Source organism: Ambystoma mexicanum, unplaced genomic scaffold (genome assembly GCF_040938575.1).
Source record: "Ambystoma mexicanum isolate Mex_15411 unplaced genomic scaffold, UKY_AmexF1_1 Mex_scaf89, whole genome shotgun sequence".
In the NCBI taxonomy this organism is placed as follows: domain Eukaryota; kingdom Metazoa; phylum Chordata; class Amphibia; order Caudata; family Ambystomatidae; genus Ambystoma; species Ambystoma mexicanum.
This window is the reverse complement of record NW_027182509.1, coordinates 621049-759312: the sequence shown is the minus strand read 5'-3', so window position 1 is coordinate 759312 and position 138264 is coordinate 621049. Positions and strand designations below refer to the sequence as shown.

Genomic DNA, 138264 nt, shown 5'->3' with positions numbered 1-138264 from the left:
AACCCCTGGAATGCACGCTAAGCCCCCTTTCGGCTTCACTTTCCGAATCCTGCCCTAGCTTGCGATTCGTTTTTCGTTTCACTTCTTGTCCTCATCTCCCACCTTGCCTCATGGTCTCCCCTCCTCTGCGCATCTGACAGTTTGCCTGCCCTTCCACTGCCTGTCTGCAGACTTTCCAAGGAGAAAAGTCAAAGTACCAAAGTGGGCCGTGCAACTGGTCAAAGGCTCCAGTCTCTTTGGAGGCGTGGATTCAAACCCCACCGCTGCCACTTTTCTTTGCCTTGCATTTTAAAGAAGAACGTAACGTTGACCTTTCCTTCATTAGTGCTATCTCTGTCGCAATGAACAAGCGGATGGTATGCCACACCCTGCAGGGAAAAGGTTTAACTTCTGACGTCTTGCTTTTCTGGACATCCAGTCTCAAGTTTCCCATCCGGAACGGCGCTCCCTGCTGCTTTGTAAAGGCTTGCTGCAAGAGCCTTCGAAGCCCAGGAGCCCTTGCGTAGAGCTGTGACGCGTCCTGGGAAGAACTCACGTTGCAGCGGAATGAGCCCCACTCCCAGGGCGTGCTGGCAGCAAATTTCCCACAGCCCACAGGGAGCAAACGATCCCAGATGTGACGTATCACCAGGAGAGGCTGAGATGAGAGTAAGGGTTCACGCATGTGCCCAGACCAAGGTTAATGATGGGATTAGAGCTAGGGTTAGATGTAGAGAAAGAGTGAGAGTTATAGTTAGGGATGAGGCTAACAGGTGATCATTACTCGTCATGTAACATGAGACAAGGGTCAGAAGAGGAATTGATTCAGGGTTACGATTTGGACTTCGCAGACAACAGGAGCACTGCATGATGCTGAGGGGGACTGAATAATGTGGACCGGCCACCTAATTTAAGCAGTTGTGCACACATATTGTACGATGACTAGCGTCGCCGGTGCTTTTTTCTTAAAGAGTCAGTTCTTGGCACCCATTCCCTACTTGACTCAACCTAATCTTCACGAATATTTGTCAAGAACTAAAAAAATCCAGAAAAGGTTTAACCTCCCTGTCTGGGAATTGAACCCGTGACAGGCGGGGATACTGACCACTATACTAACGAGGAACTGCTGTGAGGGCACCTGACATGAACAGCTGCTGATGCCTGCACAGCATCCAGCGACCAACTAGATGGCCTAGGGGGTCTCATTTTCCCCCTTCAAACGGCTTGCCCGATTGATGGCTAATTTCTTTTTTATCGGCACCTGGCTTAAAACTCAGTTTAAGGTGGTAGCTCCGGGCTATGTTTGACTCCATCTAGAGTTGAATCTGTCATCCTGCATTTCCTCAGCAAATCAAGCTACCCATCTCAAGTCTCATGAGCTGAGGACGGCACAAAGTCCCTGTGGGTTTAGGACAGTCAAAGAAACCCCTGGAATGCACGCTAAGCCCCCTTTCGGCTTCACTTTCCGAATCCTGCCCTAGCTTGCGATTCGTTTTTCGTTTCACTTCTTGTCCTCATCTCCCACCTTGCCTCATGGTCTCCCCTCCTCTGTGCATCTGACAGTTTGCCTGCCCTTCCACTGCCTGTCTGCAGACTTTCCAAGGAGAAAAGTCAAAGTACCAAAGTGGGCCGTGCAACTGGTCAAGTTCCTCTTTCGAGGACCAGCAGGAAGGTAGCGTGGCCACCGCTGCCACTTTTCTTTGCCTTGCATTTTAAAGAAGAACGTAACGTTGACCTTTCCTTCATTAGTGCCATCTCTGTCGCAATGAACAAGCGGATGGTATGCCACACCCTGCAGGGAAAAGGTTTAGCTTCTAACGTCTTGCTTTTCTGGACATCCAGTCTCAAGTTTCCCATCCGGAACGGCGCTGCCTGCTGCTTTGTAAAGGCTTGCTGCAAGAGCCTTCGAAGCCCAGGAGCTCTTGCGTAGAGCTGTGACGCGTCCTGGGAAGAACTCACGTTGCAGCGGAATGAGCCACACTCCCAGGGCGTGCTGGCAGCAAATTTCCCACAGCCCACAGGGAGCAAACGATCCCAGATGTGACCTATCATCAGGAGAGGCTGAGATGAGAGTAAGGGTTCACGCATGTGCCCAGACCAAGGTTAATGATGGGATTAGAGCTAGGGTTAGATGTAGAGAAAGAGTGAGAGTTATAGTTAGGGATAAGGCTAACAGGTGATCATTACTCGTCATGTAACATGAGACAAGGGTCAGAAGAGGAATTGATTCAGGGTTACGATTTGGACTTCGCAGACAACAGGAGCACTGAATGATGCTGAGGGGGACTGAATAATGTGGACCGGCCACCTAATTTAAGCAGTTGTGCACACATATTGTACGATGACTAGCGTCGCCGGTGCTTTTTTCTTAAAGAGTCAGTTCTTGGCACCCATTCCCTACTTGACTCAACCTAATCTTCACGAATATTTGTCAAGAACTAAAAAAATCCAGAAAAGGTTTAACCTCCCTGTCGGGGAATTGAACGCGTGACAGGCGGGGATACTGACCACTATACTAACGAGGAACTGCCGTGAGGGCACCTGACATGAACAGCTGCTGATGCCTGCACAGCATCCAGCGACCAACTAGATTGCCTAGGGGGTCTCATTTTCCCCCTTCAAACGGCTTGCCCGATTGATGGCTAATTTCTTTTTTATCGGCACCAGGCTTAAAACTCAGTTTAAGGTGGTAGCTCCGGGCTATGTTTGACTCCATCTAGAGTTGAATCTGTCATCCTGCATTTCCTCAGCAAATCAAGCTACCCATCTCAAGTCTCATGAGCTGAGGACGGCACAAAGTCCCTGTGGGTTTAGGACAGTCGAACAAACCCCTGGAATGCACGCTAAGCCCCCTTTCGGCTTCACTTTCCGAATCCTGCCCTAGCTTGAGATTCGTTTTTCGTTTCACTTCTTGTCCTCATCTCCCACCTTGCCTCATGGTCTCCCCTCCTCTGCGCATCTGACAGTTTTCCTGCCCTTCCACTGCCTGTCTGCAGACTTTCCAAGGAGAAAAGTCAAAGTACCAAAGTGGGCCGTGCAACTGGTCAAGTTCCTCTTTCGAGGACCAGCAGGAAGGTAGCGTGGCCAAGCGGTCTAAGGCGCTGGATTAAGGCTCCAGTCTCTTTGGAGGCGTGGGTTCAAATCCCACCGCTGCCACTTTTCTTTGCCTTGCATTTTAAAGAAGAACGTAACGTTGACCTTTCCTTCATTAGTGCCAGCTCTGTCGCAATGAACAAGCGGATGGTATGCCACACCCTGCAGGGAAAAGTTTTAGCTTCTGACGTCTTGCTTTTCTGGACATCTAGTCTCAAGTTTCCCATCCGGAACGGCGCTCCCTGCTGCTTTTTAAAGGCTTGCTGCAAGAGCCTTCGAAGCCCAGGAGCTCTTGCGTAGAGCTGTGACGCGTCCTGGGAAGAACTCACGTTGCAGCGGAATGAGCCCCACTCCCAGGGCGTGCTGGCAGCAAATTTCCCACAGCCCACAGGGAGCAAACGATCCCAGATGTGAAGTATCACCAGGAGAGGCTGAGATGAGAGTAAGGGTTCACGCATGTGCCCGGACCAAGGTTCATGATGGGATTAGAGCTAGGGTTAGATGTAGAGAAAGAGTGAGAGTTATAGTTAGGGATGAGGCTAACAGGTGATCATTACTCGTCATGTAACATGAGACAAGGGTCAGAAGAGGAATTGATTCAGGGTTACAATTTGGACTTCGCAGACAAAAGGAGCACTGGATGGTGCTGAGGGGGACTGAATAATGTGGACCGGCCACCTAACTTAAGCAGTTGTGCACACATATTGTACGATGACTAGCGTCGACGGTGCTTTTTTCTTAAAGAGTCAGTTCTTGGCACCCATTCCCTACTTGACTCAACCTAATCTTCACGAATATTTGTCAAGAACTAAAAAAAATCCAGAAAAGGTTTAACCTCCCTGTCGGGGAATTGAACGCGTGACAGGCGGGGATACTGACCACTATACTAACGAGGAACTGCCGTGAGGGCACCTGACATGAACAGCTGCTGATGCCTGCACAGCATCCAGCGACCAACTAGATGGCCTAGGGGGTCTCATTTTCCCCCTTCAAACGGCTTGCCCGATCGATGGCTAATTTCTTTTTTATCGGCACCAGGCTTAAAACTCAGTTTAAGATGGTAGCTCCGGGCTATGTTTGACTCCATCCAGAGTTGAATCTGTCATCCTGCATTTCCTCAGCAAATCAAGCTACCCATCTCAAGTCTCATGAGCTGAGGATGGCACAAAGTCCCTGTGGGTTTAGGACAGTCGAAGAAACCCCTGGAATGCACGCTAAGCCCCCTTTCGGCTTCACTTTCCGAATCCTGCCCTAGCTTGCGATTCGTTTTTCATTTCACTTCTTGTCCTCATCTCCCACCTTGCCTCATGGTCTCCCCTCCTCTGCGCATCTGACAGTTTGCCTGCCCTTCCACTGCCTGTCTGCAGACTTTCCAAGGAGAAAAGGCAAAGCACCAAAGTGGGCCATGCAACTGGTCAAGTTCCTCTTTCGAGGACCAGCAGGAAGGTAGCGTGGCCAAGCGGTCTAAGGTGCTGGATTAAGGCTCCAGTCTCTTTGGAGGCGTGGGTTCAAATCCCACCGCTGCCACTTTTCTTTGCCTTGCATTTTAAAGAAGAACGTAACGTTGACCTTTCCTTCATTAGTGTCATCTCTGTCGCAATGAACAAGCGGATGGTATGCCACACCCTGCAGGGAAAAGGTATAGCTTCTGACGTCTTGCTTTTCTGGACATCCAGTCTCAAGTTTCCCATCCGGAACGGTGCTCCCTGCTGCTTTGTAAAGGCTTGCTGCAAGAGCCTTCGAAGCCCAGGAGCTCTTGCATAGAGCTGTGACGCGTCCTGGGAAGAACTCACGTTGCAGCGGAATGAGCCCCACTCCCAGGGCGTGCTGGCAGCAAATTTCCCACAGCCCCAGATGTGACGTATCACCAGGAGAGGCTGAGATGAGAGTAAGGGTTCACGCATGTGCCCGGACCAAGGTTAATGATGGGATTAGAGCTAGGGTTAGATGTAGAGAAAGAGTGAGAGTTATAGTTAGGCATGAGGCTAACAGGTGATCATTACTCGTCATGTAACATGAGACAAAGGTCAGAAGAGGAATTGATTCAGGGTTACGATTTGGACTTCGCAGACAACAGGAGCACTGAATGGTGCTGAGGGGGACTGAATAATGTGGACCGGCCGCCTAACTTAAGCAGTTGTGCACACATATTGTACGATGACTAGTGTCGCTGGTGCTTTTTTCTTAAAGAGTCAGTTCTTGGCACCCATTCCCTACTTGACTCAACCTAATCTTCACGAATATTTGTCAAGAACTAAAAAAATCCAGAAAAGGTTTAACCTCCCGGTCTCTGGGGTGACAGGCGGGGATACTGACCACTATACTAACGAGGAACTGCCGTGAGGGCACCTGACATGAACGGCTGCTGATGCCTGCACAGCATCCAGCAACCAACTAGATGGCCTAGGATTTCTCATTTTCCCCCTTCAAACGGCTTGCCAGATCGATGGCTCATTTCTCCCCTGGAATGCACGCTAAGCCCCCTTTCGGCTTCACTTTCCGAATCCTGCCCAAGCTTGCGATTCGTTTTTCGTTTCACTTCTTGTCCTCATCTCCCACCTTGCCTCATGGTCTCCCCTCCTCTGCGCATCTGACAGTTTGCCTGCCCTTCCACTGCCTGTCTGCAGACTTTCCAAGGAGAAAAGGCAAAGCACCAAAGTGGGCCGTGCAACTGGTCAAGTTCCTCTTTCGAGGACCAGCTGGAAGGTAGCGGGGCCAAGCGGTCTAAGGCGCTGGATTAAGGCTCCAGTCTCTTCGGAGGCGTGGGTTCAAATCCCACCGCTGCCACTTTTCTTTGCCTTGCATTTTAAAGAAGAACGTAACGTTGACCTCTTCCTTCATTAGTGCCATCTCTGTCGCAATGAACAAGCGGATGGTATGCCACACCATGCAGGGAAAAGGTTTAGCTTCTGACGTCTTGCTTTTCTGGACATCCACTCTCAAGTTTCCCATCCGGAACGGCGCTCCCTGCTGCTTTGTAAAGGCTTGCTGCAAGAGCCTTCGAAGCCCAGGAGCTCTTGCGTAGAGCTGTGACGTGTCCTGGGAAGAACTCACGTTGCAGCGGAATGAGCCCCACTCCCAGGGCGTGCTGGTAGCAAAGTTCCCACAGCCCACAGGGAGCAAAACGATCCCAGATGTGACGTATCACCAGGAGAGGCTGAGATGAGAGTAAGGGTTCACGCATGTGCCCGGACCAAGGTTAATGATGGGATTAGAGCTAGGGTTAGATGTAGAGAAAGAGTGAGAGTTATAGTTAGGGATGAGGCTAACAGGTGATCATTACTCGTCATGTAACATGAGACAAGGGTCAGAAGAGGAATTGATTCAGGGTTACGATTTGGACTTCGCAGACAACAGGAGCACTGAATGGTGCTGGGGGGGAATGAAGAATGTGGACCGGCCGCCTAACATAAGCAGTTGTGCACACATATTGTACGATGACTAGCGTCGCCGGTGCTTTTTCTTAAAGAGTCAGTTCTTGGCACCCACTCCCTACTTGACTCAACCTAATCTTCACGAATATTTGTCAAGAACTAAAAAAATCCAGAAAAGGTTTAACCTCCCCGTCGGGGAATTGAACGCATGACAGGCGGAGATACTGATCACTATACTAACGAGGAACTGCCGTGAGGGCACCTGACATGAACAGCTGCTGATGCCTGCACAGCATCCAGCGACCAACTAGATGGCCTAGGGGGTCTCATTTTCCCCCTTCAAACGGCTTGCCCGATCGATGGCTAATTTCTTTTTTATCGGCACCAGGCTTAAAACTCAGTTTGAGGTGGTAGCTCCGGGCTATGTTTGACTCCATCCAGAGTTGAATCTGTCATCCTGCATTTCCTCAGCAAATCAAGCTACCCATCTCAAGTCTCATGAGCTGAGGACGGCACAAAGTCCCTGTGGGTTTAGGACAGTCGAAGAAACCCCTGCAATGCACGCTAAGCCCCCTTTCGGCTTCACTTTCCGAATCCTGCCCTAGCTTGCGATTCGTTTTTCGTTTCACTTCTTGTCCTCATCTCCCACCTTGCCTCATGGTCTCCCCTCCTCTGCGCATCTGACAGTTTGCCTGCCCTTCCACTGCCTATCTGCAGACTTTCCAAGGAGAAAAGTCAAAGTACCAAAGTGGGCGGTGCAACTGGTCAAGTTCCTCTTTCGAGGATCAGCAGGAAGGTAGTGTGGCCGAGCGGTCTAAGGCGCTGGATTAAGGCTCCAGTCTCTTTGGAGGCGTGGATTCAAACCCCACCGCTGCCACTTTTCTTTGCCTTGCATTTTAAAGAAGAACGTAACGTTGACCTTTCCTTCATTAGTGCTATCTCTGTCGCAATGAACAAGCGGATGGTATGCCACACCCTGCAGGGAAAAGGTTTAGCTTCTGACGTCTTGCTTTTCTGGACATCCAGTCTCAAGTTTCCCATCCGGAGCGGCGCTCCCTGCTGCTTTGTAAAGGCTTGCTGCAAGAGCCTTCGAAGCCCTGGAGCTCTTGCGTAGAGCTGTGACGTGTCCTGGGAAGAACTCACGTTGCAGCGGAATGAGCCCCACTCACAGGGCGTGCTGGCAGCAAATTTCCCACAGCCCACAGGGAGCAAACGATCCCAGATGTGACGTATCACCAGGAGAGGCTGAGATGAGAGTAAGGGTTCACGCATGTGCCCAGACCACGGTTAATGATGGGATTAGAGCTAGGGTTAGATGTAGAGAAAGAGTGAGAGTTATAGTTAGGGATGAGGCTAACAGGTGATCATTACTCATCATGTAACATGAGAGAAGGGTCAGAAGAGGAATTGATTCAGGGTTACGATTTGCACTTCGCAGACAACAGGAGCACTGAATGGTGCTGAGGGGTACTGAATAATGTGGACCGGCCACCTAACTTAAGCAGTTGTGCACACATATTGTACGATTACTAGCGTCGCCGGTGCTTTTTTCTTAAAGAGTCAGTTCTTGGCACCCATTCCCTACTTTACTCAACCTAATCTTCACGAATATTTGTCAAGAACTAAAAAAATCCAGAAAAGGTTTAACCTCCCAGTCGGGGAATTGAACCCCGGTCTGGATACTGACCACTATACTAATGAGGTACTGCCGTGAGGGCTCCTGACATGAACGGCTGCTAATGCTTGCACAGCATCCAGCGACCAACTAGATGGCCTAGGGGGTCTCATTTTCCCCCTTCAAACGGCTTGCCCGATCGATGGATAATTTCTTTCTTTTTATCGGCACCAGGCTTAAAACTCAGTTTAAGGTGGTAGCTCCGGGCTATGTTTGACTCCATCCAGAGTTGAATCTGTCATCCTGCATTTCCTCAGCAAATCAAGCTATCCATCTCAATTCTCATGAGCTGAGGACGGCACAAAGTCCCTGTGGGTTTAGGACAGTCAAAGAAACCTCTGGAAAGCACGCTAAGCCCCCTTTTGGCTTCACTTTCCGAATCCTGCCCTAGCTTGCAATTCGTTTTCATTTCACTTCTTGTCCTCATCTCCCACCTTGCCTCATGGTCTCCCCTCCTCTGCGCATCTGACAGTTTATCTGCCCTTCCACTGCCGGTCTGCAGACTTTCCAAGGAGAAAAGGCAAAGCACCAAAGTGGGCCGTGCAACTGGTCAAGTTCCTCTTTCGAGGACCAGCAGGAAGGTAGCGTGGCCGAGCGGTCTAAGGCGCTGGATTAAGGCTCCAGTCTCTTCGGAGGCGTGGGTTAAAATCCCACCGCTGCCACTTTTCTTTGCCTTGCATTTTAAAGAAGAACGTAACGTTGACCTCTTCCTTCATTTGTGCCATATCTGTCACACTGAAAAAGCGGATGGTATGCCACACCCTGCAGGGAAAAGGTTTAGCTTCTGACGTCTTGCTTTTCTGGACATCCAGTCTCAAGTTTCCCATCCGGAACGGCGCTCCCTGCTGCTTTGTAAAGGCTTGCTGCAAGAGCCTTCGAAGCCCAGGCGCTCTTGCGTAGAGCTGTGACGCGTCCTGGGAAGAACTCACGTTGCAGCGGAATGAGCCCCACTCCCAGGGCGTACTGGTAGCAAAGTTCCCACAGCCCACAGGGAGCAAACGATCCCAGATGTGACGTATCACCAGGAGAGGCTGAGATGAGAGTAAGGGTTCACGCATGTGCCTGGACCAAGGTTAATGATGGGATTAGAGCTAGGGTTAGATGTAGAGAAAGAGTGAGAGTTATAGTTAGGGATGAGGCTAACAGGTAATCATTACTCGTCATGTAACATGAGACAAGGGTCAGAAGAGGAATTGATTCAGGGTTACGATTTGGACTTCGCAGACAACAGGAGCACTGAATGGTGCTGAGGGGGACTGAATAATGTGGACCGGCCGCCTAACATAAGCAGTTGTGCACACATATTGTACGATGACTAGCGTCGCCGGTGCTTTTTCTTAAAGAGTCAGTTCTTGGCACCCACTCCCTACTTGATTCAACCTAATCTTCACGAATATTTGTCAAGAACTAAAAAAATCCAGAAAAGGTTTAACCTCCCCGTCGGGGAATTGAACGCGTGACAGGCGGAAATACTGATCACTATACTAACGAGGAACTGCCGTGAGGGCACCTGGCATGAACAGCTGCTGATGCCTGCACAGCATCCAGCGACCAACTAGATGGCCTAGGGGGTCTCATTTTCCCCCTTCAAACGGCTTGCCCGATCGATGGCTAATTTCTTTTTTATCGGCACCAGGCTTAAAACTCAGTTTGAGGTGGTAGCTCCGGGCTATGTTTGACTCCATCTAGAGTTGAATCTGTCATCCTGCATTTCCTCAGCAAATCAAGCTACCCATCTCAAGTCTCATGAGCTGAGGACGGCACAAAGTCCTTGTGGGTTTAGGACAGTCGAAGAAACCCCTGCAATGCACGCTAAGCCCCCTTTCGGCTTCACTTTCCGAATCCTGCCCTAGCTTGCGATTCGTTTTTCGTTTCACTTCTTGTCCTCATCTCCCACCTTGCCTCATGGTCTCCCCTCCTCTGCGCATCTGACAGTTTGCCTGCCCTTCCACTGCCTGTCTGCAGACTTTCCAAGGAGAAAAGTCAAAGTACCAAAGTGGGCGGTGCAACTGGTCAAGTTCCTCTTTTGAGGATCAGCAGGAAGGTAGTGTGGCCGAGCGGTCTAAGGCGCTGGATTAAGGCTCCAGTCTCTTTGGAGGCGTGGATTCAAACCCCACCGCTGCCACTTTTCTTTGCCTTGCATTTTAAAGAAGAACGTAACGTTGACCTTTCCTTCATTAGTGCTATCTCTGTCGCAATGAACAAGCGGATGGTATGCCACATCCTGCAGGGAAAAGGTTTAGCTTCTGACGTCTTGCTTTTCTGGACATCCAGTCTCAAGTTTCCCATCCGGAGCGGCGCTCCCTGCTGCTTTGTAAAGGCTTGCTGCAAGAGCCTTCGAAGCCCAGGAGCTCTTGCGTAGAGCTGTGACGTGTCCTGGGAAGAACTCACGTTGCAGCGGAATGAGCCCCACTCCCAGGGCGTACTGGTAGCAAAGTTCCCACAGCCCACAGGGAGCAAACGATCCCAGATGTGACGTATCACCAGGAGAGGCTGAGATGAGAGTAAGGGTTCACGCATGTGCCTGGACCAAGGTTAATGATGGGATTAGAGCTAGGGTTAGATGTAGAGAAAGAGTGAGAGTTATAGTTAGGGATGAGGCTAACAGGTAATCATTACTCGTCATGTAACATGAGACAAGGGTCAGAAGAGGAATTGATTCAGGGTTACGATTTGGACTTCGCAGACAACAGGAGCACTGAATGGTGCTGAGGGGGACTGAATAATGTGGACCGGCCGCCTAACATAAGCAGTTGTGCACACATATTGTACGATGACTAGCGTCGCCGGTGCTTTTTCTTAAAGAGTCAGTTCTTGGCACCCACTCCCTACTTGATTCAACCTAATCTTCACGAATATTTGTCAAGAACTAAAAAAATCCAGAAAAGGTTTAACCTCCCCGTCGGGGAATTGAACGCGTGACAGGCGGAGATACTGATCACTATACTAACGAGGAACTGCCGTGAGGGCACCTGGCATGAACAGCTGCTGATGCCTGCACAGCATCCAGCGACCAACTAGATGGCCTAGGGGGTCTCATTTTCCCCCTTCATACGGCTTGCCCGATCGATGGCTAATTTCTTTTTTATCGGCACCAGGCTTAAAACTCAGTTTGAGGTGGTAGCTCCGGGCTATGTTTGACTCCATCTAGAGTTGAATCTGTCATCCTGCATTTCCTCAGCAAATCAAGCTACCCATCTCAAGTCTCATGAGCTGAGGACGGCACAAAGTCCTTGTGGGTTTAGGACAGTCGAAGAAACCCCTGCAATGCACGCTAAGCCCCCTTTCGGCTTCACTTTCCGAATCCTGCCCTAGCTTGCGATTCGTTTTTCGTTTCACTTCTTGTCCTCATCTCCCACCTTGCCTCATGGTCTCCCCTCCTCTGCGCATCTGACAGTTTGCCTGCCCTTCCACTGCCTGTCTGCAGACTTTCCAAGGAGAAAAGTCAAAGTACCAAAGTGGGCGGTGCAACTGGTCAAGTTCCTCTTTCGAGGATCAGCAGGAAGGTAGTGTGGCCGAGCGGTCTAAGGCGCTGGATTAAGGCTCCAGTCTCTTTGGAGGCGTGGATTCAAACCCCACCGCTGCCACTTTTCTTTGCCTTGCATTTTAAAGAAGAACGTAACGTTGACCTTTCCTTCATTAGTGCTATCTCTGTCGCAATGAACAAGCGGATGGTATGCCACACCCTGCAGGGAAAAGGTTTAGCTTCTGACGTCTTGCTTTTCTGGACATCCAGTCTCAAGTTTCCCATCCGGAGCGGCGCTCCCTGCTGCTTTGTAAAGGCTTGCTGCAAGAGCCTTCGAAGCCCAGGAGCTCTTGCGTAGAGCTGTGACGTGTCCTGGGAAGAACTCACGTTGCAGCGGAATGAGCCCCACTCACAGGGCGTGCTGGCAGCAAATTTCCCACAGCCCACAGGGAGCAAACGATCCCAGATGTGACGTATCACCAGGAGAGGCTGAGATGAGAGTAAGGGTTCACGCATGTGCCCAGACCACGGTTAATGATGGGATTAGAGCTAGGGTTAGATGTAGAGAAAGAGTGAGAGTTATAGTTAGGGATGAGGCTAACAGGTGATCATTACTCGTCATGTAACATGAGAGAAGGGTGAGAAGAGGAGTTGATTCAGGGTTACGATTTGCACTTCCCAGACAACAGGAGCACTGAATGGTGCTGAGGGGGACTGAATAATGTGGACCGGCCACCTAACTTAAGCAGTTGTGCACACATATTGTACGATGACTAGCGTCGCCGGTGCTTTTTTCTTAAAGAGACAGTTCTTGGCACCCATTCCTTACTTTACTCAACCTAATCTTCACGAATATTTGTCAAGAACTAAAAAAATCCAGAAAAGGTTTAACCTCCCTGTCGGGGAATTGACCGCGTGACAGGCGGGGATACTGACCACTATACTAACGAGGAACTGCCGTGAGGGCACCTGACATGAACAGCTGCTGATGCCTGCACAGCATCCAGCGACCAACTAGATGGCCTAGGGGGTCTCATTTCCCCCCTTCAAACGGCTTGCCCGATCGATGGCTAATTTCTTTTTTATCGGCACCAGGCTTAAAACTCAGTTTAAGGTGGTTGCTCCGGGCTATGTTTGACTCCATCCAGAGTTGGATCTGTCATCCTGCATTTCCTCAGCAAATCAAGCTACCCATCTCAAGTCTCATGAGCTGAGGACGGCACAAAGTCCCTGTGGGTTTAGGACAGTCGAAGAAACCCCTGGAATGCACGCTAAGCCCCCTTTCGGCTTCACTTTCCGAATCCTGCCCTAGCTTGCGATTCGTTTTTCGTTTCACTTCTTGTCCTCATCTCCCACCTTGCCTCATGGTCTCCCCTCCTCTGCGCATCTGACAGTTTGCCTGCCCTTCCACTGCCTGTCTGCAGACTTTCCAAGGAGAAAAGTCAAAGTACCAAAGTGGGCCGTGCAACTGGTCAAGTTCCTCTTTCGAGGACCAGCAGGAAGGTAGCGTGGCCGAGCGGTCTAAGGCGCTGGATTAAGGCTCCAGTCTCTTTGGAGGCCTGGGTTCAAATCCCACCGCTGCCACTTTTCTTTGCCTTGCATTTTAAAGAAGAACGTAACATTGACATTTCCTTCATTAGTGCCATCTCTGTGGCAATGAACAAGCGGATGGTATGCCACACCCTGCAGGGAAAAGGTTTAGCTTCTGACGTCTTGCTTTTCTGGACATCCAGTCTCAAGTTTCCAATCCGGAATGGCGCTCCCTGCTGCTTTTTAAAGGCTTGCTGCAAGAGCCTTCGAAGCCCAGGAGCTCTTGCGTAGAGCTGTGACGCGTCCTGGGAGGAACTCACGTTGCAGCGGAATGAGCCCCACTCCCAGGGCGTGCTGGCAGCAAATTTCCCACAGCCCACAGGGAGCAAACGATCCCAGATGTGACGTATCACCAGGAGAGGCTGAGATGAGAGTAAGGGTTCACGCATGTGCCCGGACCAAGGTTAATGATGGGATTAGAGCTAGGGTTAGATGTAGAGAAAGAGTGAGAGTTATAGTTAGGGATGAGGCTAACAGGTGATCATTACTCGTCTTGTAACATGAGACAAGGGTCAGAAGAGGAATTGATTCAGGGTTACGATTTGGACTTCGCAGACAACAGGAGCACTGAATGGTGCTGAGGGGGACTGAATAATGTGGACCGGCCGCCTAACTTAAGCAGTTGTGCACACATATTGTACGATGACTAGTGTCGCCAGTGCTTTTTTCTTAAAGAGTCAGTTCTTGGCACCCATTCCCTACTTGACTCAACCTAATCTTCACGAATATTTGTCAAGAACTAAAAAAATCCAGAAAAGGTTTAACCTCCCGGTCTCCGGGTTGACAGGCGGGGATACTGACCACTATACTAACGAGGAACTGCCGTGAGGGCACCTGACATGAACGGCTGCTGATGCCTGCACAGCATCCAGCGACCAACTAGATGGCCTAGGGGGTCTCATTTTCCCCCTTCAAACGGCTTGCCCGATCGATGGCTCATTTCTTTCTTTTTATCGGCACCAGGCTTAAAACTCAGTTTAAGGTGGTAGCTCCAGGCTATGTTTGACTCCATCCAGAGTTGAATCTGTCATCCTGCATTTCCTCAGCAAATCAAGCTACCCATCTCAAGTCTCATGAGCTGAGGACGGCACAAAGTCCCTGTGGGTTTAGGACAGTCAAAGAAACCCCTGGAATGCACGCTAAGCCCCCTTTCGGCTTCACTTTCCGAATCCTGCCCAAGCTTGCGATTCGTTTTTCGTTTCACTTCTTGTCCTCATCTCCCACCTTGTCTCATGGTCTCCCCTCCTCTGCGCATCTGACAGTTTGCCTGCCCTTCCACTGCCTGTCTGCAGACTTTCCAAGGAGAAAAGGCAAAGCACCAAAGTGGACCGTGCAACTGGTCAAGTTCCTCTTTCGAGGACCAGCAGGAAGGTAGCGTGGCCAAGCGGTCTAAGGCGCTGGATTAAGGCTCCAGTCTCTTCGGAGGCGTGGGTTCAAATTGCCTTGCCTTTGCCTTGCATTTTAAAGAAGAACGTAACGTTGACCTTTCCTTCATTAGTGCGATCTCTGTCGCAATGAACAAGCGGATGGTATGCCACACCCTGCAGGGAAAAGGTTTAGCTTCTGACGTCTTGCTTTTCTGGACATCCAGTCTCAAGTTTCCCATCCGGAACGGCGCTCCCTGCTGCTTTTTAAAGGCTTGCTGCAAGAGCCTTCGAAGCCCAGGAGCTCTTGCGTAGAGCTGTGACGCGTCCTGAGAAGAACTCACGTTGCAGCGGAATGAGCCCCACTCACAGGGCGTGCTGGCAGCACATTTCCCACAGCCCACAGGGAGCAAACGATCCCAGATGTGACGTATCACCAGGAGAGGCTGAGATGAGAGTAAGGGTTCACGCATGTGCCCAGACCACGGTTAATGATGGGATTAGAGCTAGGGTTAGATGTAGAGAAAGAGTGAGAGTTATAGTTAGGGATGAGGCTAACAGGTGATCATTACTCATCATGTAACATGAGAGAAGGGTCAGAAGAGGAATTGATTCAGGGTTACGATTTGCACTTCGCAGACAACAGGAGCACTGAATGGTGCTGAGGGGTACTGAATAATGTGGACCGGCCACCTAACTTACGCAGTTGTGCACACATATTGTACGATGACTAGCGTCGCCGGTGCTTTTTTCTTAAAGAGTCAGTTCTTGGCACCCATTCCCTACTTTACTCAACCTAATCTTCACGAATATTTGTCAAGAACTAAAAAAATCCAGAAAAGGTTTAACCTCCCAGTCGGGGAATTGAACCCCGGTCTGGATACTGACCACTATACTAATGAGGTACTGCCGTGAGGGCTCCTGACATGAACGGCTGCTAATGCTTGCACAGCATCCAGCGACCAACTAGATGGCCTAGGGGGTCTCATTTTCCCCCTTCAAACGGCTTGCCCGATCGATGGATAATTTCTTTCTTTTTATCGGCACCAGGCTTAAAACTCAGTTTAAGGTGGTAGCTCCGGGCTATGTTTGACTCCATCCAGAGTTGAATCTGTCATCCTGCATTTCCTCAGCAAATCAAGCTATCCATCTCAATTCTCATGAGCTGAGGACGGCACAAAGTCCCTGTGGGTTTAGGACAGTCAAAGAAACCTCTGGAAAGCACGCTAAGCCCCCTTTTGGCTTCACTTTCCGAATCCTGCCCTAGCTTGCAATTCGTTTTCATTTCACTTCTTGTCCTCATCTCCCACCTTGCCTCATGGTCTCCCCTCCTCTGCGCATCTGACAGTTTATCTGCCCTTCCACTGCCGGTCTGCAGACTTTCCAAGGAGAAAAGGCAAAGCACCAAAGTGGGCCGTGCAACTGGTCAAGTTCCTCTTTCGAGGACCAGCAGGAAGGTAGCGTGGCCGAGCGGTCTAAGGCGCTGGATTAAGGCTCCAGTCTCTTCGGAGGCGTGGGTTAAAATCCCACCGCTGCCACTTTTCTTTGCCTTGCATTTTAAAGAAGAACGTAACGTTGACCTCTTCCTTCATTTGTGCCATATCTGTCACACTGAAAAAGCGGATGGTATGCCACACCCTGCAGGGAAAAGGTTTAGCTTCTGACGTCTTGCTTTTCTGGACATCCAGTCTCAAGTTTCCCATCCGGAACGGCGCTCCCTGCTGCTTTGTAAAGGCTTGCTGCAAGAGCCTTCGAAGCCCAGGCGCTCTTGCGTAGAGCTGTGACGCGTCCTGGGAAGAACTCACGTTGCAGCGGAATGAGCCCCACTTCCAGGGCGTACTGGTAGCAAAGTTCCCACAGCCCACAGGGAGCAAACGATCCCAGATGTGACGTATCACCAGGAGAGGCTGAGATGAGAGTAAGGGTTCACGCATGTGCCTGGACCAAGGTTAATGATGGGATTAGAGCTAGGGTTAGATGTAGAGAAAGAGTGAGAGTTATAGTTAGGGATGAGGCTAACAGGTAATCATTACTCGTCATGTAACATGAGACAAGGGTCAGAAGAGGAATTGATTCAGGGTTACGATTTGGACTTCGCAGACAACAGGAGCACTGAATGGTGCTGAGGGGGACTGAATAATGTGGACCGGCCGCCTAACATAAGCAGTTGTGCACACATATTGTACGATGACTAGCGTCGCCGGTGCTTTTTCTTAAAGAGTCAGTTCTTGGCACCCACTCCCTACTTGATTCAACCTAATCTTCACGAATATTTGTCAAGAACTAAAAAAATCCAGAAAAGGTTTAACCTCCCCGTCGGGGAATTGAACGCGTGACAGGCGGAGATACTGATCACTATACTAACGAGGAACTGCCGTGAGGGCACCTGACATGAACAGCTGCTGATGCCTGCACAGCATCCAGCGACCAACTAGATGGCCTAGGGGGTCTCATTTTCCCCCTTCAAACGGCTTGCCCGATCGATGGCTAATTTCTTTTTTATCGGCACCAGGCTTAAAACTCAGTTTGAGGTGGTAGCTCCGGGCTATGTTTGACTCCATCTAGAGTTGAATCTGTCATCCTGCATTTCCTCAGCAAATCAAGCTACCCATCTCAAGTCTCATGAGCTGAGGACGGCACAAAGTCCTTGTGGGTTTAGGACAGTCGAAGAAACCCCTGCAATGCACGCTAAGCCCCCTTTCGGCTTCACTTTCCGAATCCTGCCCTAGCTTGCGATTCGTTTTTCGTTTCACTTCTTGTCCTCATCTCCCACCTTGCCTCATGGTCTCCCCTCCTCTGCGCATCTGACAGTTTGCCTGCCCTTCCACTGCCTGTCTGCAGACTTTCCAAGGAGAAAAGTCAAAGTACCAAAGTGGGCGGTGCAACTGGTCAAGTTCCTCTTTCGAGGATCAGCAGGAAGGTAGTGTGGCCGAGCGGTCTAAGGCGCTGGATTAAGGCTCCAGTCTCTTTGGAGGCGTGGATTCAAACCCCACCGCTGCCACTTTTCTTTGCCTTGCATTTTAAAGAAGAACGTAACGTTGACCTTTCCTTCATTAGTGCTATCTCTGTCGCAATGAACAAGCGGATGGTATGCCACACCCTGCAGGGAAAAGGTTTAGCTTCTGACGTCTTGCTTTTCTGGACATCCAGTCTCAAGTTTCCCATCCGGAGCGGCGCTCCCTGCTGCTTTGTAAAGGCTTGCTGCAAGAGCCTTCGAAGCCCAGGAGCTCTTGCGTAGAGCTGTGACGTGTCCTGGGAAGAACTCACGTTGCAGCGGAATGAGCCCCACTCACAGGGCGTGCTGGCAGCAAATTTCCCACAGCCCACAGGGAGCAAACGATCCCAGATGTGACGTATCACCAGGAGAGGCTGAGATGAGAGTAAGGGTTCACGCATGTGCCCAGACCACGGTTAATGATGGGATTAGAGCTAGGGTTAGATGTAGAGAAAGAGTGAGAGTTATAGTTAGGGATGAGGCTAACAGGTGATCATTACTCGTCATGTAACATGAGAGAAGGGTGAGAAGAGGAGTTGATTCAGGGTTACGATTTGCACTTCCCAGACAACAGGAGCACTGAATGGTGCTGAGGGGGACTGAATAATGTGGACCGGCCACCTAACTTAAGCAGTTGTGCACACATATTGTACGATGACTAGCGTCGCCGGTGCTTTTTTCTTAAAGAGACAGTTCTTGGCACCCATTCCTTACTTTACTCAACCTAATCTTCACGAATATTTGTCAAGAACTAAAAAAATCCAGAAAAGGTTTAACCTCCCTGTCGGGGAATTGACCGCGTGACAGGCGGGGATACTGACCACTATACTAACGAGGAACTGCCGTGAGGGCACCTGACATGAACAGCTGCTGATGCCTGCACAGCATCCAGCGACCAACTAGATGGCCTAGGGGGTCTCATTTCCCCCCTTCAAACGGCTTGCCCGATCGATGGCTAATTTCTTTTTTATCGGCACCAGGCTTAAAACTCAGTTTAAGGTGGTTGCTCCGGGCTATGTTTGACTCCATCCAGAGTTGGATCTGTCATCCTGCATTTCCTCAGCAAATCAAGCTACCCATCTCAAGTCTCATGAGCTGAGGACGGCACAAAGTCCCTGTGGGTTTAGGACAGTCGAAGAAACCCCTGGAATGCACGCTAAGCCCCCTTTCGGCTTCACTTTCCGAATCCTGCCCTAGCTTGCGATTCGTTTTTCGTTTCACTTCTTGTCCTCATCTCCCACCTTGCCTCATGGTCTCCCCTCCTCTGCGCATCTGACAGTTTGCCTGCCCTTCCACTGCCTGTCTGCAGACTTTCCAAGGAGAAAAGTCAAAGTACCAAAGTGGGCCGTGCAACTGGTCAAGTTCCTCTTTCGAGGACCAGCAGGAAGGTAGCGTGGCCGAGCGGTCTAAGGCGCTGGATTAAGGCTCCAGTCTCTTTGGAGGCCTGGGTTCAAATCCCACCGCTGCCACTTTTCTTTGCCTTGCATTTTAAAGAAGAACGTAACATTGACATTTCCTTCATTAGTGCCATCTCTGTGGCAATGAACAAGCGGATGGTATGCCACACCATGCAGGGAAAAGGTTTAGCTTCTGACGTCTTGCTTTTCTGGACATCCAGTCTCAAGTTTCCAATCCGGAATGGCGCTCCCGGCTGCTTTTTAAAGGCTTGCTGCAAGAGCCTTCGAAGCCCAGGAGCTCTTGCGTAGAGCTGTGACGCGTCCTGGGAAGAACTCACGTTGCAGCGGAATGAGCCCCACTCCCAGGGCGTGCTGGCAGCAAATTTCCCACAGCCCACAGGGAGCAAACGATCCCAGATGTGACGTATCACCAGGAGAGGCTGAGATGAGAGTAAGGCTTCACGCATGTGCCCGGACCAAGGTTAATGATGGGATTAGAGCTAGGGTTAGATGTAGAGAAAGAGTGAGAGTTATAGTTAGGGATGAGGCTAACAGGTGATCATTACTCGTCTTGTAACATGAGACAAGGGTCAGAAGAGGAATTGATTCAGGGTTACGATTTGGACTTCGCAGACAACAGGAGCACTGAATGGTGCTGAGGGGGACTGAATAATGTGGACCGGCCGCCTAACTTAAGCAGTTGTGCACACATATTGTACGATGACTAGTGTCGCCAGTGCTTTTTTCTTAAAGAGTCAGTTCTTGGCACCCATTCCCTACTTGACTCAACCTAATCTTCACGAATATTTGTCAAGAACTAAAAAAATCCAGAAAAGGTTTAACCTCCCGGTCTCCGGGTTGACAGGCGGGGATACTGACCACTATACTAACGAGGAACTGCCGTGAGGGCACCTGACATGAACGGCTGCTGATGCCTGCACAGCATCCAGCGACCAACTAGATGGCCTAGGGGGTCTCATTTTCCCCCTTCAAACGGCTTGCCCGATCGATGGCTCATTTCTTTCTTTTTATCGGCACCAGGCTTAAAACTCAGTTTAAGGTGGTAGCTCCAGGCTATGTTTGACTCCATCCAGAGTTGAATCTGTCATCCTGCATTTCCTCAGCAAATCAAGCTACCCATCTCAAGTCTCATGAGCTGAGGACGGCACAAAGTCCCTGTGGGTTTAGGACAGTCAAAGAAACCCCTGGAATGCACGCTAAGCCCCCTTTCGGCTTCACTTTCCGAATCCTGCCCAAGCTTGCGATTCGTTTTTCGTTTCACTTCTTGTCCTCATCTCCCACCTTGTCTCATGGTCTCCCCTCCTCTGCGCATCTGACAGTTTGCCTGCCCTTCCACTGCCTGTCTGCAGACTTTCCAAGGAGAAAAGGCAAAGCACCAAAGTGGACCGTGCAACTGGTCAAGTTCCTCTTTCGAGGACCAGCAGGAAGGTAGCGTTGCCAAGCGGTCTAAGGCGCTGGATTAAGGCTCCAGTCTCTTCGGAGGCGTGGGTTCAAATTGCCTTGCCTTTGCCTTGCATTTTAAAGAAGAACGTAACGTTGACCTTTCCTTCATTAGTGCGATCTCTGTCGCAATGAACAAGCGGATGGTATGCCACACCCTGCAGGGAAAAGGTTTAGCTTCTGACGTCTTGCTTTTCTGGACATCCAGTCTCAAGTTTCCCATCCGGAACGGCGCTCCCTGCTGCTTTTTAAAGGCTTGCTGCAAGAGCCTTCGAAGCCCAGGAGCTCTTGCGTAGAGCTGTGACGCGTCCTGAGAAGAACTCACGTTGCAGCGGAATGAGCCCCACTCCCAGGGCGTGCTGGCAGCAAATTTCCCACAGCCCACAGGGAGCAAACGATCCCAGATGTGACGTGTCACCAGGAGAGGCTGAGATGAGAGTAAGGGTTCACGCATGTGCCCGGACCAAGGTTAATGATGGGATTAGAGCTAGGGTTAGATGTAGAGAAAGAGTGAGAGTTATAGTTAGGGATGAGGCTAACAGGTGATCATTACTCGTCATGTAACATGAGACAAGGGTCAGAAGAGGAATTGATTCAGGGTTACGATTTGGACTTCGCAGACAACAGGAGCACTGAATGGTGCTGAGGGGGACTGAATAATGTGGACCGGCCGCCTAACTTAAGCAGTTGTGCACACATATTGTACGATGACTAGTGTCGCCGGTGCTTTTTTCTTAAAGAGTCAGTTCTTGGCACCCATTCCCTACTTGACTCAACCTAATCTTCACGAATATTTGTCAAGAACTAAAAAAATCCAGAAAAGGTTTAACCTCCCGGTCTCCGGGGTGACAGGCGGGGATACTGACCACTATACTAACGAGGAACTGCCGTGAGGGCACCTGACATGAACGGCTGCTGAGGCCTGCACAGCATCCAGCGACCAACTAGATGGCCTAGGGGGTCTCATTTTCCCCCTTCAAACGGCTTGCCCGATCGATGGCTCATTTCTTTCTTTTTATCGGCACCAGGCTTAAAACTCAGTTTAAGGTGGTAGCTCCGGGCTATGTTTGACTCCATCCAGAGTTGAATCTGTCATCCTGCATTTCCTCAGCAAATCAAGCTACCCATCTCAAGTCTCATGAGCTGAGGACGGCACAAAGTCCCTGTGGGTTTAGGACAGTCAAAGAAACCCCTGGAATGCACGCTAAGCCCCCTTTCGGCTTCACTTTCCGAATCCTGCCCAAGCTTGCGATTCGTTTTTCGTTTCACTTCTTGTCCTCATCTCCCACCTTGCCTCATGGTCTCCCCTCCTCTGCGCATCTGACAGTTTGCCTGCCCTTCCACTGCCTGTCTGCAGACTTTCCAAGGAGAAAAGGCAAAGCACCAAAGTGGGCCGTGCAACTGGTCAAGTTCCTCTTTCGAGAACCAGCAGGAAGGTAGCGTGGCCAAGCGGTCTAAGGCGCTGGATTAAGGCTCCAGTGTCTTTGGAGGCGTGGGTTCAAATCCCACCGCTGCCACTTTTCTTTGCCTTGCATTTTAAAGAAGAACGTAACGTTGACCTCTTCCTTCATTAGTGCCATTTCTGTCGCAATGAACAAGCGAATGGTATGCCACACCATGCATGGAAAAGGTTTAGCTTCTGACGTCTTGCTTTTCTGGACATCCAGTCTCAAGTTTCCCATTCGGAACGGCGCTCCCTGCTGCTTTGTAAAGGCTTGCTGCAAGAGCCTTCGAAGCCCAGGAGCTCTTGCGTAGAGCTGTGACGTGTCCTGGGAAGAACTCACGTTGCAGCGGAATGAGCCCCACTCCCAGGGCGTGCTGGTAGCAAAGTTCCCACAGCCCACAGGGAGCAAACGATCCCAGATGTGACGTATCACCAGGAGAGGCTGAGATGAGAGTAAGGGTTCACGCATGTGCCCGGACCAAGGTTAATGATGGGATTAGAGCTAGGGTTAGATGTAGAGAAAGAGTGAGAGTTATAGTTAGGGATGAGTCTAACAGGTGATCATTACTCGTCATGTAACATGAGACAAGGGTCAGAAGAGGAATTGATTCAGGGTTACGATTTGGACTTCGCAGACAACAGGAGCACTGAATGGTGCTGAGGGGGACTGAATAATGTGGACCGGCCGCCTAACATAAGCAGTTGTGCACACATATTGTACGATGATTAGCGTCGCCGGTGCTTTTTTCTTAAAGAGTCAGTTCTTGGCACCCATTCCCTACTTGACTCAACCTAATCTTCACGAATATTTGTCAAGAACTAAAAAAATCCAGAAAAGGTTTAACCTCCCAGTCGGGGAATTGAACCCCGGTCTGGATACTGACCACTATACTAAGAGGAACTGCCGTGATAGCTCCTGACATGAATGGCTGCTGATGCTTGCACAGCATCCAGGACCAACTAGATGGCCTAGGGGGTCTCATTTTCCCCCTTCAAACGGCTTGCCCGATCGATGGATAATTTCTTTCTTTTTATCGGCACCAGGCTTAAAACTCAGTTTAAGGTGGTAGCGCCGGGCTATGTTTGACTCCATCCAGAGTTGAATCTGTCATCCTGCATTTCCTCAGCAAATCAAGCTATCCATCTCAAGTCTCATGAGCTGAGGACGGCACAAAGTCCCTGTGGGTTTAGGACAGTCAAAGGAAACCTCTGGAATGCACGCTAAGCCCCCTTTCGGCTTCACTTCCCGAATCCTGCCCTAGCTTGCGATTCGTTTTTCGTTTCACTTCTTGTCCTCATCTCCCACCTTGCCTCATGGTCTCCCCTCCTCTGCGCATCTGACAGTTTGCCTGCCCTTCCACTGCCTGTCTGCAGACTTTCCAAGGAGAAAAGTCAAAGTACCAAAGTGGGCCGTGCAACTGGTCAAGTTTCTCTTTCGAGGACCAGCAGGAAGGTAGCGTGGCCGAACGGTCTAAGGCGCTGGATTAAGGCTCCAGTCTCTTCGGAGGTGTGGGTTAAAATCCCACCGCTGCCACTTTTCTTTGCCTTGCATTTTAAAGAAGAACGTAACGTTGACCTCTTCCTTCATTAGTGCCATATCTGTCACAATGAAAAAGCGGATGGTATGCCACACCCTGCAGGGAAAAGGTTTAGCTTCTGACGTCTTGCTTTTCTGGACATCCAGTCTCAAGTTTCCCATCCGGAACGGCGCTCCCTGCTGCTTTGTAAAGGCTTGCTGCAAGAGCCTTCTAAGCCCAGGCGCTCTTGCGTAGAGCTGTGACGCGTCCTGGGAAGAACTCACGTTGCAATGGAATGAGCCCCACTCCCAGGGCGTGCTGGTAGCAAAGTTCCCACAGCCCACAGGGAGCAAACGATCCCAGATGTGACGTATCACCAGGAGAGGCTGAGATGAGAGTAAGGGTTCACGCATGTGCCCGGACCAAGGTTAATGATGGGATTAGAGCTAGGGTTAGATGTAGAGAAAGAGTGAGAGTTATAGTTAGGGATGAGGCTAACAGGTGATCATTACTCGTCATGTAACATGAGACAAGGGTCAGAATTGGAATTGATTCAGGGTTACGATTTGGACTTCGCAGACAACAGGAGCACTGAATGGTGCTGAGGGGGACTGAATAATGTGGACCGGCCGCCTAACATAAGCAGTTGTGCACACATATTGTACGATGACTAGCGTCGCCGGTGCTTTTTTCTTAAAGAGTCAGTTCTTGGCACCCATTCCCTACTTGACTCAACCTAATCTTCACGAATATTTGTCAAGAACTAAAAAAATCCAGATAAGGTTTAACGTCCCCGTCGGGGAATTGAACGCGTGACAGGCGGAGATACTGATCACTATACTAACGAGGAACTGCTGTGAGGGCACCTGACATGAACAGCTGCTGATGCCTGCACAGCATCCAGCGACCAACTAGATGGCCTAGGGGGTCTCATTTTCCCCCTTCAAACGGCTTGCCTGATCGATGGCTAATTTCTTTTTTATCGGCACCAGGCTTAAAACTCAGTTTAAGGTGGTAGCTCCGGGCTATGTTTGACTCCATCCAGAGTTGAATCTGTCATCCTGCATTTCCTCAGCAAATCAAGCTACCCATCTCAAGTCTCATGAGCTGAGGACGGCACAAAGTCCCTGTGGGTTTAGGACAGTCGAAGAAACCCCTGGAATGCACGCTAAGCCCCCTTTCGGCTTCACTTTCCGAATCCTGCCCTAGCTTGCGATTCGTTTTTCGTTTCACTTTTTGTCCTCATCTCCCACCTTGCCTCATGGTCTCCCCTCCTCTGCGCATCTGACAGTTTGCCTGCCCTTCCACTGCCTGTCTGCAGACTTTCCAAGGAGAAAAGTCAAAGTACCAAAGTGGGCCGTGCAACTGGTCAAGTTTCTCTTTCGAGGACCAGCAGGAAGGTAGCGTGGCCGAGCGGTCTAAGGCGCTGGATTAAGGCTCCAGTCTCTTCGGAGGTGTGGGTTAAAATCCCACCGCTGCCACTTTTCTTTGCCTTGCATTTTAAAGAAGAACGTAACATTGACCTCTTCCTTCATTAGTGCCATATCTGTCACAATGAAAAAGCGGATGGTATGCCACACCCTGCAGGGAAAAGGTTTAGCTTCTGACGTCTTGCTTTTCTGGACATCCAGTCTCAAGTTTCCCATCCGGAACGGCGCTCCCTGCTGCTTTGTAAAGGCTTGCTGCAAGAGCCTTCGAAGCCCAGGAGCTCTTGCGTAGAGCTGTGACGCGTCCTGGGAAGAACTCACGTTGCAGCGGAATGAGCCCCACTCCCAGGGCGTGCTGGCAGCAAATTTCCCACAGCCCACAGGGAGCAAACGATCCCAGATGTGACGTATCACCAGGAGAGGCTGAGATGAGAGTAAGGGTTCACGCATGTGCCCAGACCAAAGTTAATGATGGGATTAGAGCTAGGGTTAGATGTAGAGAAAGAGTGAGAGTTATAGTTAGGGATGAGGCTAACAGGTGATCATTACTCGTCATGTAACATGAGACAAGGGTCAGAAGAGGAATTGATTCAGGGTTACGATTTGGACTTCGCAGACAACAGGAGCACTGAATGGTGCTGAGGGGGACTGAATAATGTGGACAGGCCACCTAACTTAAGCAGTTGTGCACACATATTGTACGATGACTGGCGTCACCGGTGCTTTTTTTCTTAAAGAGTCAGTTCTTGGCACCCATTCCCTACTTGACTCAACCTAATCTTCACGAATATTTGTCAAGAACTAAAAAAATCCAGAAAAGGTTTAACCACCCTGTCGGGGAATTGAACGCGTGACAGGCGGGGATACTGACCACTATACTAACGAGGAACTTCCGTGAGGGCACCTGACATGAACAGCTGCTGATGCCTGCACAGCATCCAGCGACCAACTAGATGGCCTAGGGGGTCTCATTTTCCCCCTTCAAACGGCTTGCCTGATCGATGGCTAATTTCTTTTTTATCGGCACCAGGCTTAAAACTCAGTTTAAGGTGGTAGCTCCGGGCTATGTTTGACTCCATCCAGAGTTGAATCTGTCATCCTGCATTTCCTCAGCAAATCAAGCTACCCATCTCAAGTCTCATGAGCTGAAGACGGCACAAAGTCCCTGTGGGTTTAGGACAGTCGAAGAAACCCCTGGAATGCACGCTAAGCCCCCTTTCGGCTTCACTTTCCGAATCCTGCCCTAGCTTGCGATTCGTTTTTCGTTTCACTTCTTGTCCTCATCTCCCACCTTGCCTCATGGTCTCCCCTCCTCTGCGCATCTGACAGTTTGCCTGCCCTTCCACTGCCTGTCTGCAGACTTTCCAAGGAGAAAAGTCAAAGTACCAAAGTGGGCCGTGCAACTGGTCAAGTTTCTCTTTCGAGGACCAGCAGGAAGGTAGCGTGGCCGAGCGGTCTAAGGCGCTGGATTAAGGCTCCAGTCTCTTTGGAGGCGTGGATTCAAACCCCACCGCTGCCCCTTTTCTTTGCCTTGTATTTTAAAGAAGAACGTAACGTTGACCTTTCCTTCATTAGTGCTATCTCTGTCGCAATGAACAAGCGGATGGTATGCCACACCCTGCAGGGAAAAGGTTTAGCTTCTGACGTCTTGCTTTTCTGGACATCCAGTCTCAAGTTTCCCATCCGGAACGGCGCTCCCTGCTGCTTTGTAAAGGCTTGCTGCAAGAGCCTTCGAAGCCCAGGAGCTCTTGCGTAGAGCTGTGACGCGTCCTGGGAAGAACTCACGTTGCAGCGGAATGAGCCCCACTCCCAGGGCGTGCTGGCAGCAAATTTCCCACAGCCCACAGGGAGCAAACGATCCCAGATGTGACGTATCACCAGGAGAGGCTGAGATGAGAGTAAGGGTTCACGCATGTGCCCAGACCAAGGTTAATGATGGGATTAGAGCTAGGGTTAGATGTAGAGAAAGAGTGAGAGTTATAGTTAGGGATGAGGCTAACAGGTGATCATTACTCGTCATGTTACATGAGACAAGGGTCAGAAGAGGAATTGATTCAGGGTTACGATTTGGACTTCGCAGACAACAGGAGCACTGAATGGTGCTGAGGGGGACTGAATAATGTGGACAGGCCACCTAACTTAAGCAGTTGTGCACACATATTGTACGATGACTAGCGTCGCCGGTGCTTTTTTCTTAAAGAGTCAGTTCTTGGCACCCATTCCCTACTTGACTCAACCTAATCTTCACGAATATTTGTCAAGAACTAAAAAAATCCAGAAAAGGTTTAACCACCCTGTCGGGGAATTGAACGCGTGACAGGCGGGGATACTGACCACTATACTAACGAGGAACTTCCGTGAGGGCACCTGACATGAACAGCTGCTGATGCCTGCACAGCATCCAGCGACCAACTAGATGGCCTAGGGGGTCTCATTTTCCCCCTTCAAACGGCTTGCCCGATCGATGGCTAATTTCTTTTTTATCGGCACCAGGCTTAAAACTCAGTTTAAGGTGGTAGCTCCGGGCTATGTTTGACTCCATCCAGAGTTGAATCTGTCATCCTGCATTTCCTCAGCAAATCAAGCTACCCATCTCAAGTCTCATGAGCTGAGGACGGCACAAAGTCCCTGTGGGTTTAGGACAGTCGAAGAAACCCCTGGAATGCACGCTAAGCCCCCTTTCGGCTTCACTTTCCGAATCCTGCCCTAGCTTGCGATTCGTTTTTCGTTTCACTTCTTGTCCTCATCTCCCACCTTGCCTCATGGTCTCCCCTCCTCTGCGCATCTGACAGTTTGCCTGCCCTTCCACTGCCTGTCTGCAGATTTTTCAAGGAGAAAAGTCAAAGTACCAAAGTGGGCCGTGCAACTGGTCAAGTTCCTCTTTCAAGGACCAGCAGGAAGGTAGCGTGGCCGAGCGGTCTAAAGCGCTGGATTAAGGCTCCAGTCTCTTTGGAGGCGTGGGTTCAAATCCCACCCCTGCCACTTTTCTTTGCCTTGCATTTTAAAGAAGAACTTAACGTTGACCTTTCCTTCATTAGTGCCATCTCTGTCGCAATGAACAAGCGGATGGTATGCCACACCCTGCAGGGAAAAGGTTTAGCTTCTGACGTCTTGCTTTTCTGGACATCCAGTCTCAAGTTTCCCATCCGGAACGGCGCTCCCTGCTGCTTTTTAAAGGCTTGCTGCAAGAGCCTTCGAAGCCCAGGAGCTCTTGCGTAGAGCTGTGACGCGTCCTGGGAAGGACTCACGTTGCAGCGGAATGAGCCCCACTCCCAGGGCGCGCTGGCAGCAAATTTCCCACAGCCCACAGGGAGCAAACGATCCCAGATGTGACGTATCACCAGGAGAGGCTGAGATGAGAGTAAGGGTTCACGCATGTGCCCGGACCAAGGTTAATGATGGGATTAGAGCTAGGGTTAGATGTAGAGAAAGAGTGAGAGTTATAGTTAGGGATGAGGCTAACAGGTGATCATTACTCGTCATGTAACCTGAGACAAGGGTCAGAAGAGGAATTGATTCAGGGTTACGATTTGGACTTCGCAAACAACAGGAGCACTGAATGGTGCTGAGGGGGACTGAATAATGTGGACCGGCCGCCTAACTTAAGCAGTTGTGCACACATATTGTACGATGACTAGTGTCGCCGGTCCTTTTTTCTTAAAGAGTCAGTTCTTGGCACCCATTCCCTACTTGACTCAACCTAATCTTCACGAATATTTGTCAAGAACTAAAAAATCCAGAAAAGGTTTAACCTCCCAGTCGGGGAATTGAACCCCGGTCTGGATACTGACCACTATACTAACGAGGAACTGCCGTGAGGGCTCCTGACATGAACGGCTGCTGATGCTTGCACAGCATCCAGCGACCAACTAGATGGCCTAGGGGGTCTCATTTTCCCCCTTCAAACGGCTTGCCCGATCGATGGCACATTTCTTTCTTTTTATCGGCACCAGGCTTAAAACTCAGTTTAAGGTGGTAGCTCCGGGCTATGTTTGACTCCATCCAGAGTTGAATCTGTCATCCTGCATTTCCTCAGCAAATCAAGCTACCCATCTCAAGTCTCATGAGCTGAGGACGGCACAAAGTCCCTGTGGGTTTAGGACAGTCAAAGAAACCCCTGGAATGCACGCTAAGCCTCCTTTCGGCTTCACTTTCCGAATCCTGCCCAAGCTTGCGATTCGTTTTTCGTTTCAGTTCTTGTCCTCATCTCCCACCTTGCCTCATGGTCTCCCCTCCTCTGCGCATCTGACAGTTTGCCTGCCCTTCCACTGCCTGTCTGCAGACTTTCCAAGGAGAAAAGGCAAAGCACCAAAGTGGGCCGTGCAACTGGTCAAGTTCCTCTTTCGAGGACCAGAAGGAAGGTAGCGTGGCCAAGCGGTCTAAGGCGCTGGATTAAGGCTCCAGTCTCTTCGGAGGCGTGGGTTAAAATCCCACCGCTGCCACTTTTCTTTGCCTTGCATTTTAAAGAAGAACGTAACGTTGACCTCTTCCTTCATTAGTGCCATCTCTGTCGCAATGAACAAGCGGATGGTATGCCACACCATGCAGGGAAAAGGTTTAGCTTCTGACGTCTTGCTTTTCTGGACATCCAGTCTCAAGTTTCCCATCCGGAACGGCGCTCCCATCGGCTTTGTAAAGGCTTGCTGCAAGAGCCTTCGAAGCCTAGGAGCTCTTGCGTAGAGCTGTGACGCGTCCTGGGAACAACTCACGTTGCAGCGGAATGAGCCCTACTCCCAGGGCGTGCTGGTAGCAAATTTCCCACAGCCCACAGGGAGCAAACGATCCCAGATGTGACGTATCACCAGGAGAGGCTGAGATGAGAGTAAGGGTTCACGCATGTGCCCGGACCAAGGTTAATGATGGGATTAGAGCTCGGGTTAGGTGTAGAGAAAGAGTGAGAGTTATAGTTAGGGATGAGGCTAACAGGTGATCATTACTCGTCATGTAACATGAGACAAGGGTCAGAATTGGAATTGATTCAGGGTTACGATTTGGACTTCGCAGACAACAGGAGCACTGAATGGTGCTGAGGGGGACTGAATAATGTGGACCGGCCGCCTAACATAAGCAGTTGTGCGCACATATTGTACGATGACTAGCGTCGCCGGTGCTTTTTTCTTAAAGAGTCAGTTCTTGGCACCCATTCCCTACTTGACTCAACCTAATCTTCACGAATATTTGTCAAGAACTAAAAAAATCCAGAAAAGGTTTAACCTCCCCGTCGGGGAATTGAACGTGTGACAGGCGGAGATACTGATCACTATACTAACGAGGAACTGCTGTGAGGGCACCTGACATGAACAGCTGCTGATGCCTGCACAGCATCCAGCGACCAACTAGATGGCCTAGGGGGTCTCATTTTCCCCCTTCAAACGGCTTGCCTGATCGATGGCTAATTTCTTTTTTATCGGCACCAGGCTTAAAACTCAGTTTAAGGTGGTAGCTCCGGGCTATGTTTGACTCCATCCAGAGTTGAATCTGTCATCCTGCATTTCCTCAGCAAATCAAGCTACCCATCTCAAGTCTCATGAGCTGAGGACGGCACAAAGTCCCTGTGGGTTTAGGACAGTCGAAGAAACCCCTGGAATGCACGCTAAGCCCCCTTTCGGCTTCACTTTCCGAATCCTGCCCTAGCTTGCGATTCGTTTTTCGTTTCACTTCTTGTCCTCATCTCCCACCTTGCCTCATGGTCTCCCCGCCTCTGCGCATCTGACAGTTTGCCTGCCCTTCCACTGCCTGTCTGCAGACTTTCCAAGGAGAAAAGTCAAAGTACCAAAGTGGGCCGTGCAACTGGTCAAGTTTCTCTTTCGAGGACCAGCAGGAAGGTAGCGTGGCCGAGCGGTCTAAGGCGCTGGATTAAGGCTCCAGTCTCTTTGGAGGCGTGGATTCAAACCCCACCGCTGCCCCTTTTCTTTGCCTTGTATTTTAAAGAAGAACGTAACGTTGACCTTTCCTTCATTAGTGCTATCTCTGTCGCAATGAACAAGCGGATGGTATGCCACACCCTGCAGGGAAAAGGTTTAGCTTCTGACGTCTTGCTTTTCTGGACATCCAGTCTCAAGTTTCCCATCCGGAACGGCGCTCCCTGCTGCTTTGTAAAGGCTTGCTGCAAGAGCCTTCGAAGCCCAGGAGCTCTTGCGTAGAGCTGTGACGCGTCCTGGGAAGAACTCACGTTGCAGCGGAATGAGCCCCACTCCCAGGGCGTGCTGGCAGCAAATTTCCCACAGCCCACAGGGAGCAAACGATCCCAGATGTGACGTATCACCAGGAGAGGCTGAGATGAGAGTAAGGGTTCACGCATGTGCCCAGACCAAGGTTAATGATGGGATTAGAGCTAGGGTTAGATGTAGAGAAAGAGTGAGAGTTATAGTTAGGGATGAGGCTAACAGGTGATCATTACTCGTCATGTAACATGAGACAAGGGCCAGAAGAGGAATTGATTCAGGGTTACGATTTGGACTTCGCAGACAACAGGAGCACTGAATGGTGCTGAGGGGGACTGAATAATGTGGACAGGCCACCTAACTTAAGCAGTTGTGCACACATATTGTACGATGACTGGCGTCGCCGGTGCTTTTTTTCTTAAAGAGTCAGTTCTTGGCACCCATTCCCTACTTGACTCAACCTAATCTTCACGAATATTTGTCAAGAACTAAAAAAATCCAGAAAAGGTTTAACCACCCTGTCGGGGAATTGAACGCGTGACAGGCGGGGATACTGACCACTATACTAACGAGGAACTTCCGTGAGGGCACCTGACATGAACAGCTGCTGATGCCTGCACAGCATCCAGCGACCAACTAGATGGCCTAGGGGGTCTCATTTTCCCCCTTCAAACGGCTTGCCCGATCGATGGCTAATTTCTTTTTTATCGGCACCAGGCTTAAAACTCAGTTTAAGGGGGTAGCTCCGGGCTATGTTTGACTCCATCCAGAGTTGAATCTGTCATCCTGCATTTCCTCAGCAAATCAAGCTACCCATCTCAAGTCTCATGAGCTGAGGACGGCACAAAGTCCCTGTGGGTTTAGGACAGTCGAAGAAACCCCTGGAATGCACGCTAAGCCCCCTTTCGGCTTCACTTTCCGAATCCTGCCCTAGCTTGCGATTCGTTTTTCGTTTCACTTCTTGTCCTCATCTCCCACCTTGCCTCATGGTCTCCCCTCCTCTGCGCATCTGACAGTTTGCCTGCCCTTCCACTGCCTGTCTGCAGACTTTCCAAGGAGAAAAGTCAAAGTACCAAAGTGGGCCGTGCAACTGGTCAAGTTCCTCTTTCAAGTACCAGCAGGAAGGTAGCGTGGCCGAGCGGTCTAAAGCGCTGGATTAAGGCTCCAGTCTCTTTGGAGGCGTGGGCACCGCTGCCACTTTTCTTTGCCTTGCATTTTAAAGAAGAACTTAACGTTGACCTTTCCTTCATTAGTGCCATCTCTGTCGCAATGAACAAGCGGATGGTATGCCACACCCTGCAGGGAAAAGGTTTAGCTTCTGACGTCTTGCTTTTCTGGACATCCAGTCTCAAGTTTCCCATCCGGAACGGCGCTCCCTGCTGCTTTTTAAAGGCTTGCTGCAAGAGCCTTCGAAGCCCAGGAGCTCTTGCGTAGAGCTGTGACGCGTCCTGGGAAGGACTCACGTTGCAGCGGAATGAGCCCCACTCCCAGGGCGCGCTGGCAGCAAATTTCCCACAGCCCACAGGGAGCAAACGATCCCAGATGTGACGTATCACCAGGAGAGGCTGAGATGAGAGTAAGGGTTCACGCATGTGCCCGGACCAAGGTTAATGATGGGATTAGAGCTAGGGTTAGATGTAGAGAAAGAGTGAGAGTTATAGTTAGGGATGAGGCTAACAGGCGATCATTACTCGTCATGTAACATGAGACAAGGGTCAGAAGAGGAATTGATTCAGGGTTACGATTTGGACTTCGCAAACAACAGGAGCACTGAATGGTGCTGAGGGGGACTGAATAATGTGGACCGGCCGCCTAACTTAAGCAGTTGTGCACACATATTGTACGATGACTAGTGTCGCCGGTCCTTTTTTCTTAAAGAGTCAGTTCTTGGCACCCATTCCCTACTTGACTCAACCTAATCTTCACGAATATTTGTCAAGAACTAAAAAATCCAGAAAAGGTTTAACCTCCCAGTCGGGGAATTGAACCCCGGTCTGGATACTGACCACTATACTAACGAGGAACTGCCGTGAGGGCTCCTGACATGAACGGCTGCTGATGCTTGCACAGCATCCAGTGACCAACTAGATGGCCTAGGGGGTCTCATTTTCCCCCTTCAAATGGCTTGCCCGATCGATGGATAATTTCTTTCTTTTTATCGGCACCAGGCTTAAAACTCAGTTTAAGGTGGTACCTCCGGGCTATGTTTGACTCCATCCAGAGTGTAATCTGTTATCCTGCATTTCCTCAGCAAATCAAGCTATCCATCTCAAGTCTCATGAGCTGAGGACGGCACAAAGTCCCTGTGGGTTTAGGACAGTGAAAGAAACCCCTGGAATGCACGCTAAGCCCCCTTTTGGCTTCACTTTCCGAATCCTGCCCTAGCTTGCGATTAGTTTTTCGTTTCACTTCTTGTCCTCATCTCCCACCTTGCCTCATGGTCTCCCCTCCTCTGCGCATCTGACAGTTTGTCTGCCCTTCCACTGCCTGTCTGCAGACTTTCCAAGGAGAAAAGTCAAAGCACCAAAGTGGGCCGTGCAACTGGTCAAGTTCCTCTTTCGAGGACCAGCAGGAAGGTAGCGTGGGCGAGCGGTCTAAGGCGCTGGATTAAGGCTCCAGTCTCTTCGGAGGCGTGGGTTAAAATCCCACCGCTGCCACTTTTCTTTGCCTTGCATTTTAAAGAAGAACGTAACGTTGACCTCTTCCTTCATTAGTGCCATATCTGTCACAATGAAAAAGCGGATGGTATGCCACACCCTGCAGGGAAAAGGTTTAGCTTCTGACGTCTTGCTTTTCTGGACATCCAGTCTCAAGTTTCCCATCCGGAACGGCGCTCCCTGCTGCTTTGTAAAGGCTTGCTGCAAGAGCCTTCGAAGCCCAGGCTCTCTTGCGTAGAGCTGTGACGCGTCCTGGGAAGAACTCACGTTGCAGTGAAATGAGCCCCACTCCCAGGGCGTGCTGGTAGCAAAGTTCCCACAGCCCACAGGGAGCAAACGATCCCAGATGTGACGTATTGCCAGGAGAGGCTGAGATGAGAGTAAGGGTTCACGCATGTGCCCGGACCAAGGTTAATGATGGGATTAGAGCTAGGGTTAGATGTAGAGAAAGAGTGAGAGTTATAGTTAGGGATGAGGCTAACAGGTGATCATTACTCGTCATGTAACATGAGACAAGGGTCAGAAGAGGAATTGATTCAGGGTTACGATTTGGACTTCGCAGACAACAGGAGCACTGAATGGTGCTGAGGGGGACTGAATAATGCGGACCGGCCGCCTAACATAAGCAGTTGTGCACACATATTGTACGATGACTAGCGTCGCCGGTGCTTTTTTCTTAAAGAGTCAGTTCTTGGCACCCATTCCCTACTTGACTCAACCTAATCTTCATGAATATTTGTCAAGAACTAAAAAAATCCAGAAAAGGTTTAACCTCCCCGTCGGGGAATTGAACGCGTGACAGGCGGAGATACTGATCACTATACTAACGAGGAACTGCCGTGAGGGCACCTGACATGAACAGCTGCTGATGCCTGCACAGCATCCAGCGACCAACTAGATGGCCTAGGGGGTCTCATTTTCCCCCTTCAAACGGCTTGCCCGATCGATGGCTAATTTCTTTCTTTTTATCGGCACCAGGCTTAAAACCCAGTTTAAGGTGGTAGCTCCGGGCTATGTTTGACTCCATCCATAGTTGAATCTGTCATCCTGCATTTCCTCAGCAAACCAAGCTACCCATCTCAAGTCTCATGAGCTGAGGACGGCACAAAGTCCCTGTGGGTTTAGGACAGTCAAAGAAACCCCTGGAATGCACGCTAAGCCCCCTTTCAGCTTCACTTTCCGAATCCTGCCCTAGCTTGCAATTCGTTTTTCGTTTCACTTCTTGTCCTCATCTCCCATCTTGCCTCATGGTCTCCCCTCCTCTGCGCATCTGACAGTTTGCCTGCCCTTCCACTGCCTGTCTGCAGACTTTCCAAGGAGAAAAGGCAAAGCACCGAAGTGGGCCGTGCAACTGGTCAAGTTCCTCTTTCGAGGACCAGCAGGAAGGTAGCGTGGCTGAGCGGTCTAAGGCGCTGGATTAAGGCTCCAGTCTCTTCGGAGGCGTGGGTTCAAATCACACGGCTGCCACTTTTCTTTGCCTTGCATTTTAAAGAAGAACGTAACGTTGACCTCTTCCTTCATTAGTGCCATCTCTGTCGCAATGAACAAGCGGATGGTATGCCACACCATGCAGGGAAAAGGTTTAGCTTCTGACGTCTTGCTTTTCTGGATATCCAGTCTCAAGTTTCCCATCCGGAACGGCGCTCCCATCGGCTTTGTAAAGGCTTGCTGCAAGAGCCTTCGAAGCCTAGGAGCTCTTGCGTAGAGCTGTGACGCGTCCTGGGAACAACTCACGTTGCAGCGGAATGAGCCCTACTCCCAGGGCGTGCTGGTAGCAAATTTCCCACAGCCCACAGGGAGCAAACGATCCCAGATGTGACGTATCACCAGGAGAGGCTGAGATGAGAGTAAGGGTTCACGCATGTGCCCGGACCAAGGTTAATGATGGGATTAGAGCTAGGGTTAGGTGTAGAGAAAGAGTGAGAGTTATAGTTAGGGATGAGGCTAACAGTTGATCATTACTCGTCATGTAACATGAGACAAGGGTCAGAAGAGGAATTGATTCAGGGTTACGATTTGGACTTCGCAGACAACAGGAGCACTGAATGGTGCTGAGGGGGACTGAATAATGTGGACCGGCCGCCTAACTTAAGCAGTTGTGCACACATATTGTACGATGACTAGTGTCGCCGGTGCTTTTTTCTTAAAGAGTCAGTTCTTGGCACCCATTCCCTACTTGACTCAACCTTATCTTCACAAATATTCGTCAAGAACTAAAAAAATCCAGAAAAGGTTTAACCTCCCCGTCGGGGAATTGAACGCGTGACAGACGGAGATACTGATCACTATACTAACGAGGAACTGCCGTGAGGGCACCTGACATGAACAGCTGCTGATGCCTGCACAGCATCCAGCGACCAACTAGATGGCCTAGGGGGTCTCATTTTCGAGGGGGCGTGGCCAGCACGCATGCCGTGAGGACAGACTTCCACGGAGTTCCGTCCGTGATCCTGAGTTAAACGAACTGCTTTCGCTTAACCCATGTCCGTAACGCTATATAAATACTAAAATCCCGCAGGGGAACTGATTGCCCGCACTCGACAGCAAGCTCAGGTGGAATCGGTGAGCATACGCCGGAGAACGGGAAGCCTGACGCGGAGCCCCCTGCGCCTTCAAGATGGCGGCGCCCACTGCGGAGTGTCACTGATCCGGACTCGCCCGCCCAGGCCATCCGGCGGACCGCAGCGGCTGAGGGAGCCAAGACGGAGGAGCTTGCTGCCTGCGCCACCTGGCATTGAGGTCCCCCGCAGCCGCGGAGGACAGAGATCGAAGGAGCGGGTGCGTGGGCGCGACCCGGGAGAAGGATCTCCCATCGAAGACCCAGGATCGTGGGTCTCGGAATCGAGCCCGAGCCACCGACCCACCCGCAAGAAGGTGAGACCGGGCGGACCTCCGACTGGTCGAAGGCGCGAGGAGCGCAACCGCAGGCGGAGGGCCCTTCAACTATGCCGAAAGCGGGACTGGGCCCCCCTCTAGCGTCTGATCTTGCCTTGATTCCCCAGCGGCTCAAGGGTGAACTGAACGCCCGTCCCTGAGGCCCTGAATTAACTCCTGCGAGGGGGCCTGGTCTAGCCCAGTAGGGCCCCTGCCGCCCCTGATCCAGAAATAAGCAAACCACCCCCAAAAAAAAAAAAAAAAAAAAACGAGAATCTCCCATCGAAGACACAGGATTGAGGGACTCGGAATCGAACCCGGGCCGCCGACCCACCCGCAAGAAGGTGAGACCGGGCGGGCCTCCGACTGGGCGAAGGCGCGGGGAGAGCAACCGCAGGCGGAGGGCCCTTGAACTACGCCGGAAGCGGGACTGGGCCCCCCTCTAGCGTCTGATCTTGCCTTGATTCCCCAGCGGCTCAGGGGTGAACCGAGTGCCCTCCCTGAGGCCCTGAATTAACTCCTGCGAGGGGGCCTGGTCTAACCCAGTAGGGCCCCTGCCGCCCCTAGAGGCCGCCCTTGATCCAGAAATAAGCAGACTCCCCCCCCCCCAAAAAAAAAAAAAAAAAAAAAAAAGCGGGAATCCATTCACAGCACTAAAGCCCAGAGAAGTACGGTGAACATTATAGGGACCGGAGTCCCCAAGCTGCCCTGTCCATAGGAGGCGGGACAACATCTCCCCGCCGCCGGCGACCCAGGAATCGGAACTCACCCGAATACAGACTGTGGTCCCAGACAGATCTGCACCACTGCGTCTGCAAGCCCGAGGCCTTCCAAAACCCACGCCCACAAGCTCCTGTAAACTGGTCTCGGAAACGCGACCTACTCGAGACAGCGGAAATCCGGGGTTGCGTCCCTACGAAAACCAGCAAACAGAGGCCGGAGCCCGACCTGCACTCCGCAGGAGACTGCATTTATAGCCTCCAAGGCAAGAGATGTCTCCCCTCAGGGTCAAACCGAAACTAGTCACGATGGACTCCTTCACAACAATCAGATCTCAAAGACAATCAACACAACAAGATCAAGAGTCCCCCGAAAATCCGCCTCAACAGGAAGAGGACCTTAAACACACGCAGGTCCTCCAAGCAATAGCTGCCCTTCGCACATCACTCGAGGGACGACTGGAAGAGGTGAAGTCAGATATACAACTCATGCGCCAGGATGCCCGCAACCTAACGGAACGAGTCACGGTGGCTGAGACCACCCTGCATGAAAATGTTGAAGTCACCCGAGATCTAAAGAAGACGGTTAGAGAGTTGGAACAAAAGGTGACAAGATTGGAGGCCCGCTCTGAGGATGCTGAAGGTCGTGCGCGCCGTAACAACATCCGTATACTGGGGGTTCCCGAGGATCTAGAAGGCCCGGACCCGACGACCTTCATTGAGACGCTCCTGCAACAAGAGATAGGAGCGGGAAACCTCTCCCAGGGGTTCTCTGTTGAAAGGGCCCACAGGTCTCTCCAGAGGCGTCCCCCGCCCGGATCCCATCCCTGGCCAATCATAGCTAAGATCTTAAACTTCAGAGATCGCGAAACCATACTTCGGTTCTCCAGAGAGGGCGGAGAGATAAATAGAAAAGACTCAACAATAGTTATATACCCGGACTACACCCCGGCAGTGCAACAGGCTAGGAACTCCTACATTCCAATAAAAGCTCGGCTGAGAAAGCTCAACTTGAAATACATGCTACTATATCCGTCACGTCTCAAGATTTTATATAACGGAAAAGCGACGTTCCTGGAGACCCCGGCCGCCGCCAACCTGTGGCTCGAGCATAATAACCTGGCGGACGACAAGGAAAAATCACTGCACCCAGATCAGAGATGACCGTTCACCCCCCGGCGGAAGCAGGCAAAGGATAGTCCCCCCAAAATGAAAGTACAGGCAATAAAACGAACGGAAAACGAACTGCAGACAATTGTATCAACACGATAGTCCCGCTGTAAAGTACGCAACATCGGACGAGAGCTTGGAAAAACACACGAGTGGCAGACAAGCAACCCACCCCACCAAGAAAGGTGTAAGCACTTTGCTCACACACAACCTGATCCGGAAGGCCAGGAGTGGCCTGGAAGGCTCAGGAACCCCTGAGCGCTGCAAGTTAAAAGCAACTGCTAGGGACAGTTTGAAAAGTTTTGTTTAGTTTTTCCCCATTTAACATGATGGGAGTTCCACAAGTTCAAAAATCTCCAACCAGCGAAAAGATTGAAGCCGGGACAAGGAGCCAGGCGGAGAGGCGGCCGGGACATGGCGAAAAAATGATAAAAGGAGGTCGGCAGGGGCCAGACAACCGTAAGTGTAACTCAACTGCCCTGACATGACGTCTAATGCAAACATAAAGATATTGACCTGGAATGTGAGGGGCCTGGGCTCTTACCTACGCCGAAATAGAATCAAATACTATTTGACCAGAAAGAAAGTGCAGATAGCGCTACTGCAAGAGACACACTGTACGACGGAATCCCTGGCGAGGTTGAGAGAACACTGGGGAGGTCAAGGGGTTGGAACTTCGTACCCCAAATATGCAAGAGGAGTATATACCTGGATTCACCCACAACTCCCTTTCCAAATAATTAAGTCGGAAGCAGACCCAGAGGGAAGGTTCGTAATACTATGGGGCAGACTAGAACAAATGGAGGTTTGCATAGTGAACTCTTACCTCCCTAATACCAACATTCCAACCCACCTAAACTCCATGTACGCCAGGATTGCGCCATACAGGCATGGAATCCTTTTCTGGGGGGGAGACATCAACTGTGTCCACAATGCGAAACTTGACAGGTCCCTCCCGCACCCAAAGGGGCCCTCAGCGGCTACAACTGCCCTCTCCCTATTAACGCATAGGTTACACCTAGCAGACACCTGGAGAGAGTGCCATCCTAGCGCCCGGGGTTACTCATATTTCTCCTCCCCACACGGTCTCCATACGAGACTAGACTATGTCTTCATAAGCAATGAACATTTGTCTCAAATAGTAGAGGCCCAGTATCTGGGCAGAACCATTTCCGACCACTCGCCACTCCTGGTGGATTGGAATCACACGGGCCCTAAGCCTCCCATTCCAATGTGGAGAATGCCGATAGACGCCCTTGATGACCTAGTATTCAGGGAAGATCTACACGAATTTATAGAGAGCTTCATTGAAAGAAACACCGGAAGCGTGGACCAATTAAGCACGGTGTGGGACGCCCTAAAAGTAGTGACAAGGGGGGAAACCATAGCAAGGGCAGGGGGCATTAGGAAACAACTTAAGGGCGAGCTTAATCATTGGGAGCAGCAGATTGAACAACTGGAAAGTGCCCCGGTGGCCACAGAGCGAAGAGAGGCCAACCTCAAAGAACTTAGAAATAACACTGCTTTAGCATGGGATAGGCTCGCCAAATTTGACTATGCCACCAAAACCGACAGGATACATACCGAGGCAGATAAACCTGGTAGAATGTTAGCTTGGCTCTGCTAGAAAGAGCACCCCAGGCACACAATCACGGGGGTACAGACCGACGACGGAGGGATAGCACAGACACAGCAAGCCATAAACGAAACCTTTAAAGGCTTTTATGAACACCTTTACTCTCATAACGATCAGGTTCCCTTAGAACAAATCATGGATACGCTGGAAGAGATAGGACTCCCCAGGATACCCCCGGAACACTCTGAGGCCCTAGATGCAGACATTACACCTGAGGATATCTCTGAGGCAATTAGATCACTAGCCACCCGTAAGACTCCTGGGAGCGACGGCCTGCCCACTGAGTTTTACAAGGCGTACGAGTCCACCCTAACGCCCCTCCTACATGAGGTCTTTCGGGAAGCACATGAAATAGGGATTCTACCCGACAGCATGAGGGAGACCCTCCTGATCCCGATCATTAAGCCTGATAAGCCCCCTGATAGATGCGACTCTTACCGTCCGATAGCAATCCTTAACTGCGACGTGAAAATCCTGACCACAGTGTTAGCAAGCAGATTAGCCAGAATCATAGGGGACGTGGTACATGAAGATCAGTGCGGCTTTGTACCAGCCCGAAATACTACCATGAATTTGCGCAGAGTCCAACACGTTATTGCCCAAACCGAAGATTGCACAGAACAGTACGCCCTGTTGTCCCTTGACGCCATCAAGGCGTTTGACTCGATTTTTTGGGAATAGCTAATAGCAGTTTTGGAAGGGTTTGGCTTCGGCCCGGGGTTCATTAGGTGGATCAAGATATTATACACAAAGCCTAGAGCCAGGGTAAAAACCGGGAAATACATATCGGAGGTCTGGAACATATGCAGGGGAACCAGACAGGGTTGTCCTCTCTCCCCTATGCTTTATGTGCTGGGACTAGAACCCATCGCTATCTACTTCCGAAAACAATTTTTCGATGCTGGAATCCGACTGGGCAACTCGGACCACATTATTTCCCTCTATGCGGATGATGTCTTATTATTTGTCAGGGACCCATACAACAATGTGCCCACGATGTTAGACGTCCTAGACAACTTTGCGAAGTTTTCTGGTATAAAATTCAGCCGGGCAAAATCCTGTCTTTTCCCCCTGGCAGATCTTAAGAGAAAGGTGACTTCGCAACTACCCCTGATGGGAATAAAATGGGAGCACACCTCGTTCAAATACTTAGGGATACACATAATGCACTCCCCGGAACAAATGCATGAACACAACACTAAGGCTGCTCTTCCTGCCTTAAGGAAATCTATGGCCTTCTGGGCGAAACTCCCCCTATCCATGATGGGCAGGGCCTCTATAATTAAAATGATCGTCCTCCCTAGATTCTTGTATGGGTTCCAAAACGTACACTTCTATATCAAAGCCCCCTTTTTTCGCCTAATGGAAAGGATGCTGAGAGACTTCCTGTGGGGGAGGGGAAGACGTAAGATAGCACTTACTACTTTGCCATTACCGTACACCCAGGGGGGAATCCAACTCCCGAACTTTGAAAAATACCATCTAGCAGCACAGCTTGGCTTTATCACCAAGTGGCTGGCTGACGATGCCACATCGGAGACGCCATTCCTGCAGCCACTGATCTCCCCGTTGTATATGAAAGAACTTCCCTGGGCCCCCACCCACCTGATAGTAAATGCACCCATGTTGGTCACCCTTGGCCGCAGAGTCTGGAGTAGGACTGAATCTCTTGCCCATGCCAAACATCAATACTCCCCGAACATACCGCTGATCTCGGACCTATGCAAATCCCCCGAGGACTTACAGCACCTCAGACACTGGGAACAAAAAGGGATATACACATGGGGGGACCTGTACACAGAGGGGGAGTTCAAAGAACTCAAAACTCTCCAAGAAGAAAATGATATCCACACAGGCCAGTTTCTGTGGTACCAAAAGTTAAGATTCACGGCAAGAACCAACTGGCCGACATGGCCAGAGGAACCAAATTCAAACCCCCTGATCACACTACTATACGAATTGGGTGAGGGAGGTAGACCGGTGTCTCAGATCTATAGCCACCTAAGCGACACCCCCAATCCACGCAGCGCTGGTCTAAAATCCAGCTGGGAAGCAGACATAGGCCGAGAATTAACAGATGGCGAATGGGAGAGGGCCCTGACATATCCTAAAACAGTGTCCAGGAACCATAGATTTAGACAAATACAACTGAACCTCTTGCACCGGACATACTTAACCCCATCCAGGCTGGCCAAACTTCACAAGTCTCAAAATTCCAAATGCACATGGTGCGAAATGGACAATGCAGATCTGCTTCACGCATTCTGGCAATGTGCCAAGACACAGTCTCTGTGGTTCTTCATACAACAAACTAGTGAGAAACTGGGGCTGACCAGATACGAATGGTCTCCGGCGATATGCCTATTGGGCACATATCCCAGACCAGCAAAGCTAAAGCACCTCGCCAAATTAATGGATATCATGTGCATCCTGGCTAAGAGGACAATCGCGATGTCCTGGAAGAAACCATCGGGGCCTCAACAGAAAATCTGGCACAAAGAACTGAAACGCTGGGTGCTAGCAGAAACAAAAGCCTGGGAGGAAAGTGTGGCCAGATCCGCAGAAGCCTCGAGCATGACCTTGGATGCCTGGAAAGGACTCACAGACCCCTTGTTCTACCCCTCTGATGATAAGCCCCCATGAGCCGGCACGAACCCACTATAAGAAGATCCATAGACTAAACTGGAGCCCCGGAAGCAGTCCACTCAGGACTGCTCGTAGCCCCGACCGGAAGATCCCCCCTCCTCCGAAGGGATTAGCCCCCCTTTACACCCCCATTTGGCACCGGCTTCTCAGGAAACGAAATTGGAGATAGTTAAAGTTCTAATGTTAAGTTGTTATTATTTTTGTTTTGTGATGCAATGCAATTCATCCTCTAATGGCAGCTGAGGTAACTGCCCTGTGGTTGTACTACATAACAAATGCCAATAAACAAATTTTAAAATAAAAATAGGGGGTCTCATTTTCCCCCTTCAAACGGCTTGCCCGATCGATGGCTAATTTCTTTTTTATCGGCACCAGGCTTAAAACTCAGTTTAAGATGGTAGCTCCGGGCTATGTTTGACTCCATCCAGAGTTGAATCTGTCATCCTGCATTTCCTCAGCAAATCAAGCTACCCATCTCAAGTCTCATGAGCTGAGGACGGCACAAAGTCCCTGTGGGTTTAGGACAGTCGAAGAAACCCCTGGAATGCACGCTAAGCCCCCTTTCGGCTTCACTTTCCTAATCCTGCCCTAGCTTGCGATTCGTTTTTCGTTTCACTTCTGGTCCTCATCTCCCACCTTGCCTCATGGTCTCCCCTCCTCTGCGCATCTGACAGTTTGCCTGCCCTTCCACTGCCTGTCTGCAGACTTTCCAAGGAGAAAAGTCAAAGTACCAAAGTGGGCCGTGCAACTGGTCAAGTTTCTCTTTCGAGGACCAGCAGGAAGGTAGCGTGGCCGAGCGGTGTAAGGCGCTGGATTAAGGCTCCAGTCTCTTTGGAGGCGTGGATTCAAACCCCACCGCTGTCACTTTTCTTTGCCTTGTATTTTAAAGAAGAACGTAACGTTGACCTTTCCTTCATTAGTGCTATCTCTGTCGCAATGAACAAGCGGATGGTATGCCACACCCTGCAGGGAAAAGGTTTAGCTTCTGACGTCTTGCTTTTCTGGACATCCAGTCTCAAGTTTCCCATCCGGAACGGCGCTCCCATCTGCTTTGTAAAGGCTTGCTGCAAGAGCCTTCGAAGCCCAGGAGCTCTTGCGTAGAGCTGTGACGCGTCCTGGGAACAACTCACGTTGCAGCGGAATGAGCCCTACTCCCAGGGCGTGCTGGTAGCAAATTTCCCACAGCCCACAGGGAGCAAACGATCCCAGATGTGACGTATCACCAGGAGAGGCTGAGATGAGAGTAAGGGTTCACGCATGTGCCAGGACCAAGGTTAATGATGGGATTAGAGCTAGGGTTAGATGTAGAGAAAGAGTGAGAGTTATAGTTAGGGATGAGGCTAACAGGTGATCATTACTCGTCATGTAACATGAGATAAGGGTCAGAAGAGGAATTGATTCAGGGTTACGATTTGGACTTCGCAGACAACAGGAGCACTGAATGGTGCTGAGGGGGACTGAATAATGTGGACCGGCCACCTAACTTAAGCAGTTGTGCACACCTATTGTACGATGACTAGCGTCGCCGGTGCTTTTTTCTTAAAGAGTCAGTTCTTGGCACCCATTCCCTACTTGACTCAACCTAATCTTCACGAATATTTGTCAAGAACTAAAAAAATCCAGAAAAGGTTTAACCTCCCTGTCTCCCGGGTGACAGGCGGGATACTGCCCACTATACTAACGAGGAACTGCCGTGAGGGCACCTGACATGAACGGCTGCTGATGCCTGCACAGCATCCAGCGACCAACTAGATGGCCTAGGGGGTCTCATTTTCCCCCTTCAAACGGCTTGCCCGATCGATGGCTAATTTCTTTCTTTTTATCGGCACCAGGCTTAAAACTCAGTTTAAGGTGGTAGCTCCGGGCTATGTTTGACTCCATCCAGAGTTGAATCTGTCATCCTGCATTTCCTCAGCAAATCAAGCTACCCATCTCAAGTCTGGACGGCACAAAGTCCCTGTGGGTTTAGGACAGTCAAAGAAACCCCTGGAATGCACGCTAAGCCCCCTTTCGGCTTCACTTTCCGAATCCTGCCCTAGCTTGCGATACGTTTTTCGTTTCACTTCTTGTCCTCATCTCCCACCTTGCCTCATGGTCTCCCCTCCTCTGCGCATCTGACAGTTTGCCATCCCTTCCACTGCCTGTCTGCAGACTTTCCAAGGAGAAAAGGCAAAGCACCAAAGTGGGCCGTGCAACTGGTCAAGTTCCTCTTTCGAGGACCAGCTGGAAGGTAGCGTGGCCGAGCGGTCTAAGGCGCTGGATTAAGGCTCCAGTCTCTTCGGAGGCGTGGGTTCAGATCCCACCGCTGCCACTTTTCTTTGCCTTGCATTTTAAAGAAGAACCTAACGTTGACCTCTTCCTTCATTAGTGCCATCTCTGTCGCAATGATCAGGCGGATGGTATGCCACACCCTGCAGGGAAAAGGTTTAGCTTCTGACGTCTTGCTTTTCTGGACATCCAGTCTCAAGTTTCCCATCCGGAACGGCGCTCCCTGCTGCTTTTTAAAGGCTTGCTGCAAGAGCCTTCGAAGCCCAGGAGCTCTTGCGTAGAGCTGTGACGCGTCCTGGGAAGAACTCACGTTGCAGAGGAATGAGACCCACTCCCAGGGCGTGCTGGCAGCAAATTTCCCACAGCCCACAGGGAGCAAACAATCCCAGATGTGACGTATCACCAGGAGAGGCTGAGATGAGAGTAAGGGTTCACGCATGTGCCCGGACCAAGGTTAATGATGGGATTAGAGCTAGGGTTAGATGTAGAGAAAGAGTGAGAGTTATAGTTAGGGATGAGGCTAACAGGTGATCATTACTCGTCATGTAACATGAGATAAGGGTCAGAAGAGGAATTGATTCAGGGTTACGATTTGGACTTCGCAGACAACAGGAGCACTGAATGGTGCTGAGGGGGACTGAATAATGTGGACCGGCCACCTAACTTAAGCAGTTGTGCACACCTATTGTACGATGACTAGCGTCGCCGGTGCTTTTTTCTTAAAGAGTCAGTTCTTGGCACCCATTCCCTACTTGACTCAACCTAATCTTCACAAATATTTGTCAAGAACTAAAAAAATCCAGAAAAGGTTTAACCTCCCTGTCTCCCGGGTGACAGGCGGGATACTGCCCACTATACTAACGAGGAACTGCCGTGAGGGCACCTGACATGAACGGCTGCTGATGCCTGCACAGCATCCAGCGACCAACTAGATGGCCTAGGGGGTCTCATTTTCCCCCTTCAAACGGCTTGCCCGATCGATGGCTAATTTCTTTCTTTTTATCGGCACCAGGCTTAAAACTCAGTTTAAGGTGGTAGCTCCGGGCTATGTTTGACTCCATCCAGAGTTGAATCTGTCATCCTGCATTTCCTCAGCAAATCAGGCTACCCATCTCAAGTCTCATGAGCTGAGGACGGCACAAAGTCCCTGTGGGTTTAGGACAGTCAAAGAAACCCCTGGAATGCACGCTAAGCCCCCTTTCGGCTTCACTTTCCGAATCCTGCCCTAGCTTGCGATACGTTTTTCGTTTCACTTCTTGTCCTCATCTCCCACCTTGCCTCATGGTCTCCCCTCCTCTGCGCATCTGACAGTTTGCCATCCCTTCCACTGCCTGTCTGCAGACTTTCCAAGGAGAAAAGGCAAAGCACCAAAGTGGGCCGTGCAACTGGTCAAGTTCCTCTTTCGAGGACCAGCTGGAAGGTAGCGTGGCCGAGCGGTCTAAGGCGCTGGATTAAGGCTCCAGTCTCTTCGGAGGCGTGGGTTCAAATCCCACCGCTGCCACTTTTCTTTGCCTTGCATTTTAAAGAAGAACCTAACGTTGACCTCTTCCTTCATTAGTGCCATCTCTGTCGCAATGATCAGGCGGATGGTATGCCACACCCTGCAGGGAAAAGGTTTAGCTTCTGACGTCTTGCTTTTCTGGACATCCAGTCTCAAGTTTCCCATCCGGAACGGCGCTCCCTGCTGCTTTTTAAAGGCTTGCTGCAAGAGCCTTCGAAGCCCAGAAGCTCTTGCGTAGAGCTGTGACGCGTCCTGGGAAGAACTCACGTTGCAGCGGAATGAGCCCCACTCCCAGGGCGTGCTGGCAGCAAATTTCCCACAGCCCACAGGGAGCAAACAATCCCAGATGTGACGTATCACCAGGAGAGGCTGAGATGAGAGTAAGGGTTCACGCATGTGCCCGGACCAAGGTTAATGATGGGATTAGAGCTAGGGTTAGATGTAGAGAAAGAGTGAGAGTTATAGTTAGGGATGAGGCTAACAGGTGATCATTACTCGTCATGTAACATGAGACAAGGGTCAGAAGAGGAATTGATTCAGGGTTACGATTTGGACTTCGCAGACAACAGGAGCACTGAATGGTGCTGAGGGGGACTGAATAATGTGGACCGGCCGCCTAACTTAAGCAGTTGTGCACACATATTGTACGATGACTAGTGTCGCCGGTGCTTTTTTCTTAAAGAGTCAGTTCTTGGCACCCATTCCCTACTTGACTCAACCTAATCTTCACGAATATTTGTCAAGAACTAAAAAAATCCAGAAAAGGTTTAACCTCCTGGTCTCCGGGGTGACAGGCGGGGATACTGACCACTATACTAACGAGGAACTGCTGTGAGGGCACCTGACATGAACGGCTGCTGATGCCTGCACAGCATCCAGCGACCAACTAGATAGCCTAGGGGGTCTCATTTTCCCCCTTCAAACGGCTTGCCCGATCGATGGCTCATTTCTTTCTTTTTATCGGCACTAGGCTTAAAACTCAGTTTAAGGTGGTAGCTCCGGGCTATGTTTGACTCCATCCAGAGTTGAATCTGTCATCCTGCATTTCCTCAGCAAATCAAGCTACCCATCTCAAGTCTCATGAGCTGAGGACGGCACAAAGTCCCTCTGGGTTTAGGACAGTCAAAGAAACCCCTGGAATGCACGCTAAGCCCCCTTTCGGCTTCACTTTCCGAATCCTGCCCAAGCTTGCAATTCGTTTTTCGTTTCACTTCTTGTCCTCATCTCCCACCTTGCCTCATGGTCTCCCCTCCTCTGCGCATCTGACAGTTTGCCTGCCCTTCCACTGCCTGTCTGCAGACTTTCCAAGGAGAAAAGGCAAAGCACCAAAGTGGGCCGTGCAACTGGTCAAGTTCCTCTTTCGAGGACCAGCAGGAAGGTAGCGTGGCCAAGCGGTCTAAGGCGCTGGATTAAAGCTCCAGTCTCTTCGGAGGCGTGGGTTAAAATCCCACCGCTGTCACTTGTCTTTGCCTTGCATTTTAAAGAAGAACGTTTTCCTTCATTAGTGCCATCTCTGTCGCAATGATCAAGCTGATGGTATGCCACACCCTGCAGGGAAAAGGTTTAGCTTCTGACGTCTTGCTTTTCTGGACATCCAGTCTCAAGTTTCCCATCCGGAACGGCGCTCCCTGCTGCTTTTTAAAGGCTTGCTGCAAGAGCCTTCGAAGCCCAGGAGCTCTTGCGTAGAGCTGTGACGCGTCCTGGGAAGAACTCACGTTGCAGCGGAATGAGCCCCACTCCCAGGGCGTGCTGGCAGCAAATTTCCCACAGCCCACAGGGAGCAAACGATCCCAGATGTGACGTATCACCAGGAGAGGCTGAGATGAGAGTAAGGGTTTACGCATGTGCCCGGACCAAGGTTAATGATGGGATTAGAGCTAGGGTTAGATGTAGAGAAAGAGTGAGAGTTATAGTTAGGGATGAGGCTAACAGGTGATCATTACTCGTCATGTAACATGAGACAAGGGTCAGAAGAGGAATTGATTCAGGGTTACGATTTCGACTTCGCAGACAACAGGAGCACTGAATGGTGCTGAGGGGGACTGAATAATGTGGACCGGCCGCCTAACTTAAGCAGTTGTGCACACATATTGTACGATGACTAGTGTCGCCGGTGCTTTTTTCTTAAAGAGTCAGTTCTTGGCACCCATTCCCTACTTGACTCAACCTTATCTTCACGAATATTTGTCAAGAACTAAAAAAATCCAGAAAAGGTTTAACCTCCCGGTCTCCGGGGTGACAGGCGGGGATACTGACCACTATACTAACGAGGAACTGCCGTGAGGGCACCATACATGAACGGCTGCTGATGCCTGCACAGCATCCAGCGACCAACTAGATGGCCTAGGGGGTCTCATTTTCCCCCTTCAAACGGCTTGCCCGATCGATGGCTCATTTCTTTCTTTTTATCGGCACCAGGCTTAAAACTCAGTTTAAGGTGGTAGCTCCGGGCTATGTTTGACTCCATCCAGAGTTGAATCTGTCATCCTGCATTTCCTCAGCAAATCAAGCTACCCATCTCAAGTCTCATGAGCTGAGGACGGCACAAAGTCCCTGTGGGTTTAGGACAGTCAAAGAAACCCCTGGAATGCACGCTAAGCCCCTTTCGGCTTCACTTTCCGAATCCTGCCCAAGCTTGCGATTCGTTTTTCGTTTCACTTCTTGTCCTCATCTCCCACCTTGCCTCGTGGTCTCCCCTCCTCTGCGCATCTGACAGTTTGCCTGCCCTTCCACTGCCTGTCTGCAGACTTTCCAAGGAGAAAAGGCAAAGCACCAAAGTGGGCCGTGCAACTGGTCAAGTTCCTCTTTCGAGGACCAGCAGGAAGGTAGCGTGGCCAAGCGGTCTAAGGCGCTGGATTAAGGCTCCAGTCTCTTCGGAGGCGTGGGTTCAAATCCCACCGCTGTCACTTTTCTTTGCCTTGCATTTTAAAGAAGAACGTAACGTTGACCTTTCCTTCATTAGTGCCATCTCTGTCGCAATGAACAAGCGGATGGTATGCCACACCCTGCAGGGAAAAGGTTTAGCTTCTGACGTCTTGCTTTTCTGGACATCCAGTCTCAAGTTTCTCATCCGGAACGGCGCTCCCTGCTGCTTTTTAAAGGCTTGCTGCAAGAGCCTTCGAAGCCCAGGAGCTCTTGCGCAGAGCTGTGACGCGTCCTGGGAAGACCTCCCGTTGCAGCGGAATGAGCCCCACTCCCAGGGCGTGCTGGAAGCAAATTTCCCACAGCCGACAGGGAGCAAACGATCCCAGATGTGAGGTATCACCAGGAGAGGCTGAGATGAGAGTAAGGGTTCACGCATGTGCCCGGACCAAGGTTAATGGTGGGATTAGAGCTAGGGTTAGATGTAGAGAGCAAGACGTCAGAAGCGAAACCTTTTTCCTGCAGGGTGTGGCATACCATCCGCTTGCTCATTGCGACAGAGGTGGCACTAATGAAGGAAGAGGTCAACGTTACGTTCTTCTTTAAAATGCAAGGCCAGGAAAAGTTGCAGCGGTGGGATTTGAACCCACGCCTCCGAAGAGACTGGAGCCTTAATCCAGCGCCTTAGACCGCTCGGCCACGCTACCTTCCTGCTAGCCGCCGAAAGCGGAACTTGACCCGTTGCCCGGCCCGCTTTAGTGCTTTGCCTTTTCTCCTTGGAAAGTCTGGAGACAGGCAGTGGAAGGGCAGGCAAACTGTCAGGTGCGCAGAGGAGGGGAGACCATGAGGCAAGGTGGGAGATGGGGGCAAGAAGTGAGAAAAAAATGAATCGCAAGCTAGGGCAGGTTTCGGAAAGTGAAGCCGAAAAGGGGCTTAGCATGCAGCCCAGGGGTTTCTTTGACTGTCCTAAGCCCACAGGGACTTTGCCGTCCTCAGCTCATGAGACTTGAGATGGGTAGCTTGATTTGCTGAGGAAAGGCGGGATGACAGATTCAACTCTGGAGTCAAACATAGCCCGGAACTATCACCTTAAACTGAGTTTTAAGCCTGGTGCCGATAAAAAGAAAGAAATTAGCCTTAGATCGGGCAAGCCGTTTGACGGGGGAAAATGAGACCCCCTAGGCCATCTAGGTGGTCGCTGGATGCTGTGCAGACATCAGCAGCTGTTCATTTCATGCCCTCACGTCTCCTCGTTAGTATAGTGGTCAGTATTCCCGCCTGTCACGCGGGAGACCGGAGTTAAACCTTTTCTGGATTTTTTTTAGTTCTTGACAAATATTCTTGAAGATTAGGTTGAGTCAAGTAGGGAATGGGTGCCAGGAACTGACTCTTTAAGAAAAAAGCACCGGCAACGCTAGTCATCGTACAATATTTGTACACAATTGCTTACATTAGGCGGCCGGTCCGCTTTATTGAGTCCCCCTCAGCACCATTTAGTGCTCCTGTTGTCTGCGAAGTCCAAATTGTAACCCTGAATCAGTTCCTCTTCTGACCCTTTGTATCATGTTACATGACGAGTAATGATCACCTGTTAGCTTTATCCCTAATTATAACTCTCACTCTTTCCCTGCATCTAACCCTAGCTCTAATCCCATCATTAACCTTGGTCCGGGCACACGCGTGAACCCTTACTCTCATCTCAGCCTCTCCTGGTGATACATCACACCTGGGATCGTTTGCTCCCTGTGGGCTGTGGGAAATTTGCTACCAGCACGCCCTGGAAGTGGGGCTCATTCCGCTGCAACGGGAGGTCTTCCCAGGACGCGTCACAGCTCAACGCAAGAGCTCCTGGGTTTCGAAGGCTCTTGCAGCAAGCCTTCACAAAGCAGCAGGGAGCGCCGTTCCAGATGGGAAACTTGAGACTGGATGTCCAGAAAAGCAAGACGTCAGAAGCGAAACCTTTTTCCTGCAGGGTGTGGCATACCATCCGCTTGCTCATTGCGACAGAGGTGGCACTAATGAAGGAAGAGGTCAACGTTACGTTCTTCTTTAAAATGCAAGGCCAGGAAAAGTTGCAGCGGTGGGATTTGAACCCACGCCTCCGAAGAGACTGGAGCCTTAATCCAGCGCCTTAGACCGCTCGGCCACGCTACCTTCCTGCTAGCCGCCGAAAGCGGAACTTGACCCGTTGCCCGGCCCGCTTTAGTGCTTTGCCTTTTCTCCTTGGAAAGTCTGGAGACAGGCAGTGGAAGGGCAGGCAAACTGTCAGGTGCGCAGAGGAGGGGAGACCATGAGGCAAGGTGGGAGATGGGGGCAAGAAGTGAGAAAAAAACGAATCGCAAGCTAGGGCAGGTTTCGGAAAGTGAAGCCGAAAAGGGGCTTAGCATGCAGCCCAGGGGTTTCTTTGACTGTCCTAAGCCCACAGGGACTTTGCCGTCCTCAGCTCATGAGACTTGAGATGGGTAGCTTGATTTGCTGAGGAAAGGCGGGATGACAGATTCAACTCTGGAGTCAAACATAGCCCGGAACTATCACCTTAAACTGAGTTTTAAGCCTGGTGCCGATAAAAAGAAAGAAATTAGCCTTAGATCGGGCAAGCCGTTTGACGGGGGAAAATGAGACCCCCTAGGCCATCTAGGTGGTCGCTGGATGCTGTGCAGACATCAGCAGCTGTTCATTTCATGCCCTCACGTCTCCTCGTTAGTATAGTGGTCAGTATTCCCGCCTGTCACGCGGGAGACCGGAGTTAAACCTTTTCTGGATTTTTTTTAGTTCTTGACAAATATTCTTGAAGATTAGGTTGAGTCAAGTAGGGAATGGGTGCCAGGAACTGACTCTTTAAGAAAAAAGCACCGGCAACGCTAGTCATCGTACAATATTTGTGCACAATTGCTTACATTAGGCGGCCGGTCCGCTTTATTGAGTCCCCCTCAGCACCATTTAGTGCTCCTGTTGTCTGCGAAGTCCAAATTGTAACCCTGAATCAGTTCCTCTTCTGACCCTTTGTATCATGTTACATGACGAGTAATGATCACCTGTTAGCTTTATCCCTAATTATAACTCTCACTCTTTCCCTGCATCTAACCCTAGCTCTAATCCCATCATTAACCTTGGTCCGGGCACACGAGTGAACCCTTACTCTCATCTCAGCCTCTCCTGGTGAGACATCACACCTGGGATCGTTTGCTCCCTGTGGGCTGTGGGAAATTTGCTACCAGCACGCCCTGGAAGTGGGGCTCATTCCGCTGCAACGGGAGGTCTTCCCAGGACGCGTCACAGCTCAACGCAAGAGCTCCTGGGTTTCGAAGGCTCTTGCAGCAAGCCTTCACAAAGCAGCAGGGAGCGCCGTTCCAGATGGGAAACTTGAGACTGGATGTCCAGAAAAGCAAGACGTCAGAAGCGAAACCTTTTTCCTGCAGGGTGTGGCATACCATCCGCTTGCTCATTGCGACAGAGGTGGCACTAATGAAGGAAGAGGTCAACGTTACGTTCTTCTTTAAAATGCAAGGCCAGGAAAAGTGGCAGCGGTGGGATTTGAACCCACGCCTCCGAAGAGACTGGAGCCTTAATCCAGGGCCTTAGACCGCTCGGCCACGCTACCTTCCTGCTAGCCGCCGAAAGCGGAACTTGACCCGTTGCCCGGCCCGCTTTAGTGCTTTGCCTTTTCTCCTTGGAAAGTCTGGAGACAGGCAGTGGAAGGGCAGGCAAACTGTCAGGTGCGCAGAGGAGGGGAGACCATGAGGCAAGGTGGGAGATGGGGGCAAGAAGTGAGAAAAAAACGAATCGCAAGCTAGGGCAGGTTTCGGAAAGTGAAGCCGAAAAGGGGCTTAGCATGCAGCCCAGGGGTTTCTTTGACTGTCCTAAGCCCACAGGGACTTTGCCGTCCTCAGCTCATGAGACTTGAGATGGGTAGCTTGATTTGCTGAGGAAATGCGGGATGACAGATTCAACTCTGGAGTCAAACATAGCCCGGAACTATCACCTTAAACTGAGTTTTAAGCCTGGTGCCGATAAAAAGAAAGAAATTAGCCTTAGATCGGGCAAGCCGTTTGACGGGGGAAAATGAGACCCCCTAGGCCATCTAGGTGGTCGCTGGATGCTGTGCAGACATCAGCAGCTGTTCATTTCATACCCTCACGTCTCCTCGTTAGTATAGTGGTCAGTATCCCCGGGTTCAATTCCCTGACGGGCAGGTTAAACCTTTTCTGGATTTTTTTTAGTTCTTGACAAATATTCTTGAAGATTAGGTTGAGTCAAGTAGGGAATGGGTGCCAGGAACTGACTCTTTAAGAAAAAAGCACCGGCAACGCTAGTCATCGTACAATATTTGTGCACAATTGCTTACATTAGGCGGCCGGTCCGCTTTATTGAGTCCCCCTCAGCACCATTTAGTGCTCCTGTTGTCTGCGAAGTCCAAATTGTAACCCTGAATCAGTTCCTCTTCTGACCCTTTGTATCATGTTATATGACGAGTAATGATCACCTGTTAGCTTTATCCCTAATTATAACTCTCACTCTTTCCCTGCATCTAACCCTAGCTCTAATCCCATCATTAACCTTGGTCCGGGCACACGCGTGAACCCTTACTCTCATCTCAGCCTCTCCTGGTGATACATCACACCTGGGATCGTTTGCTCCCTGTGGGCTGTGGGAAATTTGCTACCAGCACGCCCTGGAAGTGGGGCTCATTCCGCTGCAACGGGAGGTCTTCCCAGGACGCGTCACAGCTCAACGCAAGAGCTCCTGGGTTTCGAAGGCTCTTGCAGCAAGCCTTCACAAAGCAGCAGGGAGCGCCGTTCCAGATGGGAAACTTGAGACTGGATGTCCAGAAAAGCAAGACGTCAGAAGCGAAACCTTTTTCCTGCAGGGTGTGGCATACCATCCGCTTGCTCATTGCGACAGAGGTGGCACTAATGAAGGAAGAGGTCAACGGTACGTTCTTCTTTAAAATGCAAGGCCAGGAAAAGTGGCAGCGGTGGGATTTGAACCCACGCCTCCGAAGAGACTGGAGCCTTAATCCAGCGCCTTAGACCGCTCGGCCACGCTACCTTCCTGCTAGCCGCCGAAAGCGGAACTTGACCCGTTGCCCGGCCCGCTTTAGTGCTTTGCCTTTTCTCCTTGGAAAGTCTGGAGACAGGCAGTGGAAGGGCAGGCAAACTGTCAGGTGCGCAGAGGAGGGGAGACCATGAGGCAAGGTGGGAGATGGGGGCAAGAAGTGAGAAAAAAACGAATCGCAAGCTGGGGCAGGTTTCGGAAAGTGAAGCCGAAAAGGGGCTTAGCATGCAGCCCAGGGGTTTCTTTGACTGTCCTAAGCCCACAGGGACTTTGCCGTCCTCAGCTCATGAGACTTGAGATGGGTAGCTTGATTTGCTGAGGAAATGCGGGATGACAGATTCAACTCTGGAGTCAAAGATAGCCCGGAACTATCACCTTAAACTGAGTTTTAAGCCTGGTGCCGATAAAAAGAAAGAAATTAGCCTTAGATCGGGCAAGCCGTTTGACGGGGGAAAATGAGACCCCCTAGGCCATCTAGGTGGTCGCTGGATGCTGTGCAGACATCAGCAGCTGTTCATTTCATGCCCTCACGTCTCCTCGTTAGTATAGTGGTCAGTATCCCCGCCTGTCACGCGGGAGACCGGGCCGACGGGGAGGTTAAACCTTTTCTGGATTTTTTTTAGTTCTTGACAAATATTCTTGAAGATTAGGTTGAGTCAAGTAGGGAATGGGTGCCAGGAACTGACTCTTTAAGAAAAAAGCACCGGCAACGCTAGTCATCGTACAATATTTGTGCACAATTGCTTACATTAGGCGGCCGGTCCGCTTTATTGAGTCCCCCTCAGCACCATTTAGTGCTCCTGTTGTCTGCGAAGTCCAAATTGTAACCCTGAATCAGTTCCTCTTCTGACCCTTTGTCAGGGCTTTAAGTGGGCCGGGGCCTGCCGGAGCTGGGCCCCGGCAGGCTCCGAAATTTCGTTTTGAGGCGGGGCCCTGCCGGGGCCCACTAATCTCCCCCGGCAGCCCCGGCCACTACACGAAAAGGCATTTTTTTCTACAGCCTGAAGCTCTCGCTCGTGTGCGAGAGCTTCAGGCTTCAGAAAAAAAATGCCTTTCAGCTATAATGGTGGCGCCGCACCTGCGAGGCATCCCTTTAATCAAGGGATGCAAGTGGGCCGGCGCCACCATTATGGAGAAACGTGAGGCCGCTGGAAGCAAAGGCCTTGCTTTCCGAATACTGAAGCTCCCGCGGATTCGCGGGAGTTTCAGTCTTTAGGAAAAAGGCCTCTGCTTCCAGTGGCCTCACCCTGTCAGCCTTAATGGTGACGCTGCCCCTCCCCAGCTGGCGAGGGGCAGCAACACCATTAAGGCTGAATAGGCGAGGCGCTGTCCCCTGCCAGGCAAGCCTATTCAAAATAAATGCCGAGATCAGCACCCTCTCCCCCATAGGGGAGAGGGTGCTAATCTCTACAAAAGGCTGCCTGGCAGGGGTGCCAGTAGCCCATTGAGCCGGGGCTCGTCAAGGGGGCGTGGCCTAACGGCACATCAAGACCCCGATGTTAGGCCACGCCCCCTCGATGGGCCCCGGCTCGATTTGTAGTGCCACTTAAGGCACTGCCCTTTGTATCATGTTACATGACGAGTAATGATCACCTGTTAGCTTTATCCCTAATTATAACTCTCACTCTTTCCCTGCATCTAACCCTAGCTCTAATCCCATCATTAACCTTGGTCCGGGCACACGCGTGAACCCTTACTCTCATCTCAGCCTCTTCTGGTGATACATCACACCTGGGATCGTTTGCTCCCTGTGGGCTGTGGGAAATTTGCTACCAGCACGCCCTGGAAGTGGGGCTCATTCCGCTGCAATGGGAGGTCTTCCCAGGACGCGTCACAGCTCAACGCAAGAGCTCCTGGGTTTCGAAGGCTCTTGCAGCAAGCCTTCACAAAGCAGCAGGGAGCGCCGTTCCAGATGGGAAACTTGAGACTGGATGTCCAGAAAAGCAAGACGTCAGAAGCGAAACCTTTTTCCTGCAGGGTGTGGCATACCATCCGCTTGCTCTTTGCGACAGAGGTGGCACTAATGAAGGAAGAGGTCAACGTTACGTTCTTCTTTAAAATGCAAGGCCAGGAAAAGTGGCAGCGGTGGGATTTGAACCCACGCCTCCGAAGAGACTGGAGCCTTAATCCAGCGCCTTAGACCGCTCGGCCACGCTACCTTCCTGCTAGCCGCCGAAAGCGGAACTTGACCCGTTGCCCGGCCCGCTTTAGTGCTTTGCCTTTTCTCCTTGGAAAGTCTGGAGACAGGCAGTGGAAGGGCAGGCAAACTGTCAGGTGCGCAGAGGAGGGGAGACCATGAGGCAAGGTGGGAGATGGGGGCAAGAAGTGAGAAAAAAACGAATCGCAAGCTAGGGCAGGTTTCGGAAAGTGAAGCCGAAAAGGGGCTTAGCATGCAGCCCAGGGGTTTCTTTGACTGTCCTAAGCCCACAGGGACTTTGCCGTCCTCAGCTCATGAGACTTGAGATGGGTAGCTTGATTTGCTGAGGAAATGCGGGATGACAGATTCAACTCTGGAGTCAAACATAGCCCGGAACTATCACCTTAAACTGAGTTTTAAGCCTGGTGCCGATAAAAAGAAAGAAATTAGCCTTAGATCGGGCAAGCCGTTTGACGGGGGAAAATGAGACCCCCTAGGCCATCTAGGTGGTCGCTGGATGCTGTGTAGACATCAGCAGCTGTTCATTTCATGCCCTCACGTCTCCTCGTTAGTATAGTGGTCAGTATCCCCGCCTGTCACGCGGGAGACCGACGGGGAGGTTAAACCTTTTCTGGATTTTTTTTAGTTCTTGACAAATATTCTTGAAGATTAGGTTGAGTCAAGTAGGGAATGGGTGCCAGGAACTGACTCTTTAAGAAAAAAGCACCGGCAACGCTAGTCATCGTACAATATTTGTGCACAATTGCTTACATTAGGCGGCCGGTCCGCTTTATTGAGTCCCCCTCAGCACCATTTAGTGCTCCTGTTGTCTGCGAAGTCCAAATTGTAACCCTGAATCAGTTCCTCTTCTGACCCTTTGTATCATGTTACATGACGAGTAATGATCACCTGTTAGCTTTATCCCTAATTATAACTCTCACTCTTTCCCTGCATCTAACCCTAGCTCTAATCCCATCATTAACCTTGGTCCGGGCACACGCGTGAACCCTTACTCTCATCTCAGCCTCTCCTGGTGATACATCACACCTGGGATCGTTTGCTCCCTGTGGGCTGTGGGAAATTTGCTACCAGCACGCCCTGGAAGTGGGGCTCATTCCGCTGCAACGGGAGGTCTTCCCAGGACGCGTCACAGCTCAACGCAAGAGCTCCTGGGTTTCGAAGGCTCTTGCAGCAAGCCTTCACAAAGCAGCAGGGAGCGCCGTTCCAGATGGGAAACTTGAGACTGGATGTCCAGAAAAGCAAGACGTCAGAAGCGAAACCTTTTTCCTGCAGGGTGTGGCATACCATCCGCTTGCTCATTGCGACAGAGGTGGCACTAATGAAGGAAGAGGTCAACGTTACGTTCTTCTTTAAAATGCAAGGCCAGGAAAAGTGGCAGCGGTGGGATTTGAACCCACGCCTCCGAAGAGACTGGAGCCTTAATCAACGCCTTAGACCGCTTGGCCACGCTACCTTCCTGCTAGCCGCCGAAAGCGGAACTTGACCCGTTGCCCGGCCCGCTTTAGTGCTTTGCCTTTTCTCCTTGGAAAGTCTGGAGACAGGCAGTGGAAGGGCAGGCAAACTGTCAGGTGCGCAGAGGAGGGGAGACCATGAGGCAAGGTGGGAGATGGGGGCAAGAAGTGAGAAAAAAACGAATCGCAAGCTGGGGCAGGTTTCGGAAAGTGAAGCCGAAAAGGGGCTTAGCATGCAGCCCAGGGGTTTCTTTGACTGTCCTAAGCCCACAGGGACTTTGCCGTCCTCAGCTCATGAGACTTGAGATGGGTAGCTTGATTTGCTGAGGAAATGCGGGATGACAGATTCAACTCTGGAGTCAAACATAGCCCGGAACTATCACCTTAAACTGAGTTTTAAGCCTGGTGCCGATAAAAAGAAAGAAATTAGCCTTAGATCGGGCAAGCCGTTTGACGGGGGAAAATGAGACCCCCTAGGCCATCTAGGTGGTCGCTGGATGCTGTGTAGACATCAGCAGCTGTTCATTTCATGCCCTCACGTCTCCTCGTTAGTATAGTGGTCAGTATCCCCGCCTGTCACGCGGGAGACCGACGGGGAGGTTAAACCTTTTCTGGATTTTTTTTAGTTCTTGACAAATATTCTTGAAGATTAGGTTGAGTCAAGTAGGGAATGGGTGCCAGGAACTGACTCTTTAAGAAAAAAGCACCGGCAACGCTAGTCATCGTACAATATTTGTGCACAATTGCTTACATTAGGCGGCCGGTCCGCTTTATTGAGTCCCCCTCAGCACCATTTAGTGCTCCTGTTGTCTGCGAAGTCCAAATTGTAACCCTGAATCAGTTCCTCTTCTGACCCTTTGTATCATGTTACATGACGAGTAATGATCACCTGTTAGCTTTATCCCTAATTATAACTCTCACTCTTTCCCTGCATCTAACCCTAGCTCTAATCCCATCATTAACCTTGGTCCAGGCACACGCGTGAACCCTTACTCTCATCTCAGCCTCTTCTGGTGATACATCACACCTGGGATCGTTTGCTCCCTGTGGGCTGTGGGAAATTTGCTACCAGCACGCCCTGGAAGTGGGGCTCATTCCGCTGCAACGGGAGGTCTTCCCAGGACGCGTCACAGCTCAACGCAAGAGCTCCTGGGTTTCGAAGGCTCTTGCAGCAAGCCTTCACAAAGCAGCAGGGAGCGCCGTTCCAGATGGGAAACTTGAGACTGGATGTCCAGAAAAGCAAGACGTCAGAAGCGAAACCTTTTTCCTGCAGGGTGTGGCATACCATCCGCTTGCTCTTTGCGACAGAGGTGGCACTAATGAAGGAAGAGGTCAACGTTACGTTCTTCTTTAAAATGCAAGGCCAGGAAAAGTGGCAGCGGTGGGATTTGAACCCACGCCTCCGAAGAGACTGGAGCCTTAATCCAGCGCCTTAGACCGCTCGGCCACGCTACCTTCCTGCTAGCCGCCGAAAGCGGAACTTGACCCGTTGCCCGGCCCGCTTTAGTGCTTTGCCTTTTCTCCTTGGAAAGTCTGGAGACAGGCAGTGGAAGGGCAGGCAAACTGTCAGGTGCGCAGAGGAGGGGAGACCATGAGGCAAGGTGGGAGATGGGGGCAAGAAGTGAGAAAAAAACGAATCGCAAGCTAGGGCAGGTTTCGGAAAGTGAAGCCGAAAAGGGGCTTAGCATGCAGCCCAGGGGTTTCTTTGACTGTCCTAAGCCCACAGGGACTTTGCCGTCCTCAGCTCATGAGACTTGAGATGGGTAGCTTGATTTGCTGAGGAAAGGCGGGATGACAGATTCAACTCTGGAGTCAAACATAGCCCGGAACTATCACCTTAAACTGAGTTTTAAGCCTGGTGCCGATAAAAAGAAAGAAATTAGCCTTAGATCGGGCAAGCCGTTTGACGGGGGAAAATGAGACCCCCTAGGCCATCTAGGTGGTCGCTGGATGCTGTGCAGACATCAGCAGCTGTTCATTTCATGCCCTCACGTCTCCTCGTTAGTATAGTGGTCAGTATCCCCGCCTGTCACGGAATTCCCCGACGGGGAGGTTAAACCTTTTCTGGATTTTTTTTAGTTCTTGACAAATATTCTTGAAGATTAGGTTGAGTCAAGTAGGGAATGGGTGCCAGGAACTGACTCTTTAAGAAAAAAGCACCGGCAACGCTAGTCATCGTACAATATTTGTGCACAATTGCTTACATTAGGCGGCCGGTCCGCTTTATTGAGTCCCCCTCAGCACCATTTAGTGCTCCTGTTGTCTGCGAAGTCCAAATTGTAACCCTGAATCAGTTCCTCTTCTGACCCTTTGTATCATGTTACATGACGAGTAATGATCACCTGTTAGCTTTATCCCTAATTATAACTCTCACTCTTTCCCTGCATCTAACCCTAGCTCTAATCCCATCATTAACCTTGGTCCGGGCACACGCGTGAACCCTTACTCTCATCTCAGCCTCTCCTGGTGATACATCACACCTGGGATCGTTTGCTCCCTGTGGGCTGTGGGAAATTTGCTACCAGCACGCCCTGGAAGTGGGGCTCATTCCGCTGCAACGGGAGGTCTTCCCAGGACGCGTCACAGCTCAACGCAAGAGCTCCTGGGTTTCGAAGGCTCTTGCAGCAAGCCTTCACAAAGCAGCAGGGAGCGCCGTTCCAGATGGGAAACTTGAGACTGGATGTCCAGAAAAGCAAGACGTCAGAAGCGAAACCTTTTTCCTGCAGGGTGTGGCATACCATCCGCTTGCTCATTGCGACAGAGGTGGCACTAATGAAGGAAGAGGTCAACGTTACGTTCTTCTTTAAAATGCAAGGCCAGGAAAAGTGGCAGCGGTGGGATTTGAACCCACGCCTCCGAAGAGACTGGAGCCTTAATCCAGCGCCTTAGACCGCTTGGCCACGCTACCTTCCTGCTAGCCGTCAAAAGCGGAACTTGACCCGTTGCCCGGCCCGCTTTAGTGCTTTGCCTTTTCTCCTTGGAAAGTCTGGAGACAGGCAGTGGAAGGGCAGGCAAACTGTCAGGTGCGCAGAGGAGGGGAGACCATGAGGCAAGGTGGGAGATGGGGGCAAGAAGTGAGAAAAAAACGAATCGCAAGCTGGGGCAGGTTTCGGAAAGTGAAGCCGAAAAGGGGCTTAGCATGCAGCCCAGGGGTTTCTTTGACTGTCCTAAGCCCACAGGGACTTTGCCGTCCTCAGCTCATGAGACTTGAGATGGGTAGCTTGATTTGCTGAGGAAATGCGGGATGACAGATTCAACTCTGGAGTCAAACATAGCCCGGAACTATCACCTTAAACTGAGTTTTAAGCCTGGTGCCGATAAAAAGAAAGAAATTAGCCTTAGATCGGGCAAGCCGTTTGACGGGGGAAAATGAGACCCCCTAGGCCATCTAGGTGGTCGCTGGATGCTGTGTAGACATCAGCAGCTGTTCATTTCATGCCCTCACGTCTCCTCGTTAGTATAGTGGTCAGTATCCCCGCCTGTCACGCGGGAGACCGACGGGGAGGTTAAACCTTTTCTGGATTTTTTTTAGTTCTTGACAAATATTCTTGAAGATTAGGTTGAGTCAAGTAGGGAATGGGTGCCAGGAACTGACTCTTTAAGAAAAAAGCACCGGCAACGCTAGTCATCGTACAATATTTGTGCACAATTGCTTACATTAGGCGGCCGGTCCGCTTTATTGAGTCCCCCTCAGCACCATTTAGTGCTCCTGTTGTCTGCGAAGTCCAAATTGTAACCCTGAATCAGTTCCTCTTCTGACCCTTTGTATCATGTTACATGACGAGTAATGATCACCTGTTAGCTTTATCCCTAATTATAACTCTCACTCTTTCCCTGCATCTAACCCTAGCTCTAATCCCATCATTAACCTTGGTCCGGGCACACGCGTGAACCCTTACTCTCATCTCAGCCTCTTCTGGTGATACATCACACCTGGGATCGTTTGCTCCCTGTGGGCTGTGGGAAATTTGCTACCAGCACGCCCTGGAAGTGGGGCTCATTCCGCTGCAACGGGAGGTCTTCCCAGGACGCGTCACAGCTCAACGCAAGAGCTCCTGGGTTTCGAAGGCTCTTGCAGCAAGCCTTCACAAAGCAGCAGGGAGCGCCGTTCCAGATGGGAAACTTGAGACTGGATGTCCAGAAAAGCAAGACGTCAGAAGCGAAACCTTTTTCCTGCAGGGTGTGGCATACCATCCGCTTGCTCTTTGCGACAGAGGTGGCACTAATGAAGGAAGAGGTCAACGTTACGTTCTTCTTTAAAATGCAAGGCCAGGAAAAGTGGCAGCGGTGGGATTTGAACCCACGCCTCCGAAGAGACTGGAGCCTTAATCCAGCGCCTTAGACCGCTCGGCCACGCTACCTTCCTGCTAGCCGCCGAAAGCGGAACTTGACCCGTTGCCCAGCCCGCTTTAGTGCTTTGCCTTTTCTCCTTGGAAAGTCTGGAGACAGGCAGTGGAAGGGCAGGCAAACTGTCAGGTGCGCAGAGGAGGGGAGACCATGAGGCAAGGTGGGAGATGGGGGCAAGAAGTGAGAAAAAAACGAATCGCAAGCTAGGGCAGGTTTCGGAAAGTGAAGCCGAAAAGGGGCTTAGCATGCAGCCCAGGGGTTTCTTTGACTGTCCTAAGCCCACAGGGACTTTGCCGTCCTCAGCTCATGAGACTTGAGATGGGTAGCTTGATTTGCTGAGGAAAGGCGGGATGACAGATTCAACTCTGGAGTCAAACATAGCCCGGAACTATCACCTTAAACTGAGTTTTAAGCCTGGTGCCGATAAAAAGAAAGAAATTAGCCTTAGATCGGGCAAGCCGTTTGACGGGGGAAAATGAGACCCCCTAGGCCATCTAGGTGGTCGCTGGATGCTGTGCAGACATCAGCAGCTGTTCATTTCATGCCCTCACGTCTCCTCGTTAGTATAGTGGTCAGTATCCCCGCCTGTCACGGAATTCCCCGACGGGGAGGTTAAACCTTTTCTGGATTTTTTTTAGTTCTTGACAAATATTCTTGAAGATTAGGTTGAGTCAAGTAGGGAATGTGTGCCAGGAACTGACTCTTTAAGAAAAAAGCACCGGCAACGCTAGTCATCGTACAATATTTGTGCACAATTGCTTACATTAGGCGGCCGGTCCGCTTTATTGAGTCCCCCTCAGCACCATTTAGTGCTCCTGTTGTCTGCGAAGTCCAAATTGTAACCCTGAATCAGTTCCTCTTCTGACCCTTTGTATCATGTTACATGACGAGTAATGATCACCTGTTAGCTTTATCCCTAATTATAACTCTCACTCTTTCCCTGCATCTAACCCTAGCTCTAATCCCATCATTAACCTTGGTCCGGGCACACGCGTGAACCCTTACTCTCATCTCAGCCTCTCCTGGTGATACATCACACCTGGGATCGTTTGCTCCCTGTGGGCTGTGGGAAATTTGCTACCAGCACGCCCTGGAAGTGGGGCTCATTCCGCTGCAACGGGAGGTCTTCCCAGGACGCGTCACAGCTCAACGCAAGAGCTCCTCGGTTTCGAAGGCTCTTGCAGCAAGCCTTCACAAAGCAGCAGGGAGCGCCGTTCCAGATGGGAAACTTGAGACTGGATGTCCAGAAAAGCAAGACGTCAGAAGCGAAACCTTTTTCCTGCAGGGTGTGGCATACCATCCGCTTGCTCATTGCGACAGAGGTGGCACTAATGAAGGAAGAGGTCAACGTTACGTTCTTCTTTAAAATGCAAGGCCAGGAAAAGTGGCAGCGGTGGGATTTGAACCCACGCCTCCGAAGAGACTGGAGCCTTAATCCAGCGCCTTAGACCGCTCGGCCACGCTACCTTCCTGCTAGCCGCCGAAAGCGGAACTTGACCCGTTGCCCGGCCCGCTTTAGTGCTTTGCCTTTTCTCCTTGGAAAGTCTGGAGACAGGCAGTGGAAGGGCAGGCAAACTGTCAGGTGCGCAGAGGAGGGGAGACCATGAGGCAAGGTGGGAGATGGGGGCAAGAAGTGAGAAAAAAACGAATCGCAAGCTGGGGCAGGTTTCGGAAAGTGAAGCCGAAAAGGGGCTTAGCATGCAGCCCAGGGGTTTCTTTGACTGTCCTAAGCCCACAGGGACTTTGCCGTCCTCAGCTCATGAGACTTGAGATGGGTAGCTTGATTTGCTGAGGAAAGGCGGGATGACAGATTCAACTCTGGAGTCAAACATAGCCCGGAACTATCACCTTAAACTGAGTTTTAAGCCTGGTGCCGATAAAAAGAAAGAAATTAGCCTTAGATCGGGTAAGCCGTTTGACGGGGGAAAATGAGACCCCCTAGGCCATCTAGGTGGTCGCTGGATGCTGTGCAGACATCAGCAGCTGTTCATTTCATGCCCTCCCTTCTCCTCGTTAGTATAGTGGTCAGTATCCCTGCCTGTCACGCGGGAGACCGGGGAGGTTAAACCTTTTCTGGATTTTTTTTAGTTCTTGACAAATATTCTTGAAGATTAGGTTGAGTCAAGTAGGGAATGGGTGCCAGGAACTGACTCTTTAAGAAAAAAGCACCGGCAACGCTAGTCATCGTACAATATTTGTGCACAATTGCTTACATTAGGCGGCCGGTCCGCTTTATTGAGTCCCCCTCAGCACCATTTAGTGCTCCTGTTGTCTGCGAAGTCCAAATTGTAACCCTGAATCAGTTCCTCTTCTGACCCTTTGTATCATGTTACATGACGAGTAATGATCACCTGTTAGCTTTATCCCTAATTATAACTCTCACTCTTTCCCTGCATCTAACCCTAGCTCTAATCCCATCATTAACCTTGGTCCGGGCACACGCGTGAACCCTTACTCTCATCTCAGCCTCTCCTGGTGATACATCACACCTGGGATCGTTTGCTCCCTGTGGGCTGTGGGAAATTTGCTACCAGCATGCCCTGGAAGTGGGGCTCATTCCGCTGCAACGGGAGGTCTTCCCAGGACGCGTCACAGCTCAACGCAAGAGCTCCTGGGTTTCGAAGGCTCTTGCAGCAAGCCTTCACAAAGCAGCAGGGAGCGCCGTTCCAGATGGGAAACTTGAGACTGGATGTCCAGAAAAGCAAGACGTCAGAAGCGAAACCTTTTTCCTGCAGGGTGTGGCATACCATCCGCTTGCTCATTGCGACAGAGGTGGCACTAATGAAGGAAGAGGTCAACGGTACGTTCTTCTTTAAAATGCAAGGCCAGGAAAAGTGGCAGCGGTGGGATTTGAACCCACGCCTCCGAAGAGACTGGAGCCTTAATCCAGCGCCTTAGACCGCTCGGCCACGCTACCTTCCTGCTAGCCTCCGAAAGCGGAACTTGACCCGTTGCCCGGCCCGCTTTAGTGCTTTGCCTTTTCTCCTTGGAAAGTCTGGAGACAGGCAGTGGAAGGGCAGGCAAACTGTCAGGTGCGCAGAGGAGGGGAGACCATGAGGCAAGGTGGGAGATGGGGGCAAGAAGTGAGAAAAAAACGAATCGCAAGCTAGGGCAGGTTTCGGAAAGTGAAGCCGAAAAGGGGCTTAGCATGCAGCCCAGGGGTTTCTTTGACTGTCCTAAGCCCACAGGGACTTTGCCGTCCTCAGCTCATGAGACTTGAGATGGGTAGCTTGATTTGCTGAGGAAATGCGGGATGACAGATTCAACTCTGGAGTCAAACATAGCCCGGAACTATCACCTTAAACTGAGTTTTAAGCCTGGTGCCGATAAAAAGAAAGAAATTAGCCTTAGATCGGGCAAGCCGTTTGACGGGGGAAAATGAGACCCCCTAGGCCATCTAGGTGGTCGCTGGATGCTGTGCAGACATCAGCAGCTGTTCATTTCATACCCTCACGTCTCCTCGTTAGTATAGTGGTCAGTATCCCCGGGTTCAATTCCCCGACGGGCAGGTTAAACCTTTTCTGGATTTTTTTTAGTTCTTTACAAATATTCTTGAAGATTAGGTTGAGTCAAGTAGGGAATGGGTGCCAGGAACTGACTCTTTAAGAAAAAAGCACCGGCAACGCTAGTCATCGTACAATATTTGTGCACAATTGCTTACATTAGGCGGCCGGTCCGCTTTATTGAGTCCCCCTCAGCACCATTTAGCGCTCCTGTTGTCTGCGAAGTCCAAATTGTAACCCTGAATCAGTTCCTCTTCTGACCCTTTGTATCATGTTACATGACGAGTAATGATCACCTGTTAGCTTTATCCCTAATTATAACTCTCACTCTTTCCCTGCATCTAACCCTAGCTCTAATCCCATCATTAACCTTGGTCCGGGCACACGCGTGAACCCTTACTCTCATCTCAGCCTCTCCTGGTGATACATCACACCTGGGATCGTTTGCTCCCTGTGGGCTGTGGGAAATTTGCTACCAGCACGCCCTGGAAGTGGGGCTCATTCCGCTGCAACGGGAGGTCTTCCCAGGACGCGTCACAGCTCAACGCAAGAGCTCCTGGGTTTCGAAGGCTCTTGCAGCAAGCCTTCACAAAGCAGCAGGGAGCGCCGTTCCAGATGGGAAACTTGAGACTGGATGTCCAGAAAAGCAAGACGTCAGAAGCGAAACCTTTTTCCTGCAGGGTGTGGCATACCATCCGCTTGCTCATTGCGACAGAGGTGGCACTAATGAAGGAAGAGGTCAACGGTACGTTCTTCTTTAAAATGCAAGGCCAGGAAAAGTGGCAGCGGTGGGATTTGAACCCACGCCTCCGAAGAGACTGGAGCCTTAATCCAGCGCCTTAGACCGCTCGGCCACGCTACCTTCCTGCTAGCCGCCGAAAGCGGAACTTGACCCGTTGCCCGGCCCGCTTTAGTGCTTTGCCTTTTCTCCTTGGAAAGTCTGGAGACAGGCAGTGGAAGGGCAGGCAAACTGTCAGGTGCGCAGAGGAGGGGAGACCATGAGGCAAGGTGGGAGATGGGGGCAAGAAGTGAGAAAAAAACGAATCGCAAGCTGGGGCAGGTTTCGGAAAGTGAAGCCGAAAAGGGGCTTAGCATGCAGCCCAGGGGTTTCTTTGACTGTCCTAAGCCCACAGGGACTTTGCCGTCCTCAGCTCATGAGACTTGAGATGGGTAGCTTGATTTGCTGAGGAAAGGCGGGATGACAGGTTCAACTCTGGAGTCAAACATAGCCCGGAACGATCACCTTAAACTGAGTTTTAAGCCTGGTGCCGATAAAAAGAAAGAAATTAGCCTTAGATCGGGCAAGCCGTTTGACGGGGGAAAATGAGACCCCCTAGGCCATCTAGGTGGTCGCTGGATGCTGTGCAGACATCAGCAGCTGTTCATTTCGTACCCTCACGTCTCCTCGTTAGTATAGTGGTCAGTATCCCCGCCTGTCACGCGGGAGACCGGGGTTCCGACGGGGAGGTTAAACCTTTTCTGGATTTTTTTTAGTTCTTGACAAATATTCTTGAAGATTAGGTTGAGTCAAGTAGGGAATGGGTGCCAGGAACTGACTCTTTCAGAAAAAAGCACCGGCAACGCTAGTCATCGTACAATATTTGTGCACAATTGCTTACATTAGGCGGCCGGTCCGCTTTATTGAGTCCCCCTCAGCACCATTTAGTGCTCCTGTTGTCTGCGAAGTCCAAATTGTAACCCTGAATCAGTTCCTCTTCTGACCCTTTGTATCATGTTACATGACGAGTAATGATCACCTGTTAGCTTTATCCCTAATTATAACTCTCACTCTTTCCCTGCATCTAACCCTAGCTCTAATCCCATCATTAACCTTGGTCCGGGCACACGCGTGAACCCTTACTCTCATCTCAGCCTCTCCTGGTGATACATCACACCTAGGATCGTTTGCTCCCTGTGGGCTGTGGGAAATTTGCTACCAGCACGCCCTGGAAGTGGGGCTCATTCCGCTGCAACGGGAGGTCTTCCCAGGACGCGTCACAGCTCAACGCAAGAGCTCCTGGGTTTCGAAGGCTCTTGCAGCAAGCCTTCACAAAGCAGCAGGGAGCGCCGTTCCAGATGGGAAACTTGAGACTGGATGTCCAGAAAAGCAAGACGTCAGAAGCGAAACCTTTTTCCTGCAGGGTGTGGCATACCATCCGCTTGCTCATTGCGACAGAGGTGGCACTAATGAAGGAAGAGGTCAACGTTACGTTCTTCTTTAAAATGCAAGGCCAGGAAAAGTGGCAGCGGTGGGATTTGAACCCACGCCTCCGAAGAGACTGGAGCCTTAATCCAGCGCCTTAGACCGCTCGGCCACGCTACCTTCCTACTAGCCGCCGAAAGCGGAACTTGACCCATTGCCCGGCCCGCTTTAGTGCTTTGCCTTTTCTCCTTGGAAAGTCTGGAGACAGGCAGTGGAAGGGCAGGCAAACTGTCAGGTGCGCAGAGGAGGGGAGACCATGAGGCAAGGTGGGAGATGGGGGCAAGAAGTGAGAAAAAAACGAATCGCAAGCTGGGGCAGGTTTCGGAAAGTGAAGCCGAAAAGGGGCTTAGCATGCAGCCCAGGGGTTTCTTTGACTGTCCTAAGCCCACAGGGACTTTGCCGTCCTCAGCTCATGAGACTTGAGATGGGTAGCTTGATTTGCTGAGGAAAGGCGGGATGACAGGTTCAACTCTGGAGTCAAACATAGCCCGGAACGATCACCTTAAACTGAGTTTTAAGCCTGGTGCCGATAAAAAGAAAGAAATTAGCCTTAGATCGGGCAAGCCGTTTGACGGGGGAAAATGAGACCCCCTAGGCCATCTAGGTGGTCGCTGGATGCTGTGCAGACATCAGCAGCTGTTCATTTCATGCCCTCACGTCTCCTCGTTAGTATAGTGGTCAGTATCCCCGGGTTCAATTCCCCGACGGGCAGGTTAAACCTTTTCTGGATTTTTTTTAGTTCTTGACAAATATTCTTGAAGATTAGGTTGAGTCAAGTAGGGAATGGGTGCCAGGAACTGACTCTTTAAGAAAAAAGCACCGGCAACGCTAGTCATCGTACAATATTTGTGCACAATTGCTTACATTAGGCGGCCGGTCCGCTTTATTGAGTCCCCCTCAGCACCATTTAGTGCTCCTGTTGTCTGCGAAGTCCAAATTGTAACCCTGAATCAGTTCCTCTTCTGACCCTTTGTATCATGTTACATGACGAGTAATGATCACCTGTTAGCTTTATCCCTAATTATAACTCTCACTCTTTCCCTGCATCTAACCCTAGCTCTAATCCCATCATTAACCTTGGTCCGGGCACACGCGTGAACCCTTACTCTCATCTCAGCCTCTCCTGGTGATACATCACACCTGGGATCGTTTGCTCCCTGTGGGCTGTGGGAAATTTGCTACCAGCACGCCCTGGAAGTGGGGCTCATTCCGCTGCAACGGGAGGTCTTCCCAGGACGCGTCACAGCTCAACGCAAGAGCTCCTGGGTTTCGAAGGCTCTTGCAGCAAGCCTTCACAAAGCAGCAGGGAGCGCCGTTCCAGATGGGAAACTTGAGACTGGATGTCCAGAAAAGCAAGACGTCAGAAGCGAAACCTTTTTCCTGCAGGGTGTGGCATACCATCCGCTTGCTCATTGCGACAGAGGTGGCACTAATGAAGGAAGAGGTCAACGGTACGTTCTTCTTTAAAATGCAAGGCCAGGAAAAGTGGCAGCGGTGGGATTTGAACCCACGCCTCCGAAGAGACTGGAGCCTTAATCCAGCGCCTTAGACCGCTCGGCCACACTACCTTCCTGCTAGCCGCCGAAAGCGGAACTTGACCCGTTGCCCGGCCCGCTTTAGTGCTTTGCCTTTTCTCCTTGGAAAGTCTGGAGACAGGCAGTGGAAGGGCGGGCAAACTGTCAGGTGCGCAGAGGAGGGGAGACCATGAGGCAAGGTGGGAGATGGGGGCAAGAAGTGAGAAAAAAACGAATCGCAAGCTGGGGCAGGTTTCGGAAAGTGAAGCCGAAAAGGGGCTTAGCATGCAGCCCAGGGGTTTCTTTCACTGTCCTAAGCCCACAGGGACTTTGCCGTCCTCAGCTCATGAGACTTGAGATGGGTAGCTTGATTTGCTGAGGAAATGCGGGATGACAGATTCAACTCTGGAGTCAAACATAGCCCGGAACTATCACCTTAAACTGAGTTTTAAGCCTGGTGCCGATAAAAAGAAAGAAATTAGCCTTAGATCGGGCAAGCCGTTTGACGGGGGAAAATGAGACCCCCTAGGCCATCTAGGTGGTCGCTGGATGCTGTGCAGACATCAGCAGCTGTTCATTTCATGCCCTCACGTCTCCTCGTTAGTATAGTGGTCAGTAACCCGCCTGTCACGCGGGAGACCGGGCCGACGGGGAGGTTAAACCTTTTCTGGATTTTTTTTAGTTCTTGACAAATATTCTTGAAGATTAGGTTGAGTCAAGTAGGGAATGGGTGCCAGGAACTGACTCTTTAAGAAAAAAGCACCGGCAACGCTAGTCATCGTACAATATTTGTGCACAATTGCTTACATTAGGCGGCCGGTCCGCTTTATTGAGTCCCCCTCAGCACCATTTAGTGCTCCTGTTGTCTGCGAAGTCCAAATTGTAACCCTGAATCAGTTCCTCTTCTGACCCTTTGTATCATGTTACATGACGAGTAATGATCACCTGTTAGCTTTATCCCTAATTATAACTCTCACTCTTTCCGTGCATCTAACCCTAGCTCTAATCCCATCATTAACCTTGGTCCGGGCACACGCGTGAACCCTTACTCTCATCTCAGCCTCTCCTGGTGATACATCACACCTGGGATCGTTTGCTCCCTGTGGGCTGTGGGAAATTTGCTACCAGCACGCCCTGGAAGTGGGGCTCATTCCGCTGCAACAGGAGGTCTTCCCAGGACGCGTCACAGCTCAACGCAAGAGCTCCTGGGTTTCGAAGGCTCTTGCAGCAAGCCTTCACAAAGCAGCAGGGAGCGCCGTTCCAGATGGGAAACTTGAGACTGGATGTCCAAAAAAGCAAGACGTCAGAAGCGAAACCTTTTTCCTGCAGGGTGTGGCATACCATCCGCTTGCTCATTGCGACAGAGGTGGCACTAATGAAGGAAGAGGTCAACGTTACGTTCTTCTTTAAAATGCAAGGCCAGGAAAAGTGGCAGCGGTGGGATTTGAACCCAGGCCTCCGAAGAGACTGGAGCCTTAATCCAGCGCCTTAGACCGCTCGGCCACGCTACCTTCCTGCTAGCTGCCGAAAGCGGAACTTGACCCGTTGCCCGGCCCGCTTTAGTGCTTTGCCTTTTCTCCTTGGAAAGTCTGGAGACAGGCAGTGGAAGGGCAGGCAAACTGTCAGGTGCGCAGAGGAGGGGAGACCATGAGGCAAGGTGGGAGATGGGGGCAAGAAGTGAGAAAAAAACGAATCGCAAGCTGGGGCAGGTTTCGGAAAGTGAAGCCGAAAAAGGGGCTTAGCATGCAGCCCAGGGGTTTCTTTGACTGTCCTAAGCCCACAGGGACTTTGCCGTCCTCAGCTCATGAGACTTGAGATGGGTAGCTTGATTTGCTGAGGAAATGCGGGATGACAGATTCAACTCTGGAGTCAAACATAGCCCGGAACTATCACCTTAAACTGAGTTTTAAGCCTGGTGCCGATAAAAAGAAAGAAATTAGCCTTAGATCGGGCAAGCCGTTTGACGGGGGAAAATGAGACCCCCTAGGCCATCTAGGTGGTCGCTGGATGCTGTGTAGACATCAGCAGCTGTTCATTTCATGCCCTCACGTCTCCTCGTTAGTATAGTGGTCAGTATCCCCGCCTGTCACGCGGGAGACCGACGGGGAGGTTAAACCTTTTCTGGATTTTTTTTAGTTCTTGACAAATATTCTTGAAGATTAGGTTGAGTCAAGTAGGGAATGGGTGCCAGGAACTGACTCTTTAAGAAAAAAGCACCGGCAACGCTAGTCATCGTACAATATTTGTGCACAATTGCTTACATTAGGCGGCCGGTCCGCTTTATTGAGTCCCCCTCAGCACCATTTAGTGCTCCTGTTGTCTGCGAAGTCCAAATTGTAACCCTGAATCAGTTCCTCTTCTGACCCTTTGTATCATGTTACATGACGAGTAATGATCACCTGTTAGCTTTATCCCTAATTATAACTCTCACTCTTTCCCTGCATCTAACCCTAGCTCTAAACCCATCATTAACCTTGGTCCGGGCACACGCGTGAACCCTTACTCTCATCTCAGCCTCTTCTGGTGATACATCACACCTGGGATCGTTTGCTCCCTGTGGGCTGTGGGAAATTTGCTACCAGCACGCCCTGGAAGTGGGGCTCATTCCGCTGCAACGGGAGGTCTTCCCAGGACGCGTCACAGCTCAACGCAAGAGCTCCTGGGTTTCGAAGGCTCTTGCAGCAAGCCTTCACAAAGCAGCAGGGAGCGCCGTTCCAGATGGGAAACTTGAGACTGGATGTCCAGAAAAGCAAGACGTCAGAAGCGAAACCTTTTTCCTGCAGGGTGTGGCATACCATCCGCTTGCTCTTTGCGACAGAGGTGGCACTAATGAAGGAAGAGGTCAACGTTACGTTCTTCTTTAAAATGCAAGGCCAGGAAAAGTGGCAGCGGTGGGATTTGAACCCACGCCTCCGAAGAGACTGGAGCCTTAATCCAGCGCCTTAGACCGCTCGGCCACGCTACCTTCCTGCTAGCCGCCGAAAGCGGAACTTGACCCGTTTCCCAGCCCGCTTTAGTGCTTTGCCTTTTCTCCTTGGAAAGTCTGGAGACAGGCAGTGGAAGGGCAGGCAAACTGTCAGGTGCGCAGAGGAGGGGAGACCATGAGGCAAGGTGGGAGATGGGGGCAAGAAGTGAGAAAAAAACGAATCGCAAGCTAGGGCAGGTTTCGGAAAGTGAAGCCGAAAAGGGGCTTAGCATGCAGCCCAGGGGTTTCTTTGACTGTCCTAAGCCCACAGGGACTTTGCCGTCCTCAGCTCATGAGACTTGAGATGGGTAGCTTGATTTGCTGAGGAAAGGCGGGATGACAGATTCAACTCTGGAGTCAAACATAGCCCGGAACTATCACCTTAAACTGAGTTTTAAGCCTGGTGCCGATAAAAAGAAAGAAATTAGCCTTAGATCGGGCAAGCCGTTTGACGGGGGAAAATGAGACCCCCTAGGCCATCTAGGTGGTCGCTGGATGCTGTGCAGACATCAGCAGCTGTTCATTTCATGCCCTCACGTCTCCTCGTTAGTATAGTGGTCAGTATCCCCGCCTGTCACGGAATTCCCCGACGGGGAGGTTAAACCTTTTCTGGATTTTTTTTAGTTCTTGACAAATATTCTTGAAGATTAGGTTGAGTCAAGTAGGGAATGTGTGCCAGGAACTGACTCTTTAAGAAAAAAGCACCGGCAACGCTAGTCATCGTACAATATTTGTGCACAATTGCTTACATTAGGCGGCCGGTCCGCTTTATTGAGTCCCCCTCAGCACCATTTAGTGCTCCTGTTGTCTGCGAAGTCCAAATTGTAACCCTGAATCAGTTCCTCTTCTGACCCTTTGTATCATGTTACATGACGAGTAATGATCACCTGTTAGCTTTATCCCTAATTATAACTCTCACTCTTTCCCTGCATCTAACCCTAGCTCTAATCCCATCATTAACCTTGGTCCGGGCACACGCGTGAACCCTTACTCTCATCTCAGCCTCTCCTGGTGATACATCACACCTGGGATCGTTTGCTCCCTGTGGGCTGTGGGAAATTTGCTACCAGCACGCCCTGGAAGTGGGGCTCATTCCGCTGCAACGGGAGGTCTTCCCAGGACGCGTCACAGCTCAACGCAAGAGCTCCTCGGTTTCGAAGGCTCTTGCAGCAAGCCTTCACAAAGCAGCAGGGAGCGCCGTTCCAGATGGGAAACTTGAGACTGGATGTCCAGAAAAGCAAGACGTCAGAAGCGAAACCTTTTTCCTGCAGGGTGTGGCATACCATCCGCTTGCTCATTGCGACAGAGGTGGCACTAATGAAGGAAGAGGTCAACGTTACGTTCTTCTTTAAAATGCAAGGCCAGGAAAAGTGGCAGCGGTGGGATTTGAACCCACGCCTCCGAAGAGACTGGAGCCTTAATCCAGCGCCTTAGACCGCTCGGCCACGCTACCTTCCTGCTAGCCGCCGAAAGCGGAACTTGACCCGTTGCCCGGCCCGCTTTAGTGCTTTGCCTTTTCTCCTTGGAAAGTCTGGAGACAGGCAGTGGAAGGGCAGGCAAACTGTCAGGTGCGCAGAGGAGGGGAGACCATGAGGCAAGGTGGGAGATGGGGGCAAGAAGTGAGAAAAAAACGAATCGCAAGCTGGGGCAGGTTTCGGAAAGTGAAGCCGAAAAGGGGCTTAGCATGCAGCCCAGGGGTTTCTTTGACTGTCCTAAGCCCACAGGGACTTTGCCGTCCTCAGCTCATGAGACTTGAGATGGGTAGCTTGATTTGCTGAGGAAAGGCGGGATGACAGATTCAACTCTGGAGTCAAACATAGCCCGGAACTATCACCTTAAACTGAGTTTTAAGCCTGGTGCCGATAAAAAGAAAGAAATTAGCCTTAGATCGGGTAAGCCGTTTGACGGGGGAAAATGAGACCCCCTAGGCCATCTAGGTGGTCGCTGGATGCTGTGCAGACATCAGCAGCTGTTCATTTCATGCCCTCACGTCTCCTCGTTAGTATAGTGGTCAGTATCCCTGCCTGTCACGCGGGAGACCGGGGAGGTTAAACCTTTTCTGGATTTTTTTTAGTTCTTGACAAATATTCTTGAAGATTAGGTTGAGTCAAGTAGGGAATGGGTGCCAGGAACTGACTCTTTAAGAAAAAAGCACCGGCAACGCTAGTCATCGTACAATATTTGTGCACAATTGCTTACATTAGGCGGCCGGTCCGCTTTATTGAGTCCCCCTCAGCACCATTTAGTGCTCCTGTTGTCTGCGAAGTCCAAATTGTAACCCTGAATCAGTTCCTCTTCTGACCCTTTGTATCATGTTACATGACGAGTAATTATCACCTGTTAGCTTTATCCCTAATTATAACTCTCACTCTTTCCCTGCATCTAACCCTAGCTCTAATCCCATCATTAACCTTGGTCCGGGCACACGCGTGAACCCTTACTCTCATCTCAGCCTCTCCTGGTGATACATCACACCTGGGATCGTTTGCTCCCTGTGGGCTGTGGGAAATTTGCTACCAGCATGCCCTGGAAGTGGGGCTCATTCCGCTGCAACGGGAGGTCTTCCCAGGACGCGTCACAGCTCAACGCAAGAGCTCCTGGGTTTCGAAGGCTCTTGCAGCAAGCCTTCACAAAGCAGCAGGGAGCGCCGTTCCAGATGGGAAACTTGAGACTGGATGTCCAGAAAAGCAAGACGTCAGAAGCGAAACCTTTTTCCTGCAGGGTGTGGCATACCATCCGCTTGCTCATTGCGACAGAGGTGGCACTAATGAAGGAAGAGGTCAACGGTACGTTCTTCTTTAAAATGCAAGGCCAGGAAAAGTGGCAGCGGTGGGATTTGAACCCACGCCTCCGAAGAGACTGGAGCCTTAATCCAGCGCCTTAGACCGCTCGGCCACGCTACCTTCCTGCTAGCCTCTGAAAGCGGAACTTGACCCGTTGCCCGGCCCGCTTTAGTGCTTTGCCTTTTCTCCTTGGAAAGTCTGGAGACAGGCAGTGGAAGGGCAGGCAAACTGTCAGGTGCGCAGAGGAGGGGAGACCATGAGGCAAGGTGGGAGATGGGGGCAAGAAGTGAGAAAAAAACGAATCGCAAGCTAGGGCAGGTTTCGGAAAGTGAAGCCGAAAAGGGGCTTAGCATGCAGCCCAGGGGTTTCTTTGACTGTCCTAAGCCCACAGGGACTTTGCCGTCCTCAGCTCATGAGACTTGAGATGGGTAGCTTGATTTGCTGAGGAAATGCGGGATGACAGATTCAACTCTGGAGTCAAACATAGCCCGGAACTATCACCTTAAACTGAGTTTTAAGCCTGGTGCCGATAAAAAGAAAGAAATTAGCCTTAGATCGGGCAAGCCGTTTGACGGGGGAAAATGAGACCCCCTAGGCCATCTAGGTGGTCGCTGGATGCTGTGCAGACATCAGCAGCTGTTCATTTCATACCCTCACGTCTCCTCGTTAGTATAGTGGTCAGTATCCCCGGGTTCAATTCCCCGACGGGCAGGTTAAACCTTTTCTGGATTTTTTTTAGTTCTTTACAAATATTCTTGAAGATTAGGTTGAGTCAAGTAGGGAATGGGTGCCAGGAACTGACTCTTTAAGAAAAAAGCACCGGCAACGCTAGTCATCGTACAATATTTGTGCACAATTGCTTACATTAGGCGGCCGGTCCGCTTTATTGAGTCCCCCTCAGCACCATTTAGCGCTCCTGTTGTCTGCGAAGTCCAAATTGTAACCCTGAATCAGTTCCTCTTCTGACCCTTTGTATCATGTTACATGACGAGTAATGATCACCTGTTAGCTTTATCCCTAATTATAACTCTCACTCTTTCCCTGCATCTAACCCTAGCTCTAATCCCATCATTAACCTTGGTCCGGGCACACGCGTGAACCCTTACTCTCATCTCAGCCTCTCCTGGTGATACATCACACCTGGGATCGTTTGCTCCCTGTGGGCTGTGGGAAATTTGCTACCAGCACGCCCTGGAAGTGGGGCTCATTCCGCTGCAACGGGAGGTCTTCCCAGGACGCGTCACAGCTCAACGCAAGAGCTCCTGGGTTTCGAAGGCTCTTGCAGCAAGCCTTCACAAAGCAGCAGGGAGCGCCGTTCCAGATGGGAAACTTGAGACTGGATGTCCAGAAAAGCAAGACGTCAGAAGCGAAACCTTTTTCCTGCAGGGTGTGGCATACCATCCGCTTGCTCATTGCGACAGAGGTGGCACTAATGAAGGAAGAGGTCAACGGTACGTTCTTCTTTAAAATGCAAGGCCAGGAAAAGTGGCAGCGGTGGGATTTGAACCCACGCCTCCGAAGAGACTGGAGCCTTAATCCAGCGCCTTAGACCGCTCGGCCACGCTACCTTCCTGCTAGCCGCCGAAAGCGGAACTTGACCCGTTGCCCGGCCCGTTTTAGTGCTTTGCCTTTTCTCCTTGGAAAGTCTGGAGACAGGCAGTGGAAGGGCAGGCAAACTGTCAGGTGCGCAGAGGAGGGGAGACCATGAGGCAAGGTGGGAGATGGGGGCAAGAAGTGAGAAAAAAACGAATCGCAAGCTGGGGCAGGTTTCGGAAAGTGAAGCCGAAAAGGGGCTTAGCATGCAGCCCAGGGGTTTCTTTGACTGTCCTAAGCCCACAGGGACTTTGCCGTCCTCAGCTCATGAGACTTGAGATGGGTAGCTTGATTTGCTGAGGAAAGGCGGGATGACAGGTTCAACTCTGGAGTCAAACATAGCCCGGAACGATCACCTTAAACTGAGTTTTAATCCTGGTGCCGATAAAAAGAAAGAAATTAGCCTTAGATCGGGCAAGCCGTTTGACGGGGGAAAATGAGACCCCCTAGGCCATCTAGGTGGTCGCTGGATGCTGTGCAGACATCAGCAGCTGTTCATTTCGTACCCTCACGTCTCCTCGTTAGTATAGTGGTCAGTATCCCCGCCTGTCACGCGGGAGACCGGGGTTCCGACGGGGAGGTTAAACCTTTTCTGGATTTTTTTTAGTTCTTGACAAATATTCTTGAAGATTAGGTTGAGTCAAGTAGGGAATGGGTGCCAGGAACTGACTCTTTCAGAAAAAAGCACCGGCAACGCTAGTCATCGTACAATATTTGTGCACAATTGCTTACATTAGGCGGCCGGTCCGCTTTATTGAGTCCCCCTCAGCACCATTTAGTGCTCCTGTTGTCTGCGAAGTCCAAATTGTAACCCTGAATCAGTTCCTCTTCTGACCCTTTGTATCATGTTACATGACGAGTAATGATCACCTGTTAGCTTTATCCCTAATTATAACTCTCACTCTTTCCCTGCATCTAACCCTAGCTCTAATCCCATCATTAACCTTGGTCCGGGCACACGCGTGAACCCTTACTCTCATCTCAGCCTCTCCTGGTGATACATCACACCTAGGATCGTTTGCTCCCTGTGGGCTGTGGGAAATTTGCTACCAGCACGCCCTGGAAGTGGGGCTCATTCCGCTGCAACGGGAGGTCTTCCCAGGACGCGTCACAGCTCAACGCAAGAGCTCCTGGGTTTCGAAGGCTCTTGCAGCAAGCCTTCACAAAGCAGCAGGGAGCGCCGTTCCAGATGGGAAACTTGAGACTGGATGTCCAGAAAAGCAAGACGTCAGAAGCGAAACCTTTTTCCTGCAGGGTGTGGCATACCATCCGCTTGCTCATTGCGACAGAGGTGGCACTAATGAAGGAAGAGGTCAACGTTACGTTCTTCTTTAAAATGCAAGGCCAGGAAAAGTGGCAGCGGTGGGATTTGAACCCACGCCTCCGAAGAGACTGGAGCCTTAATCCAGCGCCTTAGACCGCTCGGCCACGCTACCTTCCTACTAGCCGCCGAAAGCGGAACTTGACCCATTGCCCGGCCCGCTTTAGTGCTTTGCCTTTTCTCCTTGGAAAGTCTGGAGACAGGCAGTGGAAGGGCAGGCAAACTGTCAGGTGCGCAGAGGAGGGGAGACCATGAGGCAAGGTGGGAGATGGGGGCAAGAAGTGAGAAAAAAACGAATCGCAAGCTGGGGCAGGTTTCGGAAAGTGAAGCCGAAAAGGGGCTTAGCATGCAGCCCAGGGGTTTCTTTGACTGTCCTAAGCCCACAGGGACTTTGCCGTCCTCAGCTCATGAGACTTGAGATGGGTAGCTTGATTTGCTGAGGAAAGGCGGGATGACAGGTTCAACTCTGGAGTCAAACATAGCCCGGAACGATCACCTTAAACTGAGTTTTAAGCCTGGTGCCGATAAAAAGAAAGAAATTAGCCTTAGATCGGGCAAGCCGTTTGACGGGGGAAAATGAGACCCCCTAGGCCATCTAGGTGGTCGCTGGATGCTGTGCAGACATCAGCAGCTGTTCATTTCATGCCCTCACGTCTCCTCGTTAGTATAGTGGTCAGTATCCCCGGGTTCAATTCCCCGACGGGCAGGTTAAACCTTTTCTGGATTTTTTTTAGTTCTTGACAAATATTCTTGAAGATTAGGTTGAGTCAAGTAGGGAATGGGTGCCAGGAACTGACTCTTTAAGAAAAAAGCACCGGCAACGCTAGTCATCGTACAATATTTGTGCACAATTGCTTACATTAGGCGGCCGGTCCGCTTTATTGAGTCCCCCTCAGCACCATTTAGTGCTCCTGTTGTCTGCGAAGTCCAAATTGTAACCCTGAATCAGTTCCTCTTCTGACCCTTTGTATCATGTTACATGACGAGTAATGATCACCTGTTAGCTTTATCCCTAATTATAACTCTCACTCTTTCCCTGCATCTAACCCTAGCTCTAATCCCATCATTAACCTTGGTCCGGGCACACGCGTGAACCCTTACTCTCATCTCAGCCTCTCCTGGTGATACATCACACCTGGGATCGTTTGCTCCCTGTGGGCTGTGGGAAATTTGCTACCAGCACGCCCTGGAAGTGGGGCTCATTCCGCTGCAACGGGAGGTCTTCCCAGGACGCGTCACAGCTCAACGCAAGAGCTCCTGGGTTTCGAAGGCTCTTGCAGCAAGCCTTCACAAAGCAGCAGGGAGCGCCGTTCCAGATGGGAAACTTGAGACTGGATGTCCAGAAAAGCAAGACGTCAGAAGCGAAACCTTTTTCCTGCAGGGTGTGGCATACCATCCGCTTGCTCATTGCGACAGAGGTGGCACTAATGAAGGAAGAGGTCAACGGTACGTTCTTCTTTAAAATGCAAGGCCAGGAAAAGTGGCAGCGGTGGGATTTGAACCCACGCCTCCGAAGAGACTGGAGCCTTAATCCAGCGCCTTAGACCGCTCGGCCACACTACCTTCCTGCTAGCCGCCGAAAGCGGAACTTGACCCGTTGCCCGGCCCGCTTTAGTGCTTTGCCTTTTCTCCTTGGAAAGTCTGGAGACAGGCAGTGGAAGGGCGGGCAAACTGTCAGGTGCGCAGAGGAGGGGAGACCATGAGGCAAGGTGGGAGATGGGGGCAAGAAGTGAGAAAAAAACGAATCGCAAGCTGGGGCAGGTTTCGGAAAGTGAAGCCGAAAAGGGGCTTAGCATGCAGCCCAGGGGTTTCTTTCACTGTCCTAAGCCCACAGGGACTTTGCCGTCCTCAGCTCATGAGACTTGAGATGGGTAGCTTGATTTGCTGAGGAAATGCGGGATGACAGATTCAACTCTGGAGTCAAACATAGCCCGGAACTATCACCTTAAACTGAGTTTTAAGCCTGGTGCCGATAAAAAGAAAGAAATTAGCCTTAGATCGGGCAAGCCGTTTGACGGGGGAAAATGAGACCCCCTAGGCCATCTAGGTGGTCGCTGGATGCTGTGCAGACATCAGCAGCTGTTCATTTCATGCCCTCACGTCTCCTCGTTAGTATAGTGGTCAGTAACCCGCCTGTCACGCGGGAGACCGGGCCGACGGGGAGGTTAAACCTTTTCTGGATTTTTTTTAGTTCTTGACAAATATTCTTGAAGATTAGGTTGAGTCAAGTAGGGAATGGGTGCCAGGAACTGACTCTTTAAGAAAAAAGCACCGGCAACGCTAGTCATCGTACAATATTTGTGCACAATTGCTTACATTAGGCGGCCGGTCCGCTTTATTGAGTCCCCCTCAGCACCATTTAGTGCTCCTGTTGTCTGCGAAGTCCAAATTGTAACCCTGAATCAGTTCCTCTTCTGACCCTTTGTATCATGTTACATGACGAGTAATGATCACCTGTTAGCTTTATCCCTAATTATAACTCTCACTCTTTCCGTGCATCTAACCCTAGCTCTAATCCCATCATTAACCTTGGTCCGGGCACACGCGTGAACCCTTACTCTCATCTCAGCCTCTCCTGGTGATACATCACACCTGGGATCGTTTGCTCCCTGTGGGCTGTGGGAAATTTGCTACCAGCACGCCCTGGAAGTGGGGCTCATTCCGCTGCAACAGGAGGTCTTCCCAGGACGCGTCACAGCTCAACGCAAGAGCTCCTGGGTTTCGAAGGCTCTTGCAGCAAGCCTTCACAAAGCAGCAGGGAGCGCCGTTCCAGATGGGAAACTTGAGACTGGATGTCCAAAAAAGCAAGACGTCAGAAGCGAAACCTTTTTCCTGCAGGGTGTGGCATACCATCCGCTTGCTCATTGCGACAGAGGTGGCACTAATGAAGGAAGAGGTCAACGTTACGTTCTTCTTTAAAATGCAAGGCCAGGAAAAGTGGCAGCGGTGGGATTTGAACCCAGGCCTCCGAAGAGACTGGAGCCTTAATCCAGCGCCTTAGACCGCTCGGCCACGCTACCTTCCTGCTAGCTGCCGAAAGCGGAACTTGACCCGTTGCCCGGCCCGCTTTAGTGCTTTGCCTTTTCTCCTTGGAAAGTCTGGAGACAGGCAGTGGAAGGGCAGGCAAACTGTCAGGTGCGCAGAGGAGGGGAGACCATGAGGCAAGGTGGGAGATGGGGGCAAGAAGTGAGAAAAAAACGAATCGCAAGCTGGGGCAGGTTTCGGAAAGTGAAGCCGAAAAAGGGGCTTAGCATGCAGCCCAGGGGTTTCTTTGACTGTCCTAAGCCCACAGGGACTTTGCCGTCCTCAGCTCATGAGACTTGAGATGGGTAGCTTGATTTGCTGAGGAAATGCGGGATGACAGATTCAACTCTGGAGTCAAACATAGCCCGGAACTATCACCTTAAACTGAGTTTTAAGCCTGGTGCCGATAAAAAGAAAGAAATTAGCCTTAGATCGGGCAAGCCGTTTGACGGGGGAAAATGAGACCCCCTAGGCCATCTAGGTGGTCGCTGGATGCTGTGTAGACATCAGCAGCTGTTCATTTCATGCCCTCACGTCTCCTCGTTAGTATAGTGGTCAGTATCCCCGCCTGTCACGCGGGAGACCGACGGGGAGGTTAAACCTTTTCTGGATTTTTTTTAGTTCTTGACAAATATTCTTGAAGATTAGGTTGAGTCAAGTAGGGAATGGGTGCCAGGAACTGACTCTTTAAGAAAAAAGCACCGGCAACGCTAGTCATCGTACAATATTTGTGCACAATTGCTTACATTAGGCGGCCGGTCCGCTTTATTGAGTCCCCCTCAGCACCATTTAGTGCTCCTGTTGTCTGCGAAGTCCAAATTGTAACCCTGAATCAGTTCCTCTTCTGACCCTTTGTATCATGTTACATGACGAGTAATGATCACCTGTTAGCTTTATCCCTAATTATAACTCTCACTCTTTCCCTGCATCTAACCCTAGCTCTAATCCCATCATTAACCTTGGTCCGGGCACACGCGTGAACCCTTACTCTCATCTCAGCCTCTTCTGGTGATACATCACACCTGGGATCGTTTGCTCCCTGTGGGCTGTGGGAAATTTGCTACCAGCACGCCCTGGAAGTGGGGCTCATTCCGCTGCAACGGGAGGTCTTCCCAGGACGCGTCACAGCTCAACGCAAGAGCTCCTGGGTTTCGAAGGCTCTTGCAGCAAGCCTTCACAAAGCAGCAGGGAGCGCCGTTCCAGATGGGAAACTTGAGACTGGATGTCCAGAAAAGCAAGACGTCAGAAGCGAAACCTTTTTCCTGCAGGGTGTGGCATACCATCCGCTTGCTCTTTGCGACAGAGGTGGCACTAATGAAGGAAGAGGTCAACGTTACGTTCTTCTTTAAAATGCAAGGCCAGGAAAAGTGGCAGCGGTGGGATTTGAACCCACGCCTCCGAAGAGACTGGAGCCTTAATCCAGCGCCTTAGACCGCTCGGCCACGCTACCTTCCTGCTAGCCGCCGAAAGCGGAACTTGACCCGTTTCCCAGCCCGCTTTAGTGCTTTGCCTTTTCTCCTTGGAAAGTCTGGAGACAGGCAGTGGAAGGGCAGGCAAACTGTCAGGTGCGCAGAGGAGGGGAGACCATGAGGCAAGGTGGGAGATGGGGGCAAGAAGTGAGAAAAAAACGAATCGCAAGCTAGGGCAGGTTTCGGAAAGTGAAGCCGAAAAGGGGCTTAGCATGCAGCCCAGGGGTTTCTTTGACTGTCCTAAGCCCACAGGGACTTTGCCGTCCTCAGCTCATGAGACTTGAGATGGGTAGCTTGATTTGCTGAGGAAAGGCGGGATGACAGATTCAACTCTGGAGTCAAACATAGCCCGGAACTATCACCTTAAACTGAGTTTTAAGCCTGGTGCCGATAAAAAGAAAGAAATTAGCCTTAGATCGGGCAAGCCGTTTGACGGGGGAAAATGAGACCCCCTAGGCCATCTAGGTGGTCGCTGGATGCTGTGCAGACATCAGCAGCTGTTCATTTCATGCCCTCACGTCTCCTCGTTAGTATAGTGGTCAGTATCCCCGCCTGTCACGGAATTCCCCGACGGGGAGGTTAAACCTTTTCTGGATTTTTTTTAGTTCTTGACAAATATTCTTGAAGATTAGGTTGAGTCAAGTAGGGAATGTGTGCCAGGAACTGACTCTTTAAGAAAAAAGCACCGGCAACGCTAGTCATCGTACAATATTTGTGCACAATTGCTTACATTAGGCGGCCGGTCCGCTTTATTGAGTCCCCCTCAGCACCATTTAGTGCTCCTGTTGTCTGCGAAGTCCAAATTGTAACCCTGAATCAGTTCCTCTTCTGACCCTTTGTATCATGTTACATGACGAGTAATGATCACCTGTTAGCTTTATCCCTAATTATAACTCTCACTCTTTCCCTGCATCTAACCCTAGCTCTAATCCCATCATTAACCTTGGTCCGGGCACACGCGTGAACCCTTACTCTCATCTCAGCCTCTCCTGGTGATACATCACACCTGGGATCGTTTGCTCCCTGTGGGCTGTGGGAAATTTGCTACCAGCACGCCCTGGAAGTGGGGCTCATTCCGCTGCAACGGGAGGTCTTCCCAGGACGCGTCACAGCTCAACGCAAGAGCTCCTCGGTTTCGAAGGCTCTTGCAGCAAGCCTTCACAAAGCAGCAGGGAGCGCCGTTCCAGATGGGAAACTTGAGACTGGATGTCCAGAAAAGCAAGACGTCAGAAGCGAAACCTTTTTCCTGCAGGGTGTGGCATACCATCCGCTTGCTCATTGCGACAGAGGTGGCACTAATGAAGGAAGAGGTCAACGTTACGTTCTTCTTTAAAATGCAAGGCCAGGAAAAGTGGCAGCGGTGGGATTTGAACCCACGCCTCCGAAGAGACTGGAGCCTTAATCCAGCGCCTTAGACCGCTCGGCCACGCTACCTTCCTGCTAGCCGCCGAAAGCGGAACTTGACCCGTTGCCCGGCCCGCTTTAGTGCTTTGCCTTTTCTCCTTGGAAAGTCTGGAGACAGGCAGTGGAAGGGCAGGCAAACTGTCAGGTGCGCAGAGGAGGGGAGACCATGAGGCAAGGTGGGAGATGGGGGCAAGAAGTGAGAAAAAAACGAATCGCAAGCTGGGGCAGGTTTCGGAAAGTGAAGCCGAAAAGGGGCTTAGCATGCAGCCCAGGGGTTTCTTTGACTGTCCTAAGCCCACAGGGACTTTGCCGTCCTCAGCTCATGAGACTTGAGATGGGTAGCTTGATTTGCTGAGGAAAGGCGGGATGACAGATTCAACTCTGGAGTCAAACATAGCCCGGAACTATCACCTTAAACTGAGTTTTAAGCCTGGTGCCGATAAAAAGAAAGAAATTAGCCTTAGATCGGGTAAGCCGTTTGACGGGGGAAAATGAGACCCCCTAGGCCATCTAGGTGGTCGCTGGATGCTGTGCAGACATCAGCAGCTGTTCATTTCATGCCCTCACGTCTCCTCGTTAGTATAGTGGTCAGTATCCCTGCCTGTCACGCGGGAGACCGGGGAGGTTAAACCTTTTCTGGATTTTTTTTAGTTCTTGACAAATATTCTTGAAGATTAGGTTGAGTCAAGTAGGGAATGGGTGCCAGGAACTGACTCTTTAAGAAAAAAGCACCGGCAACGCTAGTCATCGTACAATATTTGTGCACAATTGCTTACATTAGGCGGCCGGTCCGCTTTATTGAGTCCCCCTCAGCACCATTTAGTGCTCCTGTTGTCTGCGAAGTCCAAATTGTAACCCTGAATCAGTTCCTCTTCTGACCCTTTGTATCATGTTACATGACGAGTAATGATCACCTGTTAGCTTTATCCCTAATTATAACTCTCACTCTTTCCCTGCATCTAACCCTAGCTCTAATCCCATCATTAACCTTGGTCCGGGCACACGCGTGAACCCTTACTCTCATCTCAGCCTCTCCTGGTGATACATCACACCTGGGATCGTTTGCTCCCTGTGGGCTGTGGGAAATTTGCTACCAGCATGCCCTGGAAGTGGGGCTCATTCCGCTGCAACGGGAGGTCTTCCCAGGACGCGTCACAGCTCAACGCAAGAGCTCCTGGGTTTCGAAGGCTCTTGCAGCAAGCCTTCACAAAGCAGCAGGGAGCGCCGTTCCAGATGGGAAACTTGAGACTGGATGTCCAGAAAAGCAAGACGTCAGAAGCGAAACCTTTTTCCTGCAGGGTGTGGCATACCATCCGCTTGCTCATTGCGACAGAGGTGGCACTAATGAAGGAAGAGGTCAACGGTACGTTCTTCTTTAAAATGCAAGGCCAGGAAAAGTGGCAGCGGTGGGATTTGAACCCACGCCTCCGAAGAGACTGGAGCCTTAATCCAGCGCCTTAGACCGCTCGGCCACGCTACCTTCCTGCTAGCCTCCGAAAGCGGAACTTGACCCGTTGCCCGGCCCGCTTTAGTGCTTTGCCTTTTCTCCTTGGAAAGTCTGGAGACAGGCAGTGGAAGGGCAGGCAAACTGTCAGGTGCGCAGAGGAGGGGAGACCATGAGGCAAGGTGGGAGATGGGGGCAAGAAGTGAGAAAAAAACGAATCGCAAGCTAGGGCAGGTTTCGGAAAGTGAAGCCGAAAAGGGGCTTAGCATGCAGCCCAGGGGTTTCTTTGACTGTCCTAAGCCCACAGGGACTTTGCCGTCCTCAGCTCATGAGACTTGAGATGGGTAGCTTGATTTGCTGAGGAAATGCGGGATGACAGATTCAACTCTGGAGTCAAACATAGCCCGGAACTATCACCTTAAACTGAGTTTTAAGCCTGGTGCCGATAAAAAGAAAGAAATTAGCCTTAGATCGGGCAAGCCGTTTGACGGGGGAAAATGAGACCCCCTAGGCCATCTAGGTGGTCGCTGGATGCTGTGCAGACATCAGCAGCTGTTCATTTCATACCCTCACGTCTCCTCGTTAGTATAGTGGTCAGTATCCCCGGGTTCAATTCCCCGACGGGCAGGTTAAACCTTTTCTGGATTTTTTTTAGTTCTTTACAAATATTCTTGAAGATTAGGTTGAGTCAAGTAGGGAATGGGTGCCAGGAACTGACTCTTTAAGAAAAAAGCACCGGCAACGCTAGTCATCGTACAATATTTGTGCACAATTGCTTACATTAGGCGGCCGGTCCGCTTTATTGAGTCCCCCTCAGCACCATTTAGCGCTCCTGTTGTCTGCGAAGTCCAAATTGTAACCCTGAATCAGTTCCTCTTCTGACCCTTTGTATCATGTTACATGACGAGTAATGATCACCTGTTAGCTTTATCCCTAATTATAACTCTCACTCTTTCCCTGCATCTAACCCTAGCTCTAATCCCATCATTAACCTTGGTCCGGGCACACGCGTGAACCCTTACTCTCATCTCAGCCTCTCCTGGTGATACATCACACCTGGGATCGTTTGCTCCCTGTGGGCTGTGGGAAATTTGCTACCAGCACGCCCTGGAAGTGGGGCTCATTCCGCTGCAACGGGAGGTCTTCCCAGGACGCGTCACAGCTCAACGCAAGAGCTCCTGGGTTTCGAAGGCTCTTGCAGCAAGCCTTCACAAAGCAGCAGGGAGCGCCGTTCCAGATGGGAAACTTGAGACTGGATGTCCAGAAAAGCAAGACGTCAGAAGCGAAACCTTTTTCCTGCAGGGTGTGGCATACCATCCGCTTGCTCATTGCGACAGAGGTGGCACTAATGAAGGAAGAGGTCAACGGTACGTTCTTCTTTAAAATGCAAGGCCAGGAAAAGTGGCAGCGGTGGGATTTGAACCCACGCCTCCGAAGAGACTGGAGCCTTAATCCAGCGCCTTAGACCGCTCGGCCACGCTACCTTCCTGCTAGCCGCCGAAAGCGGAACTTGACCCGTTGCCCGGCCCGTTTTAGTGCTTTGCCTTTTCTCCTTGGAAAGTCTGGAGACAGGCAGTGGAAGGGCAGGCAAACTGTCAGGTGCGCAGAGGAGGGGAGACCATGAGGCAAGGTGGGAGATGGGGGCAAGAAGTGAGAAAAAAACGAATCGCAAGCTGGGGCAGGTTTCGGAAAGTGAAGCCGAAAAGGGGCTTAGCATGCAGCCCAGGGGTTTCTTTGACTGTCCTAAGCCCACAGGGACTTTGCCGTCCTCAGCTCATGAGACTTGAGATGGGTAGCTTGATTTGCTGAGGAAAGGCGGGATGACAGGTTCAACTCTGGAGTCAAACATAGCCCGGAACGATCACCTTAAACTGAGTTTTAATCCTGGTGCCGATAAAAAGAAAGAAATTAGCCTTAGATCGGGCAAGCCGTTTGACGGGGGAAAATGAGACCCCCTAGGCCATCTAGGTGGTCGCTGGATGCTGTGCAGACATCAGCAGCTGTTCATTTCGTACCCTCACGTCTCCTCGTTAGTATAGTGGTCAGTATCCCCGCCTGTCACGCGGGAGACCGGGGTTCCGACGGGGAGGTTAAACCTTTTCTGGATTTTTTTTAGTTCTTGACAAATATTCTTGAAGATTAGGTTGAGTCAAGTAGGGAATGGGTGCCAGGAACTGACTCTTTCAGAAAAAAGCACCGGCAACGCTAGTCATCGTACAATATTTGTGCACAATTGCTTACATTAGGCGGCCGGTCCGCTTTATTGAGTCCCCCTCAGCACCATTTAGTGCTCCTGTTGTCTGCGAAGTCCAAATTGTAACCCTGAATCAGTTCCTCTTCTGACCCTTTGTATCATGTTACATGACGAGTAATGATCACCTGTTAGCTTTATCCCTAATTATAACTCTCACTCTTTCCCTGCATCTAACCCTAGCTCTAATCCCATCATTAACCTTGGTCCGGGCACACGCGTGAACCCTTACTCTCATCTCAGCCTCTCCTGGTGATACATCACACCTAGGATCGTTTGCTCCCTGTGGGCTGTGGGAAATTTGCTACCAGCACGCCCTGGAAGTGGGGCTCATTCCGCTGCAACGGGAGGTCTTCCCAGGACGCGTCACAGCTCAACGCAAGAGCTCCTGGGTTTCGAAGGCTCTTGCAGCAAGCCTTCACAAAGCAGCAGGGAGCGCCGTTCCAGATGGGAAACTTGAGACTGGATGTCCAGAAAAGCAAGACGTCAGAAGCGAAACCTTTTTCCTGCAGGGTGTGGCATACCATCCGCTTGCTCATTGCGACAGAGGTGGCACTAATGAAGGAAGAGGTCAACGTTACGTTCTTCTTTAAAATGCAAGGCCAGGAAAAGTGGCAGCGGTGGGATTTGAACCCACGCCTCCGAAGAGACTGGAGCCTTAATCCAGCGCCTTAGACCGCTCGGCCACGCTACCTTCCTGCTAGCCGCCGAAAGCGGAACTTGACCCATTGCCCGGCCCGCTTTAGTGCTTTGCCTTTTCTCCTTGGAAAGTCTGGAGACAGGCAGTGGAAGGGCAGGCAAACTGTCAGGTGCGCAGAGGAGGGGAGACCATGAGGCAAGGTGGGAGATGGGGGCAAGAAGTGAGAAAAAAACGAATCGCAAGCTGGGGCAGGTTTCGGAAAGTGAAGCCGAAAAGGGGCTTAGCATGCAACCCAGGGGTTTCTTTGACTGTCCTAAGCCCACAGGGACTTTGCCGTCCTCAGCTCATGAGACTTGAGATGGGTAGCTTGATTTGCTGAGGAAAGGCGGGATGACAGGTTCAACTCTGGAGTCAAACATAGCCCGGAACGATCACCTTAAACTGAGTTTTAAGCCTGGTGCCGATAAAAAGAAAGAAATTAGCCTTAGATCGGGCAAGCCGTTTGACGGGGGAAAATGAGACCCCCTAGGCCATCTAGGTGGTCGCTGGATGCTGTGCAGACATCAGCAGCTGTTCATTTCATGCCCTCACGTCTCCTCGTTAGTATAGTGGTCAGTCTCCCCGGGTTCAATTCCCCGACGGGCAGGTTAAACCTTTTCTGGATTTTTTTTAGTTCTTGACAAATATTCTTGAAGATTAGGTTGAGTCAAGTAGGGAATGGGTGCCAGGAACTGACTCTTTAAGAAAAAAGCACCGGCAACGCTAGTCATCGTACAATATTTGTGCACAATTGCTTACATTAGGCGGCCGGTCCGCTTTATTGAGTCCCCCTCAGCACCATTTAGTGCTCCTGTTGTCTGCGAAGTCCAAATTGTAACCCTGAATCAGTTCCTCTTCTGACCCTTTGTATCATGTTACATGACGAGTAATGATCACCTGTTAGCTTTATCCCTAATTATAACTCTCACTCTTTCCCTGCATCTAACCCTAGCTCTAATCCCATCATTAACCTTGGTCCGGGCACACGCGTGAACCCTTACTCTCATCTCAGCCTCTCCTGGTGATACATCACACCTGGGATCGTTTGCTCCCTGTGGGCTGTGGGAAATTTGCTACCAGCACGCCCTGGAAGTGGGGCTCATTCCGCTGCAACGGGAGGTCTTCCCAGGACGCGTCACAGCTCAACGCAAGAGCTCCTGGGTTTCGAAGGCTCTTGCAGCAAGCCTTCACAAAGCAGCAGGGAGCGCCGTTCCAGATGGGAAACTTGAGACTGGATGTCCAGAAAAGCAAGACGTCAGAAGCGAAACCTTTTTCCTGCAGGGTGTGGCATACCATCCGCTTGCTCATTGCGACAGAGGTGGCACTAATGAAGGAAGAGGTCAACGGTACGTTCTTCTTTAAAATGCAAGGCCAGGAAAAGTGGCAGCGGTGGGATTTGAACCCACGCCTCCGAAGAGACTGGAGCCTTAATCCAGCGCCTTAGACCGCTCGGCCACGCTACCTTCCTGCTAGCCGCCGAAAGCGGAACTTGACCCGTTGCCCGGCCCGCTTTAGTGCTTTGCCTTTTCTCCTTGGAAAGTCTGGAGACAGGCAGTGGAAGGGCGGGCAAACTGTCAGGTGCGCAGAGGAGGGGAGACCATGAGGCAAGGTGGGAGATGGGGGCAAGAAGTGAGAAAAAAACGAATCGCAAGCTGGGGCAGGTTTCGGAAAGTGAAGCCGAAAAGGGGCTTAGCATGCAGCCCAGGGGTTTCTTTGACTGTCCTAAGCCCACAGGGACTTTGCCGTCCTCAGCTCATGAGACTTGAGATGGGTAGCTTGATTTGCTGAGGAAATGCGGGATGACAGATTCAACTCTGGAGTCAAACATAGCCCGGAACTATCACCTTAAACTGAGTTTTAAGCCTGGTGCCGATAAAAAGAAAGAAATTAGCCTTAGATCGGGCAAGCCGTTTGACGGGGGAAAATGAGACCCCCTAGGCCATCTAGGTGGTCGCTGGATGCTGTGCAGACATCAGCAGCTGTTCATTTCATGCCCTCACGTCTCCTCGTTAGTATAGTGGTCAGTAACCCGCCTGTCACGCGGGAGACCGGGCCGACGGGGAGGTTAAACCTTTTCTGGATTTTTTTTAGTTCTTGACAAATATTCTTGAAGATTAGGTTGAGTCAAGTAGGGAATGGGTGCCAGGAACTGACTCTTTAAGAAAAAAGCACCGGCAACGCTAGTCATCGTACAATATTTGTGCACAATTGCTTACATTAGGCGGCCGGTCCGCTTTATTGAGTCCCCCTCAGCACCATTTAGTGCTCCTGTTGTCTGCGAAGTCCAAATTGTAACCCTGAATCAGTTCCTCTTCTGACCCTTTGTATCATGTTACATGACGAGTAATGATCACCTGTTAGCTTTATCCCTAATTATAACTCTCACTCTTTCCGTGCATCTAACCCTAGCTCTAATCCCATCATTAACCTTGGTCCGGGCACACGCGTGAACCCTTACTCTCATCTCAGCCTCTCCTGGTGATACATCACACCTGGGATCGTTTGCTCCCTGTGGGCTGTGGGAAATTTGCTACCAGCACGCCCTGGAAGTGGGGCTCATTCCGCTGCAACAGGAGGTCTTCCCAGGACGCGTCACAGCTCAACGCAAGAGCTCCTGGGTTTCGAAGGCTCTTGCAGCAAGCCTTCACAAAGCAGCAGGGAGCGCCGTTCCAGATGGGAAACTTGAGACTGGATGTCCAAAAAAGCAAGACGTCAGAAGCGAAACCTTTTTCCTGCAGGGTGTGGCATACCATCCGCTTGCTCATTGCGACAGAGGTGGCACTAATGAAGGAAGAGGTCAACGTTACGTTCTTCTTTAAAATGCAAGGCCAGGAAAAGTGGCAGCGGTGGGATTTGAACCCAGGCCTCCGAAGAGACTGGAGCCTTAATCCAGCGCCTTAGACCGCTCGGCCACGCTACCTTCCTGCTAGCTGCCGAAAGCGGAACTTGACCCGTTGCCCGGCCCGCTTTAGTGCTTTGCCTTTTCTCCTTGGAAAGTCTGGAGACAGGCAGTGGAAGGGCAGGCAAACTGTCAGGTGCGCAGAGGAGGGGAGACCATGAGGCAAGGTGGGAGATGGGGGCAAGAAGTGAGAAAAAAACGAATCGCAAGCTGGGGCAGGTTTCGGAAAGTGAAGCCGAAAAAGGGGCTTAGCATGCAGCCCAGGGGTTTCTTTGACTGTCCTAAGCCCACAGGGACTTTGCCGTCCTCAGCTCATGAGACTTGAGATGGGTAGCTTGATTTGCTGAGGAAATGCGGGATGACAGATTCAACTCTGGAGTCAAACATAGCCCGGAACTATCACCTTAAACTGAGTTTTAAGCCTGGTGCCGATAAAAAGAAAGAAATTAGCCTTAGATCGGGCAAGCCGTTTGACGGGGGAAAATGAGACCCCCTAGGCCATCTAGGTGGTCGCTGGATGCTGTGTAGACATCAGCAGCTGTTCATTTCATGCCCTCACGTCTCCTCGTTAGTATAGTGGTCAGTATCCCCGCCTGTCACGCGGGAGACCGACGGGGAGGTTAAACCTTTTCTGGATTTTTTTTAGTTCTTGACAAATATTCTTGAAGATTAGGTTGAGTCAAGTAGGGAATGGGTGCCAGGAACTGACTCTTTAAGAAAAAAGCACCGGCAACGCTAGTCATCGTACAATATTTGTGCACAATTGCTTACATTAGGCGGCCGGTCCGCTTTATTGAGTCCCCCTCAGCACCATTTAGTGCTCCTGTTGTCTGCGAAGTCCAAATTGTAACCCTGAATCAGTTCCTCTTCTGACCCTTTGTATCATGTTACATGACGAGTAATGATCACCTGTTAGCTTTATCCCTAATTATAACTCTCACTCTTTCCCTGCATCTAACCCTAGCTCTAATCCCATCATTAACCTTGGTCCGGGCACACGCGTGAACCCTTACTCTCATCTCAGCCTCTTCTGGTGATACATCACACCTGGGATCGTTTGCTCCCTGTGGGCTGTGGGAAATTTGCTACCAGCACGCCCTGGAAGTGGGGCTCATTCCGCTGCAACGGGAGGTCTTCCCAGGACGCGTCACAGCTCAACGCAAGAGCTCCTGGGTTTCGAAGGCTCTTGCAGCAAGCCTTCACAAAGCAGCAGGGAGCGCCGTTCCAGATGGGAAACTTGAGACTGGATGTCCAGAAAAGCAAGACGTCAGAAGCGAAACCTTTTTCCTGCAGGGTGTGGCATACCATCCGCTTGCTCTTTGCGACAGAGGTGGCACTAATGAAGGAAGAGGTCAACGTTACGTTCTTCTTTAAAATGCAAGGCCAGGAAAAGTGGCAGCGGTGGGATTTGAACCTACGCCTCCGAAGAGACTGGAGCCTTAATCCAGCGCCTTAGACCGCTCGGCCACGCTACCTTCCTGCTAGCCGCCGAAAGCGGAACTTGACCCGTTGCCCGGCGCGCTTTAGTGCTTTGCCTTTTCTCCTTGAAAAGTCTGGAGACAGGCAGTGGAAGGGCAGGCAAACTGTCAGGTGCGCAGAGGAGGGGAGACCATGAGGCAAGGTGGGAGATGGGGGCAAGAAGTGAGAAAAAAACGAATCGCAAGCTAGGGCAGGTTTCGGAAAGTGAAGCCGAAAAGGGGCTTAGCATGCAGCCCAGGGGTTTCTTTGACTGTCCTAAGCCCACAGGGACTTTGCCGTCCTCAGCTCATGAGACTTGAGATGGGTAGCTTGATTTGCTGAGGAAAGGCGGGATGACAGATTCAACTCTCGAGTCAAACATAGCCCGGAACTATCACCTTAAACTGAGTTTTAAGCCTGGTGCCGATAAAAAGAAAGAAATTAGCCTTAGATCGGGCAAGCCGTTTGACGGGGGAAAATTAGACCCCCTAGGCCATCTAGGTGGTCGCTGGATGCTGTGCAGACATCAGCAGCTGTTCATTTCATGCCCTCACGTCTCCTCGTTAGTATAGTGGTCAGTATCCCCGCCTGTCACGGAATTCCCCGACGGGGAGGTTAAACCTTTTCTGGATTTTTTTTAGTTCTTGACAAATATTCTTGAAGATTAGGTTGAGTCAAGTAGGGAATGGGTGCCAGGAACTGACTCTTTAAGAAAAAAGCACCGGCAACGCTAGTCATCGTACAATATTTGTGCACAATTGCTTACATTAGGCGGCCGGTCCGCTTTATTGAGTCCCCCTCAGCACCATTTAGTGCTCCTGTTGTCTGCGAAGTCCAAATTGTAACCCTGAATCAGTTCCTCTTCTGACCCTTTGTATCATGTTACATGACAAGTAATGATCACCTGTTAGCTTTATCCCTAATTATAACTCTCACTCTTTCCCTGCATCTAACCCTAGCTCTAATCCCATCATTAACCTTGGTCCAGGCACACGCGTGAACCCTTACTCTCATCTCAGCCTCTCCTGGTGATACATCACACCTGGGATCGTTTGCTCCCTGTGGGCTGTGGGAAATTTGCTACCAGCACGCCCTGGAAGTGGGGCTCATTCCGCTGCAACGGGAGGTCTTCCCAGGACGCGTCACAGCTCAACGCAAGAGCTCCTGGGTTTCGAAGGCTCTTGCAGCAAGCCTTCACAAAGCAGCAGGGAGCGCCGTTCCAGATGGGAAACTTGAGACTGGATGTCCAGAAAAGCAAGACGTCAGAAGCGAAACCTTTTTCCTGCAGGGTGTGGCATACCATCCGCTTGCTCATTGCGACAGAGGTGGCACTAATGAAGGAAGAGGTCAACGTTACATTCTTCTTTAAAATGCAAGGCCAGGAAAAGTGGCAGCGGTGGGATTTGAACCCACGCCTCCGAAGAGACTGGAGCCTTAATCCAGCACCTTAGACCGCTCGGCCACGCTACCTTCCTGCTAGCCGCCGAAAGCGGAACTTGACCCGTTGCCCGGCCCGCTTTAGTGCTTTGCCTTTTCTCCTTGGAAAGTCTGGAGACAGGCAGTGGAAGGGCAGGCAAACTGTCAGGTGCGCAGAGGAGGGGAGACCATGAGGCAAGGTGGGAGATGGGGGCAAGAAGTGAGAAAAAAACGAATCGCAAGCTAGGGCAGGTTTCGGAAAGTGAAGCCGAAAAGGGGCTTAGCATGCAGCCCAGGGGTTTCTTTGACTGTCCTAAGCCCACAGGGACTTTGCCGCCCTCAGCTCATGAGACTTGAGATGGGTAGCTTGATTTGCTGAGGAAATGCGGGATGACAGATTCAACTCTGGAGTCAAACATAGCCCGGAACTATCACCTTAAACTGAGTTTTAAGCCTGGTGCCGATAAAAAGAAAGAAATTAGCCTTAGATCGGGCAAGCCGTTTGACGGGGGAAAATGAGACCCCCTAGGCCATCTAGGTGGTCGCTGGATGCTGTGCAGACATCAGCAGCTGTTCATTTCATGCCCTCACGTCTCCTCGTTAGTATAGTGGTCAGTATCCCCGGGTTCAATTCCCCGACGGGCAGGTTAAACCTTTTCTGGATTTTTTTTAGTTCTTGACAAATATTCTTGAAGATTAGGTTGAGTCAAGTAGGGAAAGGGTGCCAGGAACTGACTCTTTAAGAAAAAAGCACCGGCAACGCTAGTCATCGTACAATATTTGTGCACAATTGCTTACATTAGGCGGCCGGTCCGCTTTATTGAGTCCCCCTCAGCACCATTTAGTGCTCCTGTTGTCTGCGAAGTCCAAATTGTAACCCTGAATCAGTTCCTCTTCTGACCCTTTGTATCATGTTACATGACGAGTAATGATCACCTGTTAGCTTTATCCCTAATTATAACTCTCACTCTTTCCCTGCATCTAACCCTAGCTCTAATCCCATCATTAACCTTGGTCCGGGCACACGCGTGAACCCTTACTCTCATCTCAGCCTCTCCTGGTGATACATCACACCTGGGATCGTTTGCTCCCTGTGGGCTGTGGGAAATTTGCTACCAGCACGCCCTGGAAGTGGGGCTCATTCCGCTGCAACGGGAGGTCTTCCCAGGACGCGTCACAGCTCAACGCAAGAGCTCCTGGGTTTCGAAGGCTCTTGCAGCAAGCCTTCACAAAGCAGCAGGGAGCGCCGTTCCAGATGGGAAACTTGAGACTGGATGTCCAGAAAAGCAAGACGTCAGAAGCGAAACCTTTTTCCTGCAGGGTGTGGCATACCATCCGCTTGCTCATTGCGACAGAGGTGGCACTAATGAAGGAAGAGGTCAACGTTACGTTCTTCTTTAAAATGCAAGGCCAGGAAAAGTGGCAGCGGTGGGATTTGAACCCACGCCTCCAAAGAGACTGGAGCCTTAATCCCCCTTAGACCGCTCGGCCACGCTACCTTCCTGCTAGCCGCCGAAAGCGGAACTTGACCCGTTGCCCGGCCCGCTTTAGTGCTTTGCCTTTTCTCCTTGGAAAGTCTGGAGACAGGCAGTGGAAGGGCAGGCAAACTGTCAGGTGCGCAGAGGAGGGGAGACCATGAGGCAAGGTGGGAGATGGGGGCAAGAAGTGAGAAAAAAACGAATCGCAAGCTGGGGCAGGTTTCGGAAAGTGAAGCCGAAAAGGGGCTTAGCATGCAGCCCAGGGGTTTCTTTGACTGTCTTAAGCCCACAGGGACTTTGCCGTCCTCAGCTCATGAGACTTGAGATGGGTAGCTTGATTTGCTGAGGAAATGCGGGATGACAGATTCAACTCTGGAGTCAAACATAGCCCGGAACTATCACCTTAAACTGAGTTTTAAGCCTGGTGCCGATAAAAAGAAAGAAATTAGCCTTAGATCGGGCAAGCCGTTTGACGGGGGAAAATGAGACCCCCTAGGCCATCTAGGTGGTCGCTGGATGCTGTGTAGACATCAGCAGCTGTTCATTTCATGCCCTCACGTCTCCTCGTTAGTATAGTGGTCAGTATCCCCGCCTGTCACGCGGGAGACCGACGGGGAGGTTAAACCTTTTCTGGATTTTTTTTAGTTCTTGACAAATATTCTTGAAGATTAGGTTGAGTCAAGTAGGGAATGGGTGCCAGGAACTGACTCTTTAAGAAAAAAGCACCGGCAACGCTAGTCATCGTACAATATTTGTGAACAATTGCTTACATTAGGCGGCCGGTCCGCTTTATTGAGTCCCCCTCAGCACCATTTAGTGCTCCTGTTGTCTGCGAAGTCCAAATTGTAACCCTGAATCAGTTCCTCTTCTGACCCTTTGTATCATGTTACATGACGAGTAATGATCACCTGTTAGCTTTATCCCTAATTATAACTCTCACTCTTTCCCTGCATCTAACCCTAGCTCTAATCCCATCATTAACCTTGGTCCGGGCACACGCGTGAACCCTTACTCTCATCTCAGCCTCTTCTGGTGATACATCACACCTGGGATCGTTTGCTCCCTGTGGGCTGTGGGAAATTTGCTACCAGCACGCCCTGGAAGTGGGGCTCATTCCGCTGCAACGGGAGGTCTTCCCAGGACGCGTCACAGCTCAACGCAAGAGCTCCTGGGTTTCGAAGGCTCTTGCAGCAAGCCTTCACAAAGCAGCAGGGAGCGCCGTTCCAGATGGGAAACTTGAGACTGGATGTCCAGAAAAGCAAGACGTCAGAAGCGAAACCTTTTTCCTGCAGGGTGTGGCATACCATCCGCTTGCTCTTTGCGACAGAGGTGGCACTAATGAAGGAAGAGGTCAACGTTACGTTCTTCTTTAAAATGCAAGGCCAGGAAAAGTGGCAGCGGTGGGATTTGAACCCACGCCTCCGAAGAGACTGGAGCCTTAATCCAGCGCCTTAGACCGCTCGGCCACGCTACCTTCCTGCTAGCCGCCGAAAGCGGAACTTGACCCGTTGCCCGGCCCGCTTTAGTGCTTTGCCTTTTCTCCTTGGAAAGTCTGGAGACAGGCAGTGGAAGGGCAGGCAAACTGTCAGGTGCGCAGAGGAGAGGAGACCATGAGGCAAGGTGGGAGATGGGGGCAAGAAGTGAGAAAAAAACGAATCGCAAGCTAGGGCAGGTTTCGGAAAGTGAAGCCGAAACGGGACTTAGCATGCAGCCCAGGGGTTTCTTTGACTGTCCTAAGCCCACAGGGACTTTGCCGTCCTCAGCTCATGAGACTTGAGATGGGTAGCTTGATTTGCTGAGGAAAGGCGGGATGACAGATTCAACTCTGGAGTCAAACATAGCCCGGAACTATCACCTTAAACTGAGTTTTAAGCCTGGTGCCGATAAAAAGAAAGAAATTAGCCTTAGATCGGGCAAGCCGTTTGACGGGGGAAAATGAGACCCCCTAGGCCATCTAGGTGGTCGCTGGATGCTGTGCAGACATCAGCAGCTGTTCATTTCATGCCCTCACGTCTCCTCGTTAGTATAGTGGTCAGTATCCCCGCCTGTCACGGAATTCCCCGACGGGGAGGTTAAACCTTTTCTGGATTTTTTTTAGTTCTTGACAAATATTCTTGAAGATTAGGTTGAGTCAAGTAGGGAATGGGTGCCAGGAACTGACTCTTTCAGAAAAAAGCACCGGCAACGCTAGTCATCGTACAATATTTGTGCACAATTGCTTACATTTGGCGGCCGCTCCGCTTTATTGAGTCCCCCTCAGCACCATTTAGTGCTCCTGTTGTCTGCGAAGTCCAAATTGTAACCCTGAATCAGTTCCTCTTCTCACCCTTTGTATCATGTTACATGACGAGTAATGATCACCTGTTAGCTTTATCCCTAATTATAACTCTCACTCTTTCCCTGCATCTAACCCTAGCTCTAATCCCATCATTAACCTTGGTCCGGGCACACGCGTGAACCCTTACTCTCATCTCAGCCTCTCCTGGTGATACATCACACCTGGGATCGTTTGCTCCCTGTGGGCTGTGGGAAATTTGCTACCAGCACGCCCTGGAAGTGGGGCTCATTCCGCTGCAACGGGAGGTCTTCCCAGGACGCGTCACAGCTCAACGCAAGAGCTCCTGGGTTTCGAAGGCTCTTGCAGCAAGCCTTCACAAAGCAGCAGGGAGCGCCGTTCCATATGGGAAACTTGAGACTGGATGTCCAGAAAAGCAAGACGTCAGAAGCGAAACCTTTTTCCTGCAGGGTGTGGCATACCATCCGCTTGCTCATTGCGACAGAGGTGGCACTAATGAAGGAAGAGGTCAACGTTACGTTCTTCTTTAAAATGCAAGGCCAGGAAAAGTGGCAGCGGTGGGATTTGAACCACGCCTCCGAAGAGACTGGAGCCTTAATCCAGCGCCTTAGACCGCTCGGCCACGCTACCTTCCTGCTAGCCGCCGAAAGCGGAACTTGACCCGTTGCCCGGCCCGCTTTAGTGCTTTGCCTTTTCTCCTTGGAAAGTCTGGAGACAGGCAGTGGAAGGGCAGGCAAACTGTCAGGTGCGCAGAGGAGGGGAGACCATGAGGCAAGGTGGGAGATGGGGGCAAGAAGTGAGAAAAAAACGAATCGCAAGCTGGGGCAGGTTTCGGAAAGTGAAGCCGAAAAGGGGCTTAGCATGCAGCCCAGGGGTTTCTTTGACTGTCCTAAGCCCACAGGGACTTTGCCGTCCTCAGCTCATGAGACTTGAGATGGGTAGCTTGATTTGCTGAGGAAAGGCGGGATGACAGGTTCAACTCTGGAGTCAAACATAGCCCGGAACGATCACCTTAAACTGAGTTTTAAGCCTGGTGCCGATAAAAAGAAAGAAATTAGCCTTAGATCGGGCAAGCCGTTTGACGGGGGAAAATGAGACCCCCTAGGCCATCTAGGTGGTCGCTGGATGCTGTGTAGACATCAGCAGCTGTTCATTTCATGCCCTCACGTCTCCTCGTTAGTATAGTGGTCAGTATCCCCGCCTGTCACGCGGGAGACCGACGGGGAGGTTAAACCTTTTCTGGATTTTTTTTAGTTCTTGACAAATATTCTTGAAGATTAGGTTGAGTCAAGTAGGGAATGGGTGCCAGGAACTGACTCTTTAAGAAAAAAGCACCGGCAACGCTAGTCATCGTACAATATTTGTGCACAATTGCTTACATTAGGCGGCCGGTCCGCTTTATTGAGTCCCCCTCAGCACCATTTAGTGCTCCTGTTGTCTGCGAAGTCCAAATTGTAACCCTGAATCAGTTCCTCTTCTGACCCTTTGTATCATGTTACATGACGAGTAATGATCACCTGTTAGCTTTATCCCTAATTATAACTCTCACTCTTTCCCTGCATCTAACCCTAGCTCTAATCCCATCATTAACCTTGGTCCGGGCACACGCGTGAACCCTTACTCTCATCTCAGCCTCTTCTGGTGATACATCACACCTGGGATCGTTTGCTCCCTGTGGGCTGTGGGAAATTTGCTACCAGCACGCCCTGGAAGTGGGGCTCATTCCGCTGCAACGGGAGGTCTTCCCAGGACGCGTCACAGCTCAACGCAAGAGCTCCTGGGTTTCGAAGGCTCTTGCAGCAAGCCTTCACAAAGCAGCAGGGAGCGCCGTTCCAGATGGGAAACTTGAGACTGGATGTCCAGAAAAGCAAGACGTCAGAAGCGAAACCTTTTTCCTGCAGGGTGTGGCATACCATCCGCTTGCTCTTTGCGACAGAGGTGGCACTAATGAAGGAAGAGGTCAACGTTACGTTCTTCTTTAAAATGCAAGGCCAGGAAAAGTGGCAGCGGTGGGATTTGAACCTACGCCTCCGAAGAGACTGGAGCCTTAATCCAGCGCCTTAGACCGCTCGGCCACGCTACCTTCCTGCTAGCCGCCGAAAGCGGAACTTGACCCGTTGCCCGGCGCGCTTTAGTGCTTTGCCTTTTCTCCTTGAAAAGTCTGGAGACAGGCAGTGGAAGGGCAGGCAAACTGTCAGGTGCGCAGAGGAGGGGAGACCATGAGGCAAGGTGGGAGATGGGGGCAAGAAGTGAGAAAAAAACGAATCGCAAGCTAGGGCAGGTTTCGGAAAGTGAAGCCGAAAAGGGGCTTAGCATGCAGCCCAGGGGTTTCTTTGACTGTCCTAAGCCCACAGGGACTTTGCCGTCCTCAGCTCATGAGACTTGAGATGGGTAGCTTGATTTGCTGAGGAAAGGCGGGATGACAGATTCAACTCTCGAGTCAAACATAGCCCGGAACTATCACCTTAAACTGAGTTTTAAGCCTGGTGCCGATAAAAAGAAAGAAATTAGCCTTAGATCGGGCAAGCCGTTTGACGGGGGAAAATTAGACCCCCTAGGCCATCTAGGTGGTCGCTGGATGCTGTGCAGACATCAGCAGCTGTTCATTTCATGCCCTCACGTCTCCTCGTTAGTATAGTGGTCAGTATCCCCGCCTGTCACGGAATTCCCCGACGGGGAGGTTAAACCTTTTCTGGATTTTTTTTAGTTCTTGACAAATATTCTTGAAGATTAGGTTGAGTCAAGTAGGGAATGGGTGCCAGGAACTGACTCTTTAAGAAAAAAGCACCGGCAACGCTAGTCATCGTACAATATTTGTGCACAATTGCTTACATTAGGCGGCCGGTCCGCTTTATTGAGTCCCCCTCAGCACCATTTAGTGCTCCTGTTGTCTGCGAAGTCCAAATTGTAACCCTGAATCAGTTCCTCTTCTGACCCTTTGTATCATGTTACATGACAAGTAATGATCACCTGTTAGCTTTATCCCTAATTATAACTCTCACTCTTTCCCTGCATCTAACCCTAGCTCTAATCCCATCATTAACCTTGGTCCAGGCACACGCGTGAACCCTTACTCTCATCTCAGCCTCTCCTGGTGATACATCACACCTGGGATCGTTTGCTCCCTGTGGGCTGTGGGAAATTTGCTACCAGCACGCCCTGGAAGTGGGGCTCATTCCGCTGCAACGGGAGGTCTTCCCAGGACGCGTCACAGCTCAACGCAAGAGCTCCTGGGTTTCGAAGGCTCTTGCAGCAAGCCTTCACAAAGCAGCAGGGAGCGCCGTTCCAGATGGGAAACTTGAGACTGGATGTCCAGAAAAGCAAGACGTCAGAAGCGAAACCTTTTTCCTGCAGGGTGTGGCATACCATCCGCTTGCTCATTGCGACAGAGGTGGCACTAATGAAGGAAGAGGTCAACGTTACATTCTTCTTTAAAATGCAAGGCCAGGAAAAGTGGCAGCGGTGGGATTTGAACCCACGCCTCCGAAGAGACTGGAGCCTTAATCCAGCACCTTAGACCGCTCGGCCACGCTACCTTCCTGCTAGCCGCCGAAAGCGGAACTTGACCCGTTGCCCGGCCCGCTTTAGTGCTTTGCCTTTTCTCCTTGGAAAGTCTGGAGACAGGCAGTGGAAGGGCAGGCAAACTGTCAGGTGCGCAGAGGAGGGGAGACCATGAGGCAAGGTGGGAGATGGGGGCAAGAAGTGAGAAAAAAACGAATCGCAAGCTAGGGCAGGTTTCGGAAAGTGAAGCCGAAAAGGGGCTTAGCATGCAGCCCAGGGGTTTCTTTGACTGTCCTAAGCCCACAGGGACTTTGCCGCCCTCAGCTCATGAGACTTGAGATGGGTAGCTTGATTTGCTGAGGAAATGCGGGATGACAGATTCAACTCTGGAGTCAAACATAGCCCGGAACTATCACCTTAAACTGAGTTTTAAGCCTGGTGCCGATAAAAAGAAAGAAATTAGCCTTAGATCGGGCAAGCCGTTTGACGGGGGAAAATGAGACCCCCTAGGCCATCTAGGTGGTCGCTGGATGCTGTGCAGACATCAGCAGCTGTTCATTTCATGCCCTCACGTCTCCTCGTTAGTATAGTGGTCAGTATCCCCGGGTTCAATTCCCCGACGGGCAGGTTAAACCTTTTCTGGATTTTTTTTAGTTCTTGACAAATATTCTTGAAGATTAGGTTGAGTCAAGTAGGGAAAGGGTGCCAGGAACTGACTCTTTAAGAAAAAAGCACCGGCAACGCTAGTCATCGTACAATATTTGTGCACAATTGCTTACATTAGGCGGCCGGTCCGCTTTATTGAGTCCCCCTCAGCACCATTTAGTGCTCCTGTTGTCTGCGAAGTCCAAATTGTAACCCTGAATCAGTTCCTCTTCTGACCCTTTGTATCATGTTACATGACGAGTAATGATCACCTGTTAGCTTTATCCCTAATTATAACTCTCACTCTTTCCCTGCATCTAACCCTAGCTCTAATCCCATCATTAACCTTGGTCCGGGCACACGCGTGAACCCTTACTCTCATCTCAGCCTCTCCTGGTGATACATCACACCTGGGATCGTTTGCTCCCTGTGGGCTGTGGGAAATTTGCTACCAGCACGCCCTGGAAGTGGGGCTCATTCCGCTGCAACGGGAGGTCTTCCCAGGACGCGTCACAGCTCAACGCAAGAGCTCCTGGGTTTCGAAGGCTCTTGCAGCAAGCCTTCACAAAGCAGCAGGGAGCGCCGTTCCAGATGGGAAACTTGAGACTGGATGTCCAGAAAAGCAAGACGTCAGAAGCGAAACCTTTTTCCTGCAGGGTGTGGCATACCATCCGCTTGCTCATTGCGACAGAGGTGGCACTAATGAAGGAAGAGGTCAACGTTACGTTCTTCTTTAAAATGCAAGGCCAGGAAAAGTGGCAGCGGTGGGATTTGAACCCACGCCTCCAAAGAGACTGGAGCCTTAATCCCCCTTAGACCGCTCGGCCACGCTACCTTCCTGCTAGCCGCCGAAAGCGGAACTTGACCCGTTGCCCGGCCCGCTTTAGTGCTTTGCCTTTTCTCCTTGGAAAGTCTGGAGACAGGCAGTGGAAGGGCAGGCAAACTGTCAGGTGCGCAGAGGAGGGGAGACCATGAGGCAAGGTGGGAGATGGGGGCAAGAAGTGAGAAAAAAACGAATCGCAAGCTGGGGCAGGTTTCGGAAAGTGAAGCCGAAAAGGGGCTTAGCATGCAGCCCAGGGGTTTCTTTGACTGTCTTAAGCCCACAGGGACTTTGCCGTCCTCAGCTCATGAGACTTGAGATGGGTAGCTTGATTTGCTGAGGAAATGCGGGATGACAGATTCAACTCTGGAGTCAAACATAGCCCGGAACTATCACCTTAAACTGAGTTTTAAGCCTGGTGCCGATAAAAAGAAAGAAATTAGCCTTAGATCGGGCAAGCCGTTTGACGGGGGAAAATGAGACCCCCTAGGCCATCTAGGTGGTCGCTGGATGCTGTGTAGACATCAGCAGCTGTTCATTTCATGCCCTCACGTCTCCTCGTTAGTATAGTGGTCAGTATCCCCGCCTGTCACGCGGGAGACCGACGGGGAGGTTAAACCTTTTCTGGATTTTTTTTAGTTCTTGACAAATATTCTTGAAGATTAGGTTGAGTCAAGTAGGGAATGGGTGCCAGGAACTGACTCTTTAAGAAAAAAGCACCGGCAACGCTAGTCATCGTACAATATTTGTGAACAATTGCTTACATTAGGCGGCCGGTCCGCTTTATTGAGTCCCCCTCAGCACCATTTAGTGCTCCTGTTGTCTGCGAAGTCCAAATTGTAACCCTGAATCAGTTCCTCTTCTGACCCTTTGTATCATGTTACATGACGAGTAATGATCACCTGTTAGCTTTATCCCTAATTATAACTCTCACTCTTTCCCTGCATCTAACCCTAGCTCTAATCCCATCATTAACCTTGGTCCGGGCACACGCGTGAACCCTTACTCTCATCTCAGCCTCTTCTGGTGATACATCACACCTGGGATCGTTTGCTCCCTGTGGGCTGTGGGAAATTTGCTACCAGCACGCCCTGGAAGTGGGGCTCATTCCGCTGCAACGGGAGGTCTTCCCAGGACGCGTCACAGCTCAACGCAAGAGCTCCTGGGTTTCGAAGGCTCTTGCAGCAAGCCTTCACAAAGCAGCAGGGAGCGCCGTTCCAGATGGGAAACTTGAGACTGGATGTCCAGAAAAGCAAGACGTCAGAAGCGAAACCTTTTTCCTGCAGGGTGTGGCATACCATCCGCTTGCTCTTTGCGACAGAGGTGGCACTAATGAAGGAAGAGGTCAACGTTACGTTCTTCTTTAAAATGCAAGGCCAGGAAAAGTGGCAGCGGTGGGATTTGAACCCACGCCTCCGAAGAGACTGGAGCCTTAATCCAGCGCCTTAGACCGCTCGGCCACGCTACCTTCCTGCTAGCCGCCGAAAGCGGAACTTGACCCGTTGCCCGGCCCGCTTTAGTGCTTTGCCTTTTCTCCTTGGAAAGTCTGGAGACAGGCAGTGGAAGGGCAGGCAAACTGTCAGGTGCGCAGAGGAGAGGAGACCATGAGGCAAGGTGGGAGATGGGGGCAAGAAGTGAGAAAAAAACGAATCGCAAGCTAGGGCAGGTTTCGGAAAGTGAAGCCGAAACGGGACTTAGCATGCAGCCCAGGGGTTTCTTTGACTGTCCTAAGCCCACAGGGACTTTGCCGTCCTCAGCTCATGAGACTTGAGATGGGTAGCTTGATTTGCTGAGGAAAGGCGGGATGACAGATTCAACTCTGGAGTCAAACATAGCCCGGAACTATCACCTTAAACTGAGTTTTAAGCCTGGTGCCGATAAAAAGAAAGAAATTAGCCTTAGATCGGGCAAGCCGTTTGACGGGGGAAAATGAGACCCCCTAGGCCATCTAGGTGGTCGCTGGATGCTGTGCAGACATCAGCAGCTGTTCATTTCATGCCCTCACGTCTCCTCGTTAGTATAGTGGTCAGTATCCCCGCCTGTCACGGAATTCCCCGACGGGGAGGTTAAACCTTTTCTGGATTTTTTTTAGTTCTTGACAAATATTCTTGAAGATTAGGTTGAGTCAAGTAGGGAATGGGTGCCAGGAACTGACTCTTTCAGAAAAAAGCACCGGCAACGCTAGTCATCGTACAATATTTGTGCACAATTGCTTACATTTGGCGGCCGCTCCGCTTTATTGAGTCCCCCTCAGCACCATTTAGTGCTCCTGTTGTCTGCGAAGTCCAAATTGTAACCCTGAATCAGTTCCTCTTCTCACCCTTTGTATCATGTTACATGACGAGTAATGATCACCTGTTAGCTTTATCCCTAATTATAACTCTCACTCTTTCCCTGCATCTAACCCTAGCTCTAATCCCATCATTAACCTTGGTCCGGGCACACGCGTGAACCCTTACTCTCATCTCAGCCTCTCCTGGTGATACATCACACCTGGGATCGTTTGCTCCCTGTGGGCTGTGGGAAATTTGCTACCAGCACGCCCTGGAAGTGGGGCTCATTCCGCTGCAACGGGAGGTCTTCCCAGGACGCGTCACAGCTCAACGCAAGAGCTCCTGGGTTTCGAAGGCTCTTGCAGCAAGCCTTCACAAAGCAGCAGGGAGCGCCGTTCCATATGGGAAACTTGAGACTGGATGTCCAGAAAAGCAAGACGTCAGAAGCGAAACCTTTTTCCTGCAGGGTGTGGCATACCATCCGCTTGCTCATTGCGACAGAGGTGGCACTAATGAAGGAAGAGGTCAACGTTACGTTCTTCTTTAAAATGCAAGGCCAGGAAAAGTGGCAGCGGTGGGATTTGAACCACGCCTCCGAAGAGACTGGAGCCTTAATCCAGCGCCTTAGACCGCTCGGCCACGCTACCTTCCTGCTAGCCGCCGAAAGCGGAACTTGACCCGTTGCCCGGCCCGCTTTAGTGCTTTGCCTTTTCTCCTTGGAAAGTCTGGAGACAGGCAGTGGAAGGGCAGGCAAACTGTCAGGTGCGCAGAGGAGGGGAGACCATGAGGCAAGGTGGGAGATGGGGGCAAGAAGTGAGAAAAAAACGAATCGCAAGCTGGGGCAGGTTTCGGAAAGTGAAGCCGAAAAGGGGCTTAGCATGCAGCCCAGGGGTTTCTTTGACTGTCCTAAGCCCACAGGGACTTTGCCGTCCTCAGCTCATGAGACTTGAGATGGGTAGCTTGATTTGCTGAGGAAAGGCGGGATGACAGGTTCAACTCTGGAGTCAAACATAGCCCGGAACGATCACCTTAAACTGAGTTTTAAGCCTGGTGCCGATAAAAAGAAAGAAATTAGCCTTAGATCGGGCAAGCCGTTTGACGGGGGAAAATGAGACCCCCTAGGCCATCTAGGTGGTCGCTGGATGCTGTGCAGACATCAGCAGCTGTTCATTTCGTGCCCTCACGTCTCCTCGTTAGTATAGTGGTCAGTATCCCCACCTGTCACGCGGGAGACGGGGGTTCAATTCCCCGACGGGGAGGTTAAACCTTTTCTGGATTTTTTTTAGTTCTTGACAAATATTCTTGAAGATTAGGTTGAGTCAAGTAGGGAATGGTTGCCAGGAACTGACTCTTTAAGAAAAAAGCACCGGCAACGCTAGTCATCGTACAATATTTGTGCACAATTGCTTACATTAGGCGGCCGGTCCGCTTTATTGAGTCCCCCTCAGCACCATTTAGTGCTCCTGTTGTCTGCGAAGTCCAAATTGTAACCCTGAATCAGTTCCTCTTCTGACCCTTTGTATCATGTTACATGATGAGTAATGATCACCTGTTAGCTTTATCCCTAATTATAACTCTCACTCTTTCCCTGCATCTAACCCTAGCTCTAATCCCATCATTAACCTTGGTCCGGGCACACGCGTGAACCCTTACTCTCATCTCAGCCTCTCCTGGTGATACATCACACCTGGGATCGTTTGCTCCCTGTGGGCTGCGGGAAATTTGCTACCAGCACGCCCTGGAAGTGGGGCTCATTCCGCTGCAACGGGAGGTCTTCCCAGGACGCGTCACAGCTCAACGCAAGAGCTCCTGGGTTTCGAAGGCTCTTGCAGCAAGCCTTCACAAAGCAGCAGGGAGCGCCGTTCCAGATGGGAAACTTGAGACTGGATGTCCAGAAAAGCAAGACGTCAGAAGCGAAACCTTTTTCCTGCAGGGTGTGGCATACCATCCGCTTGCTCATTGCGACAGAGGTGGCACTAATGAAGGAAGAGGTCAACGTTACGTTCTTCTTTAAAATGCAAGGCCAGGAAAAGTGGCAGCGGTGGGATTTGAACCTACGCCTCCGAAGAGACTGGAGCCTTAATCCAGCACCTTAGACCGCTCGGCCACGCTACCTTCCTGCTAGCCGCCGAAAGCGGAACTTGACCCGTTGCCCGGCCCGCTTTAGTGCTTTGCCTTTTCTCCTTGAAAAGTCTGGAGACAGGCAGTGGAAGGGCAGGCAAACTGTCAGGTGCGCAGAGGAGGGGAGACCATGAGGCAAGGTGGGAGATGGGGGCAAGAAGTGAGAAAAAAACGAATCGCAAGCTAGGGCAGGTTTCGGAAAGTGAAGCCGAAAAGGGGCTTAGCATGCAGCCCAGGGGTTTCTTTGACTGTCCTAAGCCCACAGGGACTTTGCCGTCCTCAGCTCATGAGACTTGAGATGGGTAGCTTGATTTGCTGAGGAAAGGCGGGATGACAGATTCAACTCTGGAGTCAAACATAGCCCGGAACTATCACCTTAAACTGAGTTTTAAGCCTGGTGCCGATAAAAAGAAAGAAATTAGCCTTAGATCGGGCAAGCCGTTTGACGGGGGAAAATGAGACCCCCTAGGCCATCTAGGTGGTCGCTGGATGCTGTGCAGACATCAGCAGCTGTTCATTTCATGCCCTCACGTCTCCTCGTTAGTATAGTGGTCAGTATCCCCGCCTGTCACGGAATTCCCCGACGGGGAGGTTAAACCTTTTCTGGATTCTTTTTAGTTCTTGACAAATATTCTTGAAGATTAGGTTGAGTCAAGTAGGGAATGGGTGCCAGGAACTGACTCTTTAAGAAAAAAGCACCGGCAACGCTAGTCATCGTACAATATTTGTGCACAATTGCTTACATTAGGCGGCCGGTCCGCTTTATTGAGTCCCCCTCAGCACCATTTAGTGCTCCTGTTGTCTGCGAAGTCCAAATTGTAACCCTGAATCAGTTCCTCTTCTGACCCTTTGTATCATGTTACATGACGAGTAATGATCACCTGTTAGCTTTATCCCTAATTATAACTCTCACTCTTTCCCTGCATCTAACCCTAGCTCTAATCCCATCATTAACCTTGGTCCAGGCACACGCGTGAACCCTTACTCTCATCTCAGCCTCTCCTGGTGATACATCACACCTGGGATCGTTTGCTCCCTGTGGGCTGTGGGAAATTTGCTACCAGCACGCCCTGGAAGTGGGGCTCATTCCGCTGCAACGGGAGGTCTTCCCAGGACGCGTCACAGCTCAACGCAAGAGCTCCTGGGTTTCGAAGGCTCTTGCAGCAAGCCTTCACAAAGCAGCAGGGAGCGCCGTTCCAGATGGGAAACTTGAGACTGGATGTCCAGAAAAGCAAGACGTCAGAAGCGAAACCTTTTTCCTGCAGGGTGTGGCATACCATCCGCTTGCTCATTGCGACAGAGGTGGCACTAATGAAGGAAGAGGTCAACGTTACGTTCTTCTTTAAAATGCAAGGCCAGGAAAAGTGGCAGCGGTGGGATTTGAACCCACGCCTCCGAAGAGACTGGAGCCTTAATCCAGCGCCTTAGACCGCTCGGCCACGCTACCTTCCTGCTAGCCGCCGAAAGCGGAACTTGACCCGTTGCCCGGCCCGCTTTAGTGCTTTGCCTTTTCTCCTTGGAAAGTCTGGAGACAGGCAGTGGAAGGGCAGGCAAACTGTCAGGTGCGCAGAGGAGGGGAGACCATGAGGCAAGGTGGGAGATGGGGGCAAGAAGTGAGAAAAAAACGAATCGCAAGCTAGGGCAGGTTTCGGAAAGTGAAGCCGAAAAGGGGCTTAGCATGCAGCCCAGGGGTTTCTTTGACTGTCCTAAGCCCACAGGGACTTTGCCGCCCTCAGCTCATGAGACTTGAGATGGGTAGCTTGATTTGCTGAGGAAATGCGGGATGACAGATTCAACTCTGGAGTCAAACATAGCCAGGAACTATCACCTTAAACTGAGTTTTAAGCCTGGTGCCGATAAAAAGAAAGAAATTAGCCTTAGATCGGGCAAGCCGTTTGACGGGGGAAAATGAGACCCCCTAGGCCATCTAGGTGGTCGCTGGATGCTGTGCAGACATCAGCAGCTGTTCATTTCATGCCCTCACGTCTCCTCGTTAGTATAGTGGTCAGTATCCCCGGGTTCAATTCCCCGACGGGCAGGTTAAACCTTTTCTGGATTTTTTTTAGTTCTTGACAAATATTCTTGAAGATTAGGTTGAGTCAAGTAGGGAATGGGTGCCAGGAACTGACTCTTTAAGAAAAAAGCACCGGCAACGCTAGTCATCGTACAATATTTGTGCACAATTGCTTACATTAGGCGGCCGGTCCGCTTTATTGAGTCCCCCTCAGCACCATTTAGTGCTCCTGTTGTCTGCGAAGTCCAAATTGTAACCCTGAATCAGTTCCTCTTCTGACCCTTTGTATCATGTTACATGACGAGTAATGATCACCTGTTAGCTTTATCCCTAATTATAACTCTCACTCTTTCCCTGCATCTAACCCTAGCTCTAATCCCATCATTAACCTTGGTCCGGGCACACGCGTGAACCCTTACTCTCATCTCAGCCTCTTCTGGTGATACATCACACCTGGGATCGTTTGCTCCCTGTGGGCTGTGGGAAATTTGCTACCAGCACGCCCTGGAAGTGGGGCTCATTCCGCTGCAACGGGAGGTCTTCCCAGGACGCGTCACAGCTCAACGCAAGAGCTCCTGGGTTTCGAAGGCTCTTGCAGCAAGCCTTCACAAAGCAGCAGGGAGCGCCGTTCCAGATGGGAAACTTGAGACTGGATGTCCAGAAAAGCAAGACGTCAGAAGCGAAACCTTTTTCCTGCAGGGTGTGGCATACCATCCGCTTGCTCTTTGCGACAGAGGTGGCACTAATGAAGGAAGAGGTCAACGTTACGTTCTTCTTTAAAATGCAAGGCCAGGAAAAGTGGCAGCGGTGGGATTTGAACCTACGCCTCCGAAGAGACTGGAGCCTTAATCCAGCACCTTAGACCGCTCGGCCACGCTACCTTCCTGCTAGCCGCCGAAAGCGGAACTTGACCCGTTGCCCGGCCCGCTTTAGTGCTTTGCCTTTTCTCCTTGAAAAGTCTGGAGACAGGCAGTGGAAGGGCAGGCAAACTGTCAGGTGCGCAGAGGAGGGGAGACCATGAGGCAAGGTGGGAGATGGGGGCAAGAAGTGAGAAAAAAACGAATCGCAAGCTAGGGCAGGTTTCGGAAAGTGAAGCCGAAAAGGGGCTTAGCATGCAGCCCAGGGGTTTCTTTGACTGTCCTAAGCCCACAGGGACTTTGCCGTCCTCAGCTCATGAGACTTGAGATGGGTAGCTTGATTTGCTGAGGAAAGGCGGGATGACAGATTCAACTCTGGAGTCAAACATAGCCCGGAACTATCACCTTAAACTGAGTTTTAAGCCTGGTGCCGATAAAAAGAAAGAAATTAGCCTTAGATCGGGCAAGCCGTTTGACGGGGGAAAATGAGACCCCCTAGGCCATCTAGGTGGTCGCTGGATGCTGTGCAGACATCAGCAGCTGTTCATTTCATGCCCTCACGTCTCCTCGTTAGTATAGTGGTCAGTATCCCCGCCTGTCACGGAATTCCCCGACGGGGAGGTTAAACCTTTTCTGGATTCTTTTTAGTTCTTGACAAATATTCTTGAAGATTAGGTTGAGTCAAGTAGGGAATGGGTGCCAGGAACTGACTCTTTAAGAAAAAAGCACCGGCAACGCTAGTCATCGTACAATATTTGTGCACAATTGCTTACATTAGGCGGCCGGTCCGCTTTATTGAGTCCCCCTCAGCACCATTTAGTGCTCCTGTTGTCTGCGAAGTCCAAATTGTAACCCTGAATCAGTTCCTCTTCTGACCCTTTGTATCATGTTACATGACGAGTAATGATCACCTGTTAGCTTTATCCCTAATTATAACTCTCACTCTTTCCCTGCATCTAACCCTAGCTCTAATCCCATCATTAACCTTGGTCCAGGCACACGCGTGAACCCTTACTCTCATCTCAGCCTCTCCTGGTGATACATCACACCTGGGATCGTTTGCTCCCTGTGGGCTGTGGGAAATTTGCTACCAGCACGCCCTGGAAGTGGGGCTCATTCCGCTGCAACGGGAGGTCTTCCCAGGACGCGTCACAGCTCAACGCAAGAGCTCCTGGGTTTCGAAGGCTCTTGCAGCAAGCCTTCACAAAGCAGCAGGGAGCGCCGTTCCAGATGGGAAACTTGAGACTGGATGTCCAGAAAAGCAAGACGTCAGAAGCGAAACCTTTTTCCTGCAGGGTGTGGCATACCATCCGCTTGCTCATTGCGACAGAGGTGGCACTAATGAAGGAAGAGGTCAACGTTACGTTCTTCTTTAAAATGCAAGGCCAGGAAAAGTGGCAGCGGTGGGATTTGAACCCACGCCTCCGAAGAGACTGGAGCCTTAATCCAGCGCCTTAGACCGCTCGGCCACGCTACCTTCCTGCTAGCCGCCGAAAGCGGAACTTGACCCGTTGCCCGGCCCGCTTTAGTGCTTTGCCTTTTCTCCTTGGAAAGTCTGGAGACAGGCAGTGGAAGGGCAGGCAAACTGTCAGGTGCGCAGAGGAGGGGAGACCATGAGGCAAGGTGGGAGATGGGGGCAAGAAGTGAGAAAAAAACGAATCGCAAGCTAGGGCAGGTTTCGGAAAGTGAAGCCGAAAAGGGGCTTAGCATGCAGCCCAGGGGTTTCTTTGACTGTCCTAAGCCCACAGGGACTTTGCCGCCCTCAGCTCATGAGACTTGAGATGGGTAGCTTGATTTGCTGAGGAAATGCGGGATGACAGATTCAACTCTGGAGTCAAACATAGCCCGGAACTATCACCTTAAACTGAGTTTTAAGCCTGGTGCCGATAAAAAGAAAGAAATTAGCCTTAGATCGGGCAAGCCGTTTGACGGGGGAAAATGAGACCCCCTAGGCCATCTAGGTGGTCGCTGGATGCTGTGCAGACATCAGCAGCTGTTCATTTCATGCCCTCACGTCTCCTCGTTAGTATAGTGGTCAGTATCCCCGGGTTCAATTCCCCGACGGGCAGGTTAAACCTTTTCTGGATTTTTTTTAGTTCTTGACAAATATTCTTGAAGATTAGGTTGAGTCAAGTAGGGAATGGGTGCCAGGAACTGACTCTTTAAGAAAAAAGCACCGGCAACGCTAGTCATCGTACAATATTTGTGCACAATTGCTTACATTAGGCGGCCGGTCCGCTTTATTGAGTCCCCCTCAGCACCATTTAGTGCTCCTGTTGTCTGCGAAGTCCAAATTGTAACCCTGAATCAGTTCCTCTTCTGACCCTTTGTATCATGTTACATGACGAGTAATGATCACCTGTTAGCTTTATCCCTAATTATAACTCTCACTCTTTCCCTGCATCTAACCCTAGCTCTAATCCCATCATTAACCTTGGTCCGGGCACACGCGTGAACCCTTACTCTCATCTCAGCCTCTCCTGGTGATACATCACACCTGGGATCGTTTGCTCCCTGTGGGCTGTGGGAAATTTGCTACCAGCACGCCCTGGAAGTGGGGCTCATTCCGCTGCAACGGGAGGTCTTCCCAGGACGCGTCACAGCTCAACGCAAGAGCTCCTGGGTTTCGAAGGCTCTTGCAGCAAGCCTTCACAAAGCAGCAGGGAGCGCCGTTCCAGATGGGAAACTTGAGACTGGATGTCCAGAAAAGCAAGACGTCAGAAGCGAAACCTTTTTCCTGCAGGGTGTGGCATACCATCCGCTTGCTCATTGCGACAGAGGTGGCACTAATGAAGGAAGAGGTCAACGTTACGTTCTTCTTTAAAATGCAAGGCCAGGAAAAGTGGCAGCGGTGGGATTTGAACCCACGCCTCCGAAGAGACTGGAGCCTTAATCCAGCGCCTTAGACCGCTCGGCCACGCTACCTTCCTGCTAGCCGCCGAAAGCGGAACTTGACCCGTTGCCCGGCCCGCTTTAGTGCTTTGCCTTTTCTCCTTGGAAAGTCTGGAGACAGGCAGTGGAAGGGCAGGCAAACTGTCAGGTGCGCAGAGGAGGGGAGACCATGAGGCAAGGTGGGAGATGGGGGCAAGAAGTGAGAAAAAAACGAATCGCAAGCTGGGGCAGGTTTCGGAAAGTGAAGTCGAAAAGGGGCTTAGCATGCAGCCCAGGGGTTTCTTTGACTGTCCTAAGCCCACAGGGACTTTGCCGTCCTCAGCTCATGAGACTTGAGATGGGTAGCTTGATTTGCTGAGGAAATGCGGGATGACAGATTCAACTCTGGAGTCAAACATAGCCCGGAACTATCACCTTAAACTGAGTTTTAAGCCTGGTGCCGATAAAAAGAAAGAAATTAGCCTTAGATCGGGCAAGCCGTTTGACGGGGGAAAATGAGACCCCCTAGGCCATCTAGGTGGTCGCTGGATGCTGTGTAGACATCAGCAGCTGTTCATTTCATGCCCTCACGTCTCCTCGTTAGTATAGTGGTCAGTATCCCCGCCTGTCACGCGGGAGACCGACGGGGAGGTTAAACCTTTTCTGGATTTTTTTTAGTTCTTGACAAATATTCTTGAAGATTAGGTTGAGTCAAGTAGGGAATGGGTGCCAGGAACTGACTCTTTAAGAAAAAAGCACCGGCAACGCTAGTCATCGTACAATATTTGTGCACAATTGCTTACATTAGGCGGCCGGTCCGCTTTATTGAGTCCCCCTCAGCACCATTTAGTGCTCCTGTTGTCTGCGAAGTCCAAATTGTAACCCTGAATCAGTTCCTCTTCTGACCCTTTGTATCATGTTACATGACGAGTAATGATCACCTGTTAGCTTTATCCCTAATTATAACTCTCACTCTTTCCCTGCATCTAACCCTAGCTCTAATCCCATCATTAACCTTGGTCCGGGCACACGCGTGAACCCTTACTCTCATCTCAGCCTCTTCTGGTGATACATCACACCTGGGATCGTTTGCTCCCTGTGGGCTGTGGGAAATTTGCTACCAGCACGCCCTGGAAGTGGGGCTCATTCCGCTGCAACGGGAGGTCTTCCCAGGACGCGTCACAGCTCAACGCAAGAGCTCCTGGGTTTCGAAGGCTCTTGCAGCAAGCCTTCACAAAGCAGCAGGGAGCGCCGTTCCAGATGGGAAACTTGAGACTGGATGTCCAGAAAAGAAAGACGTCAGAAGCAAAACCTTTTTCCTGCAGGGTGTGGCATACCATCCGCTTGCTCTTTGCGACAGAGGTGGCACTAATGAAGGAAGAGGTCAACGTTACGTTCTTCTTTAAAATGCAAGGCCAGGAAAAGTGGCAGCGGTGGGATTTGAACCCACGCCTCCGAAGAGACTGGAGCCTTAATCCAGCGCCTTAGACCGCTCGGCCACGCTACCTTCCTGCTAGCCGCCGAAAGCGGAACTTGACCCGTTGCCCGGCCCGCTTTAGTGCTTTGCCTTTTCTCCTTGGAAAGTCTGGAGACAGGCAGTGGAAGGGCAGGCAAACTGTCAGGTGCGCAGAGGAGGGGAGACCATGAGGCAAGGTGGGAGATGGGGGCAAGAAGTGAGAAAAAAACAAATCGCAAGCTAGGGCAGGTTTCGGAAAGTGAAGCCGAAACGGGGCTTAGCATGCAGCCCAGGGGTTTCTTTGACTGTCCTAAGCCCACAGGGACTTTGCCGTCCTCAGCTCATGAGACTTGAGATGGGTAGCTTGATTTGCTGAGGAAAGGCGGGATGACAGATTCAACTCTGGAGTCAAACATAGCCCGGAACTATCACCTTAAACTGAGTTTTAAGCCTGGTGCCGATAAAAAGAAAGAAATTAGCCTTAGATCGGGCAAGCCGTTTGACGGGGGAAAATGAGACCCCCTAGGCCATCTAGGTGGTCGCTGGATGCTGTGCAGACATCAGCAGCTGTTCATTTCATGCCCTCACGTCTCCTCGTTAGTATAGTGGTCAGTATCCCCGCCTGTCACGGAATTCCCCGACGGGGAGGTTAAACCTTTTCTGGATTTTTTTTAGTTCTTGACAAATATTCTTGAAGATTAGGTTGAGTCAAGTAGGGAATGGGTGCCAGGAACTGACTCTTTCAGAAAAAAGCACCGGCAACGCTAGTCATCGTACAATATTTGTGCACAATTGCTTACATTAGGCGGCCGGTCCGCTTTATTGAGTCCCCCTCAGCACCATTTAGTGCTCCTGTTGTCTGCGAAGTCCAAATTGTAACCCTGAATCAGTTCCTCTTCTGACCCTTTGTATCATGTTACATGACGAGTAATGATCACCTGTTAGCTTTATCCCTAATTATAACTCTCACTCTTTCCCTGCATCTAACCCTAGCTCTAATCCCATCATTAACCTTGGTCCGGGCACACGCGTGAACCCTTACTCTCATCTCAGCCTCTCCTGGTGATACATCACACCTGGGATCGTTTGCTCCCTGTGGGCTGTGGGAAATTTGCTACCAGCACGCCCTGGAAGTGGGGCTCATTCCGCTGCAACGGGAGGTCTTCCCAGGACGCGTCACAGCTCAACGCAAGAGCTCCTGGGTTTCGAAGGCTCTTGCAGCAAGCCTTCACAAAGCAGCAGGGAGCGCCGTTCCAGATGGGAAACTTGAGACTGGATGTCCAGAAAAGCAAGACGTCAGAAGCGAAACCTTTTTCCTGCAGGGTGTGGCATACCATCCGCTTGCTCATTGCGACAGAGGTGGCACTAATGAAGGAAGAGGTCAACGTTACGTTCTTCTTTAAAATGCAAGGCCAGGAAAAGTGGCAGCGGTGGGATTTGAACCCACGCCTCCGAAGAGACTGGAGCCTTAATCCAGCGCCTTAGACCGCTCGGCCACGCTACCTTCCTGCTAGCCGCCGAAAGCGGAACTTGACCCGTTTCCCGGCCCGCTTTAGTGCTTTGCCTTTTCTCCTTGGAAAGTCTGGAGACAGGCAGTGGAAGGGCAGGCAAACTGTCAGGTGCGGAGAGGAGGGGAGACCATGAGGCAAGGTGGGAGATGGGGGCAAGAAGTGAGAAAAAAACGAATCGCAAGCTGGGGCAGGTTTCGGAAAGTGAAGCCGAAAAGGGGCTTAGCATGCAGCCCAGGGGTTTCTTTGACTGTCCTAAGCCCACAGGGACTTTGCCGTCCTCAGCTCATGAGACTTGAGATGGGTAACTTGATTTGCTGAGGAAAGGCGGGATGACAGGTTCAACTCTGGAGTCAAACATAGCCCGGAACGATCACCTTAAACTGAGTTTTAAGCCTGGTGCCGATAAAAAGAAAGAAATTAGCCTTAGATCGGGCAAGCCGTTTGACGGGGGAAAATGAGACCCCCTAGGCCATCTAGGTGGTCGCTGGATGCTGTGCAGACATCAGCAGCTGTTCATTTCGTGCCCTCACGTCTCCTCGTTAGTATAGTGGTCAGTATCCCCACCTGTCACGCGGGAGACGGGGGTTCAATTCCCCGACGGGGAGGTTAAACCTTTTCTGGATTTTTTTTAGTTCTTGACAAATATTCTTGAAGATTAGGTTGAGTCAAGTAGGGAATGGGTGCCAGGAACTGACTCTTTAAGAAAAAAGCACCGGCAACGCTAGTCATCGTACAATATTTGTGCACAATTGCTTACATTAGGCGGCCGGTCCGCTTTATTGAGTCCCCCTCAGCACCATTTAGTGCTCCTGTTGTCTGCGAAGTCCAAATTGTAACCCTGAATCAGTTCCTCTTCTGACCCTTTGTATCATGTTACATGATGAGTAATGATCACCTGTTAGCTTTATCCCTAATTATAACTCTCACTCTTTCCCTGCATCTAACCCTAGCTCTAATCCCATCATTAACCTTGGTCCGGGCACACGCGTGAACCCTTACTCTCATCTCAGCCTCTCCTGGTGATACATCACACCTGGGATCGTTTGCTCCCTGTGGGCTGTGGGAAATTTGCTACCAGCACGCCCTGGAAGTGGGGCTCATTCCGCTGCAACGGGAGGTCTTCCCAGGACGCGTCACAGCTCAACGCAAGAGCTCCTGGGTTTCGAAGGCTCTTGCAGCAAGCCTTCACAAAGCAGCAGGGAGCGCCGTTCCAGATGGGAAACTTGAGACTGGATGTCCAGAAAAGCAAGACGTCAGAAGCGAAACCTTTTTCCTGCAGGGTGTGGCATACCATCCGCTTGCTCATTGCGACAGAGGTGGCACTAATGAAGGAAGAGGTCAACGTTACGTTCTTCTTTAAAATGCAAGGCCAGGAAAAGTGGCAGCGGTGGGATTTGAACCCACGCCTCCGAAGAGACTGGAGCCTTAATCCACCGCCTTAGACGGCTTGGCCACGCTACCTTCCTGCTAGCCGCCGAAAGCGGAACTTGACCCGTTGCCCGGCCCGCTTTAGTGCTTTGCCTTTTCTCCTTGGAAAGTCTGGAGACAGGCAGTGGAAGGGCAGGCAAACTGTCAGGTGCGCAGAGGAGGGGAGACCATGAGGCAAGGTGGGAGATGGGGGCAAGAAGTGAGAAAAAAACGAATCGCAAGCTAGGGCAGGTTTCGGAAAGTGAAGCCGAAAAGGGGCTTAGCATGCAGCCCAGGGGTTTCTTTGACTGTCCTAAGCCCACAGGGACTTTGCCGTCCTCAGCTCATGAGACTTGAGATGGGTAGCTTGATTTGCTGAGGAAATGCGGGATGACAGATTCAACTCTGGAGTCAAACATAGCCCGGAACTATCACCTTAAACTGAGTTTTAAGCCTGGTGCCGATAAAAAGAAAGAAATTAGCCTTAGATCGGGCAAGCCGTTTGACGGGGGAAAATGAGACCCCCTAGGCCATCTAGGTGGTCGCTGGATGCTGTGCAGACATCAGCAGCTGTTCATTTCATACCCTCACGTCTCCTCGTTAGTATAGTGGTCAGTATCCCCGCCTGTCACGCGGGAGACCTTCCCCGACGGGGAGGTTAAACCTTTTCTGGATTTTTTTTAGTTCTTGACAAATATTCTTGAAGATTAGGTTGAGTCAAGTAGGGAATGGGTGCCAGGAACTGACTCTTTCAGAAAAAAGCACCGGCAACGCTAGTCATCGTACAATATTTGTGCACAATTGCTTACATTAGGCGGCCGGTCCGCTTTATTGAGTCCCCCTCAGCACCATTTAGTGCTCCTGTTGTCTGCGAAGTCCAAATTGTAACCCTGAATCAGTTCCTCTTCTGACCCTTTGTATCATGTTACATGACGAGTAATGATCACCTGTTAGCTTTATCCCTAATTATAACTCTCACTCTTTCCCTGCATCTAACCCTAGCACTAATCCCATCATTAACCTTGGTCCGGGCACACGCGTGAACCCTTACTCTCATCTCAGCCTCTCCTGGTGATACATCACACCTGGGATCGTTTGCTCCCTGTGGGCTGTGGGAAATTTGCTACCAGCACGCCCTGGAAGTGGGGCTCATTCCGCTGCAACGGGAGGTCTTCCCAGGACGCGTCACAGCTCAACGCAAGAGCTCCTGGGTTTCGAAGGCTCTTGCAGCAAGCCTTCACAAAGCAGCAGGGAGCGCCGTTCCAGATGGGAAACTTGAGACTGGATGTCCAGAAAAGCAAGACGTCAGAAGCGAAACCTTTTTCCTGCAGGGTGTGGCATACCATCCGCTTGCTCATTGCGACAGAGGTGGCACTAATGAAGGAAGAGGTCAACGGTACGTTCTTCTTTAAAATGCAAGGCCAGGAAAAGTGGCAGCGGTGGGATTTGAACCCACGCCTCCGAAGAGACTGGAGCCTTAATCCAGCGCCTTAGACCGCTCGGCCACGCTACCTTCCTGCTAGCCGCCGAAAGCGGAACTTGACCCGTTGCCCGGCCCGCTTTAGTGCTTTGCCTTTTCTCCTTGGAAAGTCTGGAGACAGGCAGTGGAAGGGCCGGCAAACTGTCAGGTGCGCAGAGGAGGGGAGACCATGAGGCAAGGTGGGAGATGGGGGCAAGAAGTGAGAAAAAAACGAATCGCAAGCTGGGGCAGGTTTCGGAAAGTGAAGCCGAAAAGGGGCTTAGCATGCAGCCCAGGGGTTTCTTTGACTGTCCTAAGCCCACAGGGACTTTGCCGTCCTCAGCTCATGAGACTTGAGATGGGTAGCTTGATTTGCTGAGGAAATGCGGGATGACAGATTCAACTCTGGAGTCAAACATAGCCCGGAACTATCACCTTAAACTGAGTTTTAAGCCTGGTGCCGATAAAAAGAAAGAAATTAGCCTTAGATCGGGCAAGCCGTTTGACGGGGGAAAATGAGACCCCCTAGGCCATCTAGGTGGTCGCTGGATGCTGTGCAGACATCTGCAGCTGTTCATTTCATGCCCTCACGTCTCCTCGTTAGTATAGTGGTCAGTATCCCCGCCTGTCACGCGGGAGACCGGGCCGACGGGGAGGTTAAACCTTTTCTGGATTTTTTTTAGTTCTTGACAAATAATCTTGAAGATTAGGTTGAGTCAAGTAGGGAATGGGTGCCAGGAACTGACTCTTTAAGAAAAAAGCACCGGCAACGCTAGTCATCGTACAATATTTGTGCACAATTGCTTACATTAGGCGGCCGGTCCGCTTTATTGAGTCCCCCTCAGCACCATTTAGTGCTCCTGTTGTCTGCGAAGTCCAAATTGTAACCCTGAATCAGTTCCTCTTCTGACCCTTTGTATCATGTTACATGACGAGTAATGATCACCTGTTAGCTTTATCCCTAATTATAACTCTCACTCTTTCCGTGCATCTAACCCTAGCTCTAATCCCATCATTAACCTTGGTCCGGGCACACGCGTGAACCCTTACTCTCATCTCAGCCTCTCCTGGTGATACATCACACCTGGGATCGTTTGCTCCCTGTGGGCTGTGGGAAATTTGCTACCAGCACGCCCTGGAAGTGGGGCTCATTCCGCTGCAACAGGAGGTCTTCCCAGGACGCGTCACAGCTCAACGCAAGAGCTCCTGGGTTTCGAAGGCTCTTGCAGCAAGCCTTCACAAAGCAGCAGGGAGCGCCGTTCCAGATGGGAAACTTGAGACTGGATGTCCAAAAAAGCAAGACGTCAGAAGCGAAACCTTTTTCCTGCAGGGTGTGGCATACCATCCGCTTGCTCATTGCGACAGAGGTGGCACTAATGAAGGAAGAGGTCAACGTTACGTTCTTCTTTAAAATGCAAGGCCAGGAAAAGTGGCAGCGGTGGGATTTGAACCCACGCCTCCGAAGAGACTGGAGCCTTAATCCAGCGCCTTAGACCGCTCGGCCACGCTACCTTCCTGCTAGCCGCCGAAAGCGGAACTTGACCCGTTGCCCGGCCCGCTTTAGTGCTTTGCCTTTTCTCCTTGGAAAGTCTGGAGACAGGCAGTGGAAGGGCAGGCAAACTGTCAGGTGTGCAGAGGAGGGGAGACCATGAGGCAAGGTGGGAGATGGGGGCAAGAAGTGAGAAAAAAACGAATCGCAAGCTGGGGCAGGTTTCGGAAAGTGAAGCCGAAAAGGGGCTTAGCATGCAGCCCAGGGGTTTCTTTGACTGTCCTAAGCCCACAGGGACTTTGCCGTCCTCAGCTCATGAGACTTGAGATGGGTAGCTTGATTTGCTGAGGAAATGCGGGATGACAGATTCAACTCTGGAGTCAAACATAGCCCGGAACTATCACCTTAAACTGAGTTTTAAGCCTGGTGCCGATAAAAAGAAAGAAATTAGCCTTAGATCGGGCAAGCCGTTTGACGGTGGAAAATCAGACCCCCTAGGCCATCTAGGTGGTCGCTGGATGCTGTGTAGACATCAGCAGCTGTTCATTTCATGCCCTCACGTCTCCTCGTTAGTATAGTGGTCAGTATCCCCGCCTGTCACGCGGGAGACCGACGGGGAGGTTAAACCTTTTCTGGATTTTTTTTAGTTCTTGACAAATATTCTTGAAGATTAGGTTGAGTCAAGTAGGGAATGGGTGCCAGGAACTGACTCTTTAAGAAAAAAGCACCGGCAACGCTAGTCATCGTACAATATTTGTGCACAATTGCTTACATTAGGCGGCCGGTCCGCTTTATTGAGTCCCCCTCAGCACCATTTAGTGCTCCTGTTGTCTGCGAAGTCCAAATTATAATCCTGAATCAGTTCCTCTTCTGACCCTTTGTATCATGTTACATGACGAGTAATGATCACCTGTTAGCTTTATCCCTAATTATAACTCTCACTCTTTCCCTGCATCTAACCCTAGCTCTAATCCCATCATTAACCTTGGTCCGGGCACACGCGTGAACCCTTACTCTCATCTCAGCCTCTTCTGGTGATACATCACACCTGGGATCGTTTGCTCCCTGTGGGCTGTGGGAAATTTGCTACCAGCACGCCCTGGAAGTGGGGCTCATTCCGCTGCAACGGGAGGTCTTCCCAGGACGCGTCACAGCTCAACGCAAGAGCTCCTGGGTTTCGAAGGCTCTCGCAGCAAGCCTTCACAAAGCAGCAGGGAGCGCCGTTCCAGATGGAAACTTGAGACTGGATGTCCAGAAAAGCAAGACGTCAGAAGCGAAACCTTTTTCCTGCAGGGTGTGGCATACCATCCGCTTGCTCTTTGCGACAGAGGTGGCACTAATGAAGGAAGAGGTCAACGTTACGTTCTTCTTTAAAATGCAAGGCCAGGAAAAGTGGCAGCGATGGGATTTGAACCCACGCCTCCGAAGAGACTGGAGCCTTAATCCAGCGCCTTAGACCGCTAGGCCACGCTACCTTCCTGCTAGCTGCCGAAAGCGGAACTTGACCCGTTGCCCGGCCCGCTTTAGTGCTTTGCCTTTTCTCCTTGGAAAGTCTGGAGACAGGCAGTGGAAGGGCAGGCAAACTGTCAGGTGCGCAGAGGAGGGGAGACCATGAGGCAAGGTGGGAGATGGGGGCAAGAAGTGAGAAAAAAACGAATCGCAAGCTAGGGCAGGTTTCGGAAAGTGAAGCCGAAAAGGGGCTTAGCATGCAGCCCAGGGGTTTCTTTGACTGTCCTAAGCCCACAGGGACTTTGCCGTCCTCAGCTCATGAGACTTGAGATGGGTAGCTTGATTTGCTGAGGAAAGGCGGGATGACAGATTCAACTCTGGAGTCAAACATAGCCCGGAACTATCACATTAAACTGAGTTTTAAGCCTGGTGCCGATAAAAAGAAAGAAATTAGCCTTAGATCGGGCAAGCCGTTTGACGGGGGAAAATGAGACCCCCTAGGCCATCTAGGTGGTCGCTGGATGCTGTGCAGACATCAGCAGCTGTTCATTTCATGCCCTCACGTCTCCTCGTTAGTATAGTGGTCAGTATCCCCGCCTGTCACGGAATTCCCCGACGGGGAGGTTAAACCTTTTCTGGATTTTTTTTAGTTCTTGACAAATATTCTTGAAGATTAGGTTGAGTCAAGTAGGGAATGGGTGCCAGGAACTGACTCTTTAAGAAAAAAGCACCGGCAACGCTAGTCATCGTACAATATTTGTGCACAATTGCTTACATTAGGCGGCCGGTCCGCTTTATTGAGTCCCCCTCAGCACCATTTAGTGCTCCTGTTGTCTGCGAAGTCCATATTGTAACCCTGAATCAGTTCCTCTTCTGACCCTTTGTATCATGTTACATGACGAGTAATGATCACCTGTTAGCTTTATCCCTAATTATAACTCTCACTCTTTCCCTGCATCTAACCCTAGCTCTAATCCCATCATTAACCTTGGTCCGGGCACACGCGTGAACCCTTACTCTCATCTCAGCCTCTCCTGGTGATACATCACACCTGGGATCGTTTGCTCCCTGTGGGCTGTGGGAAATTTGCTACCAGCACGCCCTGGAAGTGGGGCTCATTCCGCTGCAACGGGAGGTCTTCCCAGGACGCGTCACAGCTCAACGCAAGAGCTCCTGGGTTTCGAAGGCTCTTGCAGCAAGCCTTCACAAAGCAGCAGGGAGCGCCGTTCCAGATGGGAAACTTGAGACTGGATGTCCAGAAAAGCAAGACGTCAGAAGCGAAACCTTTTTCCTGCAGGGTGTGGCATACCATCCGCTTGCTCATTGCGACCGACAGAGGTGGCACTAATGAGGAAGAGGTCAACGTTACGTTCTTCTTTAAAATGCAAGGCCAGGAAAAGTGGCAGCGGTGGGATTTGAACCCACGCCTCCGAAGAGACTGGAGCCTTAATCCAGCGCCTTAGACCGCTCGGCCACGCTACCTTCCTGCTAGCCGCCGAAAGCGGAACTTGACCCGTTGCCCGGCCCGCTTTAGTGCTTTGCCTTTTCTCCTTGGAAAGTCTGGAGACAGGCATTGGAAGGGCAGGCAAACTGTCAGGTGCGCAGAGGAGGGGAGACCATGAGGCAAGGTGGGAGATGGGGGCAAGAAGTGAGAAAAAAACGAATCGCAAGCTAGGGCAGGTTTCGGAAAGTGAAGCCGAAAAGGGGCTTAGCATGCAGCCCAGGGGTTTCTTTGACTGTCCTAAGCCCACAGGGACTTTGCCGTCCTCAGCTCATGAGACTTGAGATGGGTAGCTTGATTTGCTGAGGAAATGCGGGATGACAGATTCAACTCTGGAGTCAAACATAGCCCGGAACTATCACCTTAAACTGAGTTTTAAGCCTGGTGCCGATAAAAAGAAAGAAATTAGCCTTAGATCGGGCAAGCCGTTTGACGGGGGAAAATGAGACCCCCTAGGCCATCTAGGTGGTCGCTGGATGCTGTGCAGACATCAGCAGCTGTTCATTTCATGCCCTCACGTCTCCTCGTTAGTATAGTGGTCAGTATCCCCGGGTTCAATTCCCCGACGGGCAGGTTAAACCTTTTCTGGATTTTTTTTAGTTCTTGACAAATATTCTTGAAGATTAGGTTGAGTCAAGTAGGGAATGGATGCTAGGAACTGACTCTTTAAGAAAAAAGCACCGGCAACGCTAGTCATCGTACAATATTTGTGCACAATTGCTTACATTAGGCGGCCGGTCCGCTTTATTGAGTCCCCATCAGCACCATTTAGTGCTCCTGTTGTCTGCGAAGTCCAAATTGTAACCCTGAATCAGTTCCTCTTCTGACCCTTTGTATCATGTTACATGACGAGTAATGATCACCTGTTAGCTTTATCCCTAATTATAACTCTCACTCTTTCCCTGCATCTAACCCTAGCTCTAATCCCATCATTAACCTTGGTCCGGGCACACGCGTGAACCCTTACTCTCATCTCAGCCTCTCCTGGTGATACATCACACCTGGGATCGTTTGCTCCCTGTGGGCTGTGGGAAATTTGCTATCAGCACGCCCTGGAAGTGGGGCTCATTCCGCTGCAACGGGAGGTCTTCCCAGGACGCGTCACAGCTCAACGCAAGAGCTCCTGGGTTTCGAAGGCTCTTGCAGCAAGCCTTCACAAAGCAGCAGGGAGCGCCGTTCCAGATGGGAAACTTGAGACTGGATGTCCAGAAAAGCAAGACGTCAGAAGCGAAACCTTTTTCCTGCAGGGTGTGGCATACCATCCGCTTGCTCATTGCGACAGAGGTGGCACTAATGAAGGAAGAGGTCAACGTTACGTTCTTCTTTAAAATGCAAGGCCAGGAAAAGTGGCAGCGGTGGGATTTGAACCCACGCCTCCGAAGAGACTGGAGCTTTAATCCAGCGCCTTAGACCGCTCGGCCACGCTACCTTCCTGCTAGCCGCCGAAAGCGGAACTTGACCCGTTGCCCGGCCCGCTTTAGTGCTTTGCCTTTTCTCCTTGGAAAGTCTGGAGACAGGCAGTGGAAGGGCAGGCAAACTGTCAGGTGCGCAGAGGAGGGGAGACCATGAGGCAAGGTGGGAGATGGGGGCAAGAAGTGAGAAAAAAACGAATCGCAAGCTGGGGCATGTTTCGGAAAGTGAAGCCGAAAAGGGGCTTAGCATGCAGCCCAGGGGTTTCTTTGACTGTCCTAAGCCCACAGGGACTTTGCCGTCCTCAGCTCATGAGACTTGAGATGGGTAGCTTGATTTGCTGAGGAAATGCGGGATGACAGATTCAACTCTGGAGTCAAACATAGCCCGGAACTATCACCTTAAACTGAGTTTTAAGCCTGGTGCCGATAAAAAGAAAGAAATTAGCCTTAGATCGGGCAAGCCGTTTGACGGGGGAAAATGAGACCCCCTAGGCCATCTAGGTGGTCGCTGGATGCTGTGTAGACATCAGCAGCTGTTCATTTCATGCCCTCACGTCTCCTCGTTAGTATAGTGGTCAGTATCCCCGCCTGTCACGCGGGAGACCGACGGGGAGGTTAAACCTTTTCTGGATTTTTTTTAGTTCTTGACAAATATTCTTGAAGATTAGGTTGAGTCAAGTAGGGAATGGGTGCCAGGAACTGACTCTTTAAGAAAAAAGCACCGGCAACGCTAGTCATCGTACAATATTTGTGCACAATTGCTTACATTAGGCGGCCGGTCCGCTTTATTGAGTCCCCCTCAGCACCATTTAGTGCTCCTGTTGTCTGCGAAGTCCAAATTGTAACCCTGAATCAGTTCCTCTTCTGACCCTTTGTATCATGTTACATGACGAGTAATGATCACCTGTTAGCTTTATCCCTAATTATAACTCTCACTCTTTCCCTGCATCTAACCCTAGCTCTAATCCCATCATTAACCTTGGTCCGGGCACACGCGTGAACCCTTACTCTCATCTCAGCCTCTTCTGGTGATACATCACACCTGGGATCGTTTGCTCCCTGTGGGCTGTGGGAAATTTGCTACCAGCACGCCCTGGAAGTGGGGCTTATTCCGCTGCAACGGGAGGTCTTCCCAGGACGCGTCACAGCTCAACGCAAGAGCTCCTGGGTTTCGAAGGCTCTTGCAGCAAGCCTTCACAAAGCAGCAGGGAGCGCCGTTCCAGATGGGAAACTTGAGACTGGATGTCCAGAAAAGCAAGACGTCAGAAGCGAAACCTTTTTCCTGCAGGGTGTGGCATACCATCCGCTTGCTCTTTGCGACAGAGGTGGCACTAATGAAGGAAGAGGTCAACGTTACGTTCTTCTTTAAAATGCAAGGCCAGGAAAAGTGGCAGCGGTGGGATTTGAACCCACGCCTCCGAAGAGACTGGAGCCTTAATCCAGCGCCTTAGACCGCTCGGCCACGCTACCTTCCTGCTAGCCGCCGAAAGCGGAACTTGACCCGTTGCCCGGCCCGCTTTAGTGCTTTGCCTTTTCTCCTTGGAAAGTCTGGAGATAGGCAGTGGAAGGGCAGGCAAACTGTCAGGTGCGCAGAGGAGGGGAGACCATGAGGCAAGGTGGGAGATGGGGGCAAGAAGTGAGAAAAAAACGAATCGCAAGCTAGGGCAGGTTTCGGAAAGTGAAGCCGAAAAGGGGCTTAGCGTGCAGCCCAGGGGTTTCTTTGACTGTCCTAAGCCCACAGGGACTTTGCCGTCCTCAGCTCATGAGACTTGAGATGGGTAGCTTGATTTGCTGAGGAAAGGCGGGATGACAGATTCAACTCTGGAGTCAAACATAGCCCGGAACTATCACCTTAAACTGAGTTTTAAGCCTGGTGCCGATAAAAAGAAAGAAATTAGCCTTAGATCGGGCAAGCCGTTTGACGGGGGAAAATGAGACCCCCTAGGCCATCTAGGTGGTCGCTGGATGCTGTGCAGACATCAGCAGCTGTTCATTTCATGCCCTCACGTCTCCTCGTTAGTATAGTGGTCAGTATCCCCGCCTGTCACGGAATTCCCCGACGGGGAGGTTAAACCTTTTCTGGATTTTTTTTAGTTCTTGACAAATATTCTTGAAGATTAGGTTGAGTCAAGTAGGGAATGGGTGCCAGGAACTGACTCTTTAAGAAAAAAGCACCGGCAACGCTAGTCATCGTACAATAATTGTGCACAATTGCTTACATTAGGCGGCCGGTCCGCTTTATTGAGTCCCCCTCAGCACCATTTAGTGCTCCTGTTGTCTGCGAAGTCCAAATTGTAACCCTGAATCAGTTCCTCTTCTGACCCTTTGTATCATGTTACATGACGAGTAATGATCACCTGTTAGCTTTATCCCTAATTATAACTCTCACTCTTTCCCTGCATCTAACCCTAGCTCTAATCCCATCATTAACCTTGGTCCGGGCACACGCGTGAACCCTTACTCTCATCTCAGCCTCTCCTGGTGATACATCACACCTGGGATCGTTTGCTCCCTGTGGGCTGTGGGAAATTTGCTACCAGCACGCCCTGGAAGTGGGGCTCATTCCACTGCAACGGGAGGTCTTCCCAGGACGCGTCACAGCTCAACGCAAGAGCTCCTGGGTTTCGAAGGCTCTTGCAGCAAGCCTTCACAAAGCAGCAGGGAGCGCCGTTCCAGATGGGAAACTTGAGACTGGATGTCCAGAAAAGCAAGACGTCAGAAGCGAAACCTTTTTCCTGCAGGGTGTGGCATACCATCCGCTTGCTCATTGCGACAGAGGTGGCACTAATGAAGGAAGAGGTCAACGGTACGTTCTTCTTTAAAATGCAAGGCCAGGAAAAGTGGCAGCGGTGGGATTTGAACCCACGCCTCCGAAGAGACTGGAGCCTTAATCCAGCGCCTTAGACCGCTTGGCCACGCTACCTTCCTGCTAGCCGCCGAAAGCGGAACTTGACCCGTTGCCCGGCCCGCTTTAGTGCTTTGCCTTTTCTCCTTGGAAAGTCTGGAGACAGGCAGTGGAAGGGCAGGCAAACTGTCAGGTGCGCAGAGGAGGGGAGACCATGAGGCAAGGTGGGAGATGGGGGCAAGAAGTGAGAAAAAAACGAATCGCAAGCTGGGGCAGGTTTCGGAAAGTGAAGCCGAAAAGGGGCTTAGCATGCAGCCCAGGGGTTTCTTTGACTGTCCTAAGCCCACAGGGACTTTGCCGTCCTCAGCTCATGAGACTTGAGATGGGTAGCTTGATTTGCTGAGGAAAGGCGGGATGACAGATTCAACTCTGGAGTCAAACATAGCCCGGAACTATCACCTTAAACTGAGTTTTAAGCCTGGTGCCGATAAAAAGAAAGAAATTAGCCTTAGATCGGGCAAGCCGTTTGACGGGGGAAAATGAGACCCCCTAGGCCATCTAGGTGGTCGCTGGATGCTGTGTAGACATCAGCAGCTGTTCATTTCATGCCCTCACGTCTCCTCGTTAGTATAGTGGTCAGTATCCCCGCCTGTCACGCGGGAGACCGACGGGGAGGTTAAACCTTTTCTGGATTTTTTTTAGTTCTTGACAAATATTCTTGAAGATTAGGTTGAGTCAAGTAGGGAATGGGTGCCAGGAACTGACTCTTTAAGAAAAAAGCACCGGCAACGCTAGTCATCGTACAATATTTGTGCACAATTGCTTACATTAGGCGGCCGGTCCGCTTTATTGAGTCCCCCTCAGCACCATTTAGTGCTCCTGTTGTCTGCGAAGTCCAAATTGTAACCCTGAATCAGTTCCTCTTCTGACCCTTTGTATCATGTTACATGACGAGTAATGATCACCTGTTAGCTTTATCCCTAATTATAACTCTCACTCTTTCCCTGCATCGAACCCTAGCTCTAATCCCATCATTAACCTTGGTCCGGGCACACGCGTGAACCCTTACTCTCATCTCAGCCTCTTCTGGTGATACATCACACCTGGGATCGTTTGCTCCCTGTGGGCTGTGGGAAATTTGCTACCAGCACGCCCTGGAAGTGGGGCTCATTCCGCTGCAACGGGAGGTCTTCCCAGGACGCGTCACAGCTCAACGCAAGAGCTCCTGGGTTTCGAAGGCTCTTGCAGCAAGCCTTCACAAAGCAGCAGGGAGCGCCGTTCCAGATGGGAAACTTGAGACTGGATGTCCAGAAAAGCAAGACGTCAGAAGCGAAACCTTTTTCCTGCAGGGTGTGGCATACCATCCGCTTGCTCTTTGCGACAGAGGTGGCACTAATGAAGGAAGAGGTCAACGTTACGTTCTTCTTTAAAATGCAAGGCCAGGAAAAGTGGCAGCGGTGGGATTTGAACCCACGCCTCCGAAGAGACTGGAGCCTTAATCCAGCGCCTTAGACCGCTCGGCCACGCTACCTTCCTGCTAGCCGCCGAAAGCGGAACTTGACCCATTTCCCGGCCCGCTTTAGTGCTTTGCCTTTTCTCCTTGGAAAGTCTGGAGACAGGTAGTGGAAGGGCAGGCAAACTGTCAGGTGCGCAGAGGAGGGGAGACCATGAGGCAAGGTGGGAGATGGGGGCAAGAAGTGAGAAAAAAACGAATCGCAAGCTAGGGCAGGTTTCGGAAAGTGAAGCCGAAAAGGGGCTTAGCATGCAGCCCAGGGGTTTCTTTGACTGTCCTAAGCCCACAGGGACTTTGCCGTCCTCAGCTCATGAGACTTGAGATAGGTAGCTTGATTTGCTGAGGAAAGGCGGGATGACAGATTCAACTCTGGAGTCAAACATAGCCCGGAACTATCACCTTAAACTGAGTTTTAAGCCTGGTGCCGATAAAAAGAAAGAAATTAGCCTTAGATCGGGCAAGCCGTTTGACGGGGGAAAATGAGACCCCCTAGGCCATCTAGGTGGTCGCTGGATGCTGTGCAGACATCAGCAGCTGTTCATTTCATGCCCTCACGTCTCCTCGTTAGTATAGTGGTCGGTATCCCCGCCTGTCACGGAATTCCCCGACGGGGAGGTTAAACCTTTTCTGGATTTTTTTTAGTTCTTGACAAATATTCTTGAAGATTAGGTTGAGTCAAGTAGGGAATGGGTGCCAGGAACTGACTCTTTAAGAAAAAAGCACCGGCAACGCTAGTCATCGTACAATATTTGTGCACAATTGCTTACATTAGGCGGCCGGTCCGCTTTATTGAGTCCCCCTCAGCACCATTTAGTGCTCCTGTTGTCTGCGAAGTCCAAATTGTAACCCTGAATCAGTTCCTCTTCTGACCCTTTGTATCATGTTACATGACGAGTAATGATCACCTGTTAGCTTTATCCCTAATTATAACTCTCACTCTTTCCCTGCATCTAACCCTAGCTCTAATCCCATCATTAACCTTGGTCCGGGCACACGCGTGAACCCTTACTCTCATCTCAGCCTCTCCTGGTGATACATCACACCTGGGATCGTTTGCTCCCTGTGGGCTGTGGGAAATTTGTTACCAGCACGCCCTGGAAGTGGGGCTCATTCCGCTGCAACGGGAGGTCTTCCCAGGACGCGTCACAGCTCAACGCAAGAGCTCCTGGGTTTCGAAGGCTCTTGCAGCAAGCCTTCACAAAGCAGCAGGGAGCGCCGTTCCAGATGGGAAACTTGAGACTGGATGTCCAGAAAAGCAAGACGTCAGAAGCGAAACCTTTTTCCTGCAGGGTGTGGCATACCATCCGCTCGCTCATTGCGACAGAGGTGGCACTAATGAAGGAAGAGGTCAACGTTACGTTCTTCTTTAAAATGCAAGGCCAGGAAAAGTGGCAGCGGTGGGATTTGAACCCACGCCTCCGAAGAGACTGGAGCCTTAATCCAGCGCCTTAGACCGCTTGGCCACGCTACCTTCCTGCTAGCCGCCGAAAGCGGAACTTGACCCGTTTCCCGGCCCGCTTTAGTGCTTTGCCTTTTCTCCTTGGAAAGTCTGGAGACAGGCAGTGGAAGGGCAGGCAAACTGTCAGGTGCGCAGAGGAGGGGAGACCATGAGGCAAGGTGGGAGATGGGGGCAAAAAGTGAGAAAAAAACGAATCGCAAGCTGGGGCAGGTTTCGGAAAGTGAAGCCGAAAAGGGGCTTAGCATGCAGCCCAGGGGTTTCTTTGACTGTCCTAAGCCCACAGGGACTTTGCCGTCCTCAGCTCATGAGACTTGAGATGGGTAGCTTGATTTGCTGAGGAAAGGCGGGATGACAGGTTCAACTCTGGAGTCAAACATAGCCCGGAACGATCACCTTAAACTGAGTTTTAAGCCTGGTGCCGATAAAAAGAAAGAAATTAGCCTTAGATCGGGCAAGCCGTTTGACGGGGGAAAATGAGACCCCCTAGGCCATCTAGGTGGTCGCTGGATGCTGTGCAGACATCAGCAGCTGTTCATTTCATGCCCTCACGTCTCCTCGTTAGTATAGTGGTCAGTATCCCCGCCTGTCACGCGGGAGACCCCGACGGGGAGGTTAAACCTTTTCTGGATTTTTTTTAGTTCTTGACAAATATTCTTGAAGATTAGGTTGAGTCAAGTAGGGAATGGGTGCCAGGAACTGACTCTTTCAGAAAAAAGCACCGGCAACGCTAGTCATCGTACAATATTTGTGCACAATTGCTTACATTAGGCGGCCGGTCCGCTTTATTGAGTCCCCCTCAGCACCATTTAGTGCTCCTGTTGTCTGCGAAGTCCAAATTGTAACCCTGAATCAGTTCCTCTTCTGACCCTTTGTATCATGTTACATGACGAGTAATGATCACCTGTTAGCTTTATCCCTAATTATAACTCTCACTCTTTCCCTGCATCTAACCCTAGCTCTAATCCCATCATTAACCTTGGTCCGGGCACACGCGTGAACCCTTACTCTCATCTCAGCCTCTCCTGGTGATACATCACACCTGGGATCGTTTGCTCCCTGTGGGCTGTGGGAAATTTGCTACCAGCACGCCCTGGAAGTGGGGCTCATTCCGCTGCAACGGGAGGTCTTCCCAGGACGCGTCACAGCTCAACGCAAGAGCTCCTGGGTTTCGAAGGCTCTTGCAGCAAGCCTTCACAAAGCAGCAGGGAGCGCCGTTCCAGATGGGAAACTTGAGACTGGATGTCCAGAAAAGCAAGACGTCAGAAGCGAAACCTTTTTCCTGCAGGGTGTGGCATACCATCCGCTTGCTCATTGCGACAGAGGTGGCACTAATGAAGGAAGAGGTCAACGTTACGTTCTTCTTTAAAATGCAAGGCCAGGAAAAGTGGCAGCGGTGGGATTTGAACCCACGCCTCCGAAGAGACTGGAGCCTTAATCCAGCGCCTTAGACCGCTCGGCCACGCTACCTTCCTGCTAGCCGCCGAAAGCGGAACTTGACCCGTTGCCCGGCCCGCTTTAGTGCTTTGCCTTTTCTCCTTGGAAAGTCTGGAGACACGCAATGGAAGGGCAGGCAAACTGTCAGGTGCGCAGAGGAGGGGAGACCATGAGGCAAGGTGGGAGATGGGGGCAAGAAGTGAGAAAAAAACGAATCGCAAGCTGGGGCAGGTTTCGGAAAGTGAAGCCGAAAAGGGGCTTAGCATGCAGCCCAGGGGTTTCTTTGACTGTCCTAAGCCCACAGGGACTTTGCCGTCCTCAGCTCATGAGACTTGAGATGGGTAGCTTGATTTGCTGAGGAAAGGCGGGATGACAGGTTCAACTCTGGAGTCAAACATAGCCCGGAACGATCACCTTAAACTGAGTTTTAAGCCTGGTGCCGATAAAAAGAAAGAAATTAGCCTTAGATCGGGCAAGCCGTTTGACGGGGGAAAATGAGACCCCCTAGGCCATCTAGGTGGTCGCTGGATGCTGTGCAGACATCAGCAGCTGTTCATTTCGTGCCCTCACGTCTCCTTGTTAGTATAGTGGTCAGTATCCCCGCCTGTCACGCGGGAGACCGGGGTTCAATTCCACGACGGGGAGGTTAAACCTTTTCTGGATTTTTTTTAGTTCTTGACAAATATTCTTGAAGATTAGGTTGAGTCAAGTAGGGAATGGGTGCCAGGAACTGACTCTTTAAGAAAAAAGCACCGGCAACGCTAGTCATCGTACAATATTTGTGCACAATTGCTTACATTAGGCGGCCGGTCCGCTTTATTGAGTCCCCCTCAGCACCATTTAGTGCTCCTGTTGTCTGCGAAGTCCAAATTGTAACCCTGAATCAGTTCCTCTTCTGACCCTTTGTATCATGTTACATGACGAGTAATGATCACCTGTTAGCTTTATCCCTAATTATAACTCTCACTCTTTCCCTGCATCTAACCCTAGCTCTAATCCCATCATTAACCTTGGTCCGGGCACACGCGTGAACCCTTACTCTCATCTCAGCCTCTCCTGGTGATACATCACACCTGGGATCGTTTGCTCCCTGTGGGCTGTGGGAAATTTGCTACCAGCACGCCCTGGAAGTGGGGCTCATTCCGCTGCAACGGGAGGTCTTCCCAGGACGCGTCACAGCTCAACGCAAGAGCTCCTGGGTTTCGAAGGCTCTTGCAGCAAGCCTTCACAAAGCAGCAGGGAGCGCCGTTCCAGATGGGAAACTTGAGACTGGATGTCCAGAAAAGCAAGACGTCAGAAGCGAAACCTTTTTCCTGCAGGGTGTGGCATACCATCCGCTTGCTCATTGCGACAGAGGTGGCACTAATGAAGGAAGAGGTCAACGTTACGTTCTTCTTTAAAATGCAAGGCCAGGAAAAGTGGCAGCAGTGGGATTTGAACCCACGCCTCCGAAGAGACTGGAGCCTTAATCCAGCGCCTTAGACCGCTCGGCCACGCTACCTTCCTGCTAGCCGCCGAAAGCGGAACTTGACCCGTTGCCCGGCCCGCTTTAGTGCTTTGCCTTTTCTCCTTGGAAAGTCTGGAGACAGGCAGTGGAAGGGCAGGCAAACTGTCAGGTGCGCAGAGGAGGGGAGACCATGAGGCAAGGTGGGAGATGGGGGCAAGAAGTGAGAAAAAAACGAATCGCAAGCTGGGGCAGGTTTCGGAAAGTGAAGCCGAAAAGGGGCTTAGCATGCAGCCCAGGGGTTTCTTTGACTGTCCTAAGCCCACAGGGACTTTGCCGTCCTCAGCTCATGAGACTTGAGATGGGTAGCTTGATTTGCTGAGGAAAGGCGGGATGACAGGTTCAACTCTGGAGTCAAACATAGCCCGGAACGATCACCTTAAACTGAGTTTTAAGCCTGGTGCCGATAAAAAGAAAGAAATTAGCCTTAGATCGGGCAAGCCGTTTGACGGGGGAAAATGAGACCCCCTAGGCCATCTAGGTGGTCGCTGGATGCTGTGCAGACATCAGCAGCTGTTCATTTCGTGCCCTCACGTCTCCTCGTTAGTATAGTGGTCAGTATCCCCGCCTGTCACGCGGGAGACCGGGGTTCCGACGGGGAGGTTAAACCTTTTCTGGATTTTTTTTAGTTCTTGACAAATATTCTTGAAGATTAGGTTGAGTCAAGTAGGGAATGGGTGCCAGGAACTGACTCTTTAAGAAAAAAGCACCGGCAACGCTAGTCATCGTACAATATTTGTGCACAATTGCTTACATTAGGCGGCCGGTCCGCTTTATTGAGTCCCCCTCAGCACCATTTAGTGCTCCTGTTGTCTGCGAAGTCCAAATTGTAACCCTGAATCAGTTCCTCTTCTGACCCTTTGTATCATGTTACATGACGAGTAATGATCACCTGTTAGCTTTATCCCTAATTATAACTCTCACTCTTTCCCTGCATCTAACCCTAGCTCTAATCCCATCATTAACCTTGGTCCGGGCACACGCGTGAACCCTTACTCTCATCTCAGCCACTCCTGGTGATACATCACACCTGGGATCGTTTGCTCCCTGTGGGCTGTGGGAAATTTGCTACCAGCACGCCCTGGAAGTGGGGCTCATTCCGCTGCAACGGGAAGTCTTCCCAGGACGTGTCACAGCTCAACGCAAGAGCTCCTGGGTTTCGAAGGCTCTTGCAGCAAGCCTTCACAAAGCAGCAGGGAGCGCCGTTCCAGATGGGAAACTTGAGACTGGATGTCCAGAAAAGCAAGACGTCAGAAGCGAAACCTTTTTCCTGCAGGGTGTGGCATACCATCCGCTTGCTCATTGCGACAGAGGTGGCACTAATGAAGGAAGAGGTCAACGTTACGTTCTTCTTTAAAATGCAAGGCCAGGAAAAGTGGCAGCGGTGGGATTTGAACCCACGCCTCCGAAGAGACTGGAGCCTTAATCCAGCGCCTTAGACCGCTTGGCCACGCTACCTTCCTGCTAGCCGCCGAAAGCGGAACTTGACCCGTTGCCCGGCCCGCTTTAGTGCTTTGCCTTTTCTCCTTGGAAAGTCTGGAGACAGGCAGTGGAAGGGCAGACAAACTGTCAGGTGCGCAGAGGAGGGGAGACCATGAGGCAAGGTGGGAGATGGGGGCAAGAAGTGAGAAAAAAACGAATCGCAAGCTGGGGCAGGTTTCGGAAAGTGAAGCCGAAAAGGGGCTTAGCATGCAGCCCAGGGGTTTCTTTGACTGTCCTAAGCCCACAGGGACTTTGCCGTCCTCAGCTCATGAGACTTGAGATGGGTAGCTTGATTTGCTGAGGAAAGGCGGGATGACAGGTTCAACTCTGGAGTCAAACATAGCCCGGAACGATCACCTTAAACTGAGTTTTAAGCCTGGTGCCGATAAAAAGAAAGAAATTAGCCTTAGATCGGGCAAGCCGTTTGACGGGGGAAAATGAGACCCCCTAGGCCATCTAGGTGGTCGCTGGATGCTGTGCAGACATCAGCAGCTGTTCATTTCATGCCCTCACGTCTCCTCGTTAGTATAGTGGTCAGTATCCCCGCCTGTCACGCGGGAGACCGGGCGGGGAGGTTAAACCTTTTCTGGATTTTTTTTAGTTCTTGACAAATATTCTTGAAGATTAGGTTGAGTCAAGTAGGGAATGGGTGCCAGGAACTGACTCTTTCAGAAAAAAGCACCGGCAACGCTAGTCATCGTACAATATTTGTGCACAATTGCTTACATTAGGCGGCCGGTCCGCTTTATTGAGTCCCCCTCAGCACCATTTAGTGCTCCTGTTGTCTGCGAAGTCCAAATTGTAACCCTGAATCAGTTCCTCTTCTGACCCTTTGTATCATGTTACATGACGAGTAATGATCACCTGTTAGCTTTATCCCTAATTATAACTCTCACTCTTTCCCTGCATCTAACCCTAGCTCTAATCCCATCATTAACCTTGGTCCGGGCACACGCGTGAACCCTTACTCTCATCTCAGCCTCTCCTGGTGATACATCACACCTGGGATCGTTTGCTCCCTGTGGGCTGTGGGAAATTTGCTACCAGCACGCCCTGGAAGTGGGGCTCATTCCGCTGCAACGGGAGGTCTTCCCAGGACACGTCACAGCTCAACGCAAGAGCTCCTGGGTTTCGAAGGCTCTTGCAGCAAGCCTTCACAAAGCAGCAGGGAGCGCCGTTCCAGATGGGAAACTTGAGACTGGATGTCCAGAAAAGCAAGACGTCAGAAGCGAAACCTTTTTCCTGCAGGGTGTGGCATACCATCCGCTTGCTCATTGCGACAGAGGTGGCACTAATGAAGGAAGAGGTCAACGTTACGTTCTTCTTTAAAATGCAAGGCCAGGAAAAGAGGCAGCGGTGGGATTGGAACCCACGCCTCCGAAGAGACTGGAGCCTTAATCCAGCGCCTTAGACCGCTCCGCCACGCTACCTTCCTGCTAGCCGCCGAAAGCGGAACTTGACCCGTTGCCCGGCCCGCTTTAGTGCTTTGCCTTTTCTCCTTGGAAAGTCTGGAGACAGGCAGTGGAAGGGCAGGCAAACTGTCAGGTGCGCAGAGGAGGGGAGACCATGAGGCAAGGTGGGAGATGGGGGCAAGAAGTGAGAAAAAAACGAATCGCAAGCTGGGGCAGGTTTCGGAAAGTGAAGCCGAAAAGGGGCTTAGCATGCAGCCCAGGGGTTTCTTTGACTGTCCTAAGCCCACAGGGACTTTGCCGTCCTCAGCTCATGAGACTTGAGATGGGTAGCTTGATTTGCTGAGGAAAGGCGGGATGACAGGTTCAACTCTGGAGTCAAACATAGCCCGGAACGATCACCTTAAACTGAGTTTTAAGCCTGGTGCCGATAAAAAGAAAGAAATTAGCCTTAGATCGGGCAAGCCGTTTGACGGGGGAAAATGAGACCCCCTAGGCCATCTAGGTGGTCGCTGGATGCTGTGCAGACATCAGCAGCTGTTCATTTCATGCCCTCACGTCTCCTCGTTAGTATAGTGGTCAGTATCCCCGCCTGTCACGCGGGAGACCGAGGTTAAACCTTTTCTGGATTTTTTTTAGTTCTTGACAAATATTCTTGAAGATTAGGTTGAGTCAAGTAGGGAATGGGTGACAGGAACTGACTCTTTCAGAAAAAAGCACCGGCAACGCTAGTCATCGTACAATATTTGTGCACAATTGCTTACATTAGGCGGCCGGTCCGCTTTATTGAGTCCCCCTCAGCACCATTTAGTGCTCCTGTTGTCTGCGAAGTCCAAATTGTAACCCTGAATCAGTTCCTCTTGTGACCCTTTGTATCATGTTACATGACGAGTAATGATCACCTGTTAGCTTTATCCCTAATTATAACTCTCACTCTTTCCCTGCATCTAACCTAGCTCTAATCCCATCATTAACCTTGGTCCGGGCACACGCGTGAACCCTTACTCTCATCTCAGCCTCTCCTGGTGATACATCACACCTGGGATCGTTTGCTCCCTGTGGGCTGTGGGAAATTTGCTACCAGCACGCCCTGGAAGTGGGGCTCATTCCGCTGCAACGGGAGGTCTTCCCAGGACGCGTCACAGCTCAACGCAAGAGCTCCTGGGTTTCGAAGGCTCTTGCAGCAAGCCTTCACAAAGCAGCAGGGAGCGCCGTTCAAGATGGGAAACTTGAGACTGGATGTCCAGAAAAGCAAGACGTCAGAAGCGAAACCTTTTTCCTGCAGGGTGTGGCATACCATCCGCTTGCTCATTGCGACAGAGGTGGCACTAATGAAGGAAGAGGTCAACGTTACGTTCTTCTTTAAAATGCAAGGCCAGGAAAAGTGGCAGCGGTGGGATTTGAACCCACGCCTCCGAAGAGACTGGAGCCTTAATCCAGCGCCGGCCACGCTACCTTCCTGCTAGCCGCCGAAAGCGGAACTTGACCCGTTGCCCGGCCCGCTTTAGTGCTTTGCCTTTTCTCCTTGGAAAGTCTGGAGACAGGCAGTGGAAGGGCAGGCAAACTGTCAGGTGCGCAGAGGAGGGGAGACCATGAGGCAAGGTGGGAGATGGGGGCAAGAAGTGAGAAAAAAACGAATCGCAAGCTGGGGCAGGTTTCGGAAAGTGAAGCCGAAAAGGGGCTTAGCATGCAGCCCAGGGGTTTCTTTGACTGTCCTAAGCCCACAGGGACTTTGCCGTCCTCAGCTCATGAGACTTGAGATGGGTAGCTTGATTTGCTGAGGAAAGGCGGGATGACAGGTTCAACTCTGGAGTCAAACATAGCCCGGAACGATCACCTTAA

General features: G+C 51.0%; 35 non-coding genes across 35 annotated transcripts; 2 read left to right on the top strand and 33 right to left on the bottom strand.

Moving 5' to 3' along the window:
- The first annotated feature begins 46335 nt into the window (after positions 1-46335).
- TRNAL-AAG (transfer RNA leucine (anticodon AAG)) lies at positions 46336-46417 on the top strand. Its single transcript has one exon. It is a non-coding gene; the product is annotated as a tRNA-Leu (tRNA).
- Positions 46418-47794: 1377 nt separating this feature from the next.
- TRNAF-AAA (transfer RNA phenylalanine (anticodon AAA)) lies at positions 47795-47876 on the top strand. Its single transcript has one exon. It is a non-coding gene; the product is annotated as a tRNA-Phe (tRNA).
- A 6370-nt stretch (positions 47877-54246) lies between these two features.
- Positions 54247-54328, bottom strand: TRNAL-AAG (transfer RNA leucine (anticodon AAG)). The gene has a single exon. It is a non-coding gene; the product is annotated as a tRNA-Leu (tRNA).
- Positions 54329-56411: 2083 nt separating this feature from the next.
- On the bottom strand, positions 56412-56493 carry TRNAL-AAG (transfer RNA leucine (anticodon AAG)). Its single transcript has one exon. It is a non-coding gene; the product is annotated as a tRNA-Leu (tRNA).
- Positions 56494-59316: 2823 nt separating this feature from the next.
- Positions 59317-59398, bottom strand: TRNAL-AAG (transfer RNA leucine (anticodon AAG)). Its single transcript has one exon. It is a non-coding gene; the product is annotated as a tRNA-Leu (tRNA).
- Positions 59399-62222: 2824 nt separating this feature from the next.
- TRNAL-AAG (transfer RNA leucine (anticodon AAG)) lies at positions 62223-62304 on the bottom strand. The gene has a single exon. It is a non-coding gene; the product is annotated as a tRNA-Leu (tRNA).
- Positions 62305-63675: 1371 nt separating this feature from the next.
- TRNAL-AAG (transfer RNA leucine (anticodon AAG)) lies at positions 63676-63757 on the bottom strand. Its single transcript has one exon. It is a non-coding gene; the product is annotated as a tRNA-Leu (tRNA).
- A 1368-nt stretch (positions 63758-65125) lies between these two features.
- Positions 65126-65207, bottom strand: TRNAL-AAG (transfer RNA leucine (anticodon AAG)). Its single transcript has one exon. It is a non-coding gene; the product is annotated as a tRNA-Leu (tRNA).
- Positions 65208-66573: 1366 nt separating this feature from the next.
- On the bottom strand, positions 66574-66655 carry TRNAL-AAG (transfer RNA leucine (anticodon AAG)). Its single transcript has one exon. It is a non-coding gene; the product is annotated as a tRNA-Leu (tRNA).
- A 1379-nt stretch (positions 66656-68034) lies between these two features.
- On the bottom strand, positions 68035-68116 carry TRNAL-AAG (transfer RNA leucine (anticodon AAG)). The gene has a single exon. It is a non-coding gene; the product is annotated as a tRNA-Leu (tRNA).
- A 4277-nt stretch (positions 68117-72393) lies between these two features.
- TRNAL-AAG (transfer RNA leucine (anticodon AAG)) lies at positions 72394-72475 on the bottom strand. Its single transcript has one exon. It is a non-coding gene; the product is annotated as a tRNA-Leu (tRNA).
- Positions 72476-73846: 1371 nt separating this feature from the next.
- Positions 73847-73928, bottom strand: TRNAL-AAG (transfer RNA leucine (anticodon AAG)). The gene has a single exon. It is a non-coding gene; the product is annotated as a tRNA-Leu (tRNA).
- Positions 73929-75296: 1368 nt separating this feature from the next.
- On the bottom strand, positions 75297-75378 carry TRNAL-AAG (transfer RNA leucine (anticodon AAG)). The gene has a single exon. It is a non-coding gene; the product is annotated as a tRNA-Leu (tRNA).
- Positions 75379-76744: 1366 nt separating this feature from the next.
- On the bottom strand, positions 76745-76826 carry TRNAL-AAG (transfer RNA leucine (anticodon AAG)). Its single transcript has one exon. It is a non-coding gene; the product is annotated as a tRNA-Leu (tRNA).
- A 1379-nt stretch (positions 76827-78205) lies between these two features.
- TRNAL-AAG (transfer RNA leucine (anticodon AAG)) lies at positions 78206-78287 on the bottom strand. The gene has a single exon. It is a non-coding gene; the product is annotated as a tRNA-Leu (tRNA).
- Positions 78288-82564: 4277 nt separating this feature from the next.
- Positions 82565-82646, bottom strand: TRNAL-AAG (transfer RNA leucine (anticodon AAG)). The gene has a single exon. It is a non-coding gene; the product is annotated as a tRNA-Leu (tRNA).
- Positions 82647-84017: 1371 nt separating this feature from the next.
- TRNAL-AAG (transfer RNA leucine (anticodon AAG)) lies at positions 84018-84099 on the bottom strand. Its single transcript has one exon. It is a non-coding gene; the product is annotated as a tRNA-Leu (tRNA).
- A 1368-nt stretch (positions 84100-85467) lies between these two features.
- Positions 85468-85549, bottom strand: TRNAL-AAG (transfer RNA leucine (anticodon AAG)). Its single transcript has one exon. It is a non-coding gene; the product is annotated as a tRNA-Leu (tRNA).
- Positions 85550-86915: 1366 nt separating this feature from the next.
- TRNAL-AAG (transfer RNA leucine (anticodon AAG)) lies at positions 86916-86997 on the bottom strand. The gene has a single exon. It is a non-coding gene; the product is annotated as a tRNA-Leu (tRNA).
- Positions 86998-88376: 1379 nt separating this feature from the next.
- On the bottom strand, positions 88377-88458 carry TRNAL-AAG (transfer RNA leucine (anticodon AAG)). The gene has a single exon. It is a non-coding gene; the product is annotated as a tRNA-Leu (tRNA).
- Positions 88459-89824: 1366 nt separating this feature from the next.
- Positions 89825-89906, bottom strand: TRNAL-AAG (transfer RNA leucine (anticodon AAG)). Its single transcript has one exon. It is a non-coding gene; the product is annotated as a tRNA-Leu (tRNA).
- Positions 89907-97086: 7180 nt separating this feature from the next.
- TRNAL-AAG (transfer RNA leucine (anticodon AAG)) lies at positions 97087-97168 on the bottom strand. The gene has a single exon. It is a non-coding gene; the product is annotated as a tRNA-Leu (tRNA).
- A 7174-nt stretch (positions 97169-104342) lies between these two features.
- On the bottom strand, positions 104343-104424 carry TRNAL-AAG (transfer RNA leucine (anticodon AAG)). Its single transcript has one exon. It is a non-coding gene; the product is annotated as a tRNA-Leu (tRNA).
- Positions 104425-108715: 4291 nt separating this feature from the next.
- On the bottom strand, positions 108716-108797 carry TRNAL-AAG (transfer RNA leucine (anticodon AAG)). Its single transcript has one exon. It is a non-coding gene; the product is annotated as a tRNA-Leu (tRNA).
- Positions 108798-111616: 2819 nt separating this feature from the next.
- On the bottom strand, positions 111617-111698 carry TRNAL-AAG (transfer RNA leucine (anticodon AAG)). Its single transcript has one exon. It is a non-coding gene; the product is annotated as a tRNA-Leu (tRNA).
- A 1366-nt stretch (positions 111699-113064) lies between these two features.
- TRNAL-AAG (transfer RNA leucine (anticodon AAG)) lies at positions 113065-113146 on the bottom strand. The gene has a single exon. It is a non-coding gene; the product is annotated as a tRNA-Leu (tRNA).
- A 1371-nt stretch (positions 113147-114517) lies between these two features.
- TRNAL-AAG (transfer RNA leucine (anticodon AAG)) lies at positions 114518-114599 on the bottom strand. The gene has a single exon. It is a non-coding gene; the product is annotated as a tRNA-Leu (tRNA).
- A 1371-nt stretch (positions 114600-115970) lies between these two features.
- TRNAL-AAG (transfer RNA leucine (anticodon AAG)) lies at positions 115971-116052 on the bottom strand. Its single transcript has one exon. It is a non-coding gene; the product is annotated as a tRNA-Leu (tRNA).
- Positions 116053-118897: 2845 nt separating this feature from the next.
- TRNAL-AAG (transfer RNA leucine (anticodon AAG)) lies at positions 118898-118979 on the bottom strand. Its single transcript has one exon. It is a non-coding gene; the product is annotated as a tRNA-Leu (tRNA).
- A 1376-nt stretch (positions 118980-120355) lies between these two features.
- Positions 120356-120437, bottom strand: TRNAL-AAG (transfer RNA leucine (anticodon AAG)). The gene has a single exon. It is a non-coding gene; the product is annotated as a tRNA-Leu (tRNA).
- Positions 120438-123263: 2826 nt separating this feature from the next.
- On the bottom strand, positions 123264-123345 carry TRNAL-AAG (transfer RNA leucine (anticodon AAG)). The gene has a single exon. It is a non-coding gene; the product is annotated as a tRNA-Leu (tRNA).
- Positions 123346-124711: 1366 nt separating this feature from the next.
- Positions 124712-124793, bottom strand: TRNAF-AAA (transfer RNA phenylalanine (anticodon AAA)). Its single transcript has one exon. It is a non-coding gene; the product is annotated as a tRNA-Phe (tRNA).
- A 1371-nt stretch (positions 124794-126164) lies between these two features.
- TRNAL-AAG (transfer RNA leucine (anticodon AAG)) lies at positions 126165-126246 on the bottom strand. Its single transcript has one exon. It is a non-coding gene; the product is annotated as a tRNA-Leu (tRNA).
- Positions 126247-129070: 2824 nt separating this feature from the next.
- TRNAL-AAG (transfer RNA leucine (anticodon AAG)) lies at positions 129071-129152 on the bottom strand. Its single transcript has one exon. It is a non-coding gene; the product is annotated as a tRNA-Leu (tRNA).
- A 2826-nt stretch (positions 129153-131978) lies between these two features.
- On the bottom strand, positions 131979-132060 carry TRNAL-AAG (transfer RNA leucine (anticodon AAG)). Its single transcript has one exon. It is a non-coding gene; the product is annotated as a tRNA-Leu (tRNA).
- Between the last annotated feature and the right edge of the window lie 6204 nt (positions 132061-138264).